Source organism: Chiloscyllium plagiosum, unplaced genomic scaffold, assembly GCF_037043375.1.
Source record: "Chiloscyllium plagiosum isolate Xiang-an unplaced genomic scaffold, Cpla_swu_hap1 HiC_scaffold_29, whole genome shotgun sequence".
In the NCBI taxonomy this organism is placed as follows: domain Eukaryota; kingdom Metazoa; phylum Chordata; class Chondrichthyes; order Orectolobiformes; family Hemiscylliidae; genus Chiloscyllium; species Chiloscyllium plagiosum.
The window spans coordinates 26471437-26615615 of NW_028270167.1; the positions used below are offsets into that span (position 1 = coordinate 26471437).

The window sequence follows — 144179 nt, forward strand, 5'->3', positions numbered from 1 at the left end:
TGACTATAATCTTTAGAATCCAATAATGTAATCATTGGTCAGTGATCTGTTTCAGTTTGAAACTTTTATCCAATCAGGTTATTTAAGAATCATGAACATCTATACATTATTAGGGGTGGCACAGTGGCTCAGTGGCTAGCACTGCTGTCTCACAGCGCCAGGGACCCAGATTTGATTCTAGCCTTAGGTGTCTGTCTGTGTGGAGTTTGCACATTCTCGCCGTGTCTGTGTGGGTTTACTCCCACAATCCAAAGATGTACAGGCCAGGTGAGTTGGTCATGCTAAGTTGCCCATAGTGTTAGCTGCATTAGTCAGAGGGAAATGGGTCTGGGTGGGTTACTCTTCGGAGGGTCAGTGAGGACTTGTTTGGCCAAAAGGCTTGTTTCCACACTGTAGGGAAACAAATCTAAAAAAAAGTTGCAAATGCTGCTTTTCTTTAATTGTGTAATGTTGTTTTATAACAATGGAGTAGGCTGACTTTCTCCTGACCTAAATGAGGACTGCTCCAAAGTTTGTGGAGGATGTATCTATGGGAAACGGGGATTCTCATGCACCAGCTCATCTGAAGAAACTAATTTCCCTCTTAACTTCTAAAATGCTCCAGTTTGCTCAATAATCCAAAGGCATTTTCACAAAAGATCCCTTAAATGTTCTGTCATTGCAGTCATGGGTCAATACTTCCCAGAAATCTTTGAACATCATTGTTATTGTTTGATTGTGGAAAGACACTTATGACTTTTGTTTTCTCGATCATTGTTCCTCTCTGTTGGATGACACATCCCGAGAATCTAATTCTCATTCTTGCAAATTTGCATTTCTCATTCAATCTGAGACTTGCATTTTGAAACTTCATGCAACAAATGATCATGTTCCTGTTTTATGGTGCAATGTATGTAGATATCATCCATTTACCAAATTCTTCCTTTTCTCCTTTGCTATTGTGTAACATTGTGTGCTGAAATATGTCTGGAGCTGATAATATTCCAAAAAGATGAGTAACGCAAAACCAGGGTCAATTAAAGCAGGACAAGGGCAGCAGTTACAGGGGAACACCACCATCTGAATATTTCTCTTGATGTCTGAATGCCTCCTTAGTGCCATTGTAGATGGTCTCCCAAAATTGTACCGCCAGTACCAGGTGAGGTATAAACTCTTTTGAAGCCTTTTACTTCGGAGAATCACTCTTTTTCTTCCCTAACTTTTCATAAGCAACCTGTTTTTAGTTCTCTTTCTTTATTTCTAATTTCTTGAACTGACTGCTGTCGGAGATTTTCTCTTGCATTTTCCCTTACACTGCATGTTTTGATCTTGAAATTGCTTGATGTGCCCTGTTGTCCCACATTGAAACTGCTCCTTCTGATGGGCAACATGCTACATCCATGAAGTTAGTTAGACCTCCAGCCTGAAGACTGTCAAGTAAATGCTCATTTGCCTTCACTTGTCTCATTTTTTTCAGGCTTTTGAGTTGGCCCTTTTGATATAACAAAAGAAAATGATTCTTCCAAAGTCTTGGTATTTTTCTGGATTGTGCAATATGCACTATGACTTTGCCTGTGTACTGAAACACTTATTGAAATGTTAAGTTGTCTTTTGACCATTAAAAAATCTGTTAGCTTTTTGTCAAGGACTCCAACAATGTAAGTCTATCTTTCAATTCACCATATCCATGACAACTAGTATGTTATATAGGTGTGTAAGAAATTATTTAAGGGATTCTCTTGGCTTCTGGATTCTCTGATTAAATCATGCTCTCTCACTTACTGAACTGTGTTTGGGTTAAAATATGCATCAAATGCATTTAGGATGGATTTGAAATCTGCAGTGGTCTCATCTCCTGGCTCACAAGGAAGTTGTCAGCAATAGGCCCAACTGCATACAGGAATGTACTAATTAGGGCTGTTTGACACCTCTCCAATTGCTACTTCCCAGTGCTAACCTCACTGAGGGTCTTCTGAGTTTCCAAGCAACTGTGGAAGGAGTAGTGATTGTTCAAATCGAGCTGATATTATGACCAGCTTTCTGTATGTCTCTCCCTTTATTTTTACATTTCTTCTTTCAAAGTCTTCTGCTCATTTTTCCATCATAGATATTTTTTGCTGCATCAATTGGACTTTCCACTGCTGCTGCCATGGCTTTTGTTGCCATCAGGCTTGTGCTTTATGTTCTTGTCTGCTTATGGGAGATTTGGTTGTTCTTGTCTCCTCTGGTAGTCTAAGGCCTGTAATACAGCCTCCTTACCTATGAGCGACTACTGACTGACTCTGATAAGTTTCTGCAAACTCTCTTTTTCCACTATTGTATATAATACTGTTCTCTATCAACACATTTCTCATTGGTACAGGTTATTTCATCTCTTTTTTGCAGTATCTTGCATATGATTACTAACGTCACTGTTATATCCTGGTGAATTCACATATCACATGGTGATACATATAGTTAACACCATGTCCATTCTCATTATAAAATAGAATTAGCACCAACAGGACCTGAAGGAGAGAAACGTGCCTTGTTGACCCTAATGGTACCCATGAATGTTAGGGATGAAAATGATAGTCAGATCAGACTCCTCTTACTTTTTGAGATCTCTATTCAAATGCAGATCTGACCCACAGCTCCACTATTGGTCGGATAAGGAGCTACGTCCAAAATCTTGTCCAAATGAAGTTGGGCTTGAAGTCCATGCTGTTGGCACCAATCTAATCCACTCTAGCCATTTAAACAAATGAACCAACCAGTCCCCCAAGAATTGCTTGTTGCTGTGCCTGTGTATTTTTTAACAGCATGATGTAGCCTGAATCTATGGATAAAGATGGAAAGAGATTCAATTTCTTTCCATTATGTGGTCAACCAGAAATCTTTCCCTGTCTTACCAGTCCCCACTTGCCTATGTTGGAAGGGTTTACAATTTGATAGTCAACTTTTTGACCACTTCATCATGGAGTCACAGAACACGACAACAGAACATTTGCTCAATGCTGAACATAATCCCAAACTAAACTAGTCCCAACTGCCTGTTCCTTACCCATAACCCTCCAAACCTTTCCTGTTCATGTATCTATCCAAATGTCTTTTAAACATTGTAATCGTAACCGCATTCATCACTTTCTCAAGAAATTCATTCCACATGCCAACCACTCTCTGTGTAAAGAAAATTGCCTCTTATGTCTTTTCTTAAATATCTCTCATCACAACTTAATAATATGCCCTCCAGTCTTGAAAATCCCTATCTTAGGGAAAAGGCAACTACCGACAAGCCAATCTATACCTCTCATTATTTTATAAACTTCTATCAATGCACCTTCTGTGGCGGTCAACTCCTGGAGTGGGATTTAAATGCAGTGCTGCTGGCTTAGAGATAGTGACATGACACGCTGTGCCAAAAAACTGCTTCCTGCGTGAATAAAGAACAACATATTGTACAACTTGGTCGCTACACTTTGCCACATTCATACCAGAAGTGAATTAGGTTCTTGTGTTCTTATAAGAATCATCATTGTTATATTGATGAAAATGATAATTATGTGGAACTAGTGTCAAGTATCAATTACCTGTTAATTCAAATTTAATGTGCATTGAATTTGATTGGGTTTAAAGTGAAAGTGACAACAAGTGAAATGTTGTTACTAATTTCTTCATTGGGGATCATTTGGTAATTTGATTATTTTGCATTACAGTTCACCCACTGGGATTAGAACAAATAGTGGTCAAGAATTGAGGGAAGGGCTGTTTTAATGAATGGTTTTGAAGTGTCATCCTAACTAAGACACTTTAGGTGCCTGAACACACTAAACCACAAGGAGAAGAGAAAGTAAAGTCAAACAAGTTCAATCCCCACTGATTGTGTTTGTGCAATGATTGATGTCCTATCAGAGATGAGATTAACAATATCTGACTTCACACCTTGTGGCGGAACCTCCTGTGTCAAACCTGATCTGAAATTCTGGTTCCCCACTTTAATAAGTGAGGTTCTCATGAGCAGTGCAACACCAGTCCTGAACAAACCAACACAGGATGCGAAATACTTAATCTTTCTTATTATTAGGCAAAATGTTTCACAACATGGATTTTTAAAAATAGGTGTTAGTTATCTCCTTTTCATTGATAGTGCTAAATCCTGTGGGTGTATTTTGTGCATCCTCTTCAATTGTCAGACAAGAAGGATGCCAATAAATTCTTTGGTTGATTGGCATTTAATTTCTTGCTGACTCCTTACTAAAATAATGGCTAACACCAGTAACTAAGCCAATGGTCCATACGTCTTAGTATTGTAATAATTGGTCAATCAAAGCATATAAACATGGAGAATGCTTGAGCAGCTCTGCAGGTCTGGCAGCATCTTTGGAGATATTAACAGAAATGGTTCTGAAGAAAAGTTACACTAGACTCGAAATGTTAGCTCTTTCTCTCTCCATGGATACTGCCAGTCCTGCTGAGTTCCTCCAGCGTTTTATCTGTTAGCTTCAGATTTTCAACATGTGCAATATTTGGCTTTATTTAAGGAATAATATAGGACACAATGAAAAGTGACTTAATTTACTTCACATATAAATTGTAGCTTTATCTTAAAAAGAAAATTTTCCACTGTTTTTATAGTGCAGTGAATGATGCTTCTAATTCTAGCACGTGGAAACAGGCACCTGGTCAAGGTATAATTCACAGTTGTGCTTCAAGCTAACCACCATTTCCTGTTTCTGCACCATTATACCACGTCCTGTGTTCTGGCTAGCAGCTGCTGATATGCCTTACCACAGTAAACCTAGTTATAGCTGGTACAGGAAACTGAGGGAATTGAAGCTTTTATCATTGTGCTGTTTCTAAATTTCAAATTGAAAAGCAGATTAGGCTGTCATGGTGGCCTACTTTGACTTAGAAGCCACTGTAAAGTAAATTATATCTAAATTCAGTTAAAGTATATGAGTGCAGGAGCAGGTCATTGAGTCCCTTTTCATTCTCTAAATTAGATTATGGCTGCTCAGACACTTAATTTCATTTGCTGACCTTTGCTCCTATGCTATTCAATCACACACTCTCGGAATAAAAGTCTTGAAACTTTCAATTCATTTAACTTCTACAGCATCTTAGGCAGAGAAAATTCCAGCTTCCTCATTTGTCTGATTGAAAAAAAAAGTACTTCTTTAACAAGACTTTTTTTTTAATCATTTGATAATTGTTCAACACCATCAGAAAGACACATCATAGTTTCCTATAGCCTACATTTATAACCCCAACCTAATTCTTGCTGTAAAGGATAAAATTTTGAACACATGTTTTCACAGATTAGAGCAGTTTTAAGAGGCTTGTACAGTTTAATAAGGCAACACCATTGAACAGTCCGTAGAGGTTAAAAGTTTTAGCAGGTGTGTTAATTTGTTATCTTAAGGTTAACATTAAGAATTATTTCTAAAAAGGATTCATGCATAGCATAAGCACAGATAAGGATCTAGACAGTGGGCTATGAGTGATCTGCAAAAGTATCAAATAGATCAGAAAAGCACAGACTGAAATGTGGAGAGATTACGTTGCTGTTAACTGGGTCGTATGTGAATCTCAGTGGCAGAAATTTGTTTCTGTAGTGTTATGCAGACGTTTTACATATCCTCAGGAAGGCAGTGTCAAAGGATGTTATCTGCTTGACCCACATGCCATGTTTAATATATTAACAATCACCCTGTGAGCCACACAGGCAGATATTGCTGTTCACGCTGATGAAAAGAGGTAGATGCATCTAGCACTGCATTGAAACTGATGTTTCACTTCGTCAGGACAAAAGATAAATTTATTTCTTAATGAATAAAAAAAAACTTATTTGTTACTCTACAATATTACTGTAATGCTCTGCTGATTTAGGTATGGAATGGCCTCAATCTTTTATTATGATTACATTGTTTTTGAATCAATTTCCTTTAGAATGCTGAAAATAAAAATAATAGTCATTTTATATTGAAAACAGCAGTAATATAAGTTAAACTTTAGCTCTTGAGGGAATGCAGCAAAGGTTTACCAGGCTGATTCCAGAAATGGTGGGACTGACGTTTGAGGAGAGATTGACTAGATGAGGACTGTTTTCGCTGGAGTTCAGGCGAGTGAGGGAGGATCTCATAGAGGTTATAAAATTCTAACAAAACTAAACAGGGTAGATGCAGAGAGGATGTTCCCGATGGTGAGTGTGTCCAGAACCAGGGTACATGGTCTGAGGATTCGGGATGGACCATTTAAGATGGAGATGAGGAGGCATTTCTTCACCCAAGGAGCGGTGAGCCTATGGAATTCATTACCAAAGGAAGTAGTTGATGCCAAGACATTGAATGTATTCAAGGGGCGGCTGGAAATAGCACTCAGGGTGAATGGGATCAGAGGTTGAGGGAGAAAGCAGGATTAGGTTATTGAGTTGGACAATTGATTGTGATGAATGGCGGAGCAGGCTTGAAGGGCCAAATGGCCTCCTACAACTCCTATCTTCTATGATTCTATGTTAAATATAAACACAAGAAACAAAATGCAGGTCCTTGAAGAGCTATTTTATCGCTCCCTTTAATGCCCACAGCAAAAGCAGCGAGTTTGAAAATAAGGCAAAATACTGCAGATACTGTAAATCTGAAAGAAGCACAGAGAACGCTAGAGAATCTCAGCAGGTCTGGCAGTATCTGGGGTGGAGAGTGGAGAGTGGAGAGAGAAACAGCTAATATGAATAGTTGTACCAATCTCAAAACATTAAATTTATTTATTTCTCCACAACTGCTGCCGGATTTGCTGAGTTTCTCTGTCATTTGCTGTGTTTGTTTCAGTGTATTTAAAACACAGACATAATTAATGCAATTATTTTAAATTCTGAAATATTTACTTTGTTTGAACCATCAAATGTTTATTTGGCACTTTACTTAGATTTTAAAAAAACAGTTGCTTGGTTGGATTGTTTAATATTGCCATTTAGGTCAACCGGTGTCTATGAAATTATACTGGAATAAAATTCACCTCAATATGACTCAATAAGAATTACACAGTCAAGGAACCTTACAGCAGAGAAACAGATCATTTGGCCTTTCATGATTTTGCCACACCTATGAATGAACTACCTAATTAGTTCCAAATGCCTGCTCATTCTCCACAACCCTGCTATTTTTTTCTTCTACAAATATTCTCTTGGAAGAATACCATTGAAATTTTCCTCCCACCACTCTTTTCTCAAAGTGTATTCCAGACCATGACAACTTGCTGTGCTGAAAGAAAAGACTCCCACCAGTCCTGTAGAGCCGAAACAGGTTTTGTTAACCACCCCACCTGGAGGCTAATTGAGTGCAGACAGGAAAGTGTGACTGAGTCCACATCAGCCAGATCAGCCAAGGTCTTATTGTGTAGCAGAGCAGGCTTGGAGGGCTGTGTGGCCTCTTCTAATTCCTAGTCTTGTATTCCAATGAATCCCTGTTTGTTTTCAGAAGTATCCAAAGATATGGACAAGCAACAAGCTTGCTCTGTCATCCAATATGATTGTGGCTGAACAGCTATTAACCTCAACTCTGTTTCTCCATATCTCTGATGATATCCCCAAGGATGGCACAGTAGCTCAGTGATTAGCACTGTTGCTTCACAGCACCAGGGAGCCCAGTTCAATTCTACCCCGGGTGACTGTGTGGAGTTTTCACATTCTTCCCATGTCTGTGTGAGTTTCTTCTGGGTGCTCTAGTTTCCTCCCACAGTCAAAAAATGTGCAGGTTAGGTGGATTGGCCATGCTAAATTAACCATAGTGTCCAGAGATGTGCAGGCTGGATGGCTTAACCTTGGGAAATGTAAGGTTACAGGGATGGGATGGGATACTCTTCAGAGGGTAGGTGGGGTCTCGATGGACTGAATGGCCTGCTTCCACACAGTAGGGATTCTATAATCTTTCATCCACTTGCTAAAGAGTCTATCTACGTCTCCCTTAGAAATAGTTAAAGATTCTGCATCCATTGCCTTTGAGGAAGGTATTGGCAAAGACTTACATTCTCTGAGGAAAAAGAGAAAATGTATTTTGAATGCAAATTTTAAATATTTATGAATTTACATCACAGATAGGATATTTTGACAATTATTTAGAAGTAATTCCAATATAAATACATATAATGTGAAACACTCAGATGAGTGTTGTTTAATGAGATTTTACATCGTTTATCGACATTGGAAGAACAATCCCCTGTATACTGCCAGGACTTTACACCAGACAAGCAACTAGCCCCAGTGTGATGGAATGTGGAAGAATGGAAATAACTGGCTTTGAACCTTGATGCTGACCAAATGTGGAAACAGCACCACATTTAAGGATATATGACCCAAATCAGACATTAGTTAGCAGTCTGAAGACCTACCCTGAACACACCATTTGATGGGTTGAGCTTTTAAATTAGTTATGAATATTAACTAGGAAATGCAAACAATTTGTTAGCATGACAAAACCAAATGCAAAATACAATTCAAACATCAAGAAAAGCAACCCACCAATAACACAACAAAACTGAGTCTGTATCCTACTGATGAAAACTCTCGCATGGCCAACTGAACAAGCCTGGGTATCATGCCCATTAAGTCTATTAGGTTCCTGTGGACCATTCCTTGTTCTCTTTTCCAACAATCCACACCAAAGGGCACCAACCTCCTACCTGGGCATTGCCATGATGCTTGTCGGGCACTGATGGAATTATCGTATTTCCTTCATATTGGTGATGGTGTGGATCGAAGACTCTTGTCCTTTGGCAGCCCAATTAGCTGTGACAAGAGGTCTTTATGCTAGCTGCTCTGTGTCAGAATTGACTACCTTCTTTTTTTCTTGTCAGTGACATGTCTTAGACTGTCCTGTTATTGGCCGGTCATATTTAAACTCCACTGCATTTGTTCTAACGTGCAATCTTATTGTGTGTTTAAGCTAATTCTGCAGTTTCAATTGGTAAGTGTTTAACAGGTTTCTTTGTAGAACGAATAGGAACATTTGAAAAGTTCACATTTTCTTGAAGGCAATAATAAGGCAGCATACTCCCAACAAACTGGATGCAACTTAAAATCTACCAAATGTGACAAAACAAGAAAGCAGGTATTTTTTTAAGTCTGAAAAACATTCGAACTGGCAACAAAATGTGCCTGAATATAGAAATAAGTGAGCTCTTTGAAACCCTCTTTCTCTGTAATGATAATTTTAAAACAGGAACTGTTAGCATCTTTTAAGGTTGTTTAAGTGCCTGACATATCACTTCATCAGATAACCTGCAGTGAGCTATTTTTAAATGAACCAGATGCAGTTCTTGACAGTTTGTAAGTAAATAGAAAGTTTTACAGTCGAATTATGCAACCAAATCCATCCGAAGAATTTCAAAGCAATTCTTTCTTTTGTTTAAGCTTGGCCTATGTTGCATCTTTTAAGATGAGATAGTATTCTTTTTCCAGGACTTCACAGCTTTTTAAAATTTGGTTGAGGTTTATCACTTTTTCCTTCAACTTTGCCTAGTTTCAGTTTCCTACAGTCATCAGCTGACACTGACATTCAAGTACCACAAACATCAGCAGATATTTTCAGATATTTTCTAATCAACCTGCCCAGGAATGTTATGATACACCTCTGGACCAGGTGGGACCTCCTGGCAGAGAGGTAGGGATACTACTACTGCAGCACAAGAACTTGTCATTTTGTAATGTGAATTGAGACTATGATTGATCAACACAATCATTCTTGCTGAGGTGATTCCCCGTAATGCCAAGTGCAATTGGATAGCGGCTTAATAGACTTTCTTTCACGGTTCACAAGGACACTGATAACACCTACTCTAACTCCATTAGAGATCAGACAATTAAGTACAAAGCAATGATCCTAAGGTTTTCATGGTCATGTTATGTAAGCATTTGCCACTGACCATAAAATTGAAAATAAAAGAAAATGTGTGTAAACACTTTGTGATAGGATAGTAATATACTTTCACAATATAACCTCTAAGATGCAGTAAATAACTTGCATCTGCACGTACCTCCTGTCTGCATCACTTGTGTTTCAATTGATATATCTTTATCACTTCCACACTGCAAATTCTTTATCTGTATCAATGTAAAGTTGTTATTCTGTTTGAACAGTCTGACCATTTCAAGAAACATTTTTAGATATTTGTTTACATAATTACAACTTCTCTGACCCAAAGGATTTAAACAAACTACAAAATAACCTAAAAAGATATGATACATTTCAGCTTTATTGCAAGCAACTTTATCAATTGAATGCTCTTTCGTGACTTTCAATGCCTTCATTAAAGTTTTTTTGTGTTTTGTGATTAAATTATAGTTATCAGCTGACTATGCACAATTTGTCAATGATAATAGACTTTAAAGTAGTTTACAGATTTTTATCACCTTGATGTAAACTTATTAACTGAGCAGGTCAGGCAGCATCCGAAGAGCAGGAGAATCAATATTTCAGGCAAAAGCCTTTCATCAGGAATGAGGTTTGTGAGCTGAGGGGGTGGAGAGATAAATGAAAGATAGGTGGGACTGGGGAGAAGTTAGCTGAGAGTGCAATAGGTAGACGGTGGTGGGGTAATGCCGATAGGTGGGACAGATCATGAGGGTGGTACCGAGTTGAAAGATTGGAACTGGAATGAGATGGGGGGAGGGGAAATGTGGAAACTGGTGAAATCCAGATTTATGTCATGTGTTTAGAGGGTCTCAAGGCGGAAGATGAGGCGTCCTTCCTTCAAGTGTCGGGTGGTTAGGGTGTTGTGATGGAGGAGGCCCAGGACTTACATGGCCTTGGCGGAATGGGAGGGGGAATTGAAACAATAAATCATTGGCACCATGAAATGGTAAAGCACAAGAGGAGAACAGTTAACTTATCATTAAAACTATTATCCATTTAGATCCACCTCCCTGCACTTAAACTGCTGTCCTGTGAACTATAAGGTTAAAGAAACTGCAATTATTTCCCTCTCTCATGTTTAATGTCTGCTCAGTTAATAAAGAGAAAGTGAGGACTGCAGATGCTGGAGATCAGAGTCGAGAGTGGGGTGATGGAAAGGCATAGCCGGTCAGGCAGCATCCAAGGAGCAGGAGAATCAACGTTTCAAGGACATGCAGATCCTAGGCCTCCTCCATCGCCCTATCCACCTGATGCCGGGAGGAAGAACGCCTCATCTTCCGCCCTGGTACCCTCCAACCACATGGCAAAAATCTGGATTTCACCAGTTTCCTTATTTTCCCTCCCCCACCTATCCCAGTTCCAACCTACCAACTCGGCACTGCCCTCAGGATCTGTCTTATCTGTCCATCTTCTTTCCCACCTACCCACTCCACCCTCCTCTCTCACCAATCACCATTACGCCCACCTCCATCTACCCATCGCAGTTACCTCAGTTACCTTCTGCCCACCCCCACACACTTCTCATTTATCTCTCCACCACCTCAGCACACAAGCCTCATTCCTGGTGAAGGGCTCCTGCCCGAAACGTCGATTTTCCTGCTCCTTGGATGCCGCCTGACCTGCTGTGCTTTTCCAGCACCACACTCTCGACTCTGATCTCCAGCATCTGCAGTCCTCACTTTCTCCTTATTAACTGAGCAGACATTAAACATGAGAGAGGGAAATAATTGCAATTTTTTTAATTTTATAATTTACAGGACAGTAGTTTAAGTGCAGGGAGGTGGATCTAAATAGATAGTAGTTTCACTGATGAGTTAACTGTTCTCCTCCTGTGCTTTACCATTTCACCGTGCCAATGATTTATTGTTTCAATTCCCCTCCCATTCCGCCAAGGCCATGTAGGTCCTGGGCCTCCTCCATCGCCACACCCTGATTTGTTACATTTCCTGTCAATGAGCTCTTACTTCCTGTAAGAACCACTGTTTTGGGGGCATTCTCATTTTTTCCATCACACTTTCACCAGTAGGCTTTCACCATCACACTTTCACTACTGAACTTCCACTGTCACACTCACTTGATTAACTAAATTAAAAGCAGCAAATTAATAGCCAGCACTGAATACCCAGTCAGAATAATTTATCTATTAATTACATTAAATGCAAATCTTCCTTTTCAGACAAAAGAACTGAAAAAGTAAATATAATCAAATTACTTGGAATACTTTTTGGTGTGATCAAAGCTCCAAAATAAGGTTTCAAACAAAACAAAAAGAAAAATTAACACCACTGTAATATTAATCAATTAAGCTACATTTCATATTTTTAATATCTCTACTAAAGTTTTCTAAGTCAAGACTTACGTCAAAGATTTAAACTGTGACTGCATTACTTCTCCCAGCACAGCTGAATAATTTTACTGTGCACACTCACCGCACGGCCAATTCAGTTTCCATAATTTTTCACAGATACCTTAAAAGTTATACAGAGACAGGCCTTTCATAACCTGTAGCATTTATGAATTTATACCTTTAAAAAAATCTGAAGTTGAATTTGTCTGGAACTTTGCAAGCTTTACCTCATCGACATTTAGATTAGTCACACTCATAGTTTGTTGAAATTTTATCAAGTTAGAGGACTTTCAATGGTTTTTCTTTGCAATTTGTACCTTACTGGGAGCTGAGCAATTTTTTTGTATAATTCCCTGTTTGGCAGCTACCCATATCCTCCTTGCCCTCATTATTTTAGCTCCAACTTTAGTTAAACCATTCCCTCTAAAATTGAGAAAAATCATTTTGGAGTTAATACTTTACCTTGTAAAGTTTCAACCAACACAACAGATTTAACTTTTCAATATTTTAAAAGGAGAATCATATTTAATAAAGAGGTTACAGTAAAAGCATTTAGAATGCACTTACAGTGTGAAGGTAGGAGCTGGTCAATTAAGTGAAAAATTATGAGACGGGTGACTTAACAATCCAAAATCAGTCACAGATAGGTTAGACAACCAACATGCACAAACACATCAAGGTTGCCTTATTGTTCAAAAGCAACTCAATACAGTTTAGATCTCAAACTCTTCTGACCCATTCCTCCATAATTGTTACATCAATGCTTCCAAACATACCTTTACAAATACGTGTTCCCCAAGTTGAAGGACCCAACTCAAAGCCCACAATCTTGTGAACAGCTTACCCAGGCTTTCATGTGACAGAAACTATTGGCAGTACTCCTAAAACCCAGCAGCCTGCTCTAAAATCCTCCAATATTCCCAGACCCTGCAATCTTCAGAAAATCTCTCCAGTTGATCACAAAATGTCAATGGTTGATGTAAGCATTAAGATTGGATTCCATAGGCTCATGTTCATTAAAAAAAAAGGCCCACACACTTCCAAAAAATTCTCAGAAAATTTTATAAATATTTTCAAGTTGCAGTGAACAACACTGTGTGATATCAGCTAAGTTAATTCTACCCTACTTGAGCATTCTTAACCATTTACAATATCTTCAGTGCAATTATTTGTTTTTTGAAATACTGCATGTCACATGTCACATTTGTATGATATTATCTGTCCCTTAGATTTTGCAAATGTGCAAAAGAGCTACTTTGACACTTAAACACTTCAATTTACAAAGACATGGCTTTACTGTGTCAGATTGTGGTAGCATGACAAAATCTACTCTGCATTAGTGAAAATAAGAGAGACAAATGTAAGTTGTTGCTATTTTCATACGATGTATTCCTGGTTACTGGAAGTCATGCAAAATACTTAGTACAAACGTTTTCATGACATATACATTGTTGCATTTATGAGTAGAATTCGTGAACAGGTTTACCAACCTGCAGCTTTGAAGCCTTGCAATGTAGATTTTTTTTGCCTATGTACTTACAATGATACTGCTGCTTAGATAGGTTAAGTTTTCCCATTAGTATATTCATGGCCTAGTGACACATAGACTGTGCACTGTGATTCTGAACCAGAGGAACCATTCATGTTTTGACCCTTGGTGTATGATGACCAAGCTAAACTCAGTCAATTCAACATTGCATTCGTTTTCTTGTTCCTTGGTCATTATGAATGCAGCAGTAAAAACAGCTAAGGTTCTGGTTTCTCACTGTTGTCCAGTGTCTCCAACAGTGAAATCCATGGACGATGAGTGAGATCAGATTCCAGTTGGCTCTGGTGTTTTGTACGGTTGAATCTCCAAACTTTTGAAAGGCTGCATTAGGGGCTTTCAAAATGAAATACAAACTCAAAGCTTAGTCCATACATAAGAAATGGTCAGGTCCCCAGAGAGCTGCAGGTACTAATAGCTGCCATGATTCTTTTTGCTGCATGAGAAGGAATGACAATTTTGGATTATGCAGGTGGGGCCTGGGGATGTTCAAAAATGCTGGGCCCTTGATGGATTTCCAACATCTTAAAGAAAAAAACGTGAATGATAAAACCCTGACAGAATGCAGTAAACTTTGTGAAGTAACTTGTGCTTCCTTATTCACGTTCTTGTTCACTTAGTCACAATCCTTCAGTTTGCAGATGTTTGTTTCATGAATAAAGCACCTTCACTTTAACAAGTCTTTCCTGTGGATACAGGCGAGTGGTTTGTTAGCAATTTGACAATATATCAAACAGCTAATCTCTGCTGCACAGTCAAACAGTTCTCAAGTCCTGGTGTGAAATTCGCACGACTGAATATTCTGAGGTATCATCAATATGTTTGAGGGGAGATGAACCATGCATGTATTTGAAGTCTTTCCTGGCATTTTTCTCTGTTACATTACTGACTTGCTGCAACAAATAGAAAAAAAAAGAAAAAATCCATTCACAACTTTATTGACAAAGCATCTGATAAATATAGAATTTGCATTTCAATCAAGTCACCCCTTACTCTTCTCAACAATCCAGTCTGTCTAAGCTGAAAAACAGAACTTCTGAGGTAATAATTTGAGGAATTCCTACTTCAGCCAGGGTTTTACATGTGTGGCTCAAAGATTAGTGCGTTCCAGTTCATTAGGCTCTGGAAACTGTTGTGGGTTGGAAAGGAGCTGTTCCAGTGGGACAGGCTTTGAGCTGTGCTAGAACCAACATCCTAGCAAGTTGAAGAGATAAGGCTGTACAGGAGGCTTTAATTTAAATAAAGGGATTCTGAAGAGTGGATATTTAGGCTTATAAAGCAAAAGGATATGGTGACATTTCTGGACAGCTGTTCAGGTAATGACATCCAGAATGAGACAAAAAAGGACAAAATGTACAAGATTTAAAAAAAAACAGCAAATGGGGCAAATAGGGAAAAATGGTAAAACAGTAAAAATAATGTCTCATTACCTACATGCACATAGCGCCTGGAACAAAATAAATGAATGAATGGCACAAAAAGAGGTTAATGGGTATGACCTTATAACCACATGGTTACAAGGAGAACATCTTGGAAAAACAAATCAGAGCAAGACTTATACACTTAATAGTAAGGTCTTGGGAGTGTTCAATGAAACTTGAAAGGGTTCAGGAAAGATTTACAAGGATGATGCCAGGGTTGGAGGATTTGAGCTACAGGGAGAGGTTGAATACACTGGGGCTGTTTTCCCTGGAGCATCGGAGTCTGAGGGGTGACCTTATAGAGGGGCATGGATAGGGTAAATAGACAATGTCTTTTCCCTGGGGTGAGGAGTCCAGAACTAGAGGATATAGGTTTAGGGTGAGAGGGGAAAATCTTAGAAGTGACCTAAGGGGCAATTGTTTCATGCAGAGGGTGGTGCGTGTATGGAATGAGCTGCCAGAGGAAGTAGTGGAGTTTGGTACAATTACAATGTTTAAAAGGCATCTGGATGGGTATATGAATATGAAGGGTTCAGAGGGATAGAGACCAAGTGCTGGCAAATGGGACTAGATTGGGTTAGGATATCTGGTCGGCATGGACAAGTTGTACCGAAGAGTCTGTTTCCATGCTGTACATCTCTATGCCTGTATTACTCTGTATTGGGAACTAAATATTCAGGGGTGTATGACTTTTCAAAAGGACAGGCAGGAAGGAAAGGGCGATGGGACAACTTAGTTAGTACCAGATGGAGTAAGTACAGTAGTAAGCAATGAGCTTGAAACAGAAGATGTATCATCCATTTGGATCAGGAGTAAGAAATAATATTTTGTAACAGCCGATGGTGGGAGGGATCTATAGAACCCTAGCAGTTGAAATATTGTAGGTCAGGAAATTATTCAGAAGACAACAATGTATATAAAAAAGGCAAAATATTAGTCAATTTAAACTTTGTGCAAATCGATAGAGGTAGAACATAGGACATTGAACAATACAGCGCAGAACAGGCCCTTTGGCCCTCAATGTTGCGCCAACCTGTGAACTATTCTCAGCTCGTTCCCCCCTACCCTATCCCAAAATCATCCATGTGCTTATCGAAGGATTGTTTAAACCTCCCTAATGTGGCTGAGTTGACGACATTAGCAGGTAGTGCATTTCACACCATTACCACTCTGCATAAAGAACCTGCCTCTGACATCTGTCTTAAATCTATCACCCCTCAATTTGTAGTTATGCCCCCTGGTACAAGCTGATGTCATCATCCATGAGGAAGAAGTCATTGACTGTATTCAGGACAGTTTCCTCAATTTTTTGAATGCATATTCTAAGTTGCTTTCAGTTTAATGATAAATTGGAAGGTGTAACTAACATGAAGCAGGTAGAGGGATACTGAATTTAGCATTGAGGTGCCTCAGTTCTTGACCTTATCCAACAACTGTGAGGTATTTGCCTCCTATATGGTATGGTGAGGAAAAGGACTGTAGGAAGGATTGGCAAACTGCTCAGTGGACCAGGATACAGGAGGCCATTCAAATGGGGGGAGCAAAAAGAAAAGTGATAGAGGTAGGAGATTCTCTAATTAGGGTTACTGATTAGGGTTAATCCTTTGTCAGTAGGATTACGATTCCTGCATGTCTTACTGTCTGCCGGATGCAAAGATACGGGACATCTCAAACTGGCTGGAAAGGATATCATAGAGGGAGGGAAGATCCAGTTGTTTTGGTCTGTGTTGGGACCAACAATATAGGCCAGGGAAGACAAGAAGTCTTACTTTGGGAATATTTGGAATGAGGATCAAAATTAAAGAACACCACCTCAGAGGTTATAATCTCTGGATTATTAACCAAAGCACGTGCAAATTTGCACAGAGATAAGAAAATTATGAAAGTAAACATGTGGCTAAAAGAACAGTGCAGGCAAAAAGGGCTCTATTTCATGGAGCCCAGGTATCAGTATTGGATAGGAGGAACCGTACAGTTGGGATGGTCATCACCTGAACCATTTGGAACCATTTAGCCTTTCTTAGGGTACAGAAACAGTCAGGAATACTGTTTCAGGTATGACAGGTAATGGCCATATTACAATGCACTGTAAAACTGTAATAAATGTATTGATTAAATCCGAAGAGAGAAATAATAAACAGGTGAATACAGCATTGATGCTGAGGGACAAGGTACAGTGCTTAAAAATGTGTTGCTGGAAAATCGCAGCAGGTCAGGCACCATCAGAGGAGCAGGAGAGTCGACGTTTCGGACATAAGCTTATGCCCGAAATGTCGATTCTCCTGCTCCTTTGATGCTGCCTGACCTGCTGCGCTTTTCCAGCAAACCATTTTTAAGCTCTGATCTCCAGCTTCTGCAGTCCTCACTTTCTCCTAGTTGGACAAGTTATAGTGTATGTTCCAAATAAGAGTTCTATAAGTGAATGTCTGTCACTGCATGTCTAATGGGCAAAAGTGGGGACTGCAGATGCTGGAAACCAGAGTTTAAATGAGAGTGGTGCTGGAAAAGCACTGCAGATCAGGCAGCATCCGAGGAGCAGGAAAATCGATGTTTCGGGCAAAAGGAATTCTTGATGAAGGGCTTTTGCTGGAAACATCGATTTTCCTGCTCCTCGGATGCTGCCTGACCTGCTGTGCTTTTCTAGCACCACTCTAATCTAAACACTGCGTGTCTAATGATTTATCCCCAGATTTCCTAGGCTAGTTCCATTCAGCTAGCTCAGATTTCATCACCACATAGTTGATCTTATTTTAAACACTAGTCTTAAACCCAATCTCCCTTTCAAATTAGATGTAAAATGCAGTCGTATTGTAATCACTGTTATCTGAAGTGCCTCATTAATCCTATCACATTATCCAATACCAAATCTGATATAACCGATTCTCTGTTTGGTTCCAAAATGTGCTGCTCAATAAATTATCCCAAAAACATTCTATGATCTGTTCATCCAGGTAACTATTACCTGTCTGATTTTTCCAGCGTATATGTAGATTGAAAACATACATAATTAGTGCCATTCCTTTATCAAAAGTACCCAATGTTTTGTTGTTTATAATTTGTTCCACATAATGGTTATTGTTTGAAGGCCTGTTGAACATCCCCAATAGTGATGTCCTTCCCCCACTATTTCTCACCTGTATACAAACCAATTCTACATGCTGACCTCCAAAACCAAGGTCAATAACAATTGTACAAATTTTATTCTTGATAACAGTGCCCCTTTACCTAGCTTCTTATTTTTTCTTGAATGTCATATGTCCCTCAATTTTCAGGAACCAATTCTTGTCATTCTGGAGCCACATCTCTGTGACATTTATCAGATTATATTTATTTTCTTCACTATGTGCTGTCAATCATTGAATTTGTTACAAGTGCCTTGTGAGTTCAGCTCCAGAGCCTTTAGTCTTACCTCATTGTGACCTTTGCAACATCTGGTCTTGATTTTTGGTCTTTTCCTAGGTTCTTTTTGTCTCTGTGTCCCTTCTTACCATTCCCTAACCCTCATTTCCCACATTACGACATTCCTCTCTTACACTATCTCTATTGTTTAATGTACCTGCACCAGTCATTTGGTTTTAAAAAACTATCTATTTCCCTCGTTCTGTGCTTTGCAAGAAAACAGGCTTCAGCTCAGACACTTTGAACAATAAATGTAAAAGCTAACTGATTTGTCATGGATTCAATTCACCCTACCCATGCATTTATGTTCAATTTTACTTCCTAAATTATGATTGCAAAAAGGCACCAAATGGGCACAAAGTATCTCACTATAAACATGGAATTAAAGTCCTGATAAAGACCAGTGTTGTATTATTGGTAGAAGGAATTGAACTTACAGCAACATCTTTCCATGCATGAAAGTAATGCAGCAGATAATATTAGAACCATTCCCAAACTACTGGCAGGTCCTAGTCAACTGAATATTCTCCCTGGTACTACATGAAGACAATTTACCGCACTATTAGAATCCCTCTCTCATTAGATTTCTGTGCCTCATTTCAACTGTGAGAAGATCAATTAATCAATTCACTTCTCAAGAAGTAGTCTTTGAGGAGAAAGGACTTCTAGTCAGTAAAGTAATTCACATTTCTTCCCTAGGAGTTTAATTCTCCCAAGGGTATTGACTTTTGACTGGTCCCATACTTAAATCTACAGTCAGTCAAGGGGAATAAATGAACAAGGAAAGTGGTATTGGAATCATAATCATACCTTGGGCTGTTGGTCACAGCATTGTCGTCTTGGATTATGAATGACAATATCTGCATAGGACACTTCTTCCTCCTCTTCGAGATTGCTGTATTCATTGACAGGATCTGCTTTTGGTGAATAAATAATATACAAAAGCAATCATTGTAATATTAAGACATTAATATTAAGAATTTGAAGTTAATGCAGTTAAATTTACCTGTTGCATGTTTTGGATTGCTTGGTAGATTATTTCTCCTGACAAAGGCATATATTGTATCTGCAAATTAAAGCAGAATGTTCAATTATTAACGTCAACAAATGCCAAACTGATACACTGATATGTTTAGATGAGGAAGGCTGTGAGGATACTCATGTTGGGCAAAAATATTGACCTGTTTCTGTTCTGTAAACACCATGTCAAACATTTTTTCTCCATTTCCTATTTATTTTTTACTGCCTCTTTATTTTTTAATTCATTTGTTTCATAGCTGATTTTTCAGAAGTCAGAAATCTGCTATTGCTGGTTGCAAGGAACTGGGACAAACAGTATAGGTTCAAGATTAGAGTGGTGCTGGAAAAATACAGGCAGGTCAGTCAGCAGTTTCAGGAAAAATCAGGAACATCAGGAATGGCTTTTTCGGTCTTTTTCCCAAACGTCGATTTTCCTGCTCCTCGGATGCTGTCTGACCTGCTGTGCTTTTCCAGCACCACTCTAATCTTGACTCTAATCTCCAGCTTCTGCAGTACCCACTTTCGCCAAAAAGTATAGGTTGTCCAATTATTGACTTCCCCTGACTTTTTGTTAATGAGAGCTTCACCTGAAATTGATATATCCTCCAATGAGCTCGTTAAAATGAGCCATCAGTAACAATCAAGTGAAATTCAGATACAACAAATATCCAGCAGAATGAATTATCATTGATCTTAAGCTCATAGAGCACAAAAATTTGAACATTTGCTGTTCTTCAAATATGGAGGTCAGGCAGCATCTGAAGAGCAGGAAAATCAACATTTCAGGCATAAGCCCTTCCTGCCCGAAACGTGGATTCTCCTGCTCCTTGGATACTGCCTGACCTGCTGTGCTTTTCCAACACCACACTCTCGACTCTGATCTCCAGCATCTGCAGTCCTCACCTTCTCCCTGTTCTTCAAATATTGATGGCTAATATTCCACATCATCAACAACAGTTACAACTTACATTTATAGCATGCTTTTAACCTAATATAACATCTCAATGCACTTCATAGCTGTATTTTAAAGACATCAAGTCACAAGCTGATATGAGGATAGATGACCAAAGTTTAGTCTTAGAGGTAAGTTCTAAAGGAGCACCTTAGAGATGGGAAAAGAAGCAAGGAGCATAACTTTTAGAAAGGATTTCAAATGGTTGGGCAGAGGCTACTCAAAGAATGGCTCCTAATGGTGGAGCAATTAAAATTGCGAATGTTCATTAGGCTGGAGTTAGATGATCACAAAGATCTCAGAGGATTGTGAGATTGGAGATGATTACAAAGATGGGACAGAGGGAGGCTCTGAATAGCAGAATTCTATTGAATGGTGGAACAGGATCTATGGGAATAATGGCCAACTCCTGCTCCTATTTTCTATGATTTTAATGTGCTGCATTTGGCAATTCCTCCTTTACAGTGGTAATTTTGTTTTGATTTCAAAAGTCTCCTGATGGACTTGTATTTAAATAAATGGATCATGGGCAGGATGGACACAGTTGTGAAGACCCCAGCAGGATGCTTTCTAACAGGAAGAACAATTAATCATGCTAAAGTACAGTTCCAGAGATAGTAATTCCCTTTGTGTCTATTTAAAACTTCACCTTAATTCTTGTAAATTCCAACGATTTCTTCAAACAGACTTTTAGGTAAACTTTTCTTAGTTGTGTTTGGACATTGGGTCAAGGATATATTGTTCAGTTGTTAGAGTTATAAGATCAGAGTACACATTTGTAGCAGTGGTCAATGGATAATAAACACCCTAGATGATTTAGTTTCTCTCTCTACTGGTGTATATTTCCTCCAGGAAGTTATCTTTAACCAATGTGGCAACGCGAACATTATCCCCCATAGAAAAAGAAACTAGGACATAGGTAATGTTGTATTTAAAGAACCAGCAGATGTTTATCATTGATTTACTAATTACTCCAACAGCAGACGCTTGTCGGGGGCTAACATTAAACTATTCAGTGACAAAAAGTAGCATGCTTTCCTCACTGTGTCAACCTTCAAGTGGCCCTGGTTATGATGGAGTTTGACAGTTTTATTTGCACAAGTCACATGTTATGATACAGTGAAGATATAATGAATATCCCTCGTAAAGGTAAACTGACAAACAAACCGTGAGTTAGATCATGACATATACCACAGTAAAGCTCATCTAAGCTGTGGCGTCCGCTCAGCTGAGAACAGTTATTTAATCAAACCTGGGGTTTTCTTGTCCCAACACCAGTGACAGCTGTTGCAAACAACCTTTAAAATACCAATCACAGTCAAAAATAGAAACCAAATGGTTGGTAACTCAGGGACATATCCCTTCATACCTAAGATTGCATGAATCAATGTAACTCCTTTGCTGTCAGATTACTACTACACATTAACCACAAATGTTTCAGTGGAATGAATATAGCTCTGACTCCAGTACAATGACGTATTTACATCTGCTACGTCTGAGTAATGGTGCAATTTGTCAGAAGACTTAACAGTTTAATTTTGTGATTTTCTACATAAAACATCAATGGCCTAGTTTCATTGGTGTAATGGTTGGAAATTAAAAATGCATAGTTGCAATTTTTCTGGCAATCATTTCTTGGAATACAAATCAAGTTTGTGACGTTACAATAACTCCACCCATAATGATGCATTACTTAATGATATCTCCATGCTTGTCAAAGATTACTGGCAGTCAGTTAGCCTAACACTAAATATTTTGTTCAGTCAAGTATAGAAAGTAAAAACATTTTCCACAATGATGTAACAAGAACTTGGAACAGGTTTTGTTGACCATGACATAAAAGCTGCATCTGGGAGCATTTTGTTAAACTTTTGGGTGCAAAGAAACTTCAGCAGCCTGAAAACTTGCATTAGATACAAAGAGCACTTAGTCAAATACAGACCAGCCTAGAATACCACAATGACCTATACAGCAATCTGGATGAAGTCTCAACTTATAAGGCAGTAATAAGTTATGACAAGGTTAAAATGTTGCCTTGACATGAAAGACACATGAAGAGTGGTGACAAGCTGAAGACTATAAGCTAATGCAGTCCTGTTATATATGCCAATGCCAAGGAGAATATGATGCTGGAATTAGTGCCTATGTATCAGATCTGCCCCAAATTGTATTATCCTTAAATGTCAAATTTGTTCATAAGACTGGCCAAGGAGCAGACTTGGGAAACATCATTGCGGCATAATACATTCACCATTATTCAGAAAAGTTGCTGCCCCTTTTTAGCACTCAGTGGATGATGGAGATTGTCTGGTAGGATAGTAACAGACAGATAGTCTACTGATTAGTCTTTAGCCTATGGGGATAAATGAATACTTAAATAGGTACTTGAGAGAAATTCTAATCCCAATTCATTTCTTTCACACTTGGGTGGCAGTAGTTTCTATTCTACTCTTTGCTCATGTCCAGTGGCATAAAAATCCCTGTGTGGACACAATCTCAGCACACTCCTTGAAGTGAAATGGTACATTTGAAATAGAAGATACAACACAGCTGGTTAGATGGAGTTGCATCACCCAATAGAGTCCTGATCACTGTGTCAATTATTGTATTGACTTACCATACAGTCCATCACAAGAATGTAAGTATTACCAGATGAAGAAAGGCAAAGACCTAACTAGTTTCAACTTGTTTTCTTATGTGACGATAATAGAGTTGATCGATAAACACAGTAATCAAACTCTCAACTTGTTTCGGAACAGAAAAAGGTGAAGAGATTCAGGAATAACAGATCTAAAGTCACCTCTTGCTTCTGAAGTTAACCACACTTTATACCTGGTCCAATTGTTTGTATCCTGAATTAAACAGGTTGGTTCCTGAAAAAAATATGTTTTATTTGCACTTGAATGAATTTGTACGAATGGCTTCCACCATCTTCCCCCGAGCATGTGTACCACACATTTGGCACTGCTGATTGAAATATTGGACTGAACCTATTTGACACATCAGATGTCACAAAACTAAGGTCCAAAGCAGATTATCTTTCAAAGAAAATATTGAAACAAGATCTCAGATCAATTTGTAAATATTGGTACGTTCCAGATATTAGGCAGACATAGCAATAAGACTCATGCCATTGACAACTGAATAAATAGACATTGCAGAGCTCCAATTGATAATTCAAAGGTTCAGGGGATACATAATATATTATTTGATTGCATAGATAACACTTATAATGCTTAACAGATATAATGCACATACCTGATTCAGTGTTGTATTTTTCATTCTTGATCATGATTTCTGGACTTGATTGGATAGAAATAAAACAAAATTAATGTTATGTAAGACATTAAAGTGGATACTTGAGCTTAAATTTTACTCTCTCTTGGTTCAGTCATGTTGGGTGTAAGATGTAAACTTAAGTGTCAGCAATTTTTTAATACTTTAGTATAACTTATATAATGCGGTCTGGGCTATTCTAAATTAAACTGACTTCTGTTAAGAGATTTATATTGTGATCATGTGGCTGGGCAGACTGAGTTCCACATAATTGTAACAACCTTTCAAGTTCAGCTTTCTCCATGCTTCTTTTCCATTTAGAAAAGACCAAAATACAATTATCCTTTTGAAATATGGAACGTTTCATTGTTGCTGTGTCATTACATTTATGGTTTCACTAGGGCTTCTGTCCAAATGCATTTGAAAACAAAACCCCACCATGGAGTTTTGCCACACAAGAATGGTTCCTCTATTTTTAAGAACAAAGAACTAAGAAAATTTACAGCCCAAGAACAAGCTCTTCGGCCCTCCAAGCCTGTGTCGATCCAAATCCACTGTTTAAACCTATCGCCCAATTCTTAAGGATCCGTATCCCTCTGCTCCCCACCTACTCATGCACCTTTCAATGAATCTATCGTGTTTCCTCTACTACTTCTGCTGGCAGTGCATTCCAGGCACCTACCACCCTCTGTGTAAAGTACTTTCCACGTGTATCCCCCTTAAACTTTTCTCCTCTCATCTTGAATGTGTGACCTTTCATTATTGAATCCCTCACCCTGGGAAAAAGCTTACCTCTATCCACCCTGTCTATACCTTCATGATTTTGTAAACCTCAATCTGGTTCCCCCTCAATCTCCTTTTTTCTAATAAAAACAATCCTAACCTACTCAACCTCTCTTCATAGCTAGCACCTTCCATACCAGGCAACATCCTCGTAAACCTTCTCTGCACCCTCTCCAAAGCATCCACGTCCTTTTGGTAATGTGGTGACTGGAACTGTACACAGTATTCTAAATGTGGCTGAACCAAAGTCTTGTATAATTTTAACATGACCTGCCAGTTCTTACATTCAATACCACGATGAAGGCAAGTATACCATATGCCTTCTTGACCACTCCACCTGCCTGCTTACCTATTTGTTCTTCTGCCTCACGCTCACTCTTGGGCGGTCTGTAGTACAACCCCAACAATGTAACAGCACCCTTCTTATTTCTCAGCTCTACCCATAATGCCTCACTGATTAAGCCCTCCATAGTATCCTCCTTTAGCACAGCTGTGATATCATCCCTGACCAGCAATGCAACTCCTCCCCTCCTTTTACTTCCTTTCCTGTCCTATCAGAAGCATCTATATCCTGATACATTTAGTTGCCAATCATGCCCTTCCTTCAACCAAGTCTCTGTGATCGCAATAACATCATACTCCCAGGCACCAATCCAAGCCCTAAGTTCATCTGCCTTACCCACTATACTTCTTGCATTAAAATACATGCACTTCAACCACCAGTTCCTTTGAATTCATCTGCTGTCTACCTACTCTTCTTCTTGGTAATGCCAACTTCATGATCCATGGGAAAGATGGTATATTATATATTTTTAACATAGCCATGCCACTAGAATGAAAATAACTACTGAAAAAATACAGGTCAACCCAACCTGATAATAACAGGACAGGTAGTTAGTCCAATATTAAATTAATGCATATTCAGGCACAGTTTGTATTTATGATTTCTTGTACATATCATCAAAATTCCTGATGTATCAGCTTGTGGTCCAATTCTTGTTCCAAAGGAGATTAGGGATAAGGAACAAGTGCTGGATTTCCTGATTGTCTCTCACTTCGCATGAATGCGTAAAGAGAGAGTGTCCAATTTTTTTTTTGTTCAGTGAAGGAACCAAAGAAACTGCTTGCCATGTGGAAGTTGTTACATAATGTAACATGCTGTAGTCAAGTGTCATGGCACAAGCCATAAGACCATAAGACATAGGAGCAGAAATTAGGCCATAGGGCCCATTGGGTCTGCTCCGCCATTCAATTATCATTGATAAGTTTCTCAACAGCATTCTCTCCCTTTCTCCCTGTAACCCTTGATCCTCTTGGTACTTAAGAACCTATCTATCTCAGTCTTAAATATACTCAATGACCTGGCCTTGTTCGTAGAGCCGAAAGAATGCTTAAAGGAAGCAAAATGAGACAGACAATGGAGAACACAGAAAAGTAAAAACATAAACCTTCCAGATTACTAGATTCAGACTTATACCACAATGACAAAAATGCCAAATTCCCGAGAAATTGGATGATACATCTTTGCATGTGTCATGTCCAGTTTTCACTGGAGGGTGGGAGGTTTAACGACAGCCCAAGATTCATGTATACACAGCACACAGAGCCAATGGGCCATTTCAATGTTCAGTCATCTCCATTTAAATCTCACCTTGATAACCCTGCTGCATGGAACTGGAGATCACACAACAGCCCAGCACAAAACTTGTCTGTCCTCACAGCAATTCTTTTGGATAGCCAATGAACAACTTTGAGGGTTGAGGTGCCCCTGTGGATATGGTTCCACAACACTTCTGCTGGAGGAGACAGAGTTGCAGGAAGGATGTCACATATCCTTGTGGTCGGGTACCCTTTGATACATTTGACAGTGGAGGGATGATTTTTCTTAAAAGAGGCATGCACCCCTTGGAACTGTACTGTTAAAAAATGGGAAACCACTCAAAAATAATCAAATTCTTCACAAACTCCCAAATTTTCCAATTGAATGAAGTCTGCACTGGGGTCCAGGATCTTGTGGGTCAGAGGTAAGGGTGCTACAAGCTGAGTTATAGCCAGTCCCATCAAATTTGATAGTTTAAGTGTGCAGCAACTCATTTGTCTGAGGTGGATGTGTATAAACATTACTTAATGCACTTTTGCTGCTGGCTCACGCCTTGGGCCCGACAGGCTACCAGTATCTGAGTCTCCAGGCTTTAAGGTTCACTGTCAAGGGTTCCAAATTCAGGTGGCCAAACCCATGTAGGTGTTCTGGCTCATGTTCCAGGCAACTACCGTCTCTAAGACAAGCTGAAAAAGGGAGTAATCACGGAGTGATATCTCTTACAGAGGGAATTAACAGCATGGTGAATCAACCTGGAAAGCTGAAAGTATGCATCACCTCATTACTGCACAATGGAAGTTGAGTCGTTATCCCGAAGGAAATGAAAGGATGCTAAAGCGCTTCCAAGAAATTGAGTGATGCCTGAGGAAGCCAAGTGACATGCTTTATTAATGAAACATGAGCAAAAGAATGGAGGACCATATCAGCCACCCTGGTGTCTGTAATGAGTACCAAGCTAAGCAAGCCAGAGAGCCAATGATGAAACATGACTTTCAAAACAGACCATGGATGAAGCTGGAAGCTGACCTCTTCATTCAGCAGGAAGACATGGTAGACTGCTATGCTGACTACTTTGACTTCCATCACTACCACTGAGTTTGTCAAATACTTCAGCAGTTAGGACATTCCTGACATTGCAATGAGCCACAATGGCCCTCAGATCATGTATGAAAAATTACATTTTTTTCAGGAAGGATTGAAAGATTCAATATGAAGAATCATCACCACACTATCCCAGTCAAACACAAAGGCTGTAGCGGTAATAAAAATATTTGGTTTGATTTGATTTTTGGTTGCCACATGTACCTAAGTACAGGCAGACAATCCTTTATGTGAAATTGTTGGGACCCGCTGTTTTTCAGAATTTGGAACTTTTCGAATTTCGTAATAAGTGACAGTTTGAAGGTGACATTTTTTAAAATTCTTACCGGAGGAGCAGACTTACTAACTAAAACGGACCTTGAGAGAGAAACCAGGCCTACCGGTGCTAGGCCAAGGACCCCACATTGTATCTGAGTGACACGCTTCAAGTGGGTGTCAACTTGGGTTAATTGTTTGAGCGCCAAACAACCTTGTTAATGAGTAAAAAACTTCGGATTTTCGAGCTTTTCGTATTTTGGAACTTTGGATAAAGGATTGCCTACCTGTACAATGAAAAGTTTTGTTTTACAAGCAGTACAGGGAGATCATTACAAACAAGGAGATACAGATTAAAGGGTGAAATGAAAGAGTAAGGCATACAAAGTTACAACTGCACAGGAAGTATACAAAAATAAGGTCAACATTATATTTGAAATTAGAGCAGTGCATTCATCAGTCTACAAAAGCAGGGAGACGCTGTTCATGAATCTGCTGGTGGGTTTAGTCAAGCCTCTATATCTTCCACCTGCCGGAGGAAATTGGAAGTGAGCATTACCAGGATGGGAGGAATCTCTGATGATGTTAGCAGCCTTTCCACAGCAACGAAAAGTGTAGATGGATTCCATGGATGGGAGGTTGGCTTTTGTGATAGTCTGGGCTGTGCACACAATTTTCTGTAGTTTCTTACAGTCATGGGCAGACCAATTGCCATATCAATATATTATGCACCCAGATAGAATGCAAGGAACTCAAGATATTGAGCAAATGTTAAACTACTTAAGTTGCAGTATTGTCTACAATTTCCAGTTAATGTACACATTAGTAGTTCATGTGGAAAGCCCTGATGGTCTCCAAATTCTATGTAAAGTGGTCAAGGGTGGGAAAAGTGTCAATTTGTAAAATTGTTTTGTGCACTCTCCAACCATTGGATTAATTCTGCTGAAAAGATCATTCAAACAGCGAGGTGGTCAAGCTCTTTACTCGAGTTTTCTTTTTCCCGTGCCAGTAACTTATTCACACTAGAAAGAATTTCCTCACAAAACATGATGTGGTCTCACCCCTAAACTGATGATGCAGGAGAGCACTGCGACAGCACTTTTATCATTCTTACGCAATGGAAGCTTAGAGTTGAGTTATGATTTTTCTGTAATCTCAACTAGCATGCCATTCTGAAAAAAAGACAATGCTGATGAAATGGCAAATGAGAAGGTGTAGAATCCATTTCCATTGGATTCCTGTGATATTCTGGCCAATCAAATTATAATCATAGGACAATACATAACATGTACCAGGATTAGTATACAGTGAAAAGGAAAGGCAAGGCAATGATAGTCAAACCACAAATTACATAAGCCTAAAAATTAACTGTGGCGGTGAATAACCATCTCATTATCACTAAGCAGAGATCTATATTTTTGTGCAACCTTGCTGCAGCATGCAAGCACATTTGCTTTCAAGTTTGGTAAAGTATCAACTATTGCTACCTGCAGGACTATAGCAATTTACTTACAATTTGCAAATATGGTCAGCCATTCATTACTTGTGGCTTTATCAATTGTTCTGTCAAATTAGGCCACAAAATGTCACACCTAATACTGCACCACTCTGAAACATTTAACTAGTTGATATCAGTGCAACATTTTGCATTAGAGTCAAAAATCTAGCAAGAATCCAGAAGCTGTTAATTTTGAGTTTGAGACTTCTGTATAATTCTTTCATTTTGCATTTTAATTTTCACTATGCACATCAACTCTGAATTTACACTGTGGGAATCATGGACTCTAGTACAGTAGGAGACGATTCAGCCCATTGCTTGCATTGTGCAACAGCTACTCAGCATATTATACTTCCATGCTTTTTCTCTGTACTCTTGCAATTACTTTCTCTTCAGAAAATGATCCAATCCTCTTTTTAAAGCCATAAGTGAATCTACCCCCAATATACTCTCAGGATAAGTGCAGCTCTAACAGCACACAAGAAAATTGTCATCATCAGGGCACAGCAGCCTACTTAATTGGCACCACATCTGCAAGCATTCACTCCCTCCACTCACTCAGTTGCTGCAGCATATATTATTGATAAGATCCACTGCAGGGATTCACCACGGCTCTTCCAAAACCACAACCACTACTAAAAAGGCAGCAGATACATGGGAATGCCATGACCTGCAAGATGCCCTCCAAAGTGACCCACCAGTCTGATAGTGAGTCTTTCATCCTTTCCTCCGTGTCATTGGATCAAAATCCTGGAACTCCCTTTCTCACAGCAATGTGGGGGTCCCTATATCAAATATATGGCAGCCTTTCAAGGAGCAGCTCACCCCCACTTTCTCAAGGGCAACTAGGGACGCTGGCCCAGCCAGCAACATCCACAGTCTATGAACGAAAACACTTTAAGAATTCATTATATCTGAACCTGCTCTTTTGCTAAATCAAACCTAAATAAATGGTCTTTGTTCTGTATCTTCATTTCTGTAACCCTCTTTTCTCTTGAGAAATACAATTTGCCTACCTCGATTATTCTTTGCAGTGAAGTATTCCAAGTTACAACAATTCCATGCAAATAGGAAGTAAGTTTTGTTTTAATGATTACTCTAAATTAATGATCATTTGCACCTAATTTTCTCAGAGGAAATAATCTTTATTTGTACAGTCTTTCCTGTCTTGAGACATTTGATAACCCCGATATAAGCATTTCTCAAACTGCTCCAGTGAAATCAACTCCAATACCCATCTAGTTTTTGGTTAAGGCCAAAAATATACATAGAACTTGAACACAAAACAGTAGAAGTTTTTATATTCCTTTGACTACTTGTATTCAAAGCTCCATTCTGGTCAATTATACAGCTGTGCACAACACTAAAGAAAGTACTCCTTTTTTTCTGCAAAATTGGGAGGTACCTTAAGTATACCTATGGATACAAGCTCAGCTTAATATTGTGGATAACATATGCATGAATTATTGTTTGATGGCTTCGAACATTATTTTTTCTGCATAAAGGAAGGATTATGATCTAAATTTGGTGCTTTCTTCAAGTCCCTGCTGGTTACTTTGATTTCCAACTGTTGTACACGGCCTTGTCTATTCTGGGATGCACTTGTCAGTTTTCCAGGAAATGGATACATAGCTCACCGAGACAACGACTGGCATAACTTGACTGCTCTGCTCCTTTAAGAAATCTACTGTCACAATGATTAATACATATGGTAGTAAAAGCTAAATGAGAGAATCTTTAGATTCGGGTATCAGGTGATGTCAGACATTTCAAATTATATGAATTCAACTCAGCATAGTTTTACAAAATAGATACTGAATGTATCCAATTCAATATATGCTTATATTCAATATAGGTAGAACTATGGTTAGCACTGTTGCCTCACAGTGTCAGGGTCCTGGGTTTGATTTCACCCTCAGGGCGACTATCTGTGGGGCATTTGCACATTCTCCCCATGTCTGTTTGGGCTTCTGCACAGCAGTCTGTCTTCCTCCCACGGTCCAACGATGTGCAGGTTAGATTAAATTATCCAGGGCTGAGCAGGCTAGGTGAGTTAGCCATGGGACAGGTAGGGTTATAGGTATAAGATGAGATGCTCTTTGGAGGGTCAGTGTGGACTCAGTGGAACAAATGATCTGTCTCTACACTGTAGGGATGCTATATTACACTCTTGTACACACATTAGTTAAAATGTACTTTTTCCAACACAACTTCATGTTATTTTAAAAGTGTTATTTAGCATGAAAGAGTCTGTTAAGAAGAATAATGACTAAAATTAACAATGGTTCTTACCTTGGTTCAATGGGTACATTAACTGGACCTGGAAGAAAAAAAAAGTTAGAATCTTACATTTATTGATAACTCTCCAGTTTCTACTCGAGCCTTCTCAGGTACGTTACGAGGATAATTCGCTCAGCAAGTTATCAGCAGCCTTCAGAGTCTATTACATTAGATAAATTAGTTAGCTGACCACAGCCCAAATTACAAATTCCAACATAGCATCCCCCCATTTCTTAAAAGATGCCACTTAATCTAGAAGCTAATAATGGTATTCAAAATTCCTTCCACTGGAAATACAGCAATTAAACATTGCAGTTGTCAAATTGCCCCAGCAATACTTTGACCTGCAGTTTCATGATGCAAAGACTACATTTTATTTTCTACTTTTGACATGAATGATGGGCGCCTTAAATCCTCTTATAGTCAGTGAGATTGCAATCAGCAGCAACCACTGATTTTCTGCACTGCATCCAGTTTCAGCTGTTTTTCTTCCATCGCAGTGATAAGAAAGGAAACAGTATGCAGAGCTGTAAAAGGGTAAAGTGCATTTCAGCTGGAGATAGTTCAGGAACAATTCAGCAGAAAATTCTGCAAATACAGTAAGCATATAATAGACAAGCTACAATGGAGAACAACATTCTGAACATGGACTGGCAGCATATTAATCTTGTAGCAAAATTTCATTTATTTAAAGGAAGGATGATATGTCACCTTATTGACCAACAAGGAGTTGAACTAGAGAAAAAAAAAATCAGTTGAACTCTTCACTGCTCTTGGCAATGAGTGTTTGAGCAACATTAATACTTCAGCCTGCCACAGAAATATTTCTATCAGTCTGAAATCAACAAGGCTGGTAGATATAATCATCTGAGGCACGTCAGCTTCATAAATCCCAGCAGCACAACGAACCAATTATGTTGCATGACATTTCCCATTAACCATGTTGCAAAAATGCTATTTCATGTTCAAAGTCAAGACTATATATTCATGGCAAACGTTTTAACTAAATTTCCTTTCGTCAGGCAGTCAAAGATATTGCCAACATCATAAACATTAACACATGTGCAGCATGTTAGTGAAACACTCACTCACTACTGCACTGGAATGTCAGCTTAATGCTTTGTTCAAGTCATGGAATGCAAGCTTTAACTCTTCCTTTCTTAACAGCAAAAGAACGTGTGCATGTCCTGCTTTCATCACAGCCATCTCCAGAAGCAGGGTTACTTAAAAGGTATGACAAACAAATTGATAGAAATGATGTGATGGACACTAACATTCTGCCAAGATAGTGGTCAGTGACTCCTGAAGCAATCTGCATGTGTGCTGTATATGTAAGCATTGCATCTAAGTATTTTTCTGTTGATGAATTATCATTAGCATAAGCTGACAATATCCTTTCGCTCTTGAATTGGCCTGATTAGAACTATAATTCTAAATGTACTGTCTCAGTCCCTAAAACAGTGTTAAAAAGTCCATTACGTTAAGGAGATAAGATGAACATATCAGTAAAATATATTACAACTGACCACATTGCCACAGCCCTGCACTCTGTAGCTTTCATGTCAACTTAACTCCGTTTGTAGAACTTCTGCTGCCATTGCGCAGACATTTGTGAGTTTGGGTTATATTTCAGCACTTGAGCAGATAGCAGATCTAGGCATCACACTCTCTGATATATCACGCTTTGAAGACTGTGGTGTCCATATCTATTTGCAGCATTCTTGCTGTGGTCTAACTATTGTTGCATGCAGTTTTAGCACCAACTCTTTGTTCTTACGCTTTATGCCCTAGCCAATAAAGGAATATGGCACATTCCTTCTTTATCTCCCTATTAACTTGTTCTGTTCAGGATGTGTGGACATATATCCCAAGGTGCATTTTCCCTCCACAACACTCAGTATCTCCCTGTTCGTTCTTTCCTACTCTGCTTCTCAACCTTGACCTCACCCGAGGATAAACAACAACTTGTTCTCTCACTCTCAAATGGAGGGTTGCACTATGGTCCAGTAGGACTACAGCATTTTTAAACCAAAAATAAGAACTGCGGATGCTTGAAATCAGCAACATAATTGGATTCAAGGTCTGAAAGTTCAGAAAGTTTCTGAAGAAGGGTACTTGGACATTGACTCTGCTTTCTCTCCACAGATGCTGCCTGACCTGCTGAGTTTTTCTAGCATTGTTTATGGCATTTTTACATTTTTGTACCTTTCAAAATGCTTTACCTCATGCCTATGCAGATTGAATTCCATTTTTCACTGTTTTGCTCAACTCTTCATCTAGATTTTGCTTATAGCAGTCATGCTTTAAATAGGAGTTCTTATGTAGATTGATACTGAGACTATTGGGTTCATGAGGATGGATGAAGGGACCTAGGTTGGCATGAAGAGTCCGCGATGGGGGGTATGGGAGATACATGTTGGGAGTTGAGGGATGAGGTCTGTTTCTCATTTATTACAAATTGGGTGAAGTCTGAAAGCGGTGAGAGTTGCCTTTCTCAAATCTCGCCTCCACTCCTCCCCATCTCCCACCTCCCCCCCCCGTTCCCCTCCACAAACCCCCAACCACCCACCACCCACCCCAGACCGTCCCCCAGCAGCAACTGTGGCTGATTCTGGTGTTGGCGGACTCAACCCAAGTTACCACCTACCCCAGTGTGAAAATCCAGCTTCCATGGGCATTTTCTTCCAAACTAAACAATAAAATCGCCTAACCCCTGCAATCCATGGTTACACTTTGTCCTTAGTGGATTAGGATGGAGATCAAGCGACAGATATTCACAGTGAAGGATGTGCGATAATGGAGAGGATGTAGTTGGTATTGCCAAGCTGCTTAATTACTTTTGACACAGATTTTTGCGAGTTTTCTCTTGCTTGAGGGTTTCCAGATCTTTGCTGGAAATGTGGTAAAGTTGGTGCAGTGCAACAAAGACTAAGGAAATTCAGAACCCTTGTTAAACTGAAATATAATGAACTATAACTCAAGTGGTGATAATTTTCAACTTAGATTGTCTGGCCCAATATCAGGACATGATAAATTAATTCTTGAAATAATTCTGAAGCAAATTACAGAAACCATTTGACATTATTTTCTTACACAGATTACTTCAAATATAGATAACCTCATATGGGAAATAGTTAATAATGAATGTAATTTTACTCATTGTGCCTTGAAAGGTTGTTTTATGAGAACTGTGTCTCTCGTAGTGTACAGTGTTCAGGAGGTGCTGGACTATTGACCTTTCAAATTGGATTCAAACCAACATGCTATTTGAACCTGTTTACATTTGTCCCTTGTTCAACATCTTAACTGGTGATTATCATATTGCTCTTAGACACACCTTACTATGTACAAATTACCTCACATGTTTCCTATAGTGATAACTTTTAATCAATTGTAAAGTAATTTAAGATATCCTGATGTCTTTCTTTTCAAATGGGCAAAATTGTCAATTACCTTACATCATTCCAAGCCACTTTTGACAGGAGTTCTAGTTGTCACCTATGTTCATTGAAATACATTTTGAAAAAGCTATTATAAGCACAAATTTGTGTATTTGCTTACTGGTTGCATAGCATGAAAGAAATGATAAAAAGGATATCTAATGCACTTTACAATAGACTACAAAAAGTGAATGAAATTACATATTAGTCACTAATATTCGTAAGCTATGTTTGACCTATAAATATTAATGTTACAGTCCTCTAACTGCTGCTTCAATTTGTCTAACATGAAAAATCAATATATTGACTGCTATGCAGCATTTTTTCCAACTACGTAGGCTTGTTCTATTTCATATTATATTCACACAATTACATTACATGCTGATTTACAACAGTTTTGCTCAATTATGTCACAATAATGTATAAAAATGCCCATAGTTATTAAAAAGAATCACAACCTTCAAACTAAAATAAAATTTATTGCATTAGACAGTATGTCAATCAAGAAAGACAATGACAATTTGATCTTCTGCACCAATTCATCTCCTAACAGATCGAGAGTAACATTGTTGAAAGCGCAAAGAGCAACATCCTAACTTGGAGCTATGCCTGAATTTTCAAAATGACACACCTCTCCATTAACATCAAAACATAATTACATTTTTGTACTTTTTTGAGATGTTGAAATGTTTCAAAGTTCTTCCCACAATGAACTGTTTGAAGAGCACAGCCATTTTGTGTCATCAGTGTTGCAATAATGGTAAAAGATGACTGAATTACTGCAACAGACAGACGGAGGCTTGATTTAACTTTTCCTTTAGCCATATTATATTCCCAGTATTGTGTTGAATAATCATTGGGTGTTAACTGGGTGTGCCTGGTCAAATTTCACCTCTGAAAGGAAAGATTGTGAAGCAAAGTCCTCCTATAGGCTGTGATTCTTTTTGAGACTGATAGTTAAGTGTAGCTGTAAAGGTATAACCCGACATTCAGCAACAGAAGTATGTACTATCTACAGGATGCACTGTAGAAATTCACCAAAGATCTAAACCCTTGACCACTTCCATCTAGAAGGACAAGGGCAGCAGATACATGGGAATACCACCGTCTGCAAAATCCCCTCAAAGACAGTCACATCCTGACTTGGAAATATATCATTGTCCTATAATGTTACTGGGACAAAATCTAGCAATTCCCTCCTTAACAGCCTTGTGTGCCAGATTACAGCTGGTGGACTGTAGTAGTTCAAGAAGGCAGCTCACCACCACCTCCTCAAGGGCGACTAGCCACAGGCAATAAAAATGCTGGCCAACCAGCGATGCCCTAAAATACTTGGGTGGACGCAAGTGATCTTATTTTATTTGACCAAATGCAGAGAGATTTTCTATAGTTCTGAGCAGATTTCCTCTGTCATGGAGTCATAGAGATGTATAAGCATGGGTAAAAAAATCAGATTTTGCAATTGTTCCTTTGCTGTTTGGAGTAATTTGATGTAAATATACTATCTGCTAATGTTTGTATGGAGAACAATGGTGACAGCAACTTGCGTGATATTGACTGATTATAAGGTCCTGCAGAATATTCTGAAGACATGATAAAGTTCTACATCAATTTAGTTTATTTTCCCAAAGTAAATCTTGCTCAGATATATCTGGCTCAGAGGTCTGCTCTCACAGATTTAATGAGGTAACCATACAATTGGCAAGCAAAATGGATTTGCTGTTATGGTTTTGCTTGCTGTTCTCTATAAGGTTTGGTTCTTGTGGCAGGTCAACCATATTTTCAGTTTAGGGGAATTATTTCTTTGTGTGAAAAATACAAGAGATTTTTCAAGAAAATGCAATTAATGAGTTTTAAAAGTAAGGTCACAATGAACTTTGCCCAATCCTATTGCTTAGCTATACGTGACTTATTTCAGTGTTAGATCAAGATCTTTACTGCAAACAGAAATAATGCAGAAGATCGGTTCCCTTTCTGAAACTATTAAATTATCATTTTCCCTTAACTTTATGTTTAATGTTTGATTGATCTTCACCCAAAATTAGCTTTCTAAACACTACACAGGTATAGTTGCTGTTAATGCAATCTCTTCCGAACACATGATTCACAATAATAAAAAGCTGATAAAATTCTATACTTAAAGCAAACAGTCCAAGCTCTGCAGTTCTTGCACAAAAAACACTAAAAATAATGATGGTTAATCAATAAATTGCTTTTGAAGTAATTGCTCTGATTTGATAAACTATCCAATTCTGAACATTGGTACACGATAAATCACCAGGGAAAACTCAGTGTAACAAAACAACACATCAAAACCTCCCAAACATGAATATTTGGAATAACTGATCAAATTAATGTGGCTTATTAGCTGCATTTATTTTACCTATATAACATAAATATATTAACAGTGAAAGTTACATTTTTAAGTATTTAACATTTCCTCTTTCAGATAAATGATCTTTCGATACTATTAAATGATTGTATCAGTTTTCACCTCCAAAACCATTCTGTGGTAATTCCCCTGGGCTGAACAGCAACTCCATTGGTCTGACTGTAACACAATTAGTTGTTACCACTAGAGTACTGAAATATAAATTTTTTGCATGTGAACGCTATGGTTTTGCAAATTTATAACACATAGTTTAAACACTAAGGGCCACAAGACCAATCACAGACAAGTCCTGTGCAATCTGAAGAGAAGACAAATGATGTGGCCACCTAAAAACACGGCAAGAATAAACAGTCCTCTCATAGTTAATGGCATTTGATATTTTTCAATAATTGTTTAGTGGGCATGACAAAATCAGTTTTCAAGCTGTTAATGAGCTTTTCCTTCACAAGGATGGTTTGACATTCTGGAAAACTTGCAGCAGGTTATATTTGATTTTCTTTGATTGCTAAGCAGTTTGTTACCTTTCTATATTAATTTATACAGTGATAGACAATGCATTCTAAAATGAAGAGAAATTTCTGAGAAACTTTATAAAGTAGTGTATTAATTGATATTTTTCTGTCTGGATTTTGCTTTTATGTTGTTAATTTATTAGATCTGTTAAAAATATTGATTTATTATTTATTTAGATACAAGAACGTAATAGTTAGGCTATGGTATTTCAATGAGCAATTTTAGAAGTCTAAACCCTCGAAGCATGTGACAGCAGTATCCTGATTCATACAGAGAAGATCATTCCGTTGCTTACTATTAGTTCATTGTATGATTACTTCTTGATCCTTTGTAAAAACAGTGTTTACTTCAAGTATTCTTCTTCACAGTTCCCACTTTCACAATGCTCAGGATTTCAGTCATGGTGTTTAACATTTAAAATAAAACATTAAGTTGGAGACATACAGCATGAAAAAGTAAAAATAAAATTTAAATATGTATAAAAAATACACTTTCTCAAAGATGCAAAAGCCTATGTTTCACCCAAAGGTGTTGGTTTGATTAATGATTTAGACAAATATAAACAGATGAACATCATCGGATAAACTTCAGCCATTCATTTAATTTCATGAAGCTCTTTTTAACAGAACAGATTATAGCAAGATTTTAACAGGTTGAACCCAATGCCTCAGAATGTTGCTGCTGTAAAGTACATCATGGTATCCAGGGGAAAAACGTATTTCTGTGATCCCTGAGATTTTAAAGAAATTGGTACTTCCTAATTTTACATTACAATTTGACCAAGTAAAGACAGCTGACTGTAGCAATGCTCACTCTGCATTTATACTAACGCAAACAGATACAAAAAAATCCTAAAATACCATTTCAGTGACTGGTTATCATTTTTAGTATCTCATTGGATTTTCTGAAATCGTTAATTGTGACAAAAATAATTGGGGAAGCTTGTGCTGAGATGATGGTTTAATGGAAATAAATGCATATTTAAAGATATAGAGCCACAAGTGACAGTGCTTCAGCAATTAGGCAATAATTTGGCACAAACATAGCACTAAATTTGATAAAAAGTCACTCAAAGAATAGATCTGAAAAGCAATATGTTTCAGTAAACCTTGCAAAAGCTTGGTAAAAGAGTATTGTTAATAGTTCTGATATCTATTTGATTTAAAAGTATATGCATGCACTGAAGATGGCAAAAGAAGGATTTACCAGTATGAGACCAGAGCCAAGAGTTAAAGATTAAATAAGCTAAAGCTCTTTACTCAAGATGAGAATAAGACAGAGAGGTGACTTGAAAGAGGGCTGTTAAGAATATGAAAGAATTTAATAGATTAGATGTGGGGATGTTTCCACTTGTGAATGAGTCCAGAACTACCAGCCAGAAATAAAAGAAATAAATTCAACAGGAAATTCAAGAGGAATGTCCTTACAAAAAAATGCTTAAAATGTGAATAACACAGTTGCATTTCAGCAGAAGCACATGAGATAGCAAGGAATAGAAAAAAAAGTGTTGATGTCATTAATTGGAAAAGGGAAAAAACATTTGTGTGGACCATAATTATTGGCATTTGTCAGCTAAATTGTAGCTGCACAATTAATAGATTGAAAATATTTAGAACACCATCTGAAAAAGACATGGACTAATTAGAATATTTTTAAACGATGCACCGGTTGAAGCCAGTACTATGAGTTTTCATCGTATATGCACGAGCTTGTGACTGTATTAACTAAGTCCACATACCATTTCAAAGATTTTGTATTCAGTTAGGGTGGCATGGTGGCTCAGTGGTCAGAGCACCAGGAGCCTGGGTTTGATTCCAGCCTCGGGCAATTATCTGGTAGATTTAAACATTCTCCCTGTGTCTGCATATACATGATTTTTCTCTGTCGCTTTTGTTACAATGAGGGAAAAATCAATTATAACTATTTCAGTTCCATCATCTGATTGTCATACCTAAGACCTTTCATTGACAAATAATGATTTTTAAAGGACAAATATTGTCCTAAAATGGCTGCTGTGATCATCTAGCTTCGGATTGATGCAGACCGGGGAACCCATATGGAAGAAATAAAGTTGCCTACATTGAAGTTACCAAATGAAGCCAAACAAATAAATCAAGTATCAAGAAATTTGTATTTCTTGTTTAACTCACACTGTCATGATAAATTCAGATATCGGGGAATGAAATGGTTTTTGTGAAGTTTGCGAAGGAGAAGATTCAGGAGTATACAAATTAACCTGTAACAATAGCTCCTTTGAGCTGCAAGGCCAAAAGAGAAATAAATTTGGATTGAAAACATCAAAGGGCTGGAAGTTTTTCTCTTCCTATTTCTAGCAAGCTCAAAGTTGTGCCCAGACTAAAACCAATTTTGAGGCAAGAACCAGACATGATTCAGATAGATTTACCAGGATGTTGTTGGAAATGGAGGATATAAAAAGTGCGATATAAAAATTGAATAGGACTTGTTTCATTGGAGTGTAGGAGCTTGAGGGGTGACTTTATTGCTATTTATAAGATAATGGGGCATAGATAAGAGGAATGACAAGCATCTTTTCCTTAGAGTGGGGGCATTCAAAACTAGGGGCTTATTTTTGAGGTGAGAGGAGAAAGACTTAAATAGGACATGTAGGACAATGTTTTCACATAGACGGAGAACTGCCAGAGAAAACGATGGATGCAGGTACAGTTACAATGTTTAAAAAACACTTGGATAAGTACATGAATAGGAAAGATTTGGAGGGATATGAGTGAAGTGCAGGTAGGTGTGACTAGTTTAGTTGGCATAGACTGGTTGGACTGAAGGGTCTGTTTCCATGCTGTATGAATCTATGAAGCTATAACTAATCAACAAGAACTAAAGATCGACAAACTCCACCACAATTGCAGAGAATGAGCCACTCATTATATATCAGATGCAGATTTGAAAGCTGACACCTCAACTTCTCAAGAGACCTTTTTTGTAAAAACAGTGTTGTTTATTCTTACTTTCCATGGCAGATACTTTCTCCTTTTTAAACTTATTATCTGTGCTTTTGCATGTATTTAATGTTGTACTTTTATTATTTTTCAGGAGTTATTCGGTCATACAATTCCTCTTCCTCACACTCAAGATATTCTTATAATTTCATTTCGATCTGCTACTTAACGTTTTAACTAAAATGTGATAACGGGGTGCTGAAAATTTAATTGAAATATTTATTACCACCAACTGAGAGGGACTTAAAAACAGGGGAAACAATTCCCCCTCCCCACCTAGAATGATAAAATTGCAGATAGAGGCCCTTCGGCGTATTGAATATGCAACCACCCTCCAAAGAGCACCCCACCCTTTCCTTCTGACTCAGCATTAACCATGGCTAATCTACCTAGCTTACATAGCCACATACAGTATAACCAATTTAGCATGGCTGTACTGATTGTAATGAGGTCAGCCACATGGACTTCATAGAATATGAGTTCCCTGATTAGGGCTGTTATTCTAGTCCAATTGGGGAGCCCTGGCTGACAGATAAGACAGGTGTATCAGAAGTTCTGTTCACTCTGTTGTATCTGTCACAGACAGTTTTTGTGACTTCTAACAAATTGAATTTGTATGTAAATCGACTTGAAATACATTTGCTCAATTTAGAATTAACTATGTTGTGAATCTTCATGAAAACACAATGGATAAATGCAGGTCAGCGACATGGAGGTAGTGCTGGAGGGAGCAGTGCTGGTATTTTGAAATGCCCCAGTACTTCCCTCCAGGCAATCTTGTGAAGGCCAGCAATAATGACATCAAATAACTGCCCAGAAACAGTGAGACATGAATAAACAAATACTAAGTGTGTTAATGGCAGCACGGTGACTCAGCAGTTAGTGGTCCTGCCTCACAGCGCCAAGGACCTCGGTTCAATTCCAATCTCGGGTGACTGTGTGGGGTTTGCACATTCTCCCCGTGTCTGTGTTCGTTTCCATCCTTGCTCTGATATCCTTCCACATTCCAAAGATGGGCAGTTTAGGTGCACTGCTGTGTTCAGGGATGTTCAGGTTAGCTGGATTAGCCATGGGAATGCAGAGTAATGGGGATAGGATGCAAGGGTTGGTCTGGATGGGATAGTTCTTTGCAGTGTCAGTGCTGACTTCATGAGCTGAATGGCCTCTGAATGCACTATAGGGACTCTACAAGGCCACTTACAGACTCTATGGTGCTAATGCCAGGATCTTCCCAGTGGCTTCTGGTTGAGGCCAGGATCTGATAGTTTTATAGAGGCAGAGCTGAGTCTAATGAGCACTCCTTTAATCTCTCACATCGCAGGGTTGTAGGCCCCAAAGGATGACAGCCTAGGAGGTGTTCACACCCCAAAATGACGGCCTGACAGCTTTGGCTGCACTTGTTTGAGCATCTATTTGAAGCCAAGAGAAGGAGCCTGCAGCTTAATGCACACTTGTGGTTTTCTTCCTACATCAGCAGCACCCGCCTCCCCACAGTGGTGCTAAACATTCACCCACAATCTCAAGTACCCTTCCCACCTACGCAGCCTGCCTACCGTCTTTAATTAGATGGGGGTTCATGGAGGCAGTCTGTTAATTAGCCACCTCCAAGAAGATTGTGCAAAATGTCACAGTCCATATACACATTAAAGGAGCAAGATTTTGCCTCAGATTACCAGCGTATCCTTGTATGTGTTTGATACACGACAAAAACATTATTAATTAACTTGATGTGCCTTAATTGCTGTACGGTAACCTGAGGTTAAAAGTGCTCGTGTGTATTGGAGGGAAGGAAAGGATTAATGCTGGATTACCGATTAATGATTAATAAGGCTCTAATTTTAAGTGCATTTTTCTTTGTGTTTTCATACATTAATTGTACTGATAAACTAAATTCGATCCACATTTGTTTTAACAGATGGTGAGCCTAAGGAAGGCTAGGAAAAGAGGAAGGCCTAGATGTGAGGGAGTCAAAATGAAAAGGAAAAGAGATTCACACCTCACAAATTGAATGCTTAACTGGCTTGAGGATATATAGAGCAGAAGTGAGGGAACAGATTCGATTCATAGATATTTCAATAGTGTAGAGGAATTAGAAAAAGGGACAGGTGAGAGGTTCGCAAAAAAGAGCAGATCTGGTGAAAAATATAAAATGAAGTACAGTCAGCACTCAATAACTCTTACATCCAAATCTGCTGTACAATCACTGTATGCACTCTGAATGCCACACTTCAGCCCTTGTAAAGTGAATTTGCGTTGTCTTGAAAAGTGCAAAATCTGTTTCTTCTGTAAAAAGCCACCTCTTAAAAAATGGAATACATATCATACCTCGCAAAATCAGACTGTCCAACAGAGGATTCACTGCATTCGTGATGTGTTGCTGAACTAGCAGCAAGACGTTTGCATCAAAAACAATAGTTCCGTGATATTTTAGCAACATTCTTACTCAGCGCTGTTGATTTATTTCTGAATTGAGATCTTCCTTGTTGATTCTGTCTGTTTCTATATATCCATAGCTGAACATTGTTCAGTAGCAATAAAGAGTAACAACACTCCTAAGGCTTGGTGGGAGAGTGCAGCAAGCTTTGTGGTGCTGCTCTCAGATGGGTTTTACTCATTGTAGCTGATCTCACCTGATGTAGCACATGAGATTCCACAATTAGTTTTGCTAAATGTCTATCTTAATTGCTGCGCAGTAACTCCTAGTTGAAAGTCCTCTTGTTGTGTGTATGAGAGAAGATAAAATTAATGCTGGATTACTGGATTGACGATTAATAAGGCACTTTTTTGAAGTTTCAGTGTAACTATATTTTAGCTGTGTGGAGTTTGCACATTCTCCCTGTGTCTGCGTGGGTTTCCTCCGGGTGCTCCAATTTCCTCCCACAATCCAAAGATGTGCAGGTCAGGTGAATTGGCCATGCTGAATTGGCCACAGTGTTAGGTGCATTAGTCAGGGGTAAATATAGAGAAGAGGATTGGGCGGTTTTCTCTTTGGAGGGGCGTTGTGGACCTTTTGGGCCGAAGGGCCTGTTTCCACACTGTACAGAATCTAATCTAATCATACACACTCTTTACATCAAAAAGGTGAATACTTGGTCTAGGTTCACAAGGTTCCTGTGACATTTATAATTTCAAGGAAAGTTGGAAAAATAGACATTGTTGATAATGATGTCATTCTACAGGGTGGAAAATTGTACAACAATATAACACTGGAGTAGCAGCCCAAAAATATAAGAGATTGAGTTCAATTAAATTATGGAAATGAATGCAATCAATGGAATTATTACTTGTATGCCAACAAGAAGAATGTCCCTTGATATTCTTGTATTTTTAGATTAGATTAGATTACTTACAGTGTGGAAACAGGCCCTTCGGCCCAACAAGTCCACACCGACCCACCGAAGTGTAACCCAACCATACCCCTACATTTACCCCTTACCTAACACTACGGGCAATTTAGCATGGCCAATTCACCTGACCTGCACATCTTTTGGACTGTGGGAGGAAACCAGAGCACCCGGAGGAAACCCACGAAGACACAGGGAGAATGTGCAAACTCCACACAGTCAGTCGCCTGAGGCGGGAACTGAACCCGGGTCTCTGGCGCTGTGAGGCAGCAGTGCTAACCACTGTGCCACCGTGCCACCCACTTTTCTGTCTTTATAATCTAACTAATTTACTGATGACCTCCAGGATACAGAACCTATTATCTCTACCTATGCAATGTTCTATCTACATTAATTTATTGATTTTGAAGTTGCCTAGTCGGTCAATATCCACACTAAGTGTGTTTTGACAACAATGTGCACATTCTGAGAATAAATGACAAAAAGTGCTTAATGCATTTAGAGTAAACTTGTCTCTGCTTCAAACTGTTTATTTTAGGTATATTAAGTTGCCTGCTGGTTTGGTAGGGACAAATTTGATAAATACATTCAATACTTTGTCATTAACATTACAAAACACAGCTTTCAATTAAGCCATTTCTCCTGTTTCCCTGAAAGGAGGAAGCAATGGTTTTAAAATCTGCATTGCCACAAGCCTCCATCCCATCCAGCCCTGCAACAATTTCCCCAACCCCACCTTCCTTGAAATGACCACCACTGGTTCTTCTCGAAACACTTCATCAACTGGTTACTGGTAACAATAATCACTTTTAATTTTGCTGGAACTTACATGTCATTGCACGTGCCTTTCATTAGCAGACTAGTCAATCCATTTCTAGCAACAGACTAGAAATATTTGGTCATGCTGCCAAACTTTATTTGTTCAAGCAAATAAAGATTTCTGCTAGTGATTAGTTCACAAGTAATAAATCCGTGGAGTTTAACAGCTTCTGCTGGTTACTTTGCTTTTGTGAGTATTACTGTTTTTTGGCTGTGAGTCACTATCAGTTTGCATGGAGTCACTATCAGTTAAAGAAGTGGATTTTTTAACATTCAAATTAACTATGTACAGGAAGGCAGGCACAACACTGCTCATGACTTATGTGAAATCATTAGTCAGTAACATTGCAGGAAGGGCAAGGGAGGGGTCATGTATGAATCTGGGTTGTTTTGACATGCTGTGTTCAACGTTTAGTTGAATGGAAAAAAAAATGTATCTAAGTGTTTGAAAGTGTCAACGTGGCACGGTCAGAACTCAGAATCTCATTCTCATCAGAATTGGTAACAGGAATGTAGCTGAAGTAAAATAAAGTGTGAAGAGATAGAATGTGTACTTTATTTTAGACAATATTAAGGAAGTATTTAAAAAGAAAACCTTGGTGCAGTAGACACTGTTTGAGGAAGACTTCCTCAGAATTCTCAAATTGACTGATGCAGACCTCTCAGAAAATACAGAAATAATCTGATTGTCAGCACCTTGTTAAATGAAAAGGTTGTACAGAATCGTACAGAGGATTTGAAGCAGAACTGGATTCTATCAATCATACACAGCTTGAGTATTTCTAAGTAGTATCACAGTTTTTGAACAATCTTGGGATTGACAAACTTTTACGTGAATGAAATAAAATACATATTACCTAGTTAACCAGTAATATTTTCATTCTGATTCAAATGTCTTGAATATCAATTTAACTGTTAAACACAGTAAGCTCCAACACTCACAGAATTGTTACAGTGCGGAGAGAGACCATTCAGCCCAATATGTCTGCACCAACTCCCTGAATTTGCATTATGACTTAGGGTCATTCTACCAATCCTTGATTTGAATTAACTTGATTTATTACTGTCATGTGTACTGAAGTACAGTGAAAAGTGTTATCTTACGTGCTTTACAGGCAGATCATGCTTTAGAAGTGCATCAAGGTAACAGAACAGAGTGCATGATACAAAGTTACAGCTGTGGAGAAGGTGCAGAGAGAGAGCAACATTCCTTCTCCATAACCAATCATCTAATACCTTCTTGAATGCCTTGATTGAACCTGCCTCCATCTCAACTCCTGGTAGTGTGTTCAAGATCTTAACAATTGCTGTGTGAAAAAGCTTTTTCTTACAACACCCTTTGCTTCTTTTGCAAATTACCTTATATCTGCGCCCACTCATTTGGGGTCCTCATACAAGATGGAACAGATTTTCTATCTATTCTGTCTTGCTCATCCATGATTTTGAAAGCTTCTATCAAATTTCCTAACCTACCTCCATACAAGCAAAGCAATCCCAACTTCACCAATCTATCTTCTGAATTGAAGTTTATCATTCCTGGAACCATGGTTTTAGACCTCTCCTTCACTGTGTCTAATACAATCATTTCCACAGAACAGAAATCGTAGGACGTGGAAACTGGCCCAACAAGTCCACATCGGTACTCTGAAGAGCATCCCACCCAGACCCTTTCCCCGTAACCCTACATTTTTTACGGCTAACACATCTAATCCACACATTCATGAAAATTATGTGCAATTTAGCATGGCAAACTTTGAACAGTGGCAGGAAACCAGAGCACCCGGCAGAAACCCATGTGGGCATGATGAGAATGTGCAATGTCCACACAGACAGTTTCTCAAGGGTGGAATTGAACCTAGGTCCCTCATGCTTTGAGGTAGCAGTGCTGACCACTGAGCCACCATGCCACTCTTCCATAACCTTTGACACCTTGTCACCCAAAACTGTATACAATACTCAAACTGAGGGCTGACTAGTGACTTATACAAATCCAACATCAATTCCTTGTTCCTGTACTCGTTGGCTGCATTAATAAACTGTAGGATACTGTATGATTCATTGACTGATCTGCTCTATTTGCCCTGCCACCTTTAGTGACTCTTTTTCCCAGGTTTTTCTGCTCCTGACACCTTTTAGGATAATACTCTGTATTTTATACTCTATCTCCATATCACTCACTGGTCTGCACTGAACTTCATCGACCACCTATCTGCCCACACCACCAACTTATGAGAAAAACTTGTCTATTTCCTTACATACTTCTTCTCACAGTTTATGATGCTTCCAAGGTTTATGTCATCTGCAAACTTGGAAATTGACCCCTGCACACCATGATCTAATGATTAATATATTGCCATCTTAATTGATATGCAGTATTATGCAGCATATTAATACATATTCAGATAAGCAAGGGTCCCAAAACTGATCCCCGTGGAATTCCACCATAAACCTTTCTCATTCACCCAGTTTTGCATCCATATTGCTACTCTCTTTCTTATTGTGCAAGATGTAACTTTTCTTCACAGTTCTCTTCGGTGGCACTATATTGAACATGTTTTGGAGGCCCATGCACCGCATCAACAGCATTATATTCACCAACTCTCTCTGCTACTTCTTCAAAAAATTCAGCAAGTAAATTACACACCATTTTCCTTGAAGAAATATTTGCTGGAATATATTGAACTAACCCTTTTTTTCTATATGAAAACATAATTGCACAAGTTTTCCCACCACTGTAGTTAAAACGGCAGGTCTGCAATTGCTGGCCTTATACTTACCATTTTTTTGAACACAATTCTCCAATTTTATGATACCACTCCTAAGTCTAGGGAGTACTGAAAGAATATTGCCAGTGCTATCTCAACAATTCCCACTCTCACTTTCTTCAGTATCTTCAGATGTACTTCATACTCCTAACATCCTATTATGTTTAAGCACATCCTATTGCCAGTCCAATATCTCCTGCTTATCAATTTTAATCTCTTCTAGTGACTGAGTTTCCTCCTCTGTCACCACAATCCAGGAAGCATCTTCTTCCTTACCAATACAAATGTAAAGTATTCATTGAACATCTTTGCCATGCCCCCTTCCTTCATGGGTAAATTCTGGTCCCTGATTGACTCTACTATGTGACAATAGAAGACTTCAGGATTGGCTGCAAATCTTTTTTTTATAATCTCTCTTTGCTACTCTTAGTTGATTTTTCTTCTCCCCTCTGAACCTTATGTATTCAGCTGGGTTTTCAGTTGTAATTTTTACTTGATACCTGAATGTGAAGCACATTGTTTTCACCTTTATCTTACTGTCTCTACTTTTTTAAAATGCAGGAAGCTCTACATTTATTTTCCCTCCCTTTGCCTTTTGAGAGAGTTTTTCTCAACTCTATCTGAATCATCTCTATTAATCAAGTGCTGATCTACAAAACACTCTGTTCAAGTTATGACATTGTAATAATTCAATTCTCCGTTTAATTAGTGAAAGTGGAATAAATTAAATGCACTTTGTGACAAGAACAGAAAAACGTATTCTTGGCATTCACAAACTTTGCATCAGTTAAACATTTTAAACTTCTTAAGCATTTAGTGAGTTGAGAAATGCAAAATGAATATTATTCCAAGTTTATGATAATCAGTTTCTTTTGTTTCCAGTCAACTAGTAGTGCATGAATTTCTCTGTTCTAAATAACATGGGAAATAAAAAGATAATGCTTAATTCAGTGTAGTCACAATATAGTCAACACAGGCAAGCTTTGACATTTGACTATTAAAATCTTAAAGAGGATGTCTGTAGTAATCTTTATATTACAATTTTGCAGCTATTTATAATTAACAATAATTAACAAACTATATTTCAAAGATATAGCAATAATTAACTTCTGTTAATCTGAATCCAACTTAAGTTTTTTTTTTACAGAATTACATGTATCTGTATGCATCTTTTAAGCTTCACTAAGGAAAAGGTTCCACGGATTTTTGTCTTCCTTCACAGTGTTACTGTGCCTTAATTGATAGAATTCTCACTTTTGAATCAGGAAATTGTGAATTCAAGCCCTATGCTGAGACTCCAGCACAGCGATTCAGGCTGACAATCACTGCAGTACAGAGGGAGTACTGTACTGTTGGAGGGGTCATTTTTTGAATAAGAGATTGTAGGCCAAGGCTCTGTTTACCCTTTCAGGTTAAAGTAAAGGATCCACACCACAACAGAGTAATCCAAGGGTTCTAATCAATTTTTAACCCAATCAACATCACAAAATCTTATTATTAATATAATGCTACTTGTGGAAGGGGTCTGTTGTCTGAATGTGATGCAGAGTGGCACCAACAGCTTTGGTTCACTTCCTGCACTGGCTGAGGTAACCATGACGGTCCAATCTTTTCAAGCTCATCCCTCACCTGGGGTGCAGTGACCCTCAGGTTAAACTCATGGCCAATTTCCCCTCTTTCTAAAGAGAGAGCAGCTGTAAGGAACTGTGGTGATCTCACCTTGCTGTTTGTGGGTGTTTAATTTTGAGCAAATTGGCTGCTGTGATGTCTACATCAATGATCATGTTTCATTAAGCATTATCTTTGAACTTCCCATGCTGTTTTCTTTTCATTTCTCACTTTTGAAGTGAGGTTTTCTTTATAATTATTGGTTGGTTACTTTCAACACAATTTTAGTCATGGAACATTTCAGGAAAGTTCTATAATAACAGAAACCCACAATGAAGTAACAAAATATTGACATTACAGAGGTCTGCTTACTCTTAATCAATCGGAAAGAACCTCATTCAACTGACATGTTACACATGCTTATACATCTGATTCGAAAAAATTATCAGTGCATCCTGTGTTAATGGATTTACTGTGTCATTTGCCCTCATCATAGATCCAATTCTAACTATTTCCTTCATGTTAATATCATCATTCATATAAAGACAATGAACATTTCAGAAGAATGACACGTTTGTGCATTGTATGAAATAAAAAGATTTAAAGCGTGATAGATCACTGATTGAGGTCTGCGGATTTCTACCCTGATCACTAGGAACTGTTCTACAGGTAAACCTAACTTCATACCCCACTCCGATTCTCAATTACAAAGGCAGTCAACCACATTTGTGAAAATTATAGAATGTATTGCTCTAAGCGTAACAAGCAAGAAATGCAAAAGCAAAACTACTGACCTTTCCATCTTTGCAGAGTTAGTGGTTTTGTTTAACCGTACGTTGCAAAGAAGCAGATCAGTAACCAAACATATAGTCGACATCCTTTGTCAATATGCTTGGGAATTGAAGGACATTTTCTTATGTGTAATACCAAAACTTTGCATGTACAGCCTTATCCTATCATTGAAAAACAACTTTTGGATGAAAAAATATTGTATTTGGGAACAATTTTGAATTTAATATACTATTAAAATTGCATCTGATTTACCTCAGTAGCTGTAAATTGGCTTTGAGTGTACTTAAAGTTTATATCATTGGTTCCATTGCTATGAGTTGCTTTTGTCATGAATCAATAAATTAATATGTATTACTTCTTTATTTTGAAATAGTCCTATCAAATCCTAACAAAATTAAGTGATTCACTTCTTTTTAAACTATTATTCAAATCACTCAGGTAACAAATATAGACCCAAAACACCTCGGTGTAATGTTTGGAGTTTTAATCCCCATTTATATTTTATCATGTATTTTTTATGGGTTTTAGTTTCACTAAATAGAAATTCATCTTGGTTTGTAGTGTGGCATTGCGCAGTGTAAGTTATTCATCCCAGCTTTTAGTATATGGTTGGGAGGGGAAATAGTCTTAGGTTCTTCTGGTTGTCATGAATGGTCTATAGTCATTCGAATCTAATTTTTACTCTTAAAAATCTCGAGAATTTAAATCTGATATTCAAGGCTGCAAGGAGGTCTGAAGCTGAATAAGCTTTGGTGGAATGCATATGTTTAATAGCAACATATCTTGGTGTGCAGATATTAAAACTGTGGCATTCATGCACTATTTAAACAGTGATGTGAAATATCATCATATATATAAAGACAACGAACATTCCAGAAGAATGACAGGTTTGTGCATTGTATGAAATGTAAAAATTTAAAGATATTTCTTGTGAATGCCAAGAAATAAGTATTTTCTGTTCCTGTCTCAAAGTACATTTAATTTATTCCACTTTTACTAATTAAACAGAGAATTAAATTATTACAATGTCATAACGTGAACAGGGGTTTTTTTGATCAGCTCTTGATTATGGAGATGATTCAGATAGAGTTGAGACATACTCTTTCAAAAGGCAAAGGGAGGGAAAATAAATGTAGAGCTTCCTGGATTTAAAAAAAAAGTATATAGAGACAGTAAGATAAAGATGAAAACAATGAGCCTCTCTTATAAATAAGTGATTTAAACCCTGCTCTTGTCACCAATAAAATTTAATGTAATGAGAGGTTTAAGTGGATAACATAACAGCCCTGGATGCTGATGGTAGAAGCACTCAAAAACACATAAGTAGGGAATTAGGGCAGCAAGAAGCCCTTTTGGTATGGGATTGATATGCTGGGGTGCAGTACCTCATCCACAAAGAATTGATATGAAAGAACTCATAACAATGAGGCAGACAATCAATGGAATTTTTTGGGGAGAGACCTGGCTCAGTATTCCATATTTCAAAATTTCATAAATCCATTTGAAGTTGAGACAACAGATCAGGAAGGATTTTCTTTTTCTGCTTCGTGAAATGGCCATGTTACCAAGAGAAAAATATTACCATTTCAAAGTATTTAATTTTAAGAGTAGCCTCTTTTTAATTTTTTTTATTCAACATAAAAAGGCAATCAATAGCAATTAATTATGAGCTTTATTCTAATTTATTAGCTGTAAAGATAGATCATGACATTCAATATTTCTAAACTACGAAAGGTGGGTTTGGGATTTAATTAGAGCTGTAGTGCAACTGCAAGTTGTAGGCTGCAAACGTGGCACTTCGACAATGGGGGACGTGTACATTTGAAGTTGACAGAGTGTTGTCTAAGCAGCTTACTATCTCTGAGTCACTCAGTCAGAAGTACCTTCTCCTAGAAGTGATGGAAGTTATGAGGGTCTAATAGTGCTTCAAGTCAGTATGACTTCTCAGGATATTGTCGGTGGGGAGACCTGGTGATGGTCAAGAGTTTGACTGTCAAGGGAATGCCATCAAACTGATTCTGTATGAAGATGGCTATTATTTGGCATTTGTGGCAAAAGTGCTGTTTGCCTCTTTTCAGCACAATATTAAATGTTGTCCAGTTCTTGATCCATGTGGGCATGTAATAAAGAATATATTTGTTACTTGAAGAATTCAGAATGAAACTCTTTCACCATGAGTGAACAGTTTATAATTGATCTTATGTTGGAGGCAAGGTCAATTATGAAGCATCTAAAGATTGGTAGGTTTAGGATTCTGCCCTGAGCATCCGTGCAGTGATGTCCTGAGGCTAAGATGCTTGGCATCCATGCACACCAGCTTTCTTTGTGTCAGATAGGATTGCAGTCACCAGAGGAGCTTGCCCCTTAATCCCAATGTTGTGAATGTCAGAGAGCTGGCATTTTCTAAAGGCACAGATTTTAGTGTTTAATGGCACAGGTAAGAGATATTATATGAATCTGAATTCCATCCTATAGGTCTTCTATTTAACAGGGGCTCCCTTGTTACCATAGACAATTAAATTGTGAGTCAATGTCAAGGACAGCTACTCTCATAAAACCTTGAGAATTCAAATCTGATATTCAAGGCTGCAAGGAGGTCTGGAGCTGAATAAGCTCTGGTGGAATGCATATGCTTAACAGCAACATATCTTGGTGCGCAGATATTAAAACTGTGGCATTCATGCACTATTGCATAATGGGAAATAGAAGACCTATAGGATGGAATTTAGATTCATATAATATCTCTTACCTGTGCCATTAGACACTAAAATCTGTGTCTTTAGAAAATGCCAGCTCTCTGACATTCACAACAATTCACTGCTCTGCATATTCTCTAAGTCTGTGATATTACATATTTCAAGCTCTCTGCTATCAGGAACACCAAGTTCTACACTGTTAGATATTTTCAGCTCTCTGACATCTATAACCACATTTAGCCTGTACCGTCAAATATTCTTGGCTTTGTTAGAAAAATCATATTTCTGCCCATAATGCTCCACATCTCACAATAGCTACTCCAATCCTCAGTTAACTATGAAACTACTGATCGCATGTAATTTCACAGCAGCTAGATGCAGTCATTTGAAATGTATCAGTACAAAACATTTACACATAATAGTTCATACCACACAATTTCCATTGTCGTTTCAATTTGAGTCACAACCGATGATTTTAGGCAACGAATGCTTTAACATTTTCTCTTAACTATGACCAACACACAGATAATTTCAGTAAATGTCAGACACTAATCATTTAATATGTTCACCAGTGAATAATATTGTTTCGCATGGTGTCTCAGTGGTTAGCACTGCTGCCTCACAGCACCAGGATCCCAGGTTCATTTCCAGCCTCTGGTGACCATGTGGAGTGTGCACATTCTCCCCGTGTCTGCGTGGATTTCCTCCACATGCTCTGGTTTCCTCACACAGTCCAAAGATGTGCAGGTCAGGTGAATTGGTCATGCTAAATTGCCCATAGTGTCAGGTGCTTTAGTCAGAGGAAAATGGGTCTGGGTGGGTTACTCTTCAGAGGGTCGGTGTGGACTGGTTAGGCTGAAGGGCTGGTTTCCACACTGTAGGGAATCTAATCAATGTTCTGTTGAATATGCATTATGCTGACATTTAGCAATGCAGCACAAGCAAAAAGGATAGAAATGAATTCAGGGTTTATTTTGTCAATTTGAAATTATTTATTCTTATTGTTGTAATCTTAGCTGATGTTAATATTGGGCAAGTTGGATTCCAGGATAAAACCTGACATGATAGCTCATTTATTTGACTTTTGCAGTTTGTGAACATGGTGGTTAGTCACTGAAATATATCCACACAAGATTGCAGATATACTTTAATAACAGAATATAACTTTATTAACAAAAAATGAGAAAAAGAAGCTTTGTGTATGTATACATATTGAAGACTCAGTGTTTACAATGGAGAAAGATATGGAAGATAGCGAACTTGGATAAATAAAAAGTGATATCTTGAAACTGTCCATGTTACAGAGTAGGAGGTATTGGACATCTTAAAATGCATAAAGGTGGATAAATCCCCAGCACCTGATCATGTTTTCCCTAGAACTTTGTGGGAAGCTAAGGAAGTGATTGCTGAGCGTCTTGGCAGAGAAATTTGGATCTCAATAGTCAAAGGTGAGGTGCTGGAAGACTAGAGGTTGACTATAGTGGTGCCATTATTGAAGAAATGTGGTAAGGTGAGCCTGATGTCAATGGTGGTGTTGTGGGGGACTCTGAAGGGCAGGATTTACATATATTTGGAAAGACAAGGACTACTTAGGGATAGTCAGCATGGCTTTGTGTGTGGCAAATCGTGTTTCATTAACTTGATTGAGTTTTTTGAAGAAGTGTCAAAGAAGATTGATGAAGGCAGAGTGATGGATATTGTCGATATGGACTTTAGTAATGTGTTTGACAAAGGTCCATATGGTAGACTGGTTAGCAAGGTCAGACCACATGGAATACAGGGAAAACTAGTCTTTTGGATACATAACTGGCTCGATGGTAGGAGATAGAGTCTGGCAGTGGAGGGTTGCTTTTCGCACTGGATGCCTGTGACCAACGGTATGCAGCAAGGATTGGTACTGAATATACTGCCTTTTGGTCACTTATATAAATGATTTGGATGCAAATATAAGAAGAATGATTAGTTAGTTTGCAGATGACACCAAAACGGATGGCGCAGTGGACAGCGAAGAAGGTTACCTCCGTGTACAATGGGACCTTGAAGAATTATGCAAATGAGCTAATGAGTGTCAGATGGTTTTATTTAGATAAATGTCAAATACTGCATTTTGATAGGGCAAATCACGACAGACTTATACACTTAATGGTAAGGTCCTGGAGAGTGTTGCCGAACAAAGATACCTTGGAATGAGGGTTCATAGCTCCTTGAAAATGTAGTTGCAGGTAGGTAGGATAGTGAAGAAGGTTTTTGGTATGATTGCCGGTATTGGTCAGTACATTGAGTATAGCAGTTGAGAGGTCACGTTGCAGCTGTACAGGTCATTGGTTGGGCCACTTTTGGAATATTGCATTCAATTCTGTTCTCCTTGCTATAGGAAAGATGTGATACTTGAAAGAGAAAAATTACAAGGATGTTGCCAGGGTTGGAGGGTTCAAGCTATAGGAAGATATTGAATAGATTAAGACTATTTTTCCTAGAACATTGAAGGCTGAGGGGTGACCTTATAGAAGTTTATAAAATCATGAGGGGCATGGATAGCCAGGGTCTTTTCCCAGTCTGGGGGAGTCCAAAATTAGACGGTATAAGTTTAAAATAAGAGGGGAAAATTTTAAAAGGGACTTAATGGGCAGCTTTTTCCTGCAGAGGGTGGTGCGTGTATGAAATGAGCTGCCAGAGGAGGTGGTACAATTGCAATATTTAAAAGGCATTGGGATGGGCATATGAATAGGAAGAGGTTAGATGGATATGGGCCAAATGCTGGCATTTGGGACTAGAATCTGGTCAGCATGGACAGGTTGGATTGAAGGGTCTGTTTCCATGCTATGACTCTGACGCTATGACAGAAAGGTCATGACAACAAAAGAAAGTTTCAATTTGTATACAGTGACATTGGTAACAGAGACTTAATTCTAAGATAAATATCACTCTTTTCTTAATATTTTGCATTTTAAACAACTGATTCTTTCAAATTTCTTTCCCTTGAACAGTTAAGGCCTTTTTTTTTAATGATTCCTTTCCAAATCTCCTCACGTGAACTTCTCTCTGTTCAAATTCTTTCATTTCTAACACATTGCCAATCTGGATCCAACTTCCACAACTTGAAAATTCTGCAGACTAAAAATCACTTCTGCTGAGGTAAAGGGTTTCCCTGAAATGAACTGAAAAGCTGCTCTGCTTTTAGGAGAAAAACTGTTCTTTTCGGAACTGAATTCTGAGTTCTTCTGAACTAAGCTTGCAACCTTCAGTTCTGAAGACAAAACTAGACGAACTATCTCAATATTCTTACTGTACAAGTTATAAATCCAACAATGTAAAAAAAAATCCATTAATATGACAGGGATTGCGACTCCAGTGCAATTCCATTCTTCCTGGGAACTCATGTATTGATGTCACAGTTCCAATTTGACTTTCTAGCCTTTTTAAGAAAAACAATCAACCTGCCTCCATTTTAATATCCAAATTTCAAAAACATAATAGAAAGAATATTAAATATATTGTATCACATAATTAAAATAGTCTTTCATTTCCCCAATTAGTGGCAATGTTTTCCATCTGTCAATCACTGAGCAGGGATAAACCTAAATGCTGATGTTTATGGACAAATACTCAGTGTATGAATCTGACAAGTCTTTGTCGATTATCTCCATGTTGGCATTATACCACTCTATGTACAAAAGGTTAATGAGCTCATTAAAGTAGTTCACAAAAGGATATTGTACAAATGTGTAAACTGTTAATGAAGTTGAGGTTTCATGGGTGCAAGTGTCATTTGGACATCTTTAATTTTTAGAATGTCATGATTTAAATTTTGCAAAGGTCTGAAAGAGAATGAGAAATATCAAGAAACAGTGGTCAGATGACACCACACTTTGGTTACAAAAGTCAGTAAATTGTAGGAGAAAAGAAATGCAAAGGGAGGTAAGACATTCCACACTTGTGAGGTTTTGAAGTGGTAAGTTTTGATTTAGATACATCGTCAGTACTGAGAACAGGAAGTGTATGTAGGACAGTGTATTGGGATCTTAATCAAGCGAGGAAAATTAATAACAAATATAAAAGAACAATTATGACATAAATTAAAGTTAAATAATTTCCGATGTACAACAATAAAAAATTCCACTTTGAACTTTAGTTGCACTGTAATGCACTCTCCTTTAAATATAAAAGCAGAAATTGCTTGAGAAACTCAGCAGGTTTAGAAGCATTTGTGGAGAAAGAATTAATGTTTCAAGTTCAAAGATACTTGTTCAAAACGTTTTTGAACTCGAAACATTAACTCTGTTTTTCTCTCTGCAGATGTTGCCAGACCTGTTGAGTTGTTTTGTTTTTTATTTCAAATTTCCAGAATGTGAAATATTTTGTTTTTATTTGACAATTCTTTGGATAACTGGTTAACTCCTATCAGAAATTTGATCCCATGTTTTACTTCTAGTCATTAATCAACAACTGAAATACGTGTAATATTAATTACAGCTTTAACTTCATTATCATAGAGGGCACGTTTGCTTTTACCCTCCAGTCATCCTACACAATGGCCTTGACTGATGTCTTTACTGTATTGTTAAAGCCTTTAATGCAACTTTTGCAGATTCCCTCTGCATCATGTGAACCTTCCATCCTTTTGACTCTTTTATGTTAAATGTCCATGTAGTATCACTTCTGGTTGAATATTAGAGAATATAAAATATCAACATCCTGGTGGTTATCTTTGTTCAGAAATTGAGCTAGATTCACCCTAAAAATACTGTGGCTACGAGAGCACATCAGAGACTAGGAATCCTGCAGCGAGTAACTCCTGACTTCCTGAAGCCCGTACACTATTTATAAAGCACAAGTCAGGAGTGTGATGGAGTACTCTCCATTTTCCTGGAATGAGTGCACCTCTCTCACATGAAGAGTTTGACAATATCCAGGCCAAAGCAGCCCACTTTGATCAGCACCACATCCACAAGCACACATTCTCTCCACCAGCAATGCTCGGTAGCGGCAGTGTGTACCCATCTACCCCAAGACGCCCTGCAGAAATTCACCAAGGCTTTTTAAACTACACTTTCTAAGGGAAAAGGGAAAACCATCAGTCCCTGCAGGTTCTCCTTCAAGCTGCTTATTGTCCTTACTTCATTATTTTTCTAATTTATCCCTATGGCCTGTAATGCTGCACTATTTATTTCTTTACTTTTCTAATTTTTTTTGTTTTCTAAGAATTTGATCTTAAGTATTTGTACCTAGGTATCTTTGTACCGAAGATATTGCTGTAATGTGACGACTGTTACCTTTTCACTGTAAACATTTGAGTACCTATGACAATAAAGTTCATTCAGCTCAATTCAATTCACTTGGAAATATATCGTTGTTTGGCTGGGTCAAAATTCCGGAACTCCTTCCATGACGGTATTGTGGATCACCCTACATCAAATGGACTGCAGTGGTTCAAGAAGGCAGTGACTATCACTTTCTCAAGGGCATTTAGGGAGAGGTAAGAAATGCTGATGCAGCCAGCAATGCCCCTAACCCATGAATTAAGTTTGAAAGTTACTGAAATAAAAGTAAATTGGCGCATGGTCAGAGCCACTTCTTGCACCATAGTCCAACCATGGCTGCAAAATAATTTGTAAATAATAGAAAATGTTACTATACAGTATTTGCAAAAATCATTTGGTATTTCTCATTTTGTCAACAATTCAATTTATCACTTCATTTTCTGGTCTAGCAAATAATCACTCAGGTTTCAATAGCTATAACACAAGTGATGACATTCAGAGGATGAGATTTTCGGCACGTTAGTGAGCATTTCTGATGTGCCGAAAATGAAAGAAGACCATGACCGTAAGAAATAGGAGTGGAAGCAAGGCCATTCGGCCCATCCAGTCCACTCTGCCAATGATGGCTGATGGGCATTTCAACGCCAATTACTCACACTCTCCCTGTATCCCTTAATTCCTAGCGAGATTAAGAATTTATTAATCTCTGCCTTGAAGACATTTAACGTCCTGGCCTCCACTGCGCTTCATGCCAGTGAATTCCACAGGCCCATCACTCTCTGGCTGAAGAAATGTCTCCTCATTTCTGTTTTAAATTGACCCCCTCTAATTCAAAGGCTGTGCCCACGGGTCCTAGTCTCCCCGCCTGACGGAAACGATTTCCCTGAGTCCATCCTTTCTAAGCTATGCATTAATTTGTAAGTTTATATTAGATCTCCCCTCAACCTTCTGAACTATAACAAATACAATCCCAGGATCCTCAGCCGTTCATCGTATGTTCGGCCTACCATTCCAGGGATTATCCTTGTGAATCTCTGCTGGACACACTCCAGTGCCAGTATGTCTGGCTGAAGCAGCCTGCCATCACAAGTACTGCACTCAAATCTATTACTGCTCATCTCTCCAGGTGACAGAGTGGCCTCAGTTCAGTGACCATGCTTATGCAGATTCTGGAAGCAGCTGGGCATTTAAATAACCAGATGCCTTACTGAAATAGAAATTTGGAGTCAGTGAAATATGGGACCCAGACTGTAGAAGCTGACCATGAGAGCGTATATATGTGCTCTCAGTGTAGTCCCTTTAGATAGCCATGATTTCACCTTTGGAGAACTGAGATACACCTTACAGTTATGGACTGTCGACACCTTAGATGTGGAGTCAGGGATCCTTTGGTCATTGGGGTAGGTGTCAGGAGTCCTTTGGGAATATCAGCAGGGGAGGAAAGTGTGCATCAAAGGTTCATAAAGAATTGTTAAGGGATGTCAATTAGTGTCTAGAGCTGTCAGCAGGCATCAAGAAGTGCCAACCTAGCAAAAGGTGTCAACCTGTCAAAATGTCCCAGATATGTCAACAAGTTTCAAGAAGTGATGAGGAGTTCGACAAGGATTAACCTGTCAAGGTGCGTTAAAATATAGTTTCATTAGTGTGAGTGCTTTTCTAACTACAGTGTAATCTTTGACATTGAACTTTAAGTAATAATATTACATTTTCCCTTTGGGCATGGGCATTGTGGATGGTCAAGACTGACATGATTGTAAAAGAGGGAAAAAGTGGTGGATGGAAGTAAGCATGAACTTGGAACTCTTGGAAAGGAAGGCCATCAAATATTGGTAGAGGGCATTAGGTTGCAAAGAATGGCATGTGTGGGGCTCAGACTGTCTGGGATGATGGGGGTGGGCTGTGGTAAACAGAAGAGATATTTTATGTGTCAAACTCCATCTTTAAATGCTGGCAACAACAGCATCCTTCGGGCAGGCTTTCTGCCCAGTCCAACTCAAGAATTGCAACCTCTTCCTGGGAAACCCAGCCTAATTCCCAACCAGCCGACATCCCCAGAGCAAAAATCAGAAATGCATGGCATTAAAGGTTAGATTCAGAGCTGGGGCTTTGCCTGCTTTTTTACACCCGACCCACAAATGAAAGTCTGGCTCAAATGTTAGTAAAAGATCTGTAAAGCTTAGCCTTATTTGAAAAGAATAAATGAGATGGTGAAGAGAATGGAACATGTAAAATAACATAGGGAGCAAGAACACTTACAAACACATGACTACAAAGGACTATTGTCACACTGGCTAGTGAAAACCACATTCTTTTACAGCTCGCTATTGATGTCAATGGTAAGGTTAACACCAAAACCAAAGACTTACTTTAAGTTTACCTTTCAATTGTCTCTTCCAGATCAGACAAACGTATATTGCTATTATACCGAGTAATCCAATAACACCGAGTGAAGATAGAATGTAAAGCAACAAATGATCTGTGAATGAAATAATAATTAAAAATAAAGTAATGATGAATGGCAACAGACATAAAATGTAAACATCATGTATAATCTTTGAAATGGTTGGATACATTTCTGAGAATGTTATAAGGTTACAAACTTTAAATTTTTGTTTGACAAAACATTGTCATTTTCTTCAGAAAACATTGCAAGTTTTATGCCTAAATGCAGTTAATGGATAAAACTGCATCATATTAGTTGTCTATTTTCTTTGCACTACATTCCAAAGCACTGCAGAAAAAACAGACAGCTAAAATAGATTGATTCACAGTCAATTTTTATTAATTTGTAAGTATTTAACCATCTGCAGTATTATTTACTGCAGCTTTAAGTAAATGAATATTTCAATTTTTCAAATTCTGAAATCAATAAAGAAAATCTTAACTATAATCAATCTGTGCTCCCATTTCGTAAAATTAATTATTCTGTAACAATCATCACAAGCTTTACACCTGCATTAGTACATGGATTCTTACCGTTCTGAAAAGCCATCAACGAAACACTGCCATTTCTCCAGCCGTAGCTATTATTTGCTACACACCAATAGACTCCTGAATCTTTAGACTGGAAGTGTGGTATCATTAATATCGAACTGTTTAATCGAATTACGTTTTCTACCATAGGAGTTAAAATTTCTCCATTCTTCAGCCAGATTACAGTGGCGACTGGATTACTATCCACAGAGCATCTCAGTTCCACAGGTGAGTTACTGGGGACAGTTACACTGTTATTGGCCTTTAGATGGTAAGGGTCACTGTCTTTCAACTTGTACATTATTGTTGGTTCCAGTGGCCCATCTATACGTAAAGAAAATACAAACTTAATTTTTTGTATAAATAATAACTCTCACACATGCAGATACATTCTGGCCAATTAACAAAATTCTTCATCGACATAACACATCTATAAAAGGAAAACATTTCAAATTGCTTCACAGATGTCCAGTCAGACAAACATAACGACTGAGCCAAGGAAGAAAGTATAACGAACAATACCCAAAAATGTGTTCAGACTGACAGGATTATCTTAAAGGGGGAGAGAGAGAAAGAGAGATGGGAGTGTCCATGGAGGGAATTCCACACTTTAACAGCTACAAGATATATAAGGTGTATCAGATTATGAGGTCATGATTTGGAGATGCTGGTGTTGGACTGGGGTGTACAAAGTTAAAAATCACACAACGCCAGGTTACAGTCCAACAGGTTTAATTGGAAGCACACTAGCTAGATTATGAGGGGCAGTGACAGGACAGATAGAAAGCAGCTGTTCAGATTAGTTAAAATGTTAGTAAGAAGGGGATCATTTTTTCGGCAATATGCAGAGGGGATTTGAGGAACTTTTGTTTTTACCAGAAGGTAGTGGAAGCCTGGAATGCACTACCTGGGAGGGCAGTTGAGGTAGATAATCTTGTAAAGCACTTTGAAAAAGTATTTGGATGAGCACTTGAAATTTCAAACATTCCAGGCTATTGATCTCATGCTGGAAAGTGGGATGAATTAAGATTTAGCATAGATCTTTTTTTGTTCGTGCAGACTTGATGGAAGCCCTCTTCTGTATTGCATGACTCTATGATTCTGTGATCTTGCAGACTTTGCATCAATTATGGGTTGGAGAGGGTAAAGTTAGAGGGATGTAGAGCTGTAAGAGATTGTAAAGCTGGGGTGAAACAAGGCTGCGGAGTCAGTGGAATGCAAGGATGAGAATTTTAAAATCAAGAGATTGGTGGATTAGAAACCAATGCAAGTCAGTAAGCAGTGACACTGTGGGAGTGTGGAACTTGGTGTGGTTAGGATATATATATAGTAGAGATTGACAATATTATCAGTCTGTGAGTAAGATGTCATTCTGATGGAAAGGATACTGCTGACTCTTGTCAGCATAAAATAGAACAAAATGAGGCAATGATCAGGGAAGATAGATGGAATTTAATAAACATGGAATCAGGTCTTTCAAATTTTTAATTCGAGGTTATTGTAGCCCTTTCAGAACTGGAGCTCAGATATGTAGACCACTAAAGAAAAATGGACATGGGGCAGTTAGATGAGTGATGGCAATACAAATTTAGATATTGTTAGCATGCATATGAAGTTAACATTGTTTCTCAGGATAATGTCAGCGGTGTCGGTGAGAGATAGGAGAGATTCAAAGATAGCTTCATGAGAATACCAGAACTAATGGTGTAGAACAGATACAAGTGAGCATAAGTGAAGGCAGTTACACTAACTTAGCTAAAAGAGGAAAGCTATTTGAGGAGTCTAGCGTGGCCGACTGCTGTCACATGCTTCATGAAGGTTGACAAGGTTGAAGTCGAGGAGTACACCAGAGTGAGAGATACAAAAGATGTTATTTGTGACTGTCATTCGGCTTAATTCCATGCTGTGGCATTGGAACCCAATTGAAAAAGTTCAAACAAAGAGCAATATGAAAGATGGACATAGTTTGATGGAGAAGAAAGGGAATTGGAAGACATGTAGGTTATTGAGAAATGGTGATGACATCACATTTAACAATGAATAGCTGAACAAATTGTGCATTATATGTGTTTGTACCTGTACCTTTTGGATTTAAAGCAGTGAAGGTGCTTTGTAGAAACCACCAAGGTGGGAAACAGTATTGGGAAGATAACCATCAAAGGCATAGATGAAGGAATAACTGATCAGATTTTTGGCTGCATAAGTAGATAAATAATGTAAGGACAAAGTTTGGACAATGAGGAGTTGGAACTGCCATTGCAATACCTGAAGTGTACGTTTCTCCATAAAAGAAGGATTGGGTTACCAGACTGGAAGTGGAATAAGGTGTACATATTGTGCAGGACAAGCAAATAATATGAGATTACATTGCCTGTGATTGAGATAGGGAAATATGGAGGTTGCATAAGACAGGAAAGTGTGACTGGCAACTGTGAATATGGATTGTGGAATATATAGAGATTGAAAGGCTAACAGACAACATGAGGGCAGTGAAATCAGTGGAGAAAGGTCAAGAATGCGATGAAGGTCAAAATCATCAAAGATGAGAAGCTGCTCAGTGCAAAAAGCTTTTGAAGGGATTATTGAATGGCAAAGCAAGCTCTTGTTCCTGTTTTCTCTGTTTCAATAAAATAAGTGGAGGTTTGAAAGGTGAGAGAGCATGGAGCTTTTACAGGATAGATAAGAGGGGTAGTAAAGATAAAGGGCAAAACATACCAGAGATGTGAGTGGACAGACATTACTGAAATTTGGTGATAAGCACTATGCTGTTACACTGGCATTTTTGATGGGTCAGGTGATGGAAGGCATATTCAGAAATACTTTAGTACAAGGCAAAACAGTGTGAAGGGACTTGATCTGGAACCACAGACAAAAGGACACGGGGGAAATTCACAATACAGTATGGGGCATGGCACAGTTGTAAGCAGAGACTGATGAGGAGATAAAAAGAGGAAGACAAAATCTAAAGTAAATATATTTATCATTACCTTTTGTGAAATGGTAACAATACTAAAGATCATACTCACACTTAACATCTAGTTTGATCCGTTCTGTTAATGGCTGTTTGAAAGTAACATGATTTATCTGACATGTACAGACAGTTCCATGGTCAGTCACTTGAGGGATGATCTCAAATTTGCCAATAGCATTAGGTTTACCATTAACCATTCCTTTCGAGGTTAGGACAGGGATGTTTGTCATCATGTTTATTCTATTACAGGTCCAGGTAAAGGAGATGTTCTCAGAGTACAACCCCTGGGCAGAGCAGGTCAGAACAGACTTTTGTCCAGCAACCAAACTACCACCAATAATGGAAATTTCAGGCATTTCTGAAATAGAGAAGAAAAGAAACACAATTTGTCATTTTGGTAAAATAGTGTCACATCTGTAGTTAAGTAGCTTTTTGTCTAGATTAAAGGAATCAAAAATCAAAATGTCTGTTAGAGAATTACATTAATATCATTTTACCTTGCTGCTGTGTCAGGAGCTTTCAGTGCAATTTTTTGATAGCAATTGTCTGGTCAGAATGACTCACATACCACATCCCTATCCTCTATTTTACTTATAAGGTAACTGTCATGCCACAGTAAGACAACTCAATAGTGCATTAATAACAGCAGAAGCTTGTTCTAAATGAGTTTATGTTGATCAGCGTATTTTCAGATTCCTTGCTGAGATTAACACCAGGTCAATGTAACATACTTCCAAAATTGCCGACTGTATATTTCAGTCACTCTTTATTACATTTTTTCATGTTACATTTTTGCCTGTGAACAGCTGTTTTGGGCCCATTTCCCTGGGGCTACATACTGTAGTTCTACTGTAGTGACATCAACAACAGGCACACATACAGGAATGTCCAAGGCCACTTGGAGAAATTAGAGCTGAAGACACTGAAGCTATTGGAAATCTTCATGATACTGCTACTGGCTTCCACTCAATAATATCATTGGACAGAAATTATGTGTAATTTACAATTTTCCTCAGTATCACATGTTATATATAAGGCTTCATCAATGTTACTTAGTGTTGAAAAAAAATCTGTCCTTTAGTAGAATTCAACTTTAATTAAATTACTGCAAATTTAATAGCATTCACCTCCTGTTCACAAGATTTTTAACTAATAAATCTAATATATTTACTATATATCAGTACAATCATTTGGTATATTGTGTGTTAACTGAAGACAGCATTTATTGATTAGTATGTAACTAACAGTTGAAAATTTTCTTTTCACACCAATTCTTAAAAATATGGCAAAATCAATTTCAGAAATAAATGGAGCTAAAATGTTAAAATTAGTGGCAGTGAAATCAAAGATAGGTAGGCTGAGAATTTCTCTTGACAGTATATCCATTTGCGGGCATGTTCTGCCTCATCAAAGGCATTTTTAAACATGCTACTTGCTACTTGTCTGATTGCGACTTGCCTGATCAATGAAACTCCTTAACTGCCCTATAAAGAACAACTTCCATTTTGGAAGTTGGGTCCCTGTTGTGACTGAATACCAGCTCAAGCATCATCCTGGTGCATCATAGAGCCAACCCTTCATCTCTTTTTGAGCACCGATTGCCCCTCTTTGTGGTTCCCACTGCACAATGATAGTCTGTCAGGCAGAGTCTCTTTCAAATTTTACATTGTTGCTATGCCTTTAGAGGATATCCGAGGCACTAACTGGTCTGCAGACCAAAAACATATCACACATCGGTCACCAATGGAACAGTGGGTCAAGACACAAAACTATATGTGACATCAGAGTCCTGAGCTAACGTTTAGTTGGTGGTGTGTGAGTTTATGTTCTTTTTGTTCACGTGTCATAATTATGAGTCAAATATTGTGGGTTTCTTTCCAGGTGTTTTCACTGATTTTAATAGGGGTTTTCACATTATTTCCACTTATAATAATACAGCATCTTTAATAAAGCAAAACTCCTATGTATCTCACAGAATAATACTAGACATACTTGACACTGAGGCATATAGCTATGAAGACAAGAGATCATTAGCTTCACCAAAGAGATTTGTTTTGAATGAGTTTTAATAGAGGAGAGATTAAGAAATAAGAGGTTTGGGGAGAAATTTTTAGAATTCAGATTCTGGGCAGTTGAAAAAACAGCTGCCAATGGTGAGGCAAAGCAACTCAAGGTAAACAAGTGAAATCTAAGAATCTGAGTGTTGTTGGGATGGAGAAAATCACAGAGATAGAGAGGGTCTGGTCAATGAGGAATTTGAAAAAAGGAATGAACATTTAGAATTCTTGGCATTGAAGAATTGGGAAGTAGGGTTGATCAGTGAGCACATAGTCGATAGGTTAATGGAGTATGAGCTTTTTTGTGTAATAACTTTGGACAATGTAATTAATAAAATATTTTTATGGAGTGTCAATTAACAACTAACAGAAAAATAACAACACAAATAGTACACTGCAAGGTATGAAACTCAAGAGGAAAATAATTATCCCAAATAATTTTTTGAGAATCATAAAAGACTGTGAATAATATCAACAAAGCTATACTCAAAATTTATTGTTTCTCTGCAAACTTAAGTTTCTCATTTCATATGTGACATAATAAGACACATTGTTGCACACTTTTTTTTGTTATTCTTTAGGACATTGCTCTCCTCTGTCTAGATCAATATTATATAATATCATTAAGTACAAAAAACCGGGTATGATTCCTGCGAAAACCCTTTTTAGCCTGAAGCTTCATTCTTTACATAGAAATTCTCACAATCACTTGCTGAAATCTCTATTTGATATATCCTTATAGTTTATCACAGCTTTGTCCAATTTATTTGTAGTCTGTTGATATGTCATTTGGTTTTGATGAAGGGTTTAAAACAAACCATAAATCTACCTCTTTTACAGAATAACTGACTTTCTATTTTCAACATTAGCTAGCTTTCTTAAAAAATATTGATTCCATATAATTGGTTTTCATTTGAAATAGGGGAACAACTTCAGGTGTATTCAATTTTATATGGAATTGCAAAGCAATGGATGACAAAGTTGTGAAAAGCTACATGAGCATGTTCTTAAGATAAACAGGTATAAAGCATAAGGAATTTCCATAAAATCGAGGGAGGTAATACCTTATGGAATGAATAGAATAGGTAATGAATGTGACAGAAATGCAAAATTTATATCAGTGATGGCCTATATATCTCCACGATTTGGAGATGCCGGTGTTGGTTTAAATGTTGCTTCCAAATAAACCTGTTGGACTATAACCTGATGTTGTACGAACTTTAACTTTATCTATCCCCATTAATTCCACAGTGGTGCGATATCACAAACTTGATTCAGAGAACAATATTACAAACATGCAATGAATGCTTCCTGCATTTTTTGAGCTAGCAATAACTTGTTTGAATAATTTTGTCTGATATTGAATGTTCTTATTGCTTGATGCAAATGTTGCTGTGTCCATAATGAATGCAAACTCAGTACTATCACTGGTTTTTCTATTTGTTACTTGTAATGTAAATACTTTACCGTAAATCTGCAACCTTGTTCCTTGTCCTCTTCTCTCTAATGGAGGGTAGACTTTCGGTAGCTTCACCATGCAGGTATAATTGTACTGAGAATGATCAAAAGAAACGTTTTCAATCTCCAGTGATGTGAAACAGCGTCTGAAACTACCCAGAGTAACATCACGAACACAGGTCAGCTTCTTCATGCAGGAGTTCTTATTTCCCAGTAGTGGCTCCCTCTGGAAATTAGCATGGATCCATTCATGATTAGTTCCATTATAAATCCATGTACAGTTTATTGTGACTGATTCTCCTGTCAAGACACTGAGCAGACGCGGCTGAGTCACCTCTCCAATGAATGGTTCACCTGATGGAATAAAGCAGTTCACCATAATCATCATCATTTGAAATTTCCTACCCATTGGATCATCTATGAAAAACATGATAATTTTACGTGCCTTCTCTCTGATTTGCGATGGTTTGTTTCCTAGTTTTCTGCGTTAAAATGGTGGGGGGGGGGGGGGGGGGGGGTTTCCTGGTCTGAATTTGCTTCTTTTTATGAAACCAGATTCAAAATCTTTTGGAGATCTTTGTTTCCATTTCTCTGAAGCTGCTGCTATCAATTTGAACAATTTGCAAAGAGGCGCCACCCTTTTTCTGAAGATCTTAAAAAAAACTTTAAATATTCTGAATCCTATCGGCATTAGGATTCACGATCAGTATCCAAAGTATCGTCTCAACTGGAATGTAACTTTTACACAGGAGGTTTAACCCAACCACCATGATGTGGATATTTGAACAGTGTCAAAATTGTCCAAGTGACATGGTGATGTTTCACTTGCTCTCTCTGCAGTTCCACACTATATAGAAAAGCTGAAATACCCGAAAAGGGGGAATCCTATACCTCCAGGCGCCAGCGCCGAGTGAATATCCCAATGTCCTGAGCAGAGCATCTTACCTCGAACTGCTGTTTGCAAAATGAAAAGCAGTTTCAGCAGCTGCTGCATCTTTCAGAGTTTCCGAACGTTCCGAAAACTGTTTCAGCTCCAGACCTGAAGCAGGAAGAGTGTTGTCCTTGAGAGGGTTTCAGACATCAGTGCAGGTGTCCCGCCCGGGGAATAATTTATATTTCAGCTCGAAACCGGCGGCAACTGCGGAATGCCATGGGTTTTAGCTGCTGTAAGGAAGGAAGTTACGTGGGAAGTGAAGAGGTTTTTTTTTACCTCTCTACCTGTGTTCAGTCAATTCTGATGTTGTGACGTGTGAGAACTATTTTGGAGAAATTAAAAGCTGAAAGCTTGGGTTAAAAGGAACGGAATGCTGCTGTTGTATTTGTGCTGCACAGGAGCTAATCCCGCTTTTGAATGTTGCTCGGAATGATTTCAATCCCACTTTGAACACTCCAGTTAGAACCGTCTGGGTACATGACAAGAGTTAAAACCGTGGGTGAAATTGATTATTAATTTCTAACTGCACGCCTGTACAAACAAAACCCCTTATTGGCTTGAACTTTATCAATTAGATCAGAAAAACAGTAATAATTAATTGATATTTTTCAGGCTAAAGAAAGATCGTAGTGCAGTTCCCCAGGTTTGGCATTGGGGATCCATTGTATTTCCAGATGTTCTGGAGCTCGGCATGCAGGGGAGAATTTCCAAGCTTGCAGATGACACTGCATTTGGGAGAATTATAAATTGTGAGTAGTGCAACTTCAAAATAACATTGAAAGATTTGTAGAGCGGACGGAGAGGTGGCAGATGAGGTTCAACGCAGAGACTTGTAAGGTGGTGCACTTTAGTTGGAAGAACACTCAGCGACAATATAAAATAGGGCTTACAATTCAAAAGGTAAGCAGCAGAGAGATTTTGGGGGACATATGCACAGATCATTGAAGGAGCTGAACAGGTGGAGAGGGCAGTAAGTAAAGCATCCTGTGCTCTTGGCCATGTTGAAAGAGGCATAATATACAAGAGCAAGGCGATTTTGAACTTGGACAAGTCTCCTTTTAGACTTCGGAAGGAGTATTGCGTATAGTTGTGTCCACCATATCACAGAATGGATGTGAATGTGTTTGAGGGAGTGCAGAAACGGTTTATAATAATGGTTGCAGGAATGAGAAATGTCAGCGATAAGGACAGATTGGAATGTTGGGGCAGTTGTCCCTGGAAAGAAGCAGACTGAGGGAACATCAGATTGAGGTTATCAAAATCAATAGAAGGCTGGATAGACCGGATAAGGTGACATTTACAAGTTACAAGAATGGGAGAGCATAGATTTAAAGAGATGTATACATGAAGCAAGGGTGGAGTGAACTAGGCTTTTGTAACTCCCAGTAAGGAGTTAGGGTATGGAATGCACTGCCTGGATCAACTGATGCTTTCAAAAGGCCATTGGATGTCATTTTTGATAGTTATAGTATGCAAGCAATTGGGGAAAGGCAGGATATTGGCACTAGGTAATGCAGCGGGTGCAAACAGGGACAATGGGCTGATTGGCTTCCTTTCACTCTAATAATTCTGTGATTCTGTAAACTACACAGAATAACATTTTAATAGTAACATTTTCTTGTTTAAGTTACAAATACACAGCTCCCTCTATTAGCTCAGGCTCAAGCATGCAGATTAGATTCTATATCATTTATTGGATGTAGGTGTCACTGGCTGGGTCAGCTTTATTGTGGGTCAGAGTGCAGTCAAAGGACAACCACATTACTGTAGGTCAACAGTCACATGTAGGCCAGACACACAGTTTCCTTCCTTTAAGAACAATAGGAAAATAAATAGATTTCCCTGACATACAACAGTAGTTTCATAGTCATCATTAAATCCCTAACTACAGATTTTTTAAAATTGAATTCAAAGTCCACCATCTGCCATGGACAAGATTTGAACCAGGATCCAATGACCTATTACCTGGGTCTTGGAATTAAGAATCTAACTATCAAACTCCAAGTCCATCACTTCCCATCATGCTAAGGCTCAGCTATGGAATGAGCTGTACCAGCCTTTATGTATCCCTTGAGCGCATAGTAAAATTTAGCCTCATGTTTGTTTGGAACCCTAAGACACAAAGGATTCAAGTTAAATTGTAAAAACTGGGTTTTCACCTGATCCTAAACCTTCTTTGTGCAAATTCAAAGCATTGGACATTGCTTTTAGCTCAGGTTTTCAAACACATGCCTTTTGTGCAGTCACGGGTCAGACTGTGAGTTGACCCTTTATATACAGTAATGTTGGCCATCCATGCACATCTGAAACTCTATCACTAACAGAATTTAACATTACTGCTTCTTACACAGTGATTGTCCACACTTTTCCCCATGTTGGTAACGAGAGCTCCACCTGGTGCATAACTGTAACATTACACTGTCAAGATTTCTGATTGAGTGATTGTCCTCTCTTGTAATGTTCTGTTTCTGAGGTGTTTGAATCTACGTCAGTAACTAACATCTGTATTCCACAAACATTTTATAAATGAAACAGCAAAATGTTAATGACTCGATAATCTGTTTGGTTTGTGATGATGATGATTGAAAAACAAGCACTGATAACAATATCAGGGATATATCCCCTGCTATTCTTCAATAAAACACCATTGCATATTTCACACCAATGGAAACCACTAGACAGGGATTTGGTCTAATAACTCATGTTATGACTTAGCAGGGAAGAGAGCATCGATAATCAAGCCCCAATCCATCACAAGATTGTAAACACCCAATTTAAAACACAAGGTGAACAAATTGCATGACTTTTTGCTATTCAGCACAAAAGTAATTCACATTGGTTTCACCAACACTATTTATTGACACATTTTAATTATTTTTGGAGCAGACAGCATCTAATAAAATTCTTTTTTCTTCCGCTCAAGAAAACTTTAGAATCGGCTCCTTCACTTCTGGTCTGGTTAATTCTGTTACAATTGACCTGAGGTAGCTGAATGTTAGAAAGCATTAAAATTAATTTCTGTGACTGAACAGGCAGTGACTAAACAACTTTTGTATTGACCCTTAATGTGCCACAGCTCTAAACTATGCCTTTTCTCTATGCGTTATTCAGCATAAACTTTTTTTTTTGTGTTGTTTCACTCCAAAGTGAGTTGTTTAGATTTTTGGTTAGATAGTTGGTTGAAATACTGATTAAGCTGAAATAGAGGATCAGTTAAGATGATTGATCTGGAGAAAATGCTGGTTTCAAATTACTTTTTCCTTCACCAAGTAATCATAAGCCTTACGTCATCAAATTGCCAAGACATATGCTTTAAACTTTTGCATTCAGGGCAAATAAATTGTATTTAATTAAAATCACAGTTCCATTCTGAGAGATAATAAACTTGTTAAAATATCCACTCCATTAGAGAATTCTGTTTTAACTCTCTCTCATTTTTAACTGTGGATGGAAACCAGCACCAGGTCAGATCGCCAGCTGACACCATCAAACTCAATAGTGGAACTGAGCTATATGACAGAGAGAACCAACAAATTCCAAATTCATGCATTTCAGGACCACATGTCTTATTGTGTGATTTACTTTTGAGCCTTTAGACAGGTGCCAAATATCAGATCCGACATTTCCATTCATACATCCTTAATAGGTGAATGTTTGTAAATTTGCAGATAAAATAGTCCCAAGGCCAAAATTGAATTTTTCATCATGTATTGTGTGCCAATCTGATTGTTCTAGTGAGTGCTTTTGTTGGAAATAGTTTACTACAGACCACTGAAATGTATCTGTCCCATCAGCTAAAGGGACGGCACCAAGTAGGTTTAGACTTATTGAATCCCAGGTATTTCGATGTTTGTGTCTGATCAGCCACAACCTATTGAATAGAACAGCAGCGTCAAGGTGCCGAATGGCTGACACTGCTCCTAATCCATGTGTTCTCCATCACTTGTTCTACACAATTTTCCAGGTACCAATGGCAAAATAAACACTTGGCACCTTCTTACACTCTGCTCACTTTAACCTCCACAGTAGCCTTCCAACCAGCTGATGTTATTTTGATTGGTCACAATTAAGCAACAAGGCTCAAGATTTGTGACCGACCAAAACAGAAATGCTATTTCAGCTTCACCATAATGAGGCTTTTTTTTGCGTTTCAAAGTCAGTTTCTCATCTTAGCACTGGTTAGTTTCAGGTTGTCACTTGAAGCGTTGCTGCTGATGTCACGCTGTGCAGTCTAAATATGTTTTCTCCCTGTCCTCCAGACTGTTGATTTCCTGCACCCTTGCACAAGAAACGTAGATCTGAGCTCAGTTTTCCAAGAGTCGTGTAAACTGAGACATCTGAGTTCACGGTTCCTCTTGGCACTCTTTATTTCATCCCTTTTTATAACCATAGAGTTTAAATGACCTTTAGCATTAACCTTTTGCTTGAGTCAGCAATCTGGTTTTAGATTAGATTTTTTAGATTACATTACAGTGTGGAAACAGGCCCTTCGGCCCAACAAGTCCACACCGACCCGCTGAAGCGCAACCCACCCATACCCCTACATTTACCCCTTACCTAACACTACGGGCAATTTAGTATGGCCAATTCACCTGACCTGCACATCTTTGGACTGTGGGAGGAAACCGGAGCACCCGGAGGAAACCCACGCAGATTAGTTCTTCCTATCACAGCACTTTGATCTGGTGTTTGTGTGAAGGTGACATTATTTCCCAACATGCATGTTAACCCTCAACTCTGTGAACCAGAGGACCACCTTGAACCATGAGATCACATATGGATGCTGAAAACTATTAATAAGAATAAAAACAACAATAAAAACTTAGCACATCCTGCAACCTTGATAGAGAGAAACAGCTAATGTTTAAGGTCTATGACCTTTCATCTGATTCTGTTTTGACAAAAGGTCACTGAGCTGAAATGTTGATGGGAAGTTGCTGTGGACTGCAGGGTGTTGTTGGCTGGTTGGTGAATGATGGTAAGATCAGTACCGGACTATTGACCAGAATCAAAAGCCTATGGCAAAGATAATACCTGCTGAAAGCTGCCAGCCAATCACACATCATCAACTCTTTTGCTCAGCAACTCCACTGTAGGAGCCATGGTTCCTGCTGAAACATCAAGTAGAGATAAGTAGAGAATTGAGGAGCAACCAAGATGATAGGTGGTTAACGCCATGTGGGCACCAAAGGGAAGAGCAGTGGTGGTGAGCAAGGATTTAGCCTGCCACCTTCCATTGGTAAATCGCTTGATTGGGAATTGATAATTTTAATCATAGTATTCCACCAGTACGCCATTCCACTTCCAACCGCACCACAAAAGATAACAAGCTGCCGGTGTGGTACAGGTTGTATGTTGACAGTGTGTCTGCTGCTGGGTTAATACCAAAAGCACTTTGATGAGGCATTCAATGGGTCATCAATGTCGACTGAAGGCTCTGAGTGGTGGTGGGATAACACATCCAGGAAATCGTCAGTGATAACTATTAATGTTGAAGGCATTAAGACGCCTTTACACCATCGTGTACCCTTTAGGATCATGTCTACTTGTGTGCTGTTTATGCATTAATGCAAACCATTGGGCACTGTCAAGTCCACTCCACACAAATGCCTGTTTTAATGTGGAATTCCTGCCACTGCTTGTGAAAGAAAGAACTACGACTCTTAAAAACAGGACATAGCACAGGACAGAGATGGGTGTAATCCATGCTGACTAAAGTCTGCAGATTATAGTCCCAGAGCCTGAATGGTCAAGAGGTTTGCTTTACCAAGAATCAGAGTTGACCCTGACACAATTGAAGCACCTTCATTAAAATGATGTGTAGTTGTTTGCCACAACTTCTCACTCATTTGCTATTACAGGACAGTCTGTGCAGCACTGTCGTCAACGCCAGCTTTATGAACTGTTCATCTCTTGTTTCAGATTGAATTTTGTGATATGAACATTCACACTATCTTAACGAGGAAACATCATGAATATGTATTTGAGCCACAGAGTTATATAGCACAGAAATACACCCTTCAGTGTATTCAGTCCATGCCAACCAGATATCCCAAATTAATCTAATCCCATTTGCCAGCATTTGGCCCATATCCCTCTAAAATGTTCCTAACCATCCAGATGTCTTTTAAGTGTTGTAATTGTACCTGCCTATACTATCTCTGCTGGCATCTCATTAGAGCAACGCATGACTCTCCGCATGAAAAGGTTGCCCTCAGTCTTTTAAATCTTTCCCTTCTCACCTTAAATCAAGTCCTTTCGTGACTAAGAATTTCTGAATTTCTTAGGACTTTTAAACTATGCAACCTCTAATCCTCACTGTCTCCATCAGATATTCTCTCTTTTGAACTCATTACTTTTATGTCTGTGAGTATGGGTTTTGATGTTGCAATTTATTACAATTTTCTTGGAGTTAGTAGGTCATAAAATTTCTCTTCCTTTCATTCAAGAAAATATTGGTGATTGTCTCTTTCATTTTCACAGTGAATAATATTTACATTGGAGTCTGAGAGCAGCATTCTTAAAATAAATAAAAATATTTTGTTGCAATTGAATAGGAGGATTCAAAAGAGGGATGCCAAATCACCTCACCTCATCTGTCAGGATGTGCCATATGCTGTACTATGTTTTGTACAACAGGAATCTAACCATAAGCGCTACAATGGATATTGACAGAGATGTGAAAGACACTGAACATTTCAACTTTAATTCTCAGAACTTGAGCACAAGTATTATTAACAAAAAAAATTGTTGATGTTTACCTAGTGGGAATTTTGCGCCAAACTCTTTCTCATTCTCTAACAATGGAATTACAGTGTAAAATATAACCTTTTACTATTGATACATCTCTCTAATATTCAGATATGAGAATTAGTATGAATAATGAGGTAACATTCAAAGTTCAATTAAACACTATCATCTTTACTTGGTGTGAACAATACAATCAACATGTTCCTATAGTCTTTGAAGTCTTCAAGATATTAAGAGGAAAAGATAGGGTAGATAAATATAAACCGTTTCCACTGGATAAATATTTGAAAACTCAGCGCCAAAATCTGAGAATTACAGCAAATCTGTTCACAAGTTCAGCAGGATATTGCTTCCTGATACAGAAAAAGCAGTCCTACTCAGAGGGTTAAGCTACAATTACAAAGACGCGAGTAAAAAGGACTTCCTCGCAGCATTTGAATCCATAATAAAAAATAATGGTCTTTCAGACGAAACACAGCAGGTCATAAGACAAGCTATTGCACATACGTTAGGCCGAAAAGAGGAAGGAAGCACACTTAATGCTCAAGAAAATAAAGCCTTAGAAAGTGTTAAAAAATACAAAATCATTGTAATAACAGACAAGGGATGCATGACCGTTATTCTAAACATCTTAAAAAGGCAAATGCTCTGCTTGCAGATACTGACACTTACCAGCAGGTGGCAATAACCCAATCCACCCACAACTACAAAACAGAATCTCATCCTTTCTAATAGTACTTAAAAAATCAGGAGAATTAAACAGGACAGACTTCCAAAATATGAAACCAAATGGGTCCAATAATCCACGTTTCTACAGATTACCAAAAATACACAAACCTGTCCCACCCACCACCACCCCCAAGACCCATAGTCTCCCTATCTGGTTCACAAACACACAGACTAGCCAAGGAACTCCACCAAAAACTAAAACATCTAATTGAAGATTCACGCCACTCCATTCACTCCATCCCAGAATTCCTGAATACCATCAAAGACACCAAGACAGAAAAGGACAAAATAATGGTCTCCTTTGACGTAACAGCCCTTTTCACATCAATTAACATCGACCTGGCCAAAGAAACACTGGCATCACTACTAGGAAAACCAGGACCACAAACACCAGACAGCACCAACTTCATCAGCGAAGACAACATACTCAAACTAGTGGACCTGTGCCTCACCACCCACTTCACATTCAATAACAAAACCTACAAACAAATCAATGGAACACCAATGGGATCACCATTGTCAGGGCTCATAGCAGGAGCAGTAATGCAGAGACTTTGACAAGCTGCCCTCCCATCTATCCAACCCAAACTTTGGGTCTTCTACATGGATGACACCTTTGCCATCACAAAATGGAACAAATTAGAGGAAACATACAACACCATCAACAACATCAACAACATCCTGACAGGCATGAAACCCACAAAAGAGGAGGAGAACGACAACAGATTCCCGATCCGAGACATGACAGTTGAACATACAGTTAACAGAGAGCTTCAAACCAGCATCTACAGAAAAACAACAAACACAGATCAAATACTTAACTTCAGAAGCAATCATCCCAATACCCACAAACGGAGCTGCATCAAAACATTATTTCAACAAGCTATATCACACTGCAGCACCCAAGAACTACAAAAAGCAGAAGAAAAATATTTGTACAACGTTTTCAAGAAAAATGGATACCCAATAAACACAATCTGCCGATTCCTCAGAAACAAACCCAAATAAGCAGACACATCAAAAATGAAAACCACATTACCTTACATCAAAGACATATCAGAAATGACTTCCAGAATACTGAGACCCCTTAGCATCATGGTCGCCTACAAACCTACCAACACACGTAAACAGCGACTCATGAACCTAAAAGATCCATTAGATATTACCAGCAAAACTAACGTCATTTACAAGATACTATGCAAGAACTGTAAAAAACACTACTACAGTGGACAAACAAAAAAGGAACTTGCCACCAGGATACATGAACACCAATTGGCCACCAAAAGACATGACCCACTATTACTGGTTTCCATACATACAGACAAAAAAGGCCACCACTTTCACTAGGTCCGCACACACATCCTAGGGTAGGCAAAACAAAGACATGCGCAAGAATTCTTAGAGGCATGGCATTCTAACCAGAACTTCATCAATAAACACATCGATTTAGATCCTATCGACCTTCCTTAAAAAAAAGAACCGGAAATGACATGACCCACCTTAAGAAACCAAGACCTATAAATAGAGAGGTGGGACATGCCACCAGCACTTCACCAGAGACTCGTAACTGATGATGTTACATAGTATGGTGTTGAAATGTCTGAAAACAAACCTTCCAGCTCAGCGAGCTAACTTACCTACTTAGGATATTACATTGACAATGTTCTATTGTACTAAACAAATCATTTTAAGTTACAAGTGTTCAATGAGGCATCTCATTCCCTGTTCAAACTATGGTATTGGAGACTCTTTGACAATGATCACTTGTTTCAATTCCTTTGGTAATTTATTCACTTCTTGTCAATGTTGCAGATGCTTTCAGGATTTTTATCAGTAAATTTAACAGCAGCACTCGTTTTTGTTCATACAACTGTACTATGATTAAATAATCCAAATCACTTCAGATGCAGACTTCTTTCAAACTGTTGGATGTAAAATTAAAGGCAAAGTTAATCTTCCAAACGGATTAATTCCAACAAATCCTGTCTCCTCTGCATTTGAAAAAAGAGCCAAATTCTGAAATCAGCCAACATCATTAATTGTGTGATTGTCTTGCAGCTTTCAAAGTACTTAGAAAAGAAACGCTAAACAAGCATTTAAAATTGAAGCTTCTTTGTATGGAAAGCTTTTTCAGATAGAAAATAGCATGAAAGCAAAAGATAGTTTTGAGTCTGACTCATTTTATGACATGTTGTGCTGTTTGATGAATATTCCCGAGCCTAGGAAACATACTGATCAGTGCCTCCGCCTGTTTTCAATGGAACAGAACTTATAGGTAAGGACTTCAGGAGTATTGTTGAACAAAAGAGACCTTGGAGTGCAGGTTCATAGTTTCTTGAAAGTGGAGTTGCTGGTAGATGGGATGGATGTTTGGATGTTTGCCTTTATTGGACAATGCATTGAATATAGGAGTTGGGAGGTTATGTTGCTGGTGTGCATTAGTTAGGCCACTTTTGGAATTCTACGTAAATTCTGGTCTACTTGTTATTGAATGAATGTTGTGAACCTTGAAAGGGTTCAGAAAACATTTACAAAGATATTGCCAGTGTTGGAGGGCTTCAGCTATAGGGAGAGGCTGAGTAGACTGGGGCTATTTTCCCTGGAGCATCGGAGATTGAGGGGAGACCTTATAGAGGTTTAGAAAATCTGAAAGGGCATGGATATGGTATATAGTCAAGGTATTTTCCCCAGTGTAACGGAGTTCAAAACTGGAAGGCAGAGGTTTAAGATGACAGGGGAAAGATTTAAAAGGGATCTGAGGGGCAAATTTTTCATGCAGAGGGTGATGAGTGTATGGAATGAGTCGCCAGTGGAAGTGGTGAAGGCTAGTACAATTACAACATTTAAAAGGCTTTTGGATGGGTATATAAATAGGAGAAGTTTAGAGGGATATGGGCCAAATGTTGGCAAATAGGACTAGATTTCTGCTTGACATAGATGAGTTGGACCGAAAGGTTTGTTTCCGTGCTATATCCTCTATGACTGTATGACTATCACCACAGGAAATGTCAGCACCAACCCAAAGAAACCCAAACATATAAATAGAAAGCAGGAATTATCAACAGTGCTTCGCCTGGAGGCCCACTGAAGATATTACCTAGCAAGGTGATGAAACGTCTGGAAAAAAACCTTCCAAAAACTCAGCGAGCAAACCTATGTCCAAAACTGTATAGAAGTCTATTTTCAAATGAGCATGTAGTCTTGCTTTTTCTGCTGTCATAATGTTTATTTTGAGGCAGTTTCATAGACATAGAATAACAAAATGGTCACTGTTCCTCTGGCTAATTGTATATTGCTGCATGCATATGTCTTTAGTGATGAAATTTAGTCGAATTTTGTATAAGAACATGAAAGAATTCATGCCCATTATAGATATCAATGAAAATATTCATAATTTAACATTTCTAGGAGATTGAAGCTTCACTCGTTACCTGTTATTCAGCAATTAACTAAGCAGCTCAGTGTGGTTAGAATCAAAATGAATGCAGCAACAGTAATGGATCACCCAATCAAAATACACAACCACTTGTCACCTGAAAGAAATTTGTGAAACTTCATCATGGCATTTTTACATTAAATACTTTTGCACGGTTCAGATGCTAAATATTCCATTAGTTGGTATAAATTCAACCAATCAGACCTCTCCCATCAGTTTTAAGAAGAGGGAAGCATTATTTTTTCCCCCAGTACTTTTAAATTTGAGAAAATACTCAAAGTGTACTCAAAAATAACAGCACCTGAACAAGATATAATATTATTAATTGGTGTAGATCAAAGAGAACATTCCTCATCAAATACAAATATTCACAGACTGGAGATCTATTCCCTCGTTACAGTTATAAAAGTTGAAACTCATCCTTCACCTCCCATCATCTTCATGGTGTTGCTCCAATTGCTCATTAAATGTCAAGTAACTTTCAGACAGAGACATACTTTTGTAGCTAAAAGATAATGGCAATGTGATCAGCAGGTCAACAATTAAAAACTGACCATCAAACTAACTTGTGTATGGCCTTGACAATTAAGTGTGGGCTCTTTTTCATTCTGGTAGTCAATGATTGTTGGAGATTTTATATGTCTAATTTCACAAGGTCAATCATTTCTTTCTCCTCATTGCTTAAGAAGAGACCCTTTTTCCACTGAAAGCTGCTCATAATTAATTCTCCTTTTACAATTTTTGAGAGCTTTATACATGCATAGGAACACAAAACATACCTTTTTGAACAGTTTCCAAACCAAACACTTGCATTTCTCCAACCATAACTGTTGTTCGTCATACACCAATAGACTCCTGCATCATCAAACTGGAAATTAATTTTCTGTAATTTTGAGCTGTGTAATCCAGTTGCCATTTGTACCATTTCAGTGGACTTTTCCCCATCCTTCAGCCAGATCACAGTCGAGGCAGGGTTACTATATGCAGGGATGAATTTGTATTGACAGTGATGGAGTTACTGGTCCCTGTATGGTAAATATCACTGCGGTTTAACCAGTATGTTATTGTGAGAAATTGTGGACCATCTAAAGTAAAACAGAATAAAAGATTTTGTGTAACAGCATTGGGACTAAGGTTATGGTTAGAACAATTATAAATAAAATTGCACAAAAAGATACAAAATTAACTACATTTATATGAACACAGTATCGGCAAATTACTTCAGGATGATATTTTATACAGCAGCATCATTTGTTTATGTGCAAAAATTGACTGAATGGGCAAGGTGCCTAATCTTGCACATGAGTAGGTTTGAAAAGCCTGGAAAACAATTAATCAAATTGTCAGGTAAGGCCAAGTTTTGGCATCAAAAGCTTAAAGATTGTGTTAGGAGGAGAAAATATCTGCAATGTTACACAACTTGGGGATGCTGCCAGAGACGGAGTCAGACCAGGGGACAATGTGATAGGTTTTATTTCCAAATGGAATATATGTACAGAAGGGAGTGTCTGCAGAATGCCATATTTCAACTTAAAAGAAAACTGAATGATGCTTTTAGAATACTGTGGATGCACTGATGTAGCAAATTCCAGAGGTGACCCATACAAACCACTGGTGAAGAAGTGATTGATTCCTTTATCAATGGTTTTTGCTGCTTCAGTAAATGTTAGTCAGCACACTGGATAAGCCTCTGCTTTTACTCAAATGAAACAAACTCACTTTAAAAATTCATTTAAATGAGCAGGTGTGAGCATGTTATAATATGGAGGGCAACACCAGCAATGTAGCCCATTCTCTGTATTCTCAGCAATTTCAGTTAGGATTATGGGATGGAGCATTTTACTTATACTTTGTGTTGTTTACCATTTCTGAAAACAACAACATTGTTGAGGAGAATGCTCATACAACATCCACATTGATCTTTATATCCAATTTCAGTGTGGATTAGGGTTCATGTCTGGAGTGAAGTTCAAAACGGAACTTTCTTGTAAGGAGGTGAAAGTGCTGCTATTCTAATGAAGCGTGCACAACATTTAGCCCAGGTCAAAGAGGAAATGCAATTGAAAATAGCAATAGTATTGAGGTTAATACTCACACATAACATCTAGATTGATCTTTTTTATTCCTGGTTTTTTGAAAGTCGTATGATTTATCTGACATGTACAGAGAGTTCCATGGTCAGCCACTTGAGAAATGATCTCAAATTCACTGGTGGCAACAGGTTTACCATTAACCATTCCTTTCAGGTTTGGGACAGTGATGCTTGTCATCATGTTTGTTCCATTAAAGGTCCAGGTAAAGGAGATGTTCTCAGAGTCCAACCCCTGGGCAGAGCAGGTCAGGATAGACTTTTGTCCAGCAACCAAACCACCATCCGCAATGGAAATTTCAGGGAGTTCTGAGAGAGAGGGAAAACATCATCTTTGTCATTGTGAATTTTAAAAAATACAGTCCGTTGAAGACAATGGCAAAACACTGGCAATGTTCAGTGCTAGTATTCTGAAAGCGTACACAGTCGCACGTCACAATAACACCTCAGAGTGGTCCATGAAATGTACATTTGTATAACTCCTTCAGCCCCCTTTAATTTTTCAAGTTATCCAATTCAAAAATAATTTGCACCATGGCTACAGCCTAGACCAAGATCCGATGGTAGGTTATAGCACAATGTCTGCTGAAAAATGATTAAATGACTAGAAACTGATAGTTATTAGTTAAACACAGGTATAAGGATGAAAGATAGACAGATGTAACAGCTACTTCTAAAAATGAAAATATGACAAGTCTGGTAATGCTGCCACACTGATACGTGCTTGACGATTCCTAGGTTGAAAACTGGAAGTCAGAAATCAGCAGCTGATATGAAAAAGTTGCATGTTATTTCCACAGGAGAACTGAGTGGAGCAGTGGAAGGAGGTGGCGAGGGCGCCTTGATTTTGTTTTTTTTATGCCATTTGTTATGAAGTTGAAGGCGTGTACTGTACCTTTAAAAGAGAGTGAATGCTGTTTTGCACTGAGAGCTTATAAGTATCTGTCGTATGACTAGCTAGCAGTCTCAGAGTGTACTGGAAAATTGAAAATATGTAATATTTGACTGTGAAATGGATGTCTGAGTTTTGGTTACTGTTTTGACAACAATTTGAATTTAGCCAATCAATTTAACCTATGCCCCAGGATACTAAAACACAATTGAGTTAATTGTTAATGTTTTATTGTTTTTGCCAACCTCGAACCAATGAGATGATATGTTCAGCGGTAAGAAGAAAGACACCGACGACAACAGCTGCTGTGTGGTTTTGAAATTAAGTTGATGTAATTTTAATACGGGTTTTTATTGGATCAATATATTGTTATATAGTTGGAAGTAGATAACAAGCGGGGGCTTTGAGTTGTAAATAGTTGTTATTTAAAGTTCACTTTTAGAGTTAAGGAATAAATTTATATAATTTTCTTTAAATAGTGGAATTTTGGATTTCTTTGCCGTTTATATTTTAACAGATTACAAGGCAAGGTGAGCTTTTTTGGGTGTTTGGTTCAATTAACAGAAGGGTTCACCGCCGTGTCATAACACATTGCACTGTGATGTTTCGGTCCTTTAACTGTTTTCCATTGTTCTATTTCATTGTTGAGTAATCTGTCTCTAATAGTGTCTTTCAAAGTTCTTCTCGATGTTCTGTGATAAGCCTGCCTTAGGGAAAGCAAAGCAAAATGGCAGTGTTGTCAGTTTTGATTAAACAAATGTTCCATTAGGAACAGAAACTTGTTAATTGCACTGGAATCCCTTGGGGTATCCTTCTGGTTTACTTTTGTGAGAAGTTTAACATTCTCACCTTTTGCAGCACTCATTGCAATGACCAAAGGTTAATCAAATTCTTGATAATTCTGACATAAAATATCAGCCTATGCTTTTCCTGACCTCAGTGAATTAACAAGAACAATCATGGGATTTTTGGAAAATGTTTTGTGAAACGATAAGTCCATTTTAAGAAGAAAATTTAGCCTTTTTCACAAAGTATATAATTTAATTACACAATTGTGATGATGATATTGTACATTCATTGACATCTGAATGAACAGTTTACTCAAAATTTGAAGAAACACTGCTGCACATGTTCCCAAGCATGTCCTGCCCACAGAAATCAAGACAAGTCCATAGTTGTCAATTACTGCACTATCACTCCTCTCTCAGTCATCAGAAAAGTGATAGACGGTGCCATTGATGATCTATCAAGGGCAACTCAAGTAGTTCTGTTAAAAAAAAACTTGTTTCACTCCACATAGAGCTTATTATTTTTTAAAAATAAATGCATTTCCTCATTATTAATGGAAAGGATTGCTCTTGAAAATGTCACTTTTCAGACTTTTTATGGTAACAACTAAGCTACTTATCAGACAACTACAACTCTACAATGTAGGAAATGTAATTCCCCATTATCTACCCACACTAACAGAAAGGCTGTGGTCAGGTGACCCATGACCACCTGGATTGTTACAGAAGTATCGAATTTGGTCATGAGCAAAGATAAAAACTCAACTATTGAAGCTAAGTTTAAACCTGGCCAGATTCTGCAACCTGGAACAGACAGTATTCATGAAGCCAGGCCTTGAGCAATCAGCTTCTGGTTGAAGCCCGTCAGGTCTGAAACTGTCTGGCCAGATGTTAATGGCCACATTGTTTGAGAATGATCTGTTGCGTACACCTCCAGTGAAGCTGCTTTGTTAGAAGAATGCTATGCAGACTTGGTGGCACCTAGCTGATTCAAAACGATATTCTGTGACTTCCAAATGTAGAAAGCAGTTGCCTCATTGGATCTTCCTGCCCCTGCCCGATACTGCCCATGGACACAGATCAACTAGTCTTCAAGAAGACCACAAAGATGTGAACAAAAGGGGTAACCTGGAGCCCCAACTCACTCTGCTTTTGCACCTCCTTAAAAGGCATCTCCAGAGATCTCACCATCGACTGGCAGCCAAGTTGAACAGCATCTCGAGCCCCTTGTAACTGGTGAACATCCTCTGACTGACCAAATGCAGAATACCACCTCAGTGAGACAACCCGAAGACCAGAACCAGCCAGAGATGAGAGGAGAAGCTCAAATCAATAACTGCAGATCCTGAAAAATATCAGCCAAACCTCAAAGACTGAGGAACTGCCTGTCCCAGCCTTATTAAAGAGGTATTACCAGTCTTCAGAAAAGCAATTAAAATATTGTAATAGGGACCTGTGGATAGGGTGCATTGAATCCTCAGAAATGCGTGTCAGAGTAGATAACAAATGTAGTTTTAAGACAGGTTACTTTGAGATTTAAGACTCCTGCTGAATAATCCTGCAAACAGACTGATAAAGTTTTATAGAATTTAATTAAAGGACAACAGTAGATGCTGATAAATGGTTGTCTTTCCTTGATAAAGTGTTCAATAAAGTGGTGTTGGACTTTATTCCTAACTCTTTTCCTCTTTGTCTATGTCATCATGTAGCACACCTGAGTTAAAAAGGTTACTGCAAAATGGTCATTGTACATTTATGCAGCTTTTACTTTACAACAATACTTCAATAAAAAGTTTTTATATGATGTCACTCACCAAACACATAGGTAGCCTTCTTTATGAAATGACTGGTTCCTCCTGGACATTGAACAGTCTCCTTCCCCTGTCCTGCCATCTTAAGTCCTTTTGTCTCCTTTGAATAAGTTTGACACAATCCTGTTGAAAGCAGATCACTTCATCCACACACTACCCACCATGTTTAAATTTACTTTCCTTCTCCAACTATTTTCATGTATTCATTCACATGATGAGGGAATTGCTATTTGGGCCAACATTTATTACTGATTCCTGATTGCCCAGTTTTATAGTGTCATTGGTTGAAAACATTTCTCCTCATCTCAGCCCTACAATGTCTATCACTTATCATTAAACAATGACCTCTGGTTCTGGACTGCCCCAAACAACAGGAGCATCATTACTGCATCTAACCTGTCCCATTCCTGCTAGAGTTTTATAAGCTTTTATGAGATCCCCCTCATTCTTCTAATTTCCAGTGAATACCATCCTAACCAATTCAGTCTATCGTAAATCATAGGCATCACTTTGCTGCTCTCACTCTCTTGCAAGAACATCCTTTCTGAGATAACAAAACTCCATGCACTATTACAGATGTGACAATATTGTATAATTACATCAAGACATCCTCATTTCTGTCCTTGAATCCTCTCACTATGATGGCCAACATAAGTGTACCTTCTGCTATGGACCAGGCCAGAGCCCCTCACAAAGCATTTCAAGAAGGTAGCCCAGACCCTAACTTTGCTCGTTGTTTTAAACAGGTGTAATGTGGATATCCCAGGAAACATGCAATTGGTCAGACCACTTAGTTTTAAACAACACAGAATTTATTTACAAGATTACCGAATGAAACACAAACAGAATACAGAAGGACTTAATCTATCTGAAAACTCAACAGATTATCCCAAATTAATCATGCTGTTCCAAATACTTGCAACAATCTAAATAAAGACCCCTTGGCACAAAATGTAAAATCAAACACAGGGTCTTACAGGAGAGATGTCAGAGAGAGAGGAGGAACAGCCTGGACCTGCTCCTTTGGCTCCAGCAGCTTTCCAACAATACTGCTGAAAACCAAATCAAACCACAGAGAAGCTGTTTTGGGAGAACAGGCCGTTCCCCTTTCATTATACAAGTGTGTTTTTTTTCAATAACTTGAAAGCCTGTTGCCTGAGGCAGTATTTGTTAGCTATATTCAAACTGGTCCTAAAACCCTTAAACTTAAGACTTTTCAGATTCTGTGTCTTTCATGACCTTTCTGAAAAAATACCAAGGGCAACACAAGTTTGTTAAAGGAGCAGCATCATTGCACATCCCCCTTCAAAAAAGTGAACCATCAATAACCAAAGATAGCTTCATTTTAAACTCCTTCATCTTAAATTGTTAGTACTCTACAACAGACATACACATTACATTGAACAGGAGAATCGACGTTTCGGGCATAAGCCCTTCTTCAGGAATCCTGAAGAAGGGCTTATGCCCGAAACGTCGATTCTCCTGTTCATTCCTGAAGAAGGGCTTATGCCCGAAACGTCGATTCTCCTGTTCCCTGGATGCTGCCTGACCTGCTGCGCTTTTCCAGCAACACATTTCCAGCTCTGATCTCCAGCATCTGCAGACCTCACTTTCTCCTCATACACATTACATTAACTATAAACACGCACAGCTACATTTTGTTTCAGTCTGTTGTACTCTTGCCATCAAATGCCTCTGTTTCTCATTAAAGCCTTGACAACACGTCGGCAGTCATGTTTTCCTGACCTGCTACATGCACAATTATAAAATTGAATGGCTGTAACAACAAGCTCCATCTAAACAGTCTGGCATTCTTGTCCTTAAATTCCCTCACAAACTTCAATGGGTTATGGTCAGTGTATATGATTGTCTCAGATACGTTACTGGTAATATAGACATTAAAAAGTTGTAATGCCAACACCAAGCTCAGCATCTCCTTCTCAATCATTGAATATTTTTGATGATGAATGTTCAATTTCCTGGAGAAATACCCAATAGGCCTTTCTATCTTCTCTTCGTCTTCTTGCAAGTGAACAGCACCGACACTCACATCACTTGCAATCAATAGCCTCCTTGAATGACTTTGTGTAATTGGATGTGGCTAACACCAGGCCAGTGATTTTCACAGCTTTCAGGCTGTCAAATGACTTCTGACAATCTGCTGTCCACTGAAACTTCTTGCCTTTCTTTAGCATTTCAGTGAGTGGAGCAGCCACACTATTAAATTTTGGTAAGCATTTTCGATAAAATCCACTCAATCCCTGGAATCATAGGGATCTCTTTATGTTGATGCTACAGGAAATTTCCCAATTACTTTTGTTTTGCATCTTGTGGGGCCATTTGACCATGTCCTGCAACGTGGTCCAGTAAGGTGACTTGGGCAGCATTGGTAAATTCACTTTTAGCCAGGTTTATCACCAAGCCTGCCTCCCGAAGTTGATTGAACAATTCTGATAAATGTTGCAAATGTTCTTTGTATGTGTGACTAAAAATCACCAGGTCATCGATACATACGACAATGTTGGGTAATCCAGCAATGACCTTATTGCTTAGTCTCTGAAATGTGTTTGGCATATTTTTTATACCAAATGGCATGACTTTAAACTGATACAGTCCATTTGGCCTTCACTCTTTCTGACAAAGGTACCTGTCAGTATCCTCTGAGCAAGTCCAACTTAGAAATAAAAGTTGCTCGTCCCTCCTTTTCAACACAGTCTTCCAAATGTAGAATTGGATATGCATCAGCCTTTGTAACTGCGTTGACTTTACGAGAGTCTACACATAACCATTGGGTACCAATTGGTTTTGACACCATTGCTGTAGGTGAGCTCCAGTCACTGTAACTCACTTCAATTATGTTGTCTTGCAGCATGCATTCAAACTCCTTTTGAACCTGTGCCAACTTTAGAGGGTTATGCTTATTGGGATGTTGCTTAATTGGAACAGCATCTGTTATATCTATTTCCCAGTTTAATTTCACATATCTCCCAATGTGATAGTAATAACTCTTTCAGGTAATTTTGATTTTCCTCTGTAAATTAACTCAATAATTTCTCCCAATTTTTGATAATTTTCTCATTGTCCAATTTAATTTGTGGAATGTCCAATTCAGAATGCTCTGAACTTGGTTCTTCCCTCTCTGTTGCAACAAATAACACATTCTCCTCTTGCTTTCGTTCTATGTCAAAATACCTTTTGAGTATATTATCATGACACACTCTGTGAGATTTCTTTCTGTCTGGAGTCCTTATCAAATAGTTCACCACTTAACTTCCTTTTGACTTGATAAGGTCCACTAAACCTTGCTTTTAAAGGTTCACCTATTACTGGAATTTACACTAACACCTCATCACCGATAGCAAAATTGGAAATATTGTTTTCTGCTTCCCATTTCATTGTATGCTGTGACGCTTTTAAATACTGTCTAGCCAACTCTCCCACTTCCCCAACTCCTTCACTCATTCCTGAAAATTTGACACATAGTCCAAATACGAGGTTTCTGAATTCTGACTTATCAATTTCTCCTTAATCAATTTTAGCTCTCCTCTCATTTCATACCCCAAAATTAATTCAAATGGACTGAATTTAATTGATTTATTTGGTGCATCTCTGATCACAAGAAGTACAAATGGAATTGTCTTATCCCAATCACCTGGAAAGTCTTGACTATAAGCCCTCAACTTGGTCTTTAATGTCCAAAGCCAACTTTCTAGTGCACCCTGTGATTCTCAATAACACATGGCAGATTTAAATTGTTTTATTCCTAAGCTATCTATAACTTCCTTGAATAATTTTGATTTAAAGTTTGACCCTTGATCTGTTTGTATCTCTGTGGGTACTCTGTATCTCGTGAAAAACTTGAGTAACTCCTCTACAATCCTTTTAGCTGTGATAATGCATAATGGAAAGGCCTCTGGAAATCTAGTGGACACATCCATTATTGTTTACAAATTCTGATTCCCATTGTTTTGCTTGAGGTAATGGTCCTGCACAATCAATTAAGAATCGTGTAAAAGGTATTAAAGTTGTGGGTTTTATTACTGCCTGTGGTTTTTCAATTACCTGATATGTATGACTCATCTGGCAAAATTCAACTGCATCCTTGTGCAGTCCAGGCCACTAACAATGTTTTTGAATTTTAGCTTGAGTTTTTCTCATTCCTAAATGACCCCGTAGTGGTAGCTCAAGCGCCACTCGCAATATCTCGTTTCTACAGCCCACTGGCAATCTGACATGATGAACTTCTGCCTATTTCTCATCCGTCTGAATATTTGATGGTCTCCATTTCCTCCTTAAGACTTCATTCAGTGATACATTCACATTCATTTCCTGTGTGCCTTTTGCTACATGTTTGAGGACTCATCCACTGAGGCAGTATGGGCTAAGATTAGAAACAGGAAAGGAGTTCACCCTGTTGGGAGTTTTCTGTAGACCTCTGAATAGTTCCTGAATGTAGAGGAAAGGTTGGCAAAGATGATCCTTGATAGGAGCGAGAGCGACAGCTAGTTGCTATTGGGGTCCTTAACTTTCCTAATATTAACTGGGAATGCTATAGTTCAACTACTTTAGCTGGGTCAGTTTTTGTCCAATGTATGCAGGAGGGTTTCCTGACACAGTATGTAGATAGGCCAACAAGGGGCGATGCCACATTATATTTTTTATTGGTTAATGAAACCAGTTAGGTGTTAGATTTGGAGGTAGGTGAGCACTTTGGTGACAGTGACAACAATTTGGTTAGGTTTACTTTAGTGATGGAAGGGGATAGGTATATACCGCAGGGCAAGAGTTATTTCTGGGGGAAAGGTAATTACAATGCGATTAGGCAAGATTTAGGATGCATAGAATGGGAAAGTAAACTGCAAAGGATGGGCACAATTGAAATGTGGAGCTTATTCAAGAAGTATGTACTGGTCAGGCAGGGAGGAAGTTGTTGAGCATGGGAGCCATAGTTTACTAAGGAAGTGCAATCACTTGTCAAGAGGAAGAAGAAGGTTCATGTTAGGATGAGAGGTGATGGCTCAGTTAAGATACTCGGTTATCCAGGAAAGACCAAAAGAGAGAGTTAAGAAGCGCCAGGAGGGGACGTGAGAAGTTGTTGGCAAATAGTAGCAAGGAAAACCCTAAGGCTTTCTATAGGTATAACAGGAATAAAAGAATGACTAGAGTAAGATTAGGGCCAATCAAGGATAGTAGTAGAAAGTTGTACGTAGAGTCAGAGGAGATAGGGGAGGCACTTAATGAATATTTTTCATTAATATTCACAATAGAAAAAGACAATATTGTTAAGGAGAATACTGAGATACAGGAAACTAGACTAGATGGGATTGAGGTTCACAAGGAGGAGGTGTTGATAATTCTGGAAAGTGTAAAAATAGATAAATTCCCTGGGCTGGTTGTGATTTATCCGAAGATTCTCTGGGAAAGCACGGAGGAGATTGCCGAGCTTTTATTTTTGATCTTTATGGCGTCTTTGTCTACAGGAATAGTGCTAGAATACTGGAGGATAGCAAACATTGTCCCCTTGTTCAAGAAGGGGAGTAGACACATCCCTGGTAATTATAGACCAGTAAGCCTTAATTCAGTTGTGGGTAAAGTGTTGGAAAGGGTTATAAGAAATAGGATTTATAATCATCTAGAAATGAATAAGTTGATTAGGGATAGTCAACATGGTTTTATGAAAAGTAAGTTGTGCCTCACAAACCTTATTGAGTTCTTTGAGAAGGTGACCAGAAAGCTTGGTGAGGGTAAAGCAATTGATGTGGTGTATATGGATTTTAGTAAGGCATTTGATAAGGTTCTCCACAGTAGGATATTGCACAAAATACGGAGGAATGAGATTGAGGGGGATTTAGTGGTTTGGATCAGAAATTGGCTAGCTGAAAGGAGAAGAGGATGGTGGTTGATGGGAAATATTCATCCTGGAGTTCAGTTACTAATGGTGTAAGGACAAGAATGAAATAGTGTAGGTTACATGAGCTTCACATTGTTTTCACAGGTTGGCGCAATAGCGAGGGCCGAAGGGCCTGTACTGTGCTGTATTGGTCTATATTCTATGTTTTAACTAGCCTATCCTTGTGAGTTGCAGTAACCACCTTGGTTTCCTGCCAATTGTGTTATTGCCTGTTTAACTTGACCTTACTGGAAATAACGGAGAGGAAACTGGCCCTGAACATTTGCTCCTGTGGTCTCTAAGAATGTAGTTTGCAGCTGTTGTTAACTTTCTGGTTATTTTATACAAACAACCTCCTCCCTTCATTGTTCTGGGTGTGGTAAGAATACTTCCATCGGGTTGACTCACTTTTTTGCACTTCACTGAGATGTAGGATTTATTCTTGGGTCGGCACAATATTCAGAATGAAACAGGAATTCTTCATTCAGCCCCTCAAGCTAATTCTAACATTCAGTTAAATCTGTATCATAATATCAATCTGCAGGTTGTTCATATTCACTGTGGTGATTCAGAGGTAGTATGACCAGGACAGACTTACCACAATTATAATTTAAGTTTCGATATCTCTGTTGGTGATTTATGTATGAACCAGAAAACAGAACAGAACAGAACGTCCATATATTCAAGATGAATGGTGTGGATTTCCATGCAATTCTCTTGTTTATCCATCATAACTTCAGCTCAGGATCTGTACATTTGAGGAAAGAATGACGTAAAATCTTTGCATGCCTCTTTTCCAGTTTCACTCTATTTCTTCCATTAAATTTCTTTTAGGATGGATTTTATGAATTCACTCACAGTAAAAAATGACAACAAACAAGCTTTGACAAGAATCACAGAATCACTGTGGAAATGCATTTTCCAAGGGTGTTGAATAAAGATTCTGTTAACCAAAATGCATGCTCATTAATGGAATCTTTATAGCTTTTTGTTCTTGCAAACCTCCTTGAGAATTGTTTCCTTTCACCAAATGAAAATCATCCATGTAAACTGCAAAGAAAATGTGACTTGACACTCACCCCTGGGATACTTATTAGAAACTTTCATTTTAGCATACACTATGTTCCAGGCCCACAAGTGGATGATATCCCTAGCTATTGCAATAAATTGTCCTATTTACGGGTTCTTCTTCCACAATAGCACCCTATTGATTGCAGTTTCATTCTATTTTTAAGTTAATATAAACTTTAGAAGCTGTCCAAATCTCTCATTGGTCTGTGGCTCAATAATTATGTCAGGTGTCAAGAACAAAGTGCCGGTACACGAAAATGTGCCTGACATCGGAATCTCATATCCAAACAAATTTTCAGATGGTGGCATGTGAGATTTTGCTCTCCTCCCCTCGGTATCTTACATACCACAACATTGAATCAACATTTGACATGGAGACACATAGTTTTGAGGACAGATTATCAATATCAGCATCAAAGAAGCCTGTTTAAAACATGTTTTCGAGGAGGAGGAAGAAGGGCTGGAGAAGATTAGGAAGACACTTCCAGAATTAAGATCCTAGAAAAACAAAACTCCATCTTCAATGGTGAAACAAGTCAATACTAGATAAATAAGTAGTTAAATTTGAAATTTAGGCAGACAGGCAGGTAATTCTGAGGAGGTCGGGAGGCTGCAGAAAGATTTAGGCAGTTTAGGAGAGTGGCCCAGGAAATGGTTGATGAAATTCAGCGTGAGCAAACGTGAGGGCTTGTACTTCAGAAAAAAGAATACAGGCATGGACTATTTTCTAAAAGGTGAGAAAATTCATAAAGCCAAAGTACAAAGGGATCTGGGAGTGCTAGGCCAGAATTCTCTAAAAGTTGACTTGCAGGTTGAGTCCGTGGTTTGTTGTCATTTATCTCAAGAGGATTGGAATATAAAAGCAGTGATGTGCTACTGAGACGTTATAAAGCTCTAGTTAGGCCCCATTTAGAATACTGTGTCCAATTTTGGGACCCATACCTCAGGAAGGACATACTGGCACTGGAGCGTGTCCAGCAGAGATTCACATGGATGATCACAGGAATGGTAAGCCTAACATATGATGAACGGCTGAGGATTCTGGGATTGTATTCATTAGAGGTAAGAAGGTTGAGGGGAGACCTAGTAGAAACTTACAAGGTAACGCATGGCTTAGAAAGGGTGGACATTGGGAAGTTGTTTCCGTTAGGCAGGGAACTAGGATCTGGGGCACAGCCTTAGAATTAGAGGGGGTCAATTTAGAATGGAAATGAGGAGACATTTATTCAGTCAGAGAATGGTGGGCCTGTGGAATTCACTGCCACGGAGTGCAGTGGAGGCTGGGATGTTAAATGCCTTCAAGGCAGAGATTGATAAATTCTTGATCTCGCAAGGAATTAAGGGAATACAGGGAGAATGCGGGTAAGTGGAATTGAAATGCCCATCAGCCATGATTGAATGGTGGAGTGGACTCAATGGGCTGAATGGCCTTCTTCCACTCCTTTGTGTTATGGTCTTAAGGTCTTATGAAAAGAACCCAGATGGTCTGGGGAGAATTGAAAGCCAGTCCGCCAGAGAGAGCAACTCCAGTCTCTCCACTACTCTTGACCCACTCCAATTTGATTTTTGGACCAACAGATCCACATCAGATGCCATATAACTTGCCCTTCACTTCTCCTTAGAACATCTTGACACCAAGAACAGCTACATAAGAATCCTAGTCATTGACTACAGTTCAACGTTATTATCCCCTCAAGACTGATTACTAAACTTCATGACCTTGGACTAAACCCCATTCTCTGCAACTGGATCCTTAGTTTCCTGACCCACAGGCCACCATCAGTGAAGATTGGAGAAATATTTCATCCTCACTAACACTCAATACTGGAGTCCCCCAGGAGTGTGTACTCAACCTCCTACTGTACTCACTGTAACCCATGACTGCGTCACCAAATACCAGACTAATGCCATTTATAAGTTCGCTGATGACACCACCATAGTCAGTTGAATCTCAGATGGCAATGAAACAGACTACAGACGGGAAGTGGAAGACCTGGAAAAACGGTACACTGAGAACAACCTAGCTCTCAATGCCAGCAAAACCAAGAAACTTATTAGTGACTTTCGGCGGGATGTTAATCATGCCTCCCTGCACATTAACAGCACAGAGATGAAACAAGTGAAGAGTGTCAGGTTCCTGGGAGTGGTCATCCACAACAAACTTTCTTGGACTCTTCATGTGAACGCACTGGTTACAAAGGCCCAACAATGTCTCTTCTTCCTCAGGCCGCTGAGGAAATTTGGCATGACGGCGAATACCCTTGCCAACTTTTATAGGTGTGCCATTCTGTCAGAATGTATTACTACCTGGTATGGCAACTGTACTATTCAAGTTTGGAGACGGTTACAGAGATTGGTGAACTCAGCCTGGACGATCACAAAGGCTAACGTCCCATCTATAGAACCCATCTACTAGGCCCGCTGTGAAGGAAAGGCCGCCAACATTCTCCAAGATCCATCCCACCCTGGCAATTTGTTTCTACAACCTCTACCATCAGGGAAAAGGTACAGAAGCCTGAACACATGCACCAGCTGGTTTCAAAACAATTCCTACTGTGCTGTTGTTAGAATACTGAATGGACTGACAAACTCTTAACATTCACCTGAACCTGTGTTTTTTGTTTTTGCCACTGTTTACCTATTATTTACTTATCTATGCTATTTAACTCTATGATCTACCTGTTTTGCTTGCAAGACTGTGCCACAGTACACATGACAATAAATTCAATTCAATTCAATTCCCTTGAAGAACTTTAAATACAGAATATGCCTTTTGATTACAAGACATTGATGAACTGGGAGGCCGTATTGAACAGCGGGTTATGGCTAGAAGGAATTTGGTGTGAATTGGGATATGCACTGAAAATAATTGAAAAGTGTAACGCTAGAAAAGAACAGCAATTCAGGCAGCATCCAAGGAGCAAGAAAGTTGACAATTCGGACATAAGTCCTTCATTAGGAGTTTGGAGAGGGAATGGGGATGAGAGATAAATAAGGAGTGGGGGTGCAGCTGGAGGGAAGGTAACTGGGAAGGTGATGGGTAGATGCAGGTAGGGGCTAATTGTGACAGGTTGGTGGGGAGAGTGGAGGGGATAGATGGGAAAGAAGATGGACAGGTCAAGAGAACAGTGCCAAGTTGGAGGGTTGGATCTGGGATGAGATGTGGGGAGGATAAATTTGGGAACTAGTGAAGTCAATGTTGATGCTGTGTGGTTGAAGGATTCAAAGGCGGAAGTTGAGGCTTTCTTCCTCCAGTTGGCTGGTAGCTTTGATTCAGAGGTAGAGGAGGCCCAGGACTGGCATGTAACTGGAGGAGTGAGAGGGGGAGGTAGAGTGGTCGGCCACAGAGCAGTGTATGTCCCAGAGATGCTCTCTGAAATGCTCTGCGAGTTGGCGGTCTTTCTCCCTAATGCAGAGGAGACTACATGAAGAGCAACAGACGTAGTAGATGAGATGTTTGAATGTGCAGGAAAATCTCTGCCAGATGTGAAAGGATCCTTTGGGGCCTTGGACACAGGGGAGGGGGGAGCTGTGGGCACAGGCTTTACACTTCTTGCGGCAGCAAGGGAAGGAGCCAGGAGTAGAGGGTGGATTGGTGGGGGGTGTAGACCGAACGAGGGATTTGCTGAGGGAATGTCTTTGTGGAATGTAGACAGGGGTGTGGAGGGAAATATATCTCTGGTGGTGGTGTCTATCTGTCGGTGGTGGAAATGGCAGAGGATAATATGCCATGTCCAGATATTAGTGGGCAGGGGTGATTGGGGGAGGAGCCGGGAGAGTCTACATGCTTTGTGATTTGAGGGGTGGGGTTCAAGGGCGGAGGTGCAGGAAATGGAGGAGATGTGCTCAAGGGAGCACGTGGGAGGGGAAATTGCAGTTCCTGAAATAGGAGGACATCTGGGATGTTCAGAATTTCTCCTCCTGGGAGCAGATATGGTGGAGGCAAAAGAATTGGGAGTGAGGAATAACGTTTTGGCAGTAGGGGGGTTGTGGAAGGAGGTGTAGTCCAGGTAGCTGTGGGAGTCGGTGGGTTTGAAATAGATGTCTATGCTGAAGAGTCATGCTGTATGTGAATTTGAAGTGGACAATGTAACCAATAAGATAACAGTTTTGCTCAAAGTGCTGTGATATTATAAAATTTAGAAATTTAATAAATGTTCATGGATTGAATAAATCAACAAAAAACAATTGCACATGGAACACAGCAGTAATAATTCTGTCTGGAAGAAATGATTAAGGAAAAGGAGAATTCTTTACAGGAATTGAAAGCAATTAGCTGTGCCTAGGAGTTGAAACCACATGAACAAAACTACTTTAACGCCTGCTTGAGTAACTGGATGGTCTATTGTCACAAAGGACAAGGATTGTCCTGCAGAATCTAAGGAGTTAATCACAGAAAAGCTGTGTCTTCAAAGAGACAGTCAATGCCAAATGTAACAAGTAACAAAGACTTGCAATTTGGATGAAAAGATTTTCAAAATATCATCAGTAATATCACATATAGACCAAAGGACAAAGATCTGACAAGAATCAAACATCAGAACTTCCCCGTAGCAGAACTTTGAAGAACAGCACTGCATAAGGATGAAACCATGGACAGTTCCAGAGACACCTTGGTGAAATCTGACCATGTTCCATCATTAAGCAGATAATAGCCAACTGGGTTGTGAGGCTTAACTTGCTGACATCAGAGGTCTTGGTTTGGTTGCTATATGCAATAAAGTTTAGACCATTTTTCAGTACTTGACTGACTGTGAGCATTCTTGATAAGTGGTCCAATTAAAGGTAACTTGTGATGATTCACTCACAATAGTATCAATGAATAAACAAGAGAAAGTAAATGTGATTCAAATAGTTCACTTGAAGGTATGAAACTTGGAATAAAATAATTATCCCAAAGAAAAAGAGATTCATAACAACTATGATTATCATCAAAAGAATATTCTGAAAATTCATTGTTTCTCTGAGGTCTGAGATTTTCATCTGCATTTGTGGCATGATAAAGCACACTTCTGCACTGTTTCATTATTCCTTAGTGAATCAATCCTCCTGTATCAGGAACAGGAGTACACAACACTGTAAACAAGTTGTGATTCTCTGGATGATCCTTTCAGCCTGAAGCTGTACTCTTTACATGGGATTTTGTCACATTTACTTTCTGAAATCCCCTGTTTGATATTTCATTGCAACTTCTCACAGCAGTTTCTAATTTCATTGTGGTTTGATGATTGTATGATTTGAATTGCTGAAGAACATTTCTGTTTTCTCTCATCGGTGCTGTGTGGGCTGCTGTTCATTTCCAACATTCGTTGTCTTTTTAAAATGTTGTTGCATTGTTCATTTCATTTATGTGGCTGTTTTGTGAAATAATGGAACAATGTTACATGTATTGAATTTTAAATGCAACCTGTTTCAGACATTAACAATAGCACTGAATTAGTTTATATTCTTCTCATTAGTAATGCTTTAAATAACATAGTTTTATATTGTACGTGGAGAAGTGGTGGTGCTGGAAAAGCACAGCAGGTCAGGCAGCATCCGAGGAGCAGGAGAGTCGATGTTTTGAGCATAAGCTCTTCATCACACTCTTGCTCCTCGGATACTGCCTGATCTGCTGTGCTTTTCCAGTGTCTAAAGTTTTGACTGTGACTCTCCAGCACCTCCAGTCCTCACTGTCTCCTCTATATTGTATGTGTGTGCTAATAATGAATTACTCCATAAATAATTTGGTGCAAATGTTGCTGTATCCATCATGAATGTAAAGTCAGTACTGTCACTCTTCAGTACATCAATGTCTTTCTACTTATCACTTGAAATGTAAATACTTTACCGTACATCTGTATCCTTGTTCATTGTCCTCTTCTCTCCAATGGAGGGTAGACATTTGGTAGCTTCACCATGCAGGTATAATTGTACTGAGAATGATCAAAAGAAACATTTTCAATCTCCAGTGATGTGAAACAGCGTCTGAAACTACCCAGATTAACATCACGAACACAGGTCAGCTTCTTAATGTGGGAGTTCTTATTTCCCAGTAGTGACTCCCCCTGGAAATTAGCATGGATCCATTCATGATTAGTTCCATTATAAATCCATGTACAGTTTATTGTGACTGATTCTCCTGTCAAGACACTGAGCAGGCGCGGCTGAGTCACTCTCCAATGAATGGTTCACCTGATGGAATAAAGCAGTTCACCATAATCATCATCATTTGAAATGTTCTACCCATTGGATCATCTATGAAAAACATGATAATTTTACGTGTCTTCTCTCTGATTTGCGATGGTTTGTTTCCTAGTTTTCTGTGTTAAAATGGTGGGGGGGGGGGGGGGGTTCCTGGTCTGAATTTGCTTTTTTATGAAACCAGATTCAAAATCTTTCGGAGATCTTTGTTTCCAGTTCTCTGAAGCTGCTTCTATCAATTTGAACAATTTGCAAAGAGAGGCCACCCTTTTTCTGAAGATCTTAAAAAAGAACTTTAAATATTCTGAATCCTATCGGCATTAGGATTCACGATCAGTATCCAAAGTATCATCTCAACTGGAATGTCACTTTTACACAGGAGGTTTAACCCAACCACCATGATGTGGATATTTGAACAGTGTCAAAATTGTCCAAGTGACATGGTGATGTTTCACTTGCTCTCTCTGCAGTTCCACACTATATAGAAAAGCTGAAATACCCGAAAAGGGGGAATCCTATACCTCCAGGCGCCAGCGCCGAGTGAATATCCCAATGTCCTGAGCAGAGCATCTTACCTCGAACTGCTGTTTGCAAAATGAAAAGCAGTTTCAGCAGCTGCTGCATCTTTCAGAGTTTCCGAACGTTCCGAAAACTGTTTCAGCTCCAGACCTGAAGCAGGAAGAGTGTTGTCCTTGAGAGGGTTTCAGACATCAGTGCAGGTGCCCCGCCCGGGGAATAATTTATATTTCAGCTCGAAACCGGCAGCAACTGCGGAATGCCATGGTTTTAGCTGCTGTAAGGAAGGAAGTTACGTAGGAAGCAAAGAAAGTTTATTTTTCCCTTTATGGGTTCTGTTAACTCTGTCGTGGTGACAAATGTATTTGGAGAACATGAAAATTCAGGATTAAAGAGATAAAGAGAACTAAATTTTATTGTGCGTCAGAGAAGCTGATCCATGTTTGGGACAATTTCTCTGTTGTCTTAGATGAAGGAATAAAACAGGACCTGTCCTGGGATGGTTTGGCAAAGGACTTGAGTCTTCTTGAAGTTGACACTTAAATCTTTTTTTTCCAGTGTGCTTCTGCAAAGATGTTAAGTGAGGCTTGTACTTTCTTGAAATGCTTTGAGGTGGTCTGGCCTGGTCCATAACAGTAACAAAGGCAATGATTATTTAATATTGAGAAGATGTTGCTGGGTGTACATCAAAGGAAGAACAGTATTCCATTATAAAGGGCAGTGGGGTGCTTTGCAGTCTGCCTCCCTTGACAATGTCACATCCTTTGATCAGGAATTGATCAGGAATTTTGTCAAGGGATCACACTGCTGCATCACTCTACCCCTGATCTCCGCATGGGAGATGACAATCTGGGTGTAGAGAGCAAATGCATGTCAAAAGTCTACCTGGGGTTAATACAAACAATATTGTAATGAGGTTATTAAGTGGCCATCAATTAACCACTGAAGGACACCAATTGGTGGTGCAAGGGAATGTTCAACTATGAAACGTTGAGGGATAACTATAAATGTTGCAGATATTGAAAGTTCTCTCCACCTTCATCCCATTACTTTCCTTTTAAGGTCACATGTACCTGAGTCCTGTTGCTGCTTTGATGCTGAACACTGAATACTGTCAAGGCAATCCTTTGTTCAGACCGTGATGTTGCAGATTCCCTCAGGATCATTAACAGTAAATAAAACAGCAGCATTCTTCTGTTCACAAACACATTTTATAACCACAGGGAACCATCAAATCCAAGTCACTTATATTATTGTTACTTCCAAACTATTGCTTGGAGAATGAAATGCCAGATTTATCTGGTAAAGCATAATTTCTAAAGAGGTTTCCTATCTTCTCTGCATTTGAGAAGAAAGCACTGTCTGATATCATTGAATAACATCTGTTACAGCTTTCAGAGTACTTAAATAGCTAAAACCATAGAGTCCGTACAGTGTGAAAACAGGCCCTTCAGCCCAACAAGTCCACACTGACCCTCCGAAGAGTAACCTACCCAGACCCATTCCCCCTATCCTATGACTAGTGCACCTAACCTACACATCCCTGAACAACTTAGCATGGCCAATTCACCTGAGCTACACATCTTTGGATTCATCAGGATTCATTCCTGATGAAGGGCTTTTGCCTGAAACGTTGGTTTTCCTGCTCCTCGGATGCTGCCTGACCTGCTGTGCTTTTCCAGCACCACTCTAATCTAGACTCTGATATCCAGCATCTGTAGTCCTTACTTTTGCCCTATACGTCTTTGGGCTGTGGGAGGAATCACACACAGATACGGGGAGAATGTGCAAACTCCTCACAGACAGGGACCTAGGGCTGGAATCAAACCTGGGTCCCTGGCATTGTGTGGAAATAGTGCTAACCACTGAGCCACCATGCCACCCCAAATGTAATTTAAAGTTTAAGTTGTCAGTGTTTTTGAACCTTTTCCAAAGTTTGAATATGGCATCGAAGTGAAAGGCAACTTTGTTAGCAATTATTGGTCTTCAGTCATTTTACAATAGTTTGTGCTTTTTGTCAAAGTTTTGATAGCTTGGACATCTTATGGATCAATGCTTCTGTTACCTTTAATGATAAAAAAAAGTATACTTCCCCTGTTTGTATAGCTTGGACATATCTCATATCTTATTTGCAAATGTTGATTAAAACAATTGTTTTCATCAGTCAAAAATATTAGAGCTTCTTATAATATTTCATTTTATTACCCTTTGACTAGAATTGCTTCCACATTTTCTTCCAAATATAATAGATGAATTTGTACCACATTGGTATTAGATATAAAAGATGTACAGTTTAATTTCAAAGATACATCTGGTCTCCCTTTTTTCTACAACTGCAATATTTATTGTGAGGCAGTTTCATAAACACAGAAGAACAAAATAGTCACCATTCCCCTGACTAATTTTATCTTTTTGTACATGACCATTCTCCTGACTAACAATAAAACTATCATCTTAGTAGTATCTATACATAACATAAATACTAATGCTTGTCACCAATTAAGATATATTGTAGAAAATTGTGTAAGAGCAACTAATTCTCAAAAAAGTACTTTGTCTTCAAAGGTTTTTTCTTTGCCTTCTCGTCCTCTAGAAATGAATGGCAACATTGTGTGTGCCTTGCTAACTAACAACTGAGCTTGTATATTAATTTTAAGGGAATCCTAAGTTTCTTTGTGCTTCAGATTTCCAAAGCCTTTCCACATTTAGAAAATATTCTGCACATTTATTCCTCCTACCAAAGTGCATTGTCTCACACTTCCTCACATTGTATTCTATCTGCCACTTCTTTTCCTATTCTCCTAGCCTGTCCAAGTTCTTTTTCAGCCTCCCCACTTTAAAAACACTACCTATCCCTCCAGATGTGTCATCTGTAATCTCTGCAGCAATGCCCTTAGTTCATTCTTGCATTCTGTGTAAGATGAATAGTTGTGATCCCTACACTGACCCCATGAGTCACTGGCTGCCATCCTGAAAAGGAGCTCTTTATCTCCACTCTCTGCTTTCTGCCAGTCAGCCAATCTTCTATCCTTGCCATGACCTTGATTCTAATACAATGGACTCTTATGTTATTTAGCAGTCTCCCATGCAGCAGTTTGTCAAAGACCTTGTGGAAGTCCAAATTGATCAGATCCACTGACTCTTCTTTGGGAGAAAGTGAGGACTGCAGATGCTGGAGATCAGAGACAAGAGTGTGGTATTGGAAAACACAACAGGTCAGGCAGCATTCGAGGAGCAGGAGAGTCGACGTTTTGAGCATTAGCCCTTCATCAGGAATGAGTGTCTCTTCTTTGTCTAACTCAAAGAATTCTAACAGGCTTGTCAGGCATGATCTTCCTTGATAAAGCCATGCTCACTCAGCACATGAAGACTGGCCTAAAGTATCTATTCAGATCCTCCACCATTTCTTTGTTTCCCGTTCCTACTTCTTCAGCCAGATTTTCCAATAATCCAATGATCCCTTTTAGCTCTCTCTTGTTAGTTACATACCTAACAGAAATTCTTGCAATCTTCTTTCATATTATTAGTCAGCTTACTCTCATATTTCATCTTTGCAATTACTCTCATATTTCAACACACACACACACACACACACATATGCCAAACTAGTGTCTGGAACTGAATATTTGCAGAGTCCAGGATTAGATATTTAAAAATCTGGTTAAGAACCATTGGGCTCAATTTTAAGAGTCTGTGAAGTTTTAATTTTACTGTGTTGCAAATACTGATTTGGGTTGGCTGTCGGTCTCCATGTTGTATTAATGAAATTTGAATTTAGTCTGGTTGATGGATGAAAATTTTCAAGAGTCCAGTCGAAAGGAAAATGCACAAAAAGAATGTCATATGCATGGATTTGAAAGAAGACAAACAGTAAGCTGCTTAACAAGTAGGAAGTGCAAAAAAATCAGAAATAAATAAGACTTTTATTCATTCATGGAATATGGATTTTGTTTTGTCAAGGCTAACATGTATTGCCCATCTCATGAAGGGCATAGATAAGGTGAATAACAAAGGTGTTTTCTCTTGGGTTGGGGAATTCAAATCTAGAGGGCATATGATGAAAGGTGAAAGACTTAGAAAGGGACCTGTAGAGCAACTTTTTCACACAGAGGGTGGTTGATATGTGGAATGAACTGCCAGAGGAAGTGATAGATGGAGGTAGTTGTAACATTGAAAAGACATTTGGCCAGGTACATGAATAGGAAAGATTTAGAGGTATATGGACTAAACACAGGCAAATGGTATTAGGTTAGTTTAGGAAATGTTGCTGGCCACATTTACAGTTTGGATCAAATGGTCTCTTTCCATGTTGTAGACTCTATCTCAAATTAAATTTGAGAAGCTGCTGACTTTGACCCAGAGACACTGAAGGAGTGGTGATATATTTCCAAATCAGAACAGTGAGCGGCTGAAAGGGGAACTGGCTGGATCCTCTGGATGGAAATGGTCATGGATTAGGAAGGTTCTGTTTAAGAAGCTAGATTGAATTTCCTGAAGATGCTACGCACTGTTGCTGTTGAATGTCAGAGGTGATTTTGAATGTGGTGGCAATCAAATGGCTTGCGTTGTCATGGATGCAGTCAAGATTCTTGAGCATTGTTGCAGCTTCGCTTATCCAAGCAAGTGGGGAGTATTCAATAACATTCCTAAATTGTGGTCTTGTAGATGGTGGATTGGCTTTGGTGAGTCAGGAGGTGAGTTCCTCCTTGTAGGATTTGTAGCCACTTTCCGGTAGCCACTATTTTCATGTGTCTCGCCAAGTTCAACTTTGGTCAATGGGATCTCCATTGTGTGGAGTGGTGATGATGATGATGATGAGATTGAATGTCAAAAGCAGATGGCTAGATTCTCTCTTTTTGGAGATATTTCTTCCTACTCATCAGCTCAAGCCAGGATATTGTCTAGGTCTTGCCGCATGTATATGTGGACTTCTTCAGGGGTCATGAATGTTGCTGAACATTATGCAATCATCAGCAAACATACCCATTTCTGTGCGGATGATGCAGGGAAGGTCATTGATGGAGCAACTAATGATGCTTGGGCCTCAGATACTATCCTCCGGAACTCCTGCAGGCTATCACAGAGCTGAAATCAACTACCATTCTTTTCCTTTGTGTCAGGTATGTCTCCAACAGCAGACAAATTTCCTTCTGATTTCCATTGACTCGAGCTTTTTCTCGGGATGCATATATTGTTTTATTATCGAGGGCAGTCATTGTCACCCATCTTACCTGTTAAAGTGAAAAGATAATAAGGTTTATTTTTGCAGAAAAATCAAGAGTTTTGTCAAATTGGTTGGCCATTGTGTATCCAAGGTGCCACTGACAAGTCAAGTCTAGTTTCCTTTGCAGAATGTATGGATTATTTGCATTTAGATATAGAAAACAATTTTTAAATGTATAAAACTAAGAGTTTTAAAGAAAAAAAACGATAAAGTGTTCATTTGGTAAAGTGTACTTTGGTTAGCAGAAAATTTTATTCAACAAGCTTTGAAAAGGAAACTCCAAGATGATTGGGTGATTCCTCTTGATGCTGAAAATGTGTTGCTGGAAAAGCGCAGCAGGTCAGGCAGCATCCAAGGAGAAGAGAATTGACGTTTCGGGCACAAGCCCTTCCGTCGATTCTCCTGTTCCTTGGATGCTGCCTGACCCGCTGCGCTTTTCCAGCAACACATTTTCAGCTCTGATCTCCAGCATCTGCAGCCCTCACTTTCTCCTCGAAGATGATTCCTCTTGATGCTAACTTGTATTTTTTGGGTGGGGTATTTGACAAACTCCACCTATTAGAAATTGACTGGAAGAAACAGGACAAAACTGGAAAAGCGGCATAAATATTTTTGCCCTAATTCTTTTATAGTTTACAGGGGTTCCGTAGCTGAAGTTATGACAGACGTAGAAGATTAACCTAAGGATATACCTTTATTCTGGAGTAAATCCATCTGTACTTCTCTCTGCTCAAGGAAGGCAGCCAGTATAATCAAATACCCTCCCACCCAAATTATAATCCTCTCTTCCTACCCCTTCAGGTGGGATGAAGATACAATAGCTTAAACACAGATACTTTCTTCCCTGCTGTCATTAGACTTCTGAATGGACCACTCAAATTTTATACTTCATGTTGATCTCGCTCTTTGTGCACCTTCTCTGCAACCTTAACATTGTAATGCTCACCCTGTTCTGCAATCCTGATGCAGTTTGTATCACGGGGTCTGTCTGTACTGCACACAAAACAAAACTTCTCACTGTACCAAGGTATATGTGACAATAATAAATCAAATCAAATCAAATCAATAAATAGGTGACCCTATTCTCAAATTCATAGACAAACTGGCAACTGAGATATCAAAATTGACATGATAGGTTCTGTTGGTCCATTCTGCTTCATAAGGAGTGATTCTTCTGTGCACATGAACAAATTGCAGTTGGATGGAGTTACAATACAGGTCAGCTGTGATCTAATTGAATATTAGAATGGGCAAGAGGATGAATGAAGAATTCTGAATGCAGTGTCATTCTCAATGCTGTGCCAGCACCAGACAAAAGAGAAGAGCAAATGAAGTGACTCTACCTATCCGTTGGAAGTGTTTAGATTAGATTAGATTCCCTACAGTGTGGAAACAAGCCCTTAGGCCCAACCATCCACACCGACCCTCCGAAGAGTAACCCACTCAGACCCATTTCCCTCTGACTAATGCACGTAACACTATGGGCAATTTAGCCTGGCCAATTCATCTGACCTGCACATCTTTGGACTATGGGAGGAAATCGTAACACCTGGAGGAAACCCATGCAAACATGGGGAGAATGTGCAAACTCCACACAGACACTCGCCCAAGGCTGGAATCAAACCTGGAACCCTGGTGCTGCGAGGCAGCAGTGCTAACCACTGAGCCACCGTGCCGCCCCCATGGTTCTTAGCAGAATAGTGACAGGAGTACATTGCCATTTAATAGGGGCTGCAAACTGCATTCTGACAGTCTCAGAGAAGCAGTTGTTGAGGACAAGGTTCCTGCCCAGGGCAGACATTTTCCGGTAAGGTCAAATCAAACTTGCAGCCTCGCAACTTCCAGGAAACCATATGGGGTTTTTGCAACTCACAGAGACAGGATAATTGGAACTACTTTATTTTCAAGTAGCCAGAAAGTTTAAGGAAAATGCCACAAATTGTGTATTAATTTGATAATGTTTCACTTGCACATTTAATGTGCTGGAAAGATAAGTGAAACTAATTTGTTCTCAGTCAACTGAACTGCTATAATATCTTATAGTCCCCATAGGGATGGTTCCTGGGATGAGTGGGATCTCATTGAAATGTATAAAAATCTGACAAGGCTGGTTGCAAGGGTGATGTTTCCCAAGATACAGAACGAAGGGCCTTGGGCCCAGGTTAGGCAATCGGCCATTTTGGATTGAGATGAAAAGAAATTTCTTCATTCAGAGGGTGGTAAACCTATAAAATTCTCTTCTATTGAAAGCTGGGGAGATGAAATCACTGAGTATACTTAAGAAAGAAATAGATAGATTTCTTTAAACTAAAGATGTCGAGAGATGCAGGGTGAGTGGGACTAAGACGTTGAGATAGAAGATCAACTCGGATTATGTCAAATGGCAGAGCATGCTCAACAGAGCCAAACAGCTACTTAGAACATAAAAACAGAAGAGGAGCAAGCCATTTAGTCCCTCATGTCGGCCCTGCTTCTCATTAAGACCTTAGCTGATCTGCCCCAGGTTTCAACTCTTCATTCATGCCAGCTCCTCATATTATTCTACTATATTACACTCATCACTATTTCAAAAAGTGATCTACATTCTCCTTAAATATCTTCAAAGATCTAGCCTCCAGAACTCTCTGTGGGAGAGAATTCCAAATATTTACTACCCTTTTCAGTAATAAAATTTCTTTGCCTCGATCTGCTTATTCTGTAACTATGTCCTGAGGTTTAAGAATTTCCCTCAAGTGGAACCATCCTTTCAACATCTATTTCTGCTTCTATTTTCTGTATTTTGATTGTATAATCACTGAAAATAAGTCAAAAGTTGTTTTGGAGTTTCAGAGCCATGAGGTCATGCGGCCGCACTTGGAGTATTGCATACAGTCTGGTCACCGCACTATATGAAGGATGTGGAAGCTTTGGAAAGGATTCAGAGGAGATTTATTTGGATGGTGCCTGGTATGGAGGATAGGTCTTACGAGGTAATGCTGGGGGACTTGAGGCTGTTTTTGTTAGAGAGAAGAAGGTTGAGAGGTGACTTAATTGAAACATATAAGACAATCTGAGGGTTAGATAGGGTGGGCAGTGAGAGCCTTTTTCCTTGGATGGTGATGGCTAGCATGAGGGGATGGAGCTTTAAATTGAGGGGTGATGGATATAGGACAGACGTCGGGGGTAGTTTCTTTACTCAGAGAATAGGAAGGGCATGAAACGTACTGCCTGCAACAGTAGTAGACTTGCCAACATTAAGGGCATTTAAATGGTCATTGGATAAACATATGGATGAAAATGGAATAATGTAGGGCAGATGGGCTTTAGATTGGTTTCACAGGTTGGCGCAACATCGAGGGCCTATGCTGTGCTGTAAAGTTCTATGTTCTATATTCTAAAAGTACATGGGATTTTGTAAATAGAGGCATAGAGAAACAAAACTGACAAAATTGCAAACCTTTAGAAAACATTGGTTCAGCATCAACTGAAGTATGTTTTATGTTCTTATGTAAAGTATGGGATGGTTTAAACTAAAATGTAGGGGAATGGGAACCTATGCAGGGCGACAGAAGAGAGGGATGTCAATCCAATGGGCTGCTTTGTTCTGATTTGTGTCAAGCTTATTGAATGATCTTGGAGTTGAACTCAAGAAGTGAGCACAAGATAATCCATTTCATTCCTGACTTTTTTGCTTGCAGCTGAGGGACTAACCTTGGGGAGATGCACAGCGTGTTACCCATTGCAGAATTCCCGGAATTTCACAAGTTCATGTGGACACTGTATTTATATTGCTGAACCAGTTTCTGGTCAATAGTAACCCAGAGGAGAAAGTGAGGACTGCAGATGCTGGAGATCAGAATCGAGAGTGTGCTACTGGAATAGCACAGCAGGTCAGGCAGCATCCGAGGAGCAGGAGAATCGGTGTTTCAGGCATAAGCCCTTCATCAGGAATCCACTTGTGCTGACTGATTATTGACTAAGGAGACGTGGGTTCAAATCCCATCGCTGCCACTTGTGCTGACTGACTATCAAGTGTATCTGGTAGTGTGGCTGAGCAGTCTAAGGCACTGGATTCAGGTTCCAGTCTCTAAGGAGATATGGATCAGAATCCCACTGCTGCCATTTGTGCTGATTGATTATTAATAGCAACCCATAGCATGATAATGAGCAAAATCAGTGATGGTTGAAAATCATGGGGTGATAGTTAGGTTCTCTTTTGTTAGGATGTTGATTAGTATGAGAATCAAAGGTTACAGGGAAAGGGCGGGAGGTCATCATGAGGAATGTCAGATGAGCCATGATCTTACTGAATGACTGAGCAGGCTTGTCGGGAGGAATGCCTATTCCTGCTCCTCTTTCTTCCGTCTAATTTGCTGGAGGCCTGAATCAAAAACAGAAACTGCTAGAGAAACTCAGCAAGTTTGCCAGTATCTGTGGAGAATAAACAGAGTTGGCGTTTTGTGTCCCATGACCTTTCTTCAGAGAAAAAAGCCCGAAAGATTTGTCTCACCCATTGGAGGGTTAGTGCAGACTCAATGGGCCAAATGGTATCTTTCTATACTGTAGAGATTCTGTGATTCTGAATCAGTACAGTCCATTGTTATACAAAGTAAAGCAAAGGAGTCCTCACTCCCACCATCCCACAATCTGACATGCTCAGTTCAGCTTTGGAAGCTACCTCCAATTATTTGACCATAGAAACCATGACAGGTGCTAACTTCTGAGATCCAGTTTTCAAGCCATTGTCTTCAGTAAGAGAATGTTCGAGCAAGTGTGTAACATTAGCAGACCGATCATACTTCCATTTTGTTCAGTATCTTTTATATTGATCTGTCTTTAATCTTTGTTTCTGTATTTTAGTTGGTAACTGTATCATTTTTTAATTAATCACTTTTCAGCAATAGTTTACAATAAACAAACATCTGACCTCCTTTAATAATTAAGCATTGCATGGTTGCTGGTTATTTTTAAATTACAATACTTGAAAAAGCAAAGGAGGCTCATGTAGTTATGTACATTTACAGTTCGTGAATCATTCTGAGGACACACCTGGTCTGGTAATGACATAATACTGCATAAACTGTCAGTAAATCTCCAGTAATGTTACCCTGAACTTCAATGGACTTGATATTATTACACTTCACTGGATATGTAATTACATTCATGATGTTTTTCCCTTTCTTTCAGGACTCCCTGATACTTCCAGTGTGGACGGTGCTTTGGTTACTGGATGTAGATCTAACTGACCTGCTCTGTCTGGGGGTGTACTCTGAGAATATCTACTTTACTTGGACCTGTGTTGGAGCAAAAATCAACAAAAACATATCTGCTCACCCTTTACTGTCAATTGCAACTCCATTGCCAGCAGCAAACTTGAGATCATCCCTTAAGTAATCCATCATAGCACTGTCTGTAGGTGTCTGAAAAAATGCGTGACTTTCAAACAACCAGTAAGAGATGAGACCAAATGAGATGGTGTACGTCAGTAGTCTCTTCAACACTGTTGCTTTTATCAGGATTGGCTCACAGTTCAAAGGAAAATGCTCCTGCCCAGAAAAGCAATTCCTCTTTAGTTTGTGGTTTTTGATTTTGTAAGCTTCCTTTAATTAGCGGCACAAGAAAGTTAAGGCATGAACATGAACTCATAGTCCAGACTGAACTTGCACATAATACTGAGAATGAGTTACTTTGCTGGGGATACCCTCCATGTTTAAACATTATCCTGTCTGCTGGTTCAAGACCATTTTGAAACTGACATGGCTCCATTTGAGAATAAGCTGTGAGATACTCAGTGTGCTGATTAATATTTGCCAAATAGTTAATTGATAAAGAAATTAATCAGTTGTTCACCTCATGATTAATTTGAATTACCTCTTGTAGCTAAATTCACTACATTCATTCAACCAATGGTAATTTCCAAAGGCATAATTCATTCTGCATTTAAGTTGAACATATGACATTTTGAAAACACTTCCTTTTACATGTGTGTCTTGTCTGGAATCAAAATTTATCATATTGTTCCCCGATCAAACTTAATCTTTGGAAACACCTTCAAATTATGCAACATTGCAGACTTTTTCTTCTTCTTTAAACAATCCTTAAGCATTTAAAACCAAAGCTGGGATGTACCTGACAAATAGCATCTGAGGAATTTCTTGTCAGCTTTTCAAAGTGCCTTACATGATGGACTAAGGATCTTGACCATTTAAATAAGAGCAAAATACAGCAAATGCTGGAAATCTGATATAAAAGCAGTAAGTGCTGAACACACATGGCAGATCTGGTAGCATCTGTGGAGAGAGAAACAGAGTTAATGCTTCAGGGGCAGCACAATGGGTCAGTATTTAGCACTGCTGCCTCACAATACCAGGGACCTGGGTTCTATTCCATCCTTGGGCGACTGTCTGTGTGGATTTGCACTTTCTCCCCATGTCTGCATGGGTTTCCTCTGGATGCTCCGGTTTTCTCCCACAATCCAAAGATGTACAAAATTAAAAATCACACAACACCAGGTTATAGTCCAACAGGTTTAATTGGAAGCACACTAGCTTTCGGAGCGATGCTCCTTCATCAGGTGATAGTGGAGGGCTCGATCGTAACACAGAATTTATAGCAAAAATTTGCAGTGTGATGTAACTGAAATTATACATTGAAAAATTGATTGTCTGTTAAGCCTTTCATCTGTTGGAATACAGTGATAGTTTCACTTCTTTCATGTGTAAATCACAAAACCTTTTTTTTAAAGTTGCATTCTCGGGTTAGCTGTTAACAATGGTGATAGCTAGACAATATGTTGAAGGTGTTAGCCCCCTGTGTTCTCTGTCTATGCCATGATGTTTCGATTGATTCTAATCTAAAAAGTGAGATAACAAAGTTTTACATAAATTCATGCAGTTTTTGAGCTCAGAGTTCTACATGAATGTATGCAGTTTTTGAGCAAAGTGCAATGTAACTCTGCAAGTACAAATTCACCCCACAAAATATATGTGTGCATGTGGGTCTTTGTCTGTCTGTGTGTGTCTGTCTGTCTGGGGTGGGGATTGTGAGTGTGAGAAAGTGTGTGTGTGTGTGTGTGTGTAGTGAGTGCAGAGTGTCTTAAATCAGTGAGGGGGTGCATATGTGAGTGTGGGAGTGTGTGTGTCTATAAGGGTGTGTGTGGGTGTCTGTGTGCGTGTCTGTGTGTACCTGTGTCCGTGTGTATGTGAGTGTGTGTGTGTAGGAATATCTGTGTGTATGTGTAGTGCAATGGTGATCACCTGTAATTTGACATGAAGTCAAGGTCCCGGTTGAAACAGACACCCACACACACCCTTATAGACACACACACTCCCACACTCACACATGCACCCCCTCACAGACTTAAGACACTCTGCACTCACTCTACACACACACACACTCTCACACTAACAATCCCCACCCCAGACAGACACACACACACACAGATAGACAAAGATCCACATGCACACATATATTTTGTGGGGTGAATTTGTACTTGCAGAGTTACATTGCACTTTGCTCAAAAACTGCATACATTCATGTCGAACTCTGAGCTCAAAAACTGCATGAATTTATGTAAAACTCTGTTATCTCACTTTTTAGATTAGAATCAATCTAAACATCAGGTCATAGACAGAGAACACAGGGGGCCAACACCTTCAACATATTGTCTAGCTATCACCATTGTTAACAGCTAACCCAAGAATGCAACTTTAAAAAAAAGGTTTTGTGATTTACACATGAAAGAAGTGAAACTATCACTGTATTCCAACAGATGAAAGGCTTAACAGACAATCAATTTTTCAATGTATAATTTCAGTTACATCACACTGCAAATTTTTGCTATAAATTCTGTGTTACGATCGAGCCTTCCACTATCACCTGATGAAGGAGCGTCGCTCCAAAAGCTAGTGTGCTTCCAGTTAAACCTGTTGGACTATAACCTGGTGTTGTGTGATTTTTAACTTTGTACACCCCAGTCCAACACAGCCATCTCCAAATCAATCCAAAGATGTGCAGGTTAGGTGAATTAGCCGTGCTAAATTGCCCATTGTGTTCAGAGATGTGTGGGTTAGGTGCATTAGTTAGGGTAAATGTAGAGTAAGGGGGTAGGGGAATGGCTCTGGTTGGGTTACTCTTCAGAGGGTCAGTGTAGACTTGTTGGACCAAATGGCTTGGTTCCACACTGTAGATATTCTAAGGTTCTTACATTCTGAGATAATGACCTAGGCAACTTCTCGGTTGTTAGCTATGGCTAATAAATTCTTGCCAGGGACACTACATGCTGTGAGTTAATTTTAAAGAACTGTTATCATTTATTTGTCCTTTTGTTTGCTATCTGATCTCAGTGTGGAAGTTTAAGCAGGTGACAGAATCATTTATATGACATACTCATTTTGACCTGTGATATGTATAAACAATATAATGTAATGGGACAAACTGGCCAGATGGCTTAAAATAGAAATCTAAACAAGCAATTAGCTATTTAGACATACAAGTTCACTTGCTGTATCCTATACAAATCAATGATATAGACCAAATTGGGGAGGCTTCTTGTCTGGCAATGGTAGTGACCCTACCTCTGGACAAGGAGACCAAAGTTCAAAACCCACCTCTACAGATTGATCTAGAAAATCTCTGAGAGGTGGTTTCTTGTGGCCCCGTGATAGTGTCCATACTTCTGAGCAGGGACACTCTGGTTCAAGTCCCACTTGTTCCAGCGGAGTGGAATAACATCTCTGAACTGGTTCATTGGAAAATATCAACAGCAAATTGGGGAGGGTTCTTGGGATGAAATGATAGCATCTCTACCTCTGGATCAGGAGGTTCAACTTCACCTGATCCAAAGTTGTATCATAAAACCCCTGAGCAGGTTGGTTAGAAAATATCTATAGCAGTTTGGAAGGCTCATGCCCCTACCTTTGAGTCAGAAGATATCTGTTCAAGTTCCTACCTGTCCCAAAGATGTGTAATAACATCTCTGAACAGGTTAATTCACATTTCTGTGTCAAATTGGGAGGGTTTAGTGATGCAGTGGTAGCGTCTCTACTTGTGAGTCAGGAGGCCATGCGTTCAAGTTCCACTTGCTTCAGACATATTCAGACCTGAATAGGTTGGTTCGAAAATATCCAGACTGATTAACTTGGCAACGTATCAATATTCTGCCTCTACTTTGGTTTGTTACAATATAGATACATGGTCATATTCCATCAACATTTAAGGGTGTGATAAACAATGTAGTAATGATTAGATAATCTGCCTCTTGTGACGTTGATTGAGGGATAGATATTGGGAACCCCTGCCCTGCTTTGAAATAATGCCCTGGGACATTTGCATTTGCATGCACACCACAGTTATGGCTTTGAGTTAATATCTCAACCCATTGCCAGTGTAGGCAGAAGAGCAAGAACTAACTCCCCACACCCATCCACCTCATATGCATTTACCAGGAACATATTTCCTCATCCGCCCGTTTACCAGAATATCTGGGCTATTGAAACACATAAATCAGGTTTACAAAAATTGCGACATTTTTGAAGTCATGCAGCTGCCATCTGTTCAAACAACCAGATGTTGTGCAACAACACCCAGGAACTATCTGTATCTCAGTCATAGAAACTGATGTAAGTTTCAGCTGAGTGAAAATTCATTGCTCAGATTGGATGGTGAATTCAAAGGGGGTTACTACATTGTTGATCACACCCATAAATGTTGGCAGAATATGGGTGTTTTTTACGTGATGCAGTTCACATGAACAGACTGTCTCTTGTACAATGAAAAGAAGCTAATCCTAAGCAGTCAATACAATTGCTGCTACTGGCTTGTACACTTGGTGGCAGCACAGGCAGATAGTCGAGCTCAATTTGTTCAGGATTTTGGCATCCTTCTGTCATTTCAATGCTTTTTTGTAGCATTTATTATATTTGCCAACGTGTGATGACATGAAATCAGTCAGCAGACTTTCTGGCAAATAAACAGAAAATGCTGGAAAATCTCCACAGATGTGGCAGTGAAACGTTATATTTGCTTTCTCTCCACAGACATGTGGCAACATCTGTGGAAAGAAAGCAAAGTTAACATTTCAGATTCAGTGATTTTTCTTCATAACTGGCTATAACTCAGAAAATATTAGTATGTATGCCGGAGATGGGGTAGGGGAAGGGGAGAGGATTAAATGATATGTGGAGATGGAGCACAGAGAAAGAGAACAATTGGGTGGTCAGAGTTCAGCCAGGGGAGAATGAATAGCTCTTAATGTGGGCTATTAACAACTGACAACAGTTTGTGTGTGGTAGCAGTCCATGGGATGACATGGCCTGGTGTGTGAGCTTGGAGATAAAGACATGAGTGAAGGTGTACAGGCTGTATCGTTATTGAACTCGATATTGAAGCAGAAACTGAAATAATGTTCTTCCAGTTTCCACTGAGCTTCGCTGGAGCACTGCAGCAAGCCAGAGACAAGAGATGTTGGCCAGGGAACATGGTGGTGTTTGAAGTGACAGGCAACTGGAAGCTCAGGGCCATTTCTGTGGAAAGGACATTTCTGCGAACCTTCTGGCATTTGTTTATGGCCAACATAAGTATATTGCATTTTAACATATGAACAATGTGTTTAATGACAAAATCCCCATTATCATACAGCTGTCCTGATAACAAGACTAATGTAGTCTGTCCATACCTGACAGGTGGTGGTGATACAGTGGCTGAGCTGTTTCCTACAGGGTATTTTAAATCATCTCACTGTTCAATTTTTGGCTTTAAAAAGGTTGCTGTATCTGGGGGTATTATCATCTGCCTCCAGTGACATGTCCCTCCATCCCACCTAGTCAAACAGTCTTTTGCTCCTGTAAGATTTTGAGAGTAAAGAACAAAAAACAAAGAAAATTACAGCACAGGAACAGGCCCTTCTGCCTGTGCAAATCCAAATCCTTGATCTAAACCTGTCACCTATTTTCCAAGGATCTGCATCCCTCTGCTCCCTGCTCATTCATGTATCTGTCCAGGTACATCTTAAATGACACTCTTGTGCCCTCCTCTACCACCTCCACTGGCAATGCATTCCAGGCACTCACCACCTTCTGCATAAAGAACTTTCCATGCATATTTCCCTTAAACACTTTCCCTCTCACCTTGAACTTGTAATCCCTAGTAATTGAGTCTCCCACTCTGGGAGAAAGCTTCTTGCTATCCACCCTGTCTATACCTCTCATGATTTTGTAGACCTTGTTCAGGTCCCCACTCAACATTCGTCTTTCTAATTAAAATAATCCTAATCTACTCAACCTCTCCTCATAGCTAGCATTCTCCATACCAGGCAACATCCTGATGAGCCTCCTCTGAACACTTTCCAAAGCATCCACATTCTTCTGTTAATGTGGTGACCAGAACTGTATGCAGTATTCTAAATGTAGCAGAACCAAAGTCCTATACAACTGTAACATGACCTGCTAACTCTTGTACTCAATACCCCGTCTGATGAAGGAAAGCATGCCGTATGCTTTTTTGACTACTTTATTGACCTGTGTTGCTACCTTCAGGGTACAATGGACTTGAACACCCAGAGCTCTCTATAGATCAATTTTCCCCATGGCTTTTCCATTTACTGGACAGTTCACTGTTGAATTGGATCTTCCGAAATGTATCACCTCGCATTTGTCTGGATTGAACTCCATCTGTCATTTTTCTACCCAACTCTCCCAATATATCGATATTCTTCTGTATTTTCTGACAGACCCCTTCATTATCTGCTACTCCATCAATCTTAGTGCCAAGGGACAGCACGGTGGCTCAGTGGTTAGCACTGCTGCCTCACAGCGCCAGGGACCCGGGTTCGATTCCAGCCTTGGGCAACTGTGTGGAGTTTGCACATTCTCCCCGTGTCTGCGTGGGTTTCGTCTGGGTGCTCTGGTTTCCTCCCACAATCCAAAGGTGTGCTAGTCAGGTAAATTGGCCATGCTAAATTGCCCATAGTGCTCAGTGCATTAGTCAGGGGTAAATATAGCGTCTGGGTGGATTGCTGTTTGGAGGGTCGGTATAGACTTGCAGGGCTGAAGGGTTTGTTTCCACACTATAGGGAATCTAATCTGCAAACTTGTTAATCAGATCAGCTATACTTCCTCCAGATAATTTATGTATATCACAAACAACATAGATCCCTGTGTAACACCATTGGCCACAGTTCTCCAGTTTGAGAAACTTCCTTCGACTATTACTCTCAGTCTCCTGTTGCCCAGCCAGTTCTCTATCAATATATCCCTAGACCCCATGTGACTTCACGTTCTCCATCAGCTTACCATGGCGGAACCTTATCATCACCTCACTGAAGTTCATGTATATGATATCTGCAGCCCTTCCCTCATCAATCAACTTTGTCACTTCCTCAAAAAATTCTATTAAGGTGGTAATAATATTCCCTGTACATAACCATGCTGCCTATCACTGATAAACCCATTTTCTTCCAAATGTAAATAGAGCTTATCCTTCAGTATCTTCTCTAGCAGCTTCCCTACCACTGACGTCAGGCTCACCAATCTATAATTACTGGGATTATCCTTGCTACCCTTCTTAAACAAGGGGACAACATGAGTAACTCTCCAGTCCTCCGGAACCTCACCCGTGTTCAAGGATTCTGAAAACATATCAGCTAAGGCCACAGCTATTTCCTCTCTCCCTTCCCTCAGTAACCTGAGATAGATCCCATTCGGACCTGGGGATTTGTCCACCTTAATGCTTTTTAGAATAGCCACCAGCTCCCCCCCCCTCTTTATACCAACTTGATCTAGAGTAATTAATCATCTATTCCTAACCTCAACATCCGTCATGTCCCTCTCCTCAGTGAATACTGTCGTAAAGTACTCATCGAGAATCTCAACCATTTTCTTTGACTCCATACATAACTTCCCTCCTTTGTCCTTGAGTGGGCCGACCCTTTCTCGAGTTACCCTCTTGCTCCTTATATAAGAATAAAAGGCTTTGAGATTTTCCTTAACCCTGTTTGCTAAAGATATTTCATGACCCCTTTTAGCCCTCAATACAGACTGGTCCTAGTTTTCCAATATTCTTTCAAAGCTTTGTCTGTTTTCAGTTGCCTAGACCTTATGAATGCTCTTAGCTAGTCTCACAATTTCACCTGATATCCATGGTTCCTTAATCTTGCCATTTATATCCCTTATTTTCATAGGGACATGTCTGTCCTGCACTCTAATCAACCTCTCTTTATAAGCCTCCCACATATCAAATGTGGATTTACCCTCAAACAGATGCTCCCAATCCACATTCCCCAGCTCCTGCCAAAATTTGCTATAGTTGGCCTTTCTCCAATTTAGCTCTCTTCCTTTAGGGTCACTCTCATCTTTGTCCATTAATATTCTAAAAGTTACCAGAATTGTGATCACTATTCCCAAAGTAATTCCCTACTGAAACTTCAGTCACCTGGCCGGGCTCATTTCCCAACATCAGGTACAGTCTGACCCCTTACTGAATTGGCCTATTTACATACTGCTCTATAAAACCCTCCTGGATGCTCCTTCCAAATTATGCTCCATCTAAACCACCAACACTAAGTAAATCCCAGTCAATGTTTGGAAATTAAAACCTGCCATCACAACCACCCTTTTGTTCCTACATCTTTCCATAACATGTCTATATATTTGCACCTTTATCTCACATTCGCTGTTGGGAGGCCTGTAGTACAGACCTAACATTGTTACCGCGCCCTTCCTATTTCTGAGCTCTGCCCATGTTGCCTCACTGCTCAAGTCCTCCATAGTGTCCTCCTTCAGCACAGCTGTGATACCCTTTCTGTCCAGGAATGCAACTCCTCCACCCCTTCTACTTTCCTCTCTATCCCACCTGAAGCATCAGGGATATTTAGTTGCCAATCATGACCTTCCCTCACCCAAGTATCAGTAATAACAATAACATCATACTACCAGTACTAATCCAAGCCCTAAGTTCATCTGCCTTACCTATTACACTTCTCCCATTAAAACAAATGCACCTCAGATCACCTATCCATTTGCGTTCATCATCTGCTCCCGACCTACTCTTCCCTTTAATCATGCTGATTTCATTATCTCGTTCCTTACAGGCTTTAGTTACTATCTCCTTACCTTCCACTAACCTCCTCATTTGGGTCCGATTCCCCCTGTCACATTCGTTTAAACCCTTCACTACAGTGTTAGCAAAAGCACTCCCTCGGATATTGATTCCAGTCCGGCCCAAGCGTAGACTGTCCAATTTGTAATAGTCCCACCTCCCCCAGAGCTGGTCTGAATTTCCAGAAATCTGAACCCCTCCCTCTTGCACCATCTCTCAAGCCACACATTCGTCCTGCCTATTCTTTCATTTCTACTCTGACTAGCGTGTGGTACTGGTCGCAATCCTGAGATTACTACCTCTGAGGTCCTACTTTTTAACTTGGCTTCTAACTCCCTAAATTTTGCTTGTAGGACCTCATCCCATTTTTTACCTATATCATTGGTGCCTACATGCACCATGACAATTAGCTGTTCACCCTCCCCCTTGAGAATGTTCTGCAGTCAATCCGAGACATCCCTGACCTGTGCACCTGAGAGGCAACATACCATTCAGGAGTCATGTTTTTGACCACAGAAGCATCTATCTACTTCCCTTACAATTGAATCCCCTGTGTCTATAGCCCTTCCACTCTTTTTCCCAGCCTTCTGTACAGCAGAGCCAGACATGGTGCCATGAACCTGGCTATTGCTGCCTTCTCCTGGTGAGCCATATAGTATCCCAAACAGCAAACCTGTTTTGGATGGAGATGAACGCAGGGGATACCTGCACTACCTTCCTGCTCTTTCTCTGCCTTTTGGTCACCCATTCCCTTTCTCCCTCAGCAATCCCAATCTGCAGTGCATCCAACTCGCTAAATGTGATATCTACAATATCCTCAGCATCGCAGATGCTCCAAACTGAGTCCATCTGCAATTCCAGCACCATCATGAGGCTTAACAAGAGCTGCAGCTGGACACACTTCTGCACATGAAGGAGTCAGGAACATCAGCTGTGTTCCTGAGCTCCCACATTGAGCAAGGGAGCATAACACAGGTCTGCAACCCCCTGCCAGTTTTACTCTTAAGTTTAACTTAGTCTAACCATAATATCAAATAGTAGATAAATGAAATTAAAAATTACCAACCACACTACCAGCAAATGATGAAAAAGAAAAAGAAAAACCTTATCAACACAACCATAGGGTCTTTTTTTTTTAGTTAGAGGAGGCGGGCAGGTGGGAGACACTACACATGTAGTGTCTTGGGTCTATCCACTTCCCAAATATATCAGTTCACTCACCTTCCCAGTGTGCAATTTGACCGCTCTCACTCAGTTCCTCATTCTCATCGCTCCTGCTAATGCTGCAAAATGGAGGCCACTGATTCCATGAAGTAATTATTTAATTGGGAAATTTACCAGCCTGGCAGCCCCTGATCCTCACTGTCACCACTCCCACTGCTGTTGCTTATTACGAAATACAGGATTCTCCATTGCCTTGAAGAGACCTTTCAGGATTTAGCCTTATCCACCATTTGAAAAACCTACAGTTCAGTAGGTTTGAATTTGTGATTGGATTCAGTCGCAGTGAAAACTGTTTAGGCCCAGATCCTACAGTGTGTTCCGTGCTGGGTGACTCTGTAACAGGCAAACTAGCTTGCTCATGAACAGCTGCTCTTTCTGAAAAACAAAGTTATCAGTTTGTCTGGCTTAAAGGGGCCACGGTCATTTTTAATTACACTCATTAAATACGCTCTGTAAACTTCAAAGCCTTTCCGTCAGATATAAATGAATTAGTAAAGCTTTCAAACACCATTGTTCGAAGTCAGTGCAGCTTCTTTAATATCAGTTAAACAAGAACCAACAAATGTGAATTAGATTTAGGTTTCCTAATGCTAAGATCTATTAACCATATCTTTACAATAAAACACATGTAATTACAACTAACATCTGCTCCTTAGTGTTCTTGGGATTGGTTGATATATTTATGTGAATTGCCTGCAACAGTTTACATCATTGATAAGAGTATATAATGTTATTTGTACAGCTGTAACTTGTATCTAAATGCCTATCATTTGTTGACAAGGGAATGAAAACTCTAGGCCCAAAGGGATGGATATTTGTTTCTGCCTATGTGACTCGAGCCACAGAGGTAGGGTGACATTATTAAACCTCATCCTCACCCCATCGATAGTGTTCATTTGGACTGTTTCCCAATATGGAATCAGAAACAGTCAGAATTAAGAATAAAGATTGATTACTCAAAACTTTATTTAGCCAAGTCCAAGTTGTATTATGGTCTTTAGAGGGCTGTTTGTCACGAGACCTGGTGAGTCTTCTCTTTGTATCTGACCACTCATCTACCCCACCCCACCCCAAAGGTCATTCTCACATCCAATTTCAACTCCATCTTGCCACACGCATTTCCAGAATATTTTTTCCACTAAGTGGGCTTTTCTCATTCACTCATGAGATGTGGGCATTATTGGCTGATCCAACATTTATTGCCCATCCCTAGCTGACCTGTGGATGCTTGTGGTGAGCTGCCTTCCTGAACGGCTATAGTAAGCATGTGGTGGGTAAGCTCACAATGCCATTATGATGGGAATTCCAGGACTTTTGATCCAGCAACAGATTGCCAGAGACCAGTCAGCCCCAGGCAAGAGAGGAATCTATGGTGTCAGCAGTCAGGGAGGAACAGGAGCAGCAGACAAGCATGTGGAGCACAATGGCCCTTAATGCCCCATTGCAGCGAATCATCCAACCACCTGACTGCTATCATGGACAAGTTGGCAGCTGTCACACAGAGCCAGGCCCAATACCACTAGAGATTGCTGGAGATGAGCACATGTTGGTCATCAGGACGGAAGACTTGGTGACAGAGTTGGGTCAGGGTCTGTAAAACATTGACTGCAATGCAGGTGCCCCCTCCTTACAAGGAGACAGGACCTTGTAAGGAGACACCATTCCAGAGGTGGAACAAAGTCACTGGACACTTTCCACTCAGGATCACTGCAAAGGTGGCTAGGCCCTCCACCTCAACCCTGCCTGCCTCCAACCGATCATTGGAAGTTCAAGCTGAGGAGGTTCAACTTTCCTCTAAAAAGACAACCCACAGCTCATCTGGTCTGACTACACAGAAGCACCCTGGGGCTGCTCCACCAAACACTTAGGGTCAATGAGCTTAAACTTGAGCGAGCTCCCTCTGCTACCTCTACGGAACAATAAGATAAATAGGAGAGAGAGGGAAAGAAGGTGAGGTGACCATGCGTGGTCTGGTCATACACTGCCACTCCTTGAAGCCATGGTGCTCCTAACCATTGACAACTTTCCCTCCCATTTTACGTACTGCTCAGCCATGCTTCACTGTATGTCCTCCTTTTTTCAAATCCTGCTGCCCTTGTTCTGCAAAGTTATCTAGAGTGTGAAGAGAGTAACACTCTGACTCTTGATCCCATGAAAACGGCTGTACTTACATCCCCACTTTGGTGGACTGGCTCAGGGACCAATGTGACTGGACAACCCTAGGCAAGCTGTACTCAAACCCATGACTGGTGGATAGACATCTCCCAGACTCCATTAACAAGAAACACTGGAAGCACTATGGAACCAAAGGACTGACTGAGACACATTCTCTGCACTGCAGAGGCACTGACTCCATGTGTAATATAACTCCAACCAATCCCTGATCTGATATTGGAGGCTGCTCTGACTTACAATGTCTGAATCGCTTGTCTGCAGCTGTCTCCATAGACTTCATTAAGGACTATTCCCTGAGGCGTCCGATGCATGGCTGCCTGCTTAATTCACAAGCTGTGTGTTTACTGCATAAGTTGCTGGCACACCATGCTGCCAGGAGAGGCACAGCATGATGCCACACAGCAAGATGTGCGTCCCCTGCTGCTCAGCAAAGGAAGTTGCCTTAAATAAAAACTGAAAGAATTGCTGATGCTCTTAACCAAAAACAAAAATAGAGTTACTCAGCAGGTCTGGCAGTATCTGTGGAGCGAATTCAGAATTAACATTTCGGGTCAAGTGACCCTTCCTCAGAATTGATCGTAGCCAGCAAGATCTGAAACATTAGCTCTGATTTCTCTCCACAGATGCTGTCAACCTGCTGAGCTCTTCCAGCAAGCTCTATTTTTGCTTAGGGCAGTTGCCTGCTGTGTGACTTTGTTAACGGACGTGACAAAGCAAGGCAATGATGCTTTACATTTAGGTGCTAGGTGAGAGAGTGTTAAGAGAATAACTATGCAGCTTTAAGCTGCAGTGTGGTCCAGTCTGTGAGATGGGTGCCTGTGCTTCTATACAAAGTATCCCCACTGCAGCCTTTCAATGCTATTTGCTGCTGCTGTGTGCAATGAACGTTTGTGTCACCAGAGCACCCTACCAGTGTATTGATGAAGTGCCAGGATGGTCGAGAGGGGTTGTTAAATGCTGCATGCCAATGTCTGCGAAGAAGGGTCTGCGCGGCTAGTGCCTGGGAATCATCCCTGGGCTGCAGTTTGCTCACAGACAACATGGAGATCATTTGGAGCAAGTGATGGGGGAATGCCATGGCCGAGTGGTATTATTGCAAGACTATCAATCTAGAAACTCAACTAATGTTCTGGGGATGAAGATTTGTATCCTACCATGTCAGATAGTGGAATTTAAAATCAATTTTAAAAAGCTAAAATTAAGAAATTACTGATGACTGTGAAACCATTGCTGATTGTTGGGAGAAACCATCTAGTTCAAAAAGTCCTCTAGGGAAGGAAATCTGCCATTCTCCCCTGGTTGGGCTTACGTATGACTCCAGACCCACAGCAATGACTCTCAACTACCCTCAGGGCAATGAGAGGTGGGCAATGAATGCTGGCACAGCCCTCATCCCGTGAATGAATATTAGAAAAAGCAGCGAAATGCAGGCTCTGATTTCTTTGCTGAGTTTTCCTGACATTGAATTTGTTTGGTTATGAAGATGGGAGGTTGAATGTTCAAAAAGAAAGTGGGCTGTTAGCAAGGTTAAAAATCACACAACACCAGGTTATAGTCCGACAGGTTTAATTGGAAGCACTAGCTTTCGGAGCGCTGCTCCTTCATCAGGTGTGACAACCACCTGATGAAGGAGCAGCACTCCAAAAGCTAGTGCTTCCAATTAAACCTGTTGGACTATAATCTGGTGTTGTATGATTTGTAACTTTGTACACCCCAGTCCAACACTGGCATCTCAAAAACATGTCAGCAAGGTGTTTAACAACTAATGACTGTCAATTGACAACTCACTGTTGCCTGATGAGAATCTTGCTGCTGCATGTAAAAGGCAGAGAAGATGGCGTGGATTATTCCCAACATTGAGCTAGGCCTCACCTCACTTGTCACCTGATTCTGCCACACATCTCACATTACCTTGCTTCAGTCAGACACCTATAAGATTCTACCCAGAATCTTCCTCAGTACAGTTCCATTCTTGCTCCCGTGCTATCAGTCTTCAGTGATCTATTACTTCAGTGATGGAGGGGGAGAGACAATCCATGTGCTGCGAGCACTCAAATAAACCTAGGCCTCGAAGGAAAACAAAATAAACATAAATTGTTGTAAACACTCAGGAGGTCTGCAGCATCTGTGGAGAGAAAGCAGAATTAACATTTCGGATCCAATGACCCTTCTTTAGAACAAGAAACTTTCACACTTTCATCAATTTATTTTATTAAGAACACTTAATATCTTAACTAATTCTACTTAGTTCATGAATCTGATTAATCATATCTTATAATGTTTTGCACAACTGAAGATTCTATTATTCTAACTTACAAACTCAGAATGTTATTGAACACACTGCATCATGGAGGAGTGCCCAATGACTCCTCAAGATGTCTACCCTCAGCAAATGCTGTGCCTCATGTAACAGCAGCTGCTATTTGCAACACAACTTTCAAATTTGCCTTGTGTTTTTCTCAAAGTTCTCCAAACAGACAAGATTGCTTTTCTATACCAATTCTGCAACAGGAGGCCATGCAAAATGTGCACTGAGTATATGCCAACCTCAGTTGTCTAAAACCTATAACAGGATGTTCTGTACTTTATGCTCAGTGGTACTGGGCACCAAGAGTCCTGCTGTGGACAGGAAGCCTCTTGATTTGTGCTGTTAGGATATAAATAATCTTGAGAAGAATTGGTTTGGTACTCTCTGCAGCACAGTTATGTTTGACCTCAATAAGATATGTGGTGTTCTGGTTGGGCAATGTTTTCTTATGTTCTCTAAAAACAATGACCATTTTCTTGAATACTTCAGGCATTTGTATATTATTGTTTGATGGAATTGTCTCAAAAAGAAGCTTACATTTTAAAAGCAGTCACAAAAAGCCACCAGTAAAGAAATAACAGACTAAGGAATGTTAGGCTCAGGAGTTTGTCCACAGGAATAGATCAACTTGAGGGGTTTTAAGAGCTGCCTTCACCAAATCACAGCAGGGGTTGAAGAGTTAGAGGACCTCATGAAAGGATGACAAAAGCATAAAGGCTTAAAGTGATGAAGGAAAGCTGGAAAGGATGAGCAGCTGATTGATATATTAGGTGTGTTGAATACATTTAGAGCAAATAGGGGAGTGGGGGGGGGGGGGTTCTTGTGGTGCAGCAGTAGTGTCCCTATGTCTGAGCCAGGAGGCCTGGGTTCAATCTTATTTGTTCCAGTGGTGTATAATAGCATCTCTGAACAATTTGATGAGAAAATCTCTCTAAATAGGGGATTTGTTTGATGCAAAGGTGGTGTCTCTTCCACTGTTTATCTCATCTGCTCCAGAGGTATATATCACTGATCAGATTAGTTAGAAAATAACAGATACAGAAACCTGTGTGAACTCTTGTGATGCACTAGTGGTGTCCCTACTCTGGACCATGCAGCCTAGGTTCAAGTCCCACTTGCTCTAGAGGTGCTATACATCATTAGGAAAAGTCTGGATAGAGGAATACATTGATGAAATGGGGGCAGGGGTTGGTGTGAAATGCTGAGATCCACAACACAGCCCATGAGGGGGCTGTGTATCTCAAATTCAGTGTAAACCAGTGAGGCACAATCAGAAAAGGGCTCAGACAAATAGAGAATTTTGTGTGGATAAAGACACGAGAAGAAGGTGTTTGGTATGCTTTCCTTTATTGGTCAGAGTATTGAGTACAGGAGTTGGGAGGTCATGTTGTGGCTGTACAGGACATTGGTTAGGCCACTGTTGGAATATTGCATGTAATTCTGATTTCCTTCCTATCGGAAAGATGTTGTGAAACTTGAAAGGGTTCAGAAAAGATTTACAAGGATGTTGCCAGGGTTGGAGGATTTGAGCTAGAGCGAGAGGCTGAACAGGCTGGGGCTGTTTTCCCTGGAGCGTCGGAAGCTGAGGGGTGACCTTATAGAGGTTTACAAAATTATGAGGGGGATGGATAGGGTAAATAGGCAAAGTCCTTTCCCTGGGGTCGGTGAGTCCAGAACTGGAGGGCATAGGTTTAGGGTGAGAGGGGAAAGATATAAATGGGACCCAAGGGGCAACTTTTTCACGCAGAGGGTGGTACGGGTATGGAACGAGCTGCCATAGGAAGTGGTGGAGGCTGGTACAATTGCAACATTCAAAAGGCATTTGGATGGGTATATGAATAGGGAGGGTTTGGAGGGATATGGGCCGGGTGCTGGCAGGTAGGACTGGATTGGGTTGGGATGTTTGGTCGGCATGGACGGGTTGGACCGAAGGGTCTGATTCCATGTTGTACATCTCTATGACTCTAAGCAGTATCTAATTAGATCAAAAAGGACTAAGATGGGGGTTAATGAACTTGATATTTTCAACATTAAGGGATGACTAGAATTTCACCTGTGGTGAAACAGAGGGAGGGCAGCTGCAAACAACTCTAAAAGGAAGCATGTTTCAGAAAGGAATGAATGTGTGGATGGAAGTTCAGATTGAGATTCAATTGTATACACCAAAAATCTGTACACTTTGGACCCCTCTTGATGAGCTAGCTAGAAAAATTCGTGAACGCAACTCCAGTGACACAGAAGCTTTGGTGAAAGCTGAAAAAAGGACTTTTTCAGCTAACATGTGGTACTCTTGTGAATAGCCCTAACACAGACGGAGAATGACGGCTATTTGAAGAAACATAGCTGTGTGTTTGTGATGAGTTGACTGTTGTGAGATTGCACAGCTCAATCATCATCTCCTTAAGCCATAATAGGCTGCATTGATTGCTTTGCAATGTTTTTGTGTGTCGCACAGCAGGCCTTTTTGGTCTGTGTTCCATCAAAACCAGCTTTCTGCATCTATGGATTAAACACAAACATGAGCAGTTCTGTTGTGGTAAGCTGTACAAGATTTGTTTCATTCCGTTTTTTTAAACTCCAGCAGATCACAGTTCCAATAGGAGCAGATCAATAAATTCAGCATGGGCAGATGGAACGCTTTGTTTACTAAGATGCTGGCCATTAAAAATGGGTTTGAACTCAGAATTTAAACACAAGAGAAACTGAACTGATCAGCAGCATGTGTGACTACCACATTTATTTTTATTGCGAAGTAGCTTATTGTCATGGGCATTAGCTAAAGGCAATGTGGAAAAGCCGTTCCCAAATATCACCGCTTTCTCTTGGTCATTAAAAATCTATCTTAGCATCTATGTCTCTCTGACAATGTTGTTGTTCATGCTTATCTGCAAGAGGATTTGGATAGCTTGGGCTGACAAGTGAAAGGTAATATTTGATTGCACAGCATTCCTACTAATGATAATCTCTACCAGTAGAAAGTACAACCAGTTCATACTGTACTCAAACACAATTCATCTCAAAGCCCCTTACCAGCAATACCTTGGGGATCACAACTGATTATAAGTGTAATTGGAGGATCTATGCCTGTACCACAATAGCAAAAGTAGCCTTACTGTTCTGTAATACATTGCTTGCTGTAATAAGATCACCGATGTGAACATACTTAAGCCATACAGAAGGCTGAGTCCACACCTATGTGGATTAACAGCTATAACCTTTAATAACTATGTATACAAAGGCTACCCTACAGGCTCAGGTCCTTGTCCTATAGAATCAGACCTTAAAGCCTGCTCTCCATTCAATAAAATCATGGCTGATCATCATCACTTCTCGGCTTCATTATAGTTGCAAAGTTTGAATTTGCAATGGTTATGTGGCTGGAAATATGAGAACAGTGATTAACATTTGAAGTCATTGAATGCAGTGTTGAGTCTGAGAGGATGTAAAGTGGCAAATAAAACAATAAGATGTGGTTTCTCAAATCTTTGATTTAATTCATTTCAAAAATACGGGAAACCAGAAATGGGGATGTCAAAGTGGGGTTAGGAGTATAGGTAATGTGCCAAATGACCAGAAGCTTGGGGTTATGCTTACAAATTGAATAATAATATTCTGCACAGCAATTACTCAAGTTATATTGACCTGTCTAATATAGAAGACAACACATTGTGAGCAATGGTTACAGTACAGTCAACTGAAAGAAGTACAACACCGCATCAGATGAATAGAGTTCCTGGAGCTCTGAAGAGAGTGAAAGGAGGAGGAGGGAAAAGGTGAGGGACGACGGCTCCTGTGCTTGCATGGGAGGGATTCTTGAGAAGAGAAGGGGACCATTGATGTAATAAACAGTGAACCACGTGTCACAGAGCCAAACGTTCATCTGAGTGTTAAAAGGGGAGGGCAGCAGAAAACACATTTGGTAATGTTCATGTTTGAAGGGGATGAAAGGCAGGATGACCCACTGAATACTGGTTGGAGGAGGGGAAATAAAGACAGTGGAAGGGGAGAGAAGAAAAAAGCTGATGGTAGAATGATCAATCACAATGGAAGAGAGCCCTTCCAAGGAAAAAGAAAGACAGTATATTATTTGCAAAACTTTCCACCACCTGGGATTCCACTTGACCCATGTTTGGATCTGCTGTAGACCAATTGATAAATATTGATAACCTTCATTAGTTATCGCTTCATTGTTACTATATCACATGACCACCAGGATGTTTAAGGGCCGGAAAAGTGGACTTTTATCTTTTCTTTTCAAGTGTTCCTTCTGTAAGTCTTCAAAAGAGGGCAACTTATTTGGTAGTAATAACAGGCTGTTGACTGAAGAATCACTTGATCTGATTTCTAATTTGTGATGATAAAGAACAAAATAAAATATGACTTTTAAATGCTTTCTTGTAAATAAATTATTTCCTAATAATTTACTGTTACTTCACTTTAATAGACAATTAAATAAATCCACAAACAATGGGTTTTGTGTGAAAGACATTTTTTGAATATTTCCACCACGCTGCATGTTGAAAACCATCAGGAAACCAATGAAACACGTTTCCGTCTCCTCTTCACCTAACGTAGTTGATCACTGTCACCAGATCTTGCATTTCTGGAACTTCTGAAGTGAAATAAATAGCACATGAAAAAGAGGGCAATCATTCTTGATGTAGGTTAATGCATTCATAAAGTGTATTTAAATAAGAGTTTGTGAATACAGAAATAAACTTGAACAAATTTAGGAGAACGTGGAATGGCGAATATGTTACCGCAGCTGATCATTCTCTCTCTGGCATGGACTGGTTTGGAAGGTTAGTAAGTCCTCTATTCAAATCTCTGTCACACAGCTCAAATTTAAATTGATCACAAATATTACTGATGCTGAATAAAAACTAAGATTACTGCTGAATCATGTAAAACAATACAAATATAATAGTTATATCATTGACATTTCCACATATGTTCTAAAGATGTTCACATTTATATAGAATGAATGAATGGAAATTTTGAACAATAAATTGCATAATTATCTGACATTTATAAGTTGAATACTTTGCAGGAAATGTCCTGTGAATTGAAGTTGAGAGGGAGGTTCTGACACTAAAATCCACAGTGTCTAAAAGTAATGTGATTTGTCGCTGTATGGAATCCTTAAGAGTACAAACGGATGTCAGTTTATAACATAACTCTAACATCATGTTACAACAATTACTTAATTAGTCAACTTAGATTATATACAATAAAAATTACAAGCTACTAATAAAACTCAACTTTGTAGGAGCGGGCTGGTTGATTACAGCCTGTACTCTGACTATAATGAACAAATATGACTATATTCTTCTTGGATTTGTAACTTGAAAACAAACTGTCTACTCTTAGGTGTGATTCTGCAATTAGGCAGCACTTACTGAGTACACTGATAACTGCATAAAAAATCAATCTAAGATTATCAGTAGAGATTTTAACATGCCTTGTTTACACTCATTAGAATTGTCATCCATTCATACACAGTCTTCTCTTCTTTGCAAACATAGGAACTCTATAAATCATACTCTGTGAAATTCACTTCAAAATTTAGGCCACAATATTAACTTAGAAGCATATTGCAAATTGGGGCAATGTGTCTTATAAAAACAGAAACGTAAAAAGATTAATAATCTAAAGCAAAGAACTACAGGTGCTGGAGATTGGAAATAAAACAGAAATTACCGGAGAAACTAAGCAGGTCTGGCAGCATTTGTGGAGAGAAAGTAGAGTAAAAATTTCAAGTATGGTGATTCAATGGATTTAAAACTTTAGCTATATTTATTTTCCACTGGTGCTGCCAGACCTGCTGACCTCCAGCAATTTCTGCTTTTGAATATAGAAAGATATATGGAGAGAAGTAGGCTATTCCATGCATGCTGTAAAAGAGCTTCCAGCCTAACCAACATTCAGTTCCTTGTCCATAGATATATAGGCTATGACACTTCAAGGCTCGATATCTGTTTTTTTCTTTCTCCTGAATTTGTAAGCCTTTACAATCTTGTCAGGCAGTGAGTTCCTGACTCCCTTCACTGAGTGGCTGAAAAAACAAAGACACTTCAGTTTCTTTCTATTGCTTCTATCAAGCTATGGCCCCTGGTTGTTGATAGCTCTGCAAATGGAAATAGGCCATTTCTAACAATTCTATCTAGATCCCTCATAATGCTTTACAAATAAGTTATATCCTCATTCAGCTTCCTCATTTTAAAGAAAGAAATCTTGATATCACATGTAAAATCCATATACAGGCTTGATACATTTAATGATGACTGCAGATCGTCAAATATTTTGCAGGCTGAGTTAGCTATATTCTTGATTGGCAATGAAGTAAAAGGATATAGGAGGTAGCAGAAAACTAGATTTAAAGCTACATTCATCAGGCATGACGTTATGAAATAGTGGAGAGAGTTCGATGGGCCAAATTTCATTTTGTTTTACATGCATAAGACATGTGCCCATTCATGATTGCACATGAAAGTGGTGGTGGAAAGTTGTCTTCATGAAACATTGCTATCTTGCAATAGCATGCCCTCGGTTTTCTATTTTTGCCCTTCTACACAGTAGATGTTGGGTGTTTGGAATGTGCTGTGGAAGGGACCACAGTGATTGTGCACTTACAGATTATATGCAAAGCTGTTCATTGTGCTTTAGTGGTGGAGGAAATGACGGCTGAACTATGGATGAGGTGCCAATCAGTGTCTTGGTTGGCAGCGAGTTTCTTGAGTCTTACTGAAGATATACCCATCCAAGCAACTGGAGAGTATTGCATCAAACTCCTGATTTGCGTCCTGTAGATTATAGACACTGTAGAGACAGGGGGTGAGTTATTTGTCACTGAATTTCTAGTCTCTAATCTGCTGTTGATATAGTATTTATTGGGCTGTTCTAGCTCAGTTTCTAGTCAATGATAATCCTCAGGTCGTTGATAGTGGGTGAATTCAATTATATCAATGTCAAGTGGAGAGGGTCAGAACTTTTCTTCACAGAGATGGTCATTTCATGCACTTATGCAATGTAAATAGTATTTGCCACTTATAAGATCAAGCCTGAATGTTGCCCAGGTCTTGTTATGGACGTATGCTGTTCCAATGTCTGAGGAGTCATGAATGGTGCTAAACATTGTGCAAACATTAGTGACTCTCCATTTCTACTCCTATAAAGAAAAGATGGTCATTCATGAAGCACACAAAGATGGTTAGGCCTAGGATTTTACCCTGAGGAGCTCTTGAAATCTTGATACTGTGATGATTGATGCCCAAGCACAAAGCCATAAATTCCATTTTCTGTGTCTGAAGCTGTCAGCTGTAGAGTTCGTTAGCTGAATAGTTTAACAATGTGACATTCAATCATATGATGTTCCATTGTTGGTGACATTTGATACTGCCCAAAAATAAGGCAGAATGTCTGGGGAGTGTTTCGATAGGTCACTCAAGATAGTTCAAGTGTCAGTGAGCTGCATTTCAAGGTCAGTCCATTTTTGGATTTAGCTGTCAGAGAAGAGAGCAGTGGGCTGAAAATGGCTTCACAAGGATCTAGTGATTGGAATTATGTCAGCCAAGTGGACCTCATAGAATATAAGTTATCTGACTGGGGCTGTTAACCTGGTCTAATCAGGGAGTCCTGGCTGACAGATAAAAAACAAGAGTGTCAGGGTTTCTGCACACTTCAGGAGCCAACTCAGCGCTAGCTGGGTCAGTGTCATTTACTACGCATGTGTAAATATAGGCTGACTTGGAGATATTTCAAGGGGCAAAATAGAGTTGAAGAAACCCAGGTACACTGCTGCCATGATCAGCTGACTTTTAACTTTGAATCAGACCATTGTAAGTTTGAATCTGGTTGCCTGGCAACTACTTGAAGGCCAAAGAAGTCGCAATTTTGCTTCCAGACTAAATATGAGGGTTCTTCAGAGAGCATGAAGCTAGACCTACAAATATGAAGATTTGAGATCTCTTGTGAAGATGATGAAGTTCTAGTGAGATTTGGTGATCCATAGTGTCACAAACAATGAGATGGGTTGCTGAGAATTCAGTGAGAACTATCTTGCCCCCATTAGTTATTTGATAAGTTCAGTGAGATATTCAATTCACAGTTTATCTGGTGACCAATGTTTACCTCATGTTAATTCTCCATTGTAAGTTACGTGTAAACAACAAGTAGTTTTACTTTTCTAAATGTACAATAGCATTTATTTTATTTATATAAAATGGTGGAATCTTGTGTCTTTATTGGCTTAAATACAGGCATCATTGCTCCCTAACTAAATCATAATCAATTTTGATGACTGACACCCAGTCAGTAGGGCCTAGGTCTAAACATGAACAAAACAGCTGAATTCCAAAGGTGAGGTGAGTAACTGCCCTTGACATCAGGGCCACATTTGATAGAGTGTGGCATCAAGAAGATCTAGCAAACCTAGAGTCATTGGGATTCAGTGGACTAATCTCCATTAGTTAGAGTTGTATCTGGCACACAGGAAGTGGCTGTGGGTTGTTGGGTTCAAAATTGGCAAGTAACATTCACACCACACAAATACTAGGTAATGACCATGTTCAACAAAACTGAATCTATCCATCATCCCTTGACATTCAATGGAATTACCATCACCAAAACACTCATTATTCACATTCTGGGAGTTAGAATTGACCAGAAACTGAATTGGACTGGACTAGCCATAAATACAATGACTAAAATAAGAGGTCAAAGACTAGGAAGCCTGTAGTGAGGAAGTCATTTTCTGACTCTCCAGAATCTGTCTACCATAACAAGTCAGAGTGAGTTCAGCTCCAACATCACTCAAGGAGCTTGACACCATCGAAGACAAAGCGGCCCACTTGATTGGTACCTCATTCACAATAACCACTACTTCACCACTGACACTCATATAACAATATGCACCATCTACAGGATGCACTGCAGGAATTCACGAGCACCTTACAAACCACAATCACTTCCAATCAGAGGGATAATGGCAGCAGATACAAGGGACCACCATCACCTGTAAGATCCGCTCACCAACCTGATTTGGAAATGTATTTCTCCTTCAATGTTTCTGGTTCAAAATCCTGGATCTCCCTCCTGAACGGTCTACCTGCGGTTCAAGAAGGCAACTCACCATCACCTTCCCAAGGACAACAAGGAATGGGCAATAAATGCTGGCCCAGCCAGAAACACCCGTATTTCATGTATGAGCTTTCTAAAATTGGTAATCTCATCTGGGAATGTAGCATAAATTTGGTGGTCTTGTCCACTATATTAGATTACTTACAGTAATCTTCGGCCCAACATGTCCACACCGACCTGCAACCCACCCAGATGCATTCCCCTACAATTACCCCTTAACCTAACACTACGGGCAATTTAGCGTGGTCAATTCACCTAACCTGCATATTTTTGGACTGTGGGAGGAAACCGGACCACCCGGAGGAAACCCACACAGACACGGGGAGAATGTGCAGATTCCACACAGTCAAGTCGCTTGAGGCGGGAATTGAACCCGGGTCTGCTGGCGCTGTGAGGCAGCAGTGCTAACCACTGTGCCACCGTGCCGCCCATATTGACATCAATGTAATGCTTCCTTTCTAGTCATAACAACCATCTTCCTTTGTTCTAGGTGTATTTCCAGTCACTGAAGGATTATTTACCCTGGTTCCAATTATTCCAATTTTGATTGGGCTTTTTAATGCCATACTCAGTTAAAGCATCCCTGTATCAAGGGCAGCCACCCTGCCCTCACCTCCGAGGTTCAATTCTTTCGTTCATGTTTAGACCAAGGTTGTAATGGGGTTAGAGGCCAAATGATCTCGATGGGACGCAAAGTGTGCAGTAGTCAGCAGGCTATTGTGAAGTAATTGCCACTAGATAGCACTATCCATTTGGTTTCTGAACTAAATATGTTGGTTGAAACTGAAACCAACATGGTCATTCTAAAAGATGAGAGACTTAACAAAAAATCCAGGTCTTTTTCAATATATCATTTCAGTGGCATCACACCACAATCACCTGATGGAGCAGCGCTCTGAAAGCTAGTGCTTCCAAATAAACCTGTTGGACTATAAGCTGGTACTGTGTGATTTTTAACATGATACTTTCCAACACTTCTTTTCACAGGGCAAGAATGTCCAGCAAGGCTAAACATTATAATTTTCTTAAATAGGGGAACAGATACCTTAACATTGATCTTATAATGCCACATTGATTAGCACCAGTGTATACCATAAAAAAATGTTGACAATAAAATACAGCCACCCCCACAGTGAAAATGTCATGGGAAAGAGGAATCCAGAGCAGGCATTTACACATGTTGCCCACTGCTCTCCTTCTGTCAGCACCTGACATTTATTTCTTTATTCCTTTATTCTTCTGTTTTATTCCTGTGATTTCGTATTTTTCTAATTTATTCCTAAGAATCTGTATTTAAGTATCTGTACTAGGCTAAATAGGTTGGGGATATTTTTCCTGGACCATTGGATATTGAGGGGTGACCTTATAGAGGTTTAGAAAACTATAAGGGCATGGATAGGGTGAATAACCAAGGTCTTTTCCCTGGAGTGAGGGAGTCCAGAACTAGAGGGCATCGGTTTAATGTGAGAAGGGAAAGATTTACGAAGGACATGAAGGGCAACTTTTTCAGACAGAGGCAGGTGCCTGTGTGGAATGAGCTGCCAAAGGAAGTAGTGGAGGCTGGTAAAATTACAACATTTAAAAGGCATTTTAAAGATAGATGAATAGGAAGGGCTTGGAGGGATAGGGGCCAAATGCTGGCAAATGGGACTAGATTAATTTAATATATCTGGTCGACCTGGATGATTTGGACAGGTCATTTTCCATGCTGCACAGCTCTATGACTGGATGAGAAGAGAGACTGAACAATTTAGGCATATGAATTTACAAGAATAAGAGGAGATCTATTTGACATATGAAAGATGCTAAAGATGTATCGCAAAGTAGATGCAGCAAGGATGTTTCCTTGTGGAGAACTTTAAAATGAGAGCTCACAGTTTTAGGATAAGGGGTAGCTGATTTAACACAGAAATGAAGGCAAAGTACTTCTCTCAATGGGTCGTGAATCTGTGGAATTTACTATTCCAGTTTGCGGTGGTTGTTGGGACATTGAGTAAATTTAAGCAGGAGATTGACAGATATGTAATTAGCAATGGGTTGAAGGGTTGTGGAGAGTGTGCAGGAAAGTAAAAGCGAAGATGAGATCAGCGGTGATCATATTAGATGGAGCAGAGGCTCAAACTCTTGAATTGCTCATTCCTGCTCCAAGTTCTTCCAATTCTTGAGTTTCAATTAAAATAAACTTTGCACCTGGCTGGAGTTATACTGCATTTCAGGTAAACTTCAAAAGGACTATAATTACTGACTGCATCTGAATCATTTCTTTTTTTAATTTGTTGGGGAATTAGATTTTTGACCCAAACCAAAATTTTCACTTTAAGTAACACCCTCATACCACTTCTCTTTTGACATAATAGTGATAATGTAACTGTGTGAATTGGTTTAGCTCAGCTGACAGAGCAGTGCGATTCCAACAGTGTGGATTCAGTTCCCATCACTGGTTTGAGGTTACCATGAAGGACTGTCCTACTCAACCTCTTCCCTTGCCTGAGTTCTGGTGGTCCTCAGGGTGAATCACTACAAGTTGCCTCTCCCTAATGAGAGTGCAGCCACTATGGCGACACAACAAAATGTAACTGTGTATCAACACTGAAACAGGAGTAGGCCATTCAGTCTTTCAAAATTTTATGTCATTATACTCAATCATAGCTGAACCTCAATCTACTTCACTTATTTGCATTTTCTCCTCATAATTTGATATCTTTATTTAACCAAAGTCAATAGATAGGGATCAACAATACCTCAATCCATCATCAGTGTTCACATTTAAACAAACTCTTACAACATCATAATTTATTAATTAACATCAAAGCAATTTACTATTGCAGATATTGGATGAAAAATGTTGCAACATACAATGTAAACCTTTAAAAGGTTTACAGGACTCAGTTTAAAGAAAATGTGGAGTTAAATCACTCAGCTAATGCAGAATCAGTAAGGTAATTTTGGTCTTGAAATTCCAAAAGATCGGCTGCTTTAATTATGCAAAAACTGCAGAGAATCAATGTAAATATTTGAGAAAATCTATTTATGTTCCTTAACTTTGGAATTCCACCAGTGTCCAATCACCATTAAAGCAGGAGATTTAGACAATGCTTGGAATTTTATTGAAATTGTGGTCTTAATGTATCCAACACTCAAATATAATTAATTACATAATAAAGTTTATATCTTATGAACTAATTGTTATGATTTGGAGATGCCGGTGTTGGACTGGGGTGTACAAAGTTAAAAATCACACAACACCAGGTTATAGTCCAACAGGTTTAATTGGAAGCACACTAGCTTTCGGAGCAACGCTCCTTCATCAGGTGATTGTGACAAAATCACACTATCCGAAAGCTAGTGTGCTTCCAATTAAACCTGTTGGACTATAACCTGGTGTTGTGTGATTTTGAATTAATTGTTGTTCTTGTGAAATAAGCCACTATTTTGAAATCACACTGTGTGACTTTGGTCATTTTTTTAGCATTCTAATTCTGAGAAAATAATTATTTGAAGCTCTCTGGCTATTTTATGTATGTATGTATATTATTTATTTAATTAAATTGCTAATTTCTCATAAATTTTATACGATCATAGCTGTCATTGCATTTAATATTGTTAGATATGAACTCAAGTGTCTTTTGTTAACTTTTTATCATTTTTACTATCTCAATCTTGCAGTGGTCAGTTTCTTAGAATCTTTTAAAGAAATATAGTGTAGAGTGATGCGTTGAGTCTTAATGGTCACTAAAATGCTAATGCATGCACTCAGTTGAGTCAAACTGTGACATAAAAATGGCACTGTGGGTGTATTTATACTCCATTGATTGCAGACATTCACAAAGGCAGCAATTTGCCTTTGAGAGTAATGCTTTCCTTTTACGTGATGTTCAAATGTTTTTAAATCAACGTTTTAAATGTCAGTTTCTCAGGCTTGTAGATTTCAGTGTGAGGTGTTTGATTCGTCAGTGGATTGACTATTAAGACAGATTATTTGGATACATTGCATATGGAACTTATTCAGTATGGAACTCTGGAGGTACTTTATGCATTCTGGGTTACCTCATGTGCAGGAATTGCTGCCTGTTGTTTGAGCTCATGTTACAATCAGCATGTGACAAATGACTAGAGCCACTGCAGTGCAATTGAAAATCAAAGACTGAGTACTGACTGATGTGGTCACCTCCGAAGGCAATGTGAGGTAACAACATTAGAGAATAGGAAAGGCACAGGTAGTGTCAAAGTTCCCCAAATCAGTAAACTTGAAAACTAGATTATACTTTTGGATAAGGAGATTTTGTCAGAACTTCTTGAAGAAGTGCAGCAATAATCAAAACTGGCAGATAGAAAACTGCTGAAACACCAGAAAGATTTGAAATGCAACAGTCATAGGTGAGTCAATAGTTAGGGGCAAAGCAACTGCATGCGTGAGTCCCAAATACTGTCTGTCTTGTGTCAGGCAAATAGTAAATGCTGTAACTTCCTTCATTATGGAATCACTTCCTTTCTTGTAGCAAAATGATGAACATGTTCAGCGTGCATTGGTTGGACTGAAAGGCCTGTTTCCATGCTCTGTGAATATATGACTCGACATGAATTATAAATGTAGATTAACAGATATTAAATATTACCCATGATTTGTCTGACTGAGTCTAATATTACTAACAATTGATATATTTTGTTCCATTAGGTAATCCAGTGATCAGGGAGGTGTCTCAGCCGGCTCTGGTCAGCATCCTGAGAGGAAAGCCAGCCACATTAAACTGTACATTTAATTATATTGCAAATGACAGTAATTGGATCTATGTATCCTGGTACAAGACCTCACATGGGATGACTGAGAGATACAATTCAGAGAATAATCTGACCTGCATCCCTGACATTGCTCCAGGTATTTTTCACCACTGTGCTGCAACTCTGAAGATCGAAAACGTTTCTTTTAGAATGTCTAATTCGAATTATACATGTGTAGTGAAGGTACCAACTATCTACCCACCAATCGAGGAAAAAGGACCAGGAACACAATTGCATGTTGTTGGTAAAGTGTATATTCATTTATAAATATGTCCACATATGAAATAACTATTTTTATAAAGTATCAAAAATTTAAAGTTAATGGAATATCATGTCCTTTGATTTCATTAATGAATTGCTGCAAGCATGAGCTGGATTTTGACTTTTAGTATCCCAGTCTTGAGGCCAAGCTGAGGTTGTGACCTTTCGCTATGACAGGGCAGGCACGTCCTTATAATTCTTGGCCAGACATTGTGCATTCTGCCAAATTGAAGCTGGTGGGATTGGCCGGTGAAGCTGGAAGGTCAACAAGATGACCTCCAGCAATCCACCTTTGAAGGTAAAGGAGAGAGACTGTGCCTCCATCATGAGATGTTTTCTTTGCACTTTTGAATCTTAACAAGTCCTGACTGTTAGGCCACCACTGTGGAAGGAGGAGCTCTAAATAGGGTGACCCGTAGCCACAGTTGTGACTAAGTAGACAGGGAGGGCCTCCAGCCTATTGCACTAGCCACCATGCCTACTATCTGGAAATCACCTTCAGGGAGTTGGCTTGCTCTGGAAATTCCATTAGGCCACGGAAAATTGGCTTCAATTGACTTTCCATTCTCTTGAGTTAGCCTTGAGTCATTTGTGGCCTGATGGTAGGATGATATCGGCATGTAATGGTACTGAATTATGCAGCCACCCACTGTCTCCATACTTGCTACCCCAATGGGGTGGAAATTCAGTCATGTGTAAGTGCAGTTACATGCAAGATAATTACTTAATTATGTCTGATGCAAGATTGAATCAACTAATTGAGAATTCTCACTGGGAGACTGCAAAATGTGTTTTTGGATATATATGCAATCACTTAGAAATTGACATCATTAACTGCAATAGCTCTAATTAGGCTTCTTATTTCAATATTCATATGTTGGCATACTATAATTCAACATTTCCCATTCTAATTTTTATCATCTCAATCTTTTTTAATATTTCAAATTAACTTAAGATCTTGTAAAGAAATCCATTTTTTAGATCATTCATTCCTTGAATATGCAGTATCTTATATAAAAAATTTTCCATAAATCCCACACAATTTCTGGATACCTATTGGTCTCTTAAAACAACAATGTAATTATGAAGCATCATGTCAATATAAAGAGGATGTTTACAGCAGACATGTTACAATAAGTGATCCATAGCATAGGAAGAGCTGAGTTCCACTTTGGAATGCAACTGAAACGTTTGGGCTTAAAGATGTGCAAGTCCAAAGATGTGCAAGTTAGGCAGATTGGCTATGATAAGTTGCCCATAGTGTTCACGGATGTGCAGACTAGGTGGGTTAGCCATGGGAAATGCAGGGGTATAAGGATAGGGGGATAGGTCTGGATGGGATGATGTTTAGTATGGACCTGTTGGGATGAATGGCCTGTTTTCACACTCGATAGATTCTATGGTGATTCTGAAATTCCCATTGAAAACAAAATGAGGCTTCATGCAAACCAGTACATTTTTGACAAAATCTTAAGCATGAATAACTGAAAGACAATTTGCTTCACTCATAGAAAAGAACTTTTATGTGACTGACACTCAATGGATTAGTCAATCTCCCAAACTGAGATAAAAATTATAAGCTCTGCATAACCTCTGCATGATTAATTTATTGAAATGAAGTTGCCAAGTGCATTGCATGTGTAGAACCTGCTTGACATTGACTTGTTATTGTCTTCTTTAGTATTTATATTCAGCATGACTTATTTTGCATTTTATGTTACAGTTCCACCATCTCCTCCAGCAATTTCTGTTACTCAGGAAACATTAGTAGCAGAGAAGGTATCTTCACTGTACTGCCTTGCTGGGGGATTTTATCCTCAGTCTATCTCCATTAAATGGTTGCAAGCAATCCTAGACAATTCTCAATCTTCACCAGCAGATGCTGAAACAAGATACAGGACTCAAGAGTTCACCTTCAGCAACATGGATGGAACATTTAACACTACTAGTCAATTGACATTTGTTCCCACTTCACAAGACCATGGATTAATCTATACTTGTCAGGTCCATCATTCAACTAGTGAAAAGCAAATAATAAAGCAGATAAGGCTAAAGGTGAATTGTAAGTATATTACCTTAATGTGTTTTTCTGATGGGCGTAACTGTGGCATACACCTAATGTAAGCCTGAAGGGGACTAGATGCCAAATATTTCACTGAAGCTTTACAAGACGATTATGCAATTTTAGCCTAGAGTGTACATATGATGACAGGCTGAGTTGGAATGTCCAAGATAACGTTGTCCTTTCAACTCTGCTATATGGGTCCAAAATCCAACTCAGATGATTGAGATGAAGACATTCTGGTTGTAATCACCATAAAGAGTACAAGAATCTCAATGAACCTGGTCCTGCAGGAGGAGTGTTTTTTATTGAACTTATCATTTCATAGTGTAGAAAGAATTCAACTTTGAATCTGAATGTGGTTGGATTTGGGAAATGCCATGTGATAATTGGAATTGCAATGCCCTTGAAGTAAACTAACTTGAACAACACTGGTAGGTAGGAACACTGGAACTTCAGCTGTGATATAAGAGTAAATTGAAAAGTTCCTCTGAAGAACTTGCACAGTTCTGGTGGGCGAAATATGTGCCTTACAATTTGATAATATTTTTAAATTTGTTCATAGAAGTGATAAGTTGGATCTGTGCTTACTCCTCCCTGAAAAGAATGGTTTCAAACCAATGGATCCATGTCTAAACTGAGGAAAATAATGATAAAAAGAGAAACCAGGAGACATTTCTTTCACATACTCAAAAACTTAGATTAAGGGAAATTTTGAGATGATGAGGTTTATCTTCATAAAATGGTTTTAGGGCCTTTCCCTATTCACAAAACATCTTGACAAAGACAGACTAATTTTCTGGGAGAGAATGATGGAATACAGTTTTACACTTAAAGCTTTGCATACTTTTTATCACAACTACATACCTGGGGAGCAATGACTATGATTCTTGTGGTGGTACAAGAGGAAAGGAAGCAGAAATTCGATAGCAAGTTAACGCTTTTCTCTCTCTCAGTACTGATTTGAATGTAATCTTGTGAGTAGTTGTCTGTTTGTCTTTTGCTTAGGAATTAATGTGAATAAGATTCCATTTAACAACCCATTCTTCCATAAGTGCTTTGTTTTTAAAGAGTTATGTGGCCTGGCAAATTACAATACAGAAAAGATTAATTTGAATGCTTTTAATTCCAGTCAGTTTTATTTATTCTCTGACATATTCTCTGAGGTTGAGTCTGCTTCTATGACTAATTATTTCTCATTTCCTTTGTTCTGATTCAGATGGTCCAAAACTTGTCATATATTACAGGACTTCTGACACAGATATGTTCCATCGACTGGACCAAGAACACATCCATGTTAAGCATCAGACATTTCTCGAACTAAACTGTACAGCGGACAGTAACCCAGTAGCCACAGTGATATGGAAAAAGATATCCCAGGAACAAAGCTTGCAATTGGCTGCTGGAGTAAACATTTCAATACTGAAGATAGCAAGTATTGAATATTCAGACAGTGGAGCATATCTTTGTGGAGCACAAAATGATTATGGCTTTCAAGAATTTCCTGTAAATATATACCTAAAATCTGATTTGGGAAGTAAGTGCAAAAGCAAATGCTCCTCTCTTTATGAATGCTCGGTTCAGAACAAACTGAGAAATGAGTAATTAATTATAAATGGAATTCATTTTTTCCAAGGCCTATTCATTTGCCAAACTGGGATAATGTGTTCCTATAGAATATGGCCTATAGATAAAATAGTTAGAGACAGAATAACTGCAGATGCTGGAATCCAAGGTAGATAAGCAGGAGGTTGGAAGAACACAGCAAGCCAGCCAGCGTAAGGAGGTAGACAAATAGATTCCGGAGTTACACCCGAAATGTCGACTTCTCCACCTCCTGGTGCTGCCTGACTTGCTGTATTCTTCAGCCTCCCATTTGTCTATCTATAGATAAACTATGCCAGTGATCAATATGGTCATAAGCAATACAAAATAGAATCTCAAAGACATTAGGTAAATGCATGAATTCTTCAATGTTTAATCTTTAGTTCTTCAACATGACAAAAATATATATGGATTTGTCTTCCATTCTTAGAGATTACTAGAAATTTCATTTTCCTTCACTTGAACCATCTAACTCTAACGAGATTGCGAAATATTAATATGTACGTGACCAGGCACTCATTCAAAAAATCAGTATTCCACAGAGAAGTTAACCACAAAGAGGAACGCCACTTTAGGTCTTAGTTTGGAAGTTTACTTGTGGAAGCTGAAGGAAGCCCAGGCCAATTGGAAACCAGGCAAATGACATTTAACTTCAGCAGAAAGTGGAGTAGTAGGGGAGAAGAACAGACAGAGAATAGGGCAAAGGAGGTTTAGAAGGGGGAGAGGTAGAGGAGGAAGAGGAGAGAGAAAGGGTGAGGAGAGAGGAGGACGGAAGAGGAGGGATGGGGAGAAGAGGAAGAAAAGGGAAAGCACAGGAGACAGGAAGAGAAATGGGGTGGGAGAGAAGTCTGGGGAGCAAAGGTGTTTGGAGAATATGGAATGTGGGTGGGAGAGGGAAGCGGAAGGGGATGAAGAAGGTGGAGGGAGGAAGATAGAGAGGAGGAAATGAGGGGGAGAGGACAGAGGGAGGGAGGGGTACAGGAAGGAAGAGGGACATGGAGGGGTGAGGGTTGGGATGGAGTGAAAGGTGCTGATGAAGGGGTGATCTCCTTTGGGGGTATCTTGTGCTTACCTGAGGCACATCTCAAAAGCCCTTTAACCTCCCGTTCCCAGTTCACTAAGACATGTAAACCTGGTAAAAACTTACTAGACACTCTGGTCCCAGTGTTGTGTGCTCCCCACTGGAACTGCCCACAATCCCTAAGGTGGCCACTGCCAAGCCTGGCACTGCATGTCTGCTGAGCTCACATCCCTACAAGCAGCATGTCCTCCCTAAACAGGAGCAGAAATCTAATCTGAAGTGAATCAATGTTCCTCCCAGTGTTAAATGGTGCAGGGCAGCTAGTATGTCTGTTGGTGGGCTTGCCCACAACTGTTTAGTCAGGACAGGAGGTGAGACCTGTTAGACTCATCATTTCCTGCGTTGTTAGAATCAGGTCCTGATGAAAGGTCCTGACCTGAAATGTCGACGCTGCTTGACCTGCTGTATTTTCTCCAGCTCCACACTTTATCGACTTTGGCGGCACGGTGGCACAGTGGTTAGCACTGCTGCCTCACAGCGCCAGAGACCCAGGTTCAATTCCCGCCTCAGGCGACTGACTGTGTGGAGTTTGCACATTCTCCCAGTGTCTGCATGGGTTTCCTCCGGTTTCCTCCCACAGTCCAGGTGAATTGGCCATGCTAAATTGCCCATAGTGTTAGGTGAAGGGGTAAATGTAGGGGTAGGGTGGGTTGCGCTTCGGCGGGTCGGTGTGGATTTATTGGGCCAAAGGACCTGTTTCCACACTAAGTAATCTAATCTAACCAGGCCAAGCAGTGACCATAACACAGGGATGGCTTTTTAATGTACCTGACCAGCTTGGTATGGGGCAGTCCTCTGAAGTAACCCATTGTCACCCCTCTTCCCCCATGCCCTCTCCAGATCCCTGTCTCTCTCTTCCTCATATCCCTTCCAAGTGCCCCATGAAATCCAGCCCTGCACATTTTATGGCATCAATTCTCTGTAAGCTGCTTGTGTTGATATCTGATATATCAGTATAATTAATCTCTGCCAATCGCAACGCATCTTCTTCCACACTCCTTAAGAGCCCCAGCCTTCTTTGTGTCCTCTAAAACAGAAGTTAAATACAAGTTAACATAGAAATGTCAAAATACTGGCAAAATAAGGGCAACAGCTTATCTTGATACCCAGACCGCACACTGGAAACATTTGAAAACCACTCAAGCACAGATGTGTTCGAAACTTTTCCATCTATTCGAGGTTAGAATAGAATCAGATTGCTATTGAGGTTTTTGAGGCTGCCTGAAGCCATGTCATAAAAACTGAACTGAGGCATCATACAAACAACCGAGGGAACAAATTTATTTGTCATTGTGAGCTATGAAAATTAAAACAAAAATGTTTATTTGTTTGAAACTTCACTTTGTATTTTGTACCTTTTATTCCAGTAAACCTGGAATTTAATTTAATTCATAGTGATCACCAATCATTAATGCTAAAGTGGATTGGATGAAACTCAAACTGCTTTTCTTTTCCTTCACAGGTAGTTTTCCTGTGCGATCTGTAACATTCCTAGTCTTTCTGGTCTCTGTCATTTCGTTACTGATCTGGGGCAGTGAATGGAAAGGTAAATTTATCAATTGTTGACATCAAGCACAAATGTGAGCTGACAGTTATAAAAGATACCGACTCATTTACAAAATAAAAAACAACTGTGGATGGTGGAAATCTAAAACAAAAACTGAAACTGCTGGAGAAACTCAGCAGGTCTGGCAACAATTGTAGAGAGAAAGCAGAATTAACCTTTCGGGTTCAGTGACCCTGAGTTCTGGA

General features: G+C 39.3%; 2 protein-coding genes, 1 long non-coding RNA gene and 1 pseudogene across 7 annotated transcripts in view; 1 reads left to right on the top strand and 3 right to left on the bottom strand.

The window, feature by feature from the left end:
• Positions 1-13261: 13261 nt before the first annotated feature.
• On the bottom strand, positions 13262-68583 carry LOC122540704 (sialic acid-binding Ig-like lectin 13). 2 transcript variants are annotated; one of them, XM_043676822.2, is made up of 10 exons: positions 68354-68583; positions 67418-67762; positions 63949-64251; positions 60926-61246; positions 60327-60425; positions 31357-31384; positions 23810-23853; positions 19586-19645; positions 19390-19496; positions 13262-14652 (listed from the first exon to the last, which is right to left on the bottom strand). In XM_043676822.2, the coding sequence occupies exons 1-10, from the start codon at positions 68400-68402 to the stop codon at positions 14515-14517; spliced, it is 1494 nt and encodes a 497-aa protein (XP_043532757.2). In that variant the 5' UTR covers positions 68403-68583; the 3' UTR covers positions 13262-14514. The 2 variants fall into 2 exon arrangements, with proteins under 2 accessions (XP_043532757.2, XP_043532758.2); XM_043676823.2 differs by having other exon boundaries at positions 19390-19493; positions 68354-68582.
• A 1783-nt stretch (positions 68584-70366) lies between these two features.
• Positions 70367-99686, bottom strand: LOC148142275 (uncharacterized; annotated as a pseudogene). The gene is made up of 5 exons (XR_015752029.1): positions 98557-99686; positions 97629-97972; positions 81353-81655; positions 80037-80342; positions 70367-70454 (listed from the first exon to the last, which is right to left on the bottom strand). The product of XR_015752029.1 is annotated as an uncharacterized LOC148142275 (transcript).
• A 2715-nt stretch (positions 99687-102401) lies between these two features.
• Positions 102402-119472, bottom strand: LOC122540705 (uncharacterized). Of its 3 annotated transcripts, XR_006309385.2 has the most exons (4): positions 119016-119472; positions 114376-114541; positions 109830-109990; positions 102402-103728 (listed from the first exon to the last, which is right to left on the bottom strand). It is a non-coding gene; the product is annotated as an uncharacterized LOC122540705 (long non-coding RNA). The 3 variants fall into 3 exon arrangements; XR_006309384.2 differs by lacking the exon at positions 114376-114541 and having other exon boundaries at positions 119016-119378; XR_015752002.1 differs by lacking the exons at positions 114376-114541; positions 119016-119472 and adding an exon at positions 112617-112996.
• A 17989-nt stretch (positions 119473-137461) lies between these two features.
• The window catches only part of LOC122540520 (sialic acid-binding Ig-like lectin 12), an 11060-nt gene continuing 4342 nt past the window's right edge, over positions 137462-144179 (top strand). The window contains exons 1-4 of the mRNA XM_087976442.1: positions 137462-137662; positions 139403-139741; positions 140961-141278; positions 143890-143973. Coding sequence (XP_087832568.1) covers positions 137569-137662; positions 139403-139741; positions 140961-141278; positions 143890-143973 — 835 coding nt within the window. The 5' untranslated portion in view covers positions 137462-137568. The remainder of the gene's footprint in view (positions 137663-139402; positions 139742-140960; positions 141279-143889; positions 143974-144179) is intronic.

Coding starts and splice junctions, on each gene's coding strand:
- LOC122540704 (XM_043676822.2), bottom strand. CDS start 68,402: ATGCAGCAGCTGCTGAAACTGCTTTTCATTTTGCAAACAGCAGTTCGA. Junction 61,247..63,948: donor GATCAAACTAGATGTTAAGT/GTGAGTATGATC, acceptor CTTTACGTATAG/ATGGGCCACTGGAACCAACA. Junction 19,646..23,809: donor AAAATACAACACTGAATCAG/GTATGTGCATTA, acceptor TTTAATTTGCAG/ATACAATATATGCCTTTGTC.